Source organism: Hemitrygon akajei, chromosome 32 (assembly GCF_048418815.1).
Source record: "Hemitrygon akajei chromosome 32, sHemAka1.3, whole genome shotgun sequence".
Lineage (NCBI taxonomy): Eukaryota > Metazoa > Chordata > Chondrichthyes > Myliobatiformes > Dasyatidae > Hemitrygon > Hemitrygon akajei.
The window spans coordinates 14,755,707-14,899,885 of record NC_133155.1 but is presented as its reverse complement, the minus strand read 5'-3'; the positions used below and the strand labels follow the sequence as shown (position 1 = coordinate 14,899,885).

General features: G+C 39.6%; 3 protein-coding genes and 1 long non-coding RNA gene across 7 annotated transcripts in view; 2 read left to right on the top strand and 2 right to left on the bottom strand.

Annotated features, from left to right (window-relative positions):
• lypla2 (lysophospholipase 2) overlaps positions 1-12,007 on the top strand; it is a 16,672-nt gene extending 4,665 nt beyond the window's left edge. Inside the window, exons 4-10 of the mRNA XM_073034692.1 lie at positions 1,316-1,381; positions 2,492-2,539; positions 6,283-6,353; positions 8,048-8,121; positions 8,215-8,316; positions 10,017-10,190; positions 10,869-12,007. Coding sequence (XP_072890793.1) covers positions 1,316-1,381; positions 2,492-2,539; positions 6,283-6,353; positions 8,048-8,121; positions 8,215-8,316; positions 10,017-10,190; positions 10,869-10,919 — 586 coding nt within the window. The 3' untranslated portion in view covers positions 10,920-12,007. The remainder of the gene's footprint in view (positions 1-1,315; positions 1,382-2,491; positions 2,540-6,282; positions 6,354-8,047; positions 8,122-8,214; positions 8,317-10,016; positions 10,191-10,868) is intronic.
• A 17,306-nt stretch (positions 12,008-29,313) lies between these two features.
• Positions 29,314-50,146, bottom strand: gale (UDP-galactose-4-epimerase). 4 transcript variants are annotated; one of them, XM_073034473.1, is made up of 11 exons: positions 50,052-50,146; positions 44,485-44,611; positions 42,265-42,380; positions 41,043-41,156; positions 38,597-38,773; positions 37,193-37,306; positions 32,481-32,547; positions 30,754-30,839; positions 30,563-30,640; positions 30,301-30,415; positions 29,314-30,103 (listed from the first exon to the last, which is right to left on the bottom strand). In XM_073034473.1, exons 1-11 carry the CDS (start codon positions 50,085-50,087, stop codon positions 30,048-30,050), a joined length of 1,086 nt encoding a protein of 361 aa, XP_072890574.1. In that variant the 5' UTR covers positions 50,088-50,146; the 3' UTR covers positions 29,314-30,047. The 4 variants fall into 4 exon arrangements, with proteins under 4 accessions (XP_072890574.1, XP_072890571.1, XP_072890573.1 ...); XM_073034470.1 differs by lacking the exon at positions 50,052-50,146 and adding an exon at positions 49,206-49,391; XM_073034472.1 differs by lacking the exon at positions 50,052-50,146 and adding an exon at positions 49,271-49,330.
• Positions 50,147-58,355: 8,209 nt separating this feature from the next.
• eloa (elongin A) lies at positions 58,356-137,025 on the bottom strand. The gene is made up of 11 exons (XM_073034492.1): positions 136,911-137,025; positions 107,381-107,437; positions 100,192-100,304; positions 98,320-99,370; positions 89,249-89,363; positions 84,961-85,113; positions 82,462-82,559; positions 78,111-78,291; positions 62,455-62,563; positions 61,756-61,913; positions 58,356-59,519 (listed from the first exon to the last, which is right to left on the bottom strand). The coding sequence occupies exons 1-11, from the start codon at positions 136,983-136,985 to the stop codon at positions 59,458-59,460; spliced, it is 2,172 nt and encodes a 723-aa protein (XP_072890593.1). The 5' UTR covers positions 136,986-137,025; the 3' UTR covers positions 58,356-59,457.
• Positions 137,026-137,069: 44 nt separating this feature from the next.
• On the top strand, positions 137,070-138,224 carry LOC140719693 (uncharacterized). Its single transcript, XR_012096978.1, has 2 exons — positions 137,070-137,181; positions 137,739-138,224. It is a non-coding gene; the product is annotated as an uncharacterized lncRNA (long non-coding RNA).
• The last annotated feature ends 5,955 nt before the right edge of the window (positions 138,225-144,179 follow it).

Here is a 144,179-nt window from a genome sequence, read left to right as displayed (position 1 = left end):
AGGAGTAGGACTGGGTCATTTGGCCCATCGAGTCTGTTCCGCCATTCTTTCATGGCTGATTTATTATCCCTCTCAACGCTACTGTCCCCTTCTATGCCCGTACTAATCAAGAACCTATGAACCTCTATTTTAAATATATCAAATGACTTGGCCTCCTTATCAGTCTGTGCCACCTTCTGGCTAAAGAAATTTCGATAGACTCTGCCTGACCTGCTGAGCTCCTCCAGCATTTTGTGTGTGTTGCCAAAGAAACTCCTCCTCACCTCTGTTCTAAAGGGATGTCCTTCTATTCTGAGGCTGTGCCCCCTGGCCCTAGGCTCCTCCACTATAGGAGTCGTCCTCTCCACGTTCATGTAGACAAAATGAACAGTGAGAAAAGCTGAATGACTGAAGGTGTTTTGTATTTTAAATGCTTCCGTGAGTTTAAAAACATAATGAAGTAAACAGGCCATTCATTTTTCCTATCCTGTTCAGTTTTATCCAGTTCCAAGCTAGTTTAGAGATGCTGTGGTACTTGGAGATTTGTAGATCAGGTGTCTTCAATTAAAAGCATAAACCTAGTCGCGACAGTTCAGCAACACTTTGTACACTTTGACCACTTGGTACTAAAATGGACTTTCTTCGGTTCTAATTGTGTTTTCTTGTAAAACTTTTGTATAACTTCTGTCTTTCTTGTGAATGTTGCCTACATGATGCTTTGTGCCCGTGAAGCTGCTGCAAATAAGTTTTTCTTTATACTTGTGCACATGAAAATAAACTTGACCTTGATTTCAATATTTTCCCCTTGTTTTCCATTACAATTTTTTGCATATGTTAAAGAGTTAAATTACTGGACTAGTATCTAAAAGCCTGGAATAACAAAACTGAGAGGAGAATTGAAATCCCGCTGTAGCAGCTATGGAATTTAAATTTGTTTAATTAAGTGGACTGTATTTTTTTTTTAAAATAGTCATCAGTAATAATAACTTCAAAATCTTCAGACTGGTTCACTAATGTCATTTGAGGGAGAAGGGCAAAATCTTACTAGGTTCCATCTTGTATATGACTCTAAGACTAACTATGATGGTTAACTCTCGAATGTCCTCTGAAGTGAATTAAAGGGCTTGCTGGACCAAGGGTAGTTATGAATAGGCAAAAATTGCCGGCTTTGCTGACAACGTCCCGAACCCCCAAAATAATTTTTCAGCATTTCAGCTGGAGTGTTTCATTCCGTATTACTGATTAAAATTAGAGACACAAAGGATCCGCTGGATTAAAATTTGATGTTTTGTAACTGTTAGATGATTGGACTGACGAGTTTGAAATTTGTTCTCAGATATGCATGGGCCGAATCGCTGTCTTCTATCCGACTTCCCTATGTGAAATATATCTGCCCTCATGCGTAAGTTAACCATGATGATTAATGTTTTCACGTTTTCTTTGTGTTAGTTTGAAATATTCTCTTTAAACTGATGATGTTGAACACCTGTTCATTTCCTTGTATCACATCTGCCTGCTTGATATTGTTGCTGGTGGCTTTGAGATCAGGAAAAGGCAAAGCCTGATGGTCATGAATTCTGTAGGTAACTCCTAGAGAGATTTTAAACTTCTCGCTCCTTGATCCCACAACTCGTGCCTGGATCCAGTATGGGGAAGCAGGAGTTGTGTTCGCCTTGGCTGTGGTGGAGAAAGTGCAGGATTGCAGAAGGGTGAAATGCTTTCCCACTGCCAGTTTTAATCTTGTGCTCATTTTAACATTGCAGTTGAAGTGACACAGTGAGAGTGGTCCAAGGGACTAGCTGGCGGTCATTTACCGTGAGTTGTGGCAAATTACCTGACTTAAGCTGACTCACCAGGACTCTCTCATCCCAGCACATATATAATATGATCTGTCTGCCTGTCAAATTACTGACCCTTTTGGTTCACAGCAACCCACCGATTTAACCCTAGCCTAATCACAGGACTATTTACAATGATCAATTAACCTAGAAACTGGTACGCCTTAGGACTGTGGGAGGAAACCGGAGCACCTAGAGGAAACCCATTGGGAGAACGTACAAACTCCTTAAGGCAGCCTCGGGAATTGAACCCCGGATCACCTGCACTATAAAGCGTTGTACCGCCAAGTGACATGATTGGGTCCTGAGAAATACTCAGGATTTCTATGACTTAAAGTCCTTATTGTGTTCTGGGTGTAGCAGTTAGCACAGTCGTTTTCCAGCACCAGTGATCATCAATCTGAATTCACATCCCACTGTCTAGCAACATACTTTTGGGAAAATTAATTTTTTGTGTTTCTGTCCTTTTAGATCAGTCCAGAATTTTGTCTTTGAATCGTTTATTGGCCTGAAACAAAATATGAAATGCAATACTCATTTTATATTTGGAATGAAATTATGTAGTTGACAGTGAGGTCTAAATTACATCAAAACATTTATTAATATTAAGTAAAGCTTGACTATATTTGAGATATAATTTCTGAATGGGATTTAATTCTTTCTTGTTTATTCAGGCCAAAGATGCCTGTGCAATTGAAAAACTTTGCATCAATTCCATCATGGTGAGTAAGTTTTTCTGTCATTCATAAATTTTCTCCTTTCATGACACTCTTGTCTTATTTCTCTGTCACCCTACCCATTGTCAAATTTCCTCTGCCTTCTAAATTGTTTTTACTTGGGAGTCCAGTTTTTAATATCCTGGCTAACTTCATGTTCACCCTTGCCTCACTTTGTTAACATTTAAACTTAATCATTGACTCTATATTAATAGTCTTTTGTAAAGGAATTCCAAATGTATTGCACTTTGTAAGTAGAAAGGTTTTTCCACTTATGTTATTAAAGGCCTGGATCTAGTCATTAGGACCTGCAGTCCTAGATTCCCAAATAATTCCTCCACCAGATCCACTTGTCTTAAATTTCAAACATTCTTCATATTCCAAATTCCAGTGATGTCCACCTTCATTTGTGTAATTTTGTTTCTAATTCAGATCTCAATTTCAAGCCCAAGTTGTACTCTGATAAATCAATGCATCATTCCCTTCAAAAAAAAAGTGGGCATATTCTCAAACTGCAGTTTCTATGACAACACACACAAAATGCTAGAGGAACTCCGCAGGTCAGGCAGCATCTATGGAAATGAATAAACGGTCAACGTTTTGGGCCGAGACCCTTCTTCGGGACTGGAAAGGAAGGGGGAAGATGCCAGAATAAAAAGTTGGGGGAGGGGAAGGAGGCTAGCAGGAAGGTGAAATGCATTTTATCCCACCACCTAAGTTCAAAATTATGGTAATAATTGGAACCCAAAATATTGTATTGCTGCAATAAGGAATTCTTACTGCAATAAGGATAGTTTCTATCCTTAATTATAATTTAAACTGTTAAAGTCTGTCCTGAGCCTTATAGGCTCATCAGGCCAGTGCTTATGCCGGTTTCTGTGGCGTGAAGCGACTGAGTACGAGGCTCTCCCCTCCAGATAGGACGCCAGTCTATCGCAAGGTTAACTCCCAGCATTTTGCTGGTACCCATATTCAGCTGGGTGGACTGGAGAAGTGCCTTGCTCAAGGACACAACAAAGCCCCTCAGCTGGGGCTCGAACTCACGACCTTCAGATCGCTAGTCCAACACCTTAACCACTTGCCAACGCACCACACACATCCTTAATTATAAGTGTTAGTAATTTCCCAACAAACAAATTGGTTTGTAGTTCCATTGCTTTCTCCTCTCATCTTAAACCGTGAAGCCAGAGGTGCAATTTTACAGGCTAAGTGCACTGTTGCTCAATTGAGAGAACTTTGGCTGATCACTGGGACATCTGTAATTTCCTTGCCAATGCCCCTTATACCAGGGGTTCCCAACTTGGGGTCCACGGACCCCTTGCCTAATGGTATTGGTCCATGGCATTAAAAAAAAAGTTGGGAACCCCCTGCTTTATACGTTGGGCTGGAAATCATCTTAGAGGTCTGTCAGTATTCACTGCCATTATTTTATGCTCTAGCTGTTAATTTGCTTGCTTTATTTTAGTGACCTCTAGTCTCCATTTCTGTAAAAGGATGCCAAAACAAACCAGAAATGTTGGTTATTGTTAGCAGAAGTTGCAGAAAAATTAATAAACACTTTTGTTTTTAGCCAACTAGACTACAGTAATGCACTCTTCAGGACTGCCTAAGAAAGATATAAATCAGCTCAAAAATGCAGCAACAAGTATCTTAAACAAAAAAAAAATCTGAGCACATTTCACTGGTTTTAACATCATTATACTGGTTGTCTCTGTCCTTTAGGATTAATTTTAATTGTATATAAAGCTCTGAATAATCTAGCTCCTCTGTATACTTTGGAGTGTGTATCCCCTCACATCCCTATCATAATCTTGGTTTGCTTAGTGTTCCTAAGAACTGATGATATGGCCTTTTGCTGGAATCTGGAATTCTCTACCAATTGAGATGCGCCAGACTAGTACCGAGGAACACTTCAAAACACTTCTTAAAAACCTACTTTTTTAATTTGGCCTACTTATGCCTGTTGATGTTGATTATGTTTATATAATTTGGTATATTTGATTACATTTTATTCTATATAATGTTTGTCTTTACTTAAGATTTAAAATTTTGTCAGGTATTTTTATGACTATATTGATGCATCGTCACAATCTATGTAAAACACTTTGAGCCTGCATCTTAATGTGTGAAAGGTGCTAACTGGGAAAAAAAAGTATTATTAAAAAATCCTGTTTCTCCACTATAAATAACGATTTATTTCGGGCGGTACACTTTTCTCTTGACACTTTTCACTTTTCTTCCACTTCCCATCCTCGTGTACTCTAATCTGTTTGTTGACTGTCTCTACTCATTCTCTATTTTTGTCACACGGGTCGAGTGAGTATTTCCTTTGTTCCTTTGAATTTGGGCTTGTTCTGTTTATTTTATTTCTCCAATAACCTTCTATTGGCTTTCATCTCTTCAATTTTCTGGGTTTTTAAAAAAATTTCTTTTGGCATTAAGAGTATCTTGCCCCAAGGGGATAAACAGTTCATGTCAGACTAAATTCTGTATAATTTCTCTTCTATTGCTGTTTACAGGTTGTGCCTAATCACTTCCTTAAATCATCATAACTGTTTGCATCTCTTCCTTTTAAGTTATTAGCAATGATCAACTTCTAACCTATTTAGCTCTTTGCGTTTTGCCAAATCAAATATGGCCTTTCTCTGTGTTGACCCAATATTTGCAGAGATGTGTCCTGGTGACAGTCGAGTGCAGTTAAATGTTGTACAGTTCTCTACTGTACAAGAAATCAAAATTGGCTTTGCAAATATTGGATATCTGAAGTGCAAACATTGTTGAAAATATGAAGCAGGGCAACCACCACTGTGAAGTAAGTGTTTGTGTTTGTGTGGTTCCTAAAACTGTTACAGCCGGTGGGGGTGGGAGAGGTGTAGTGGGGATAAGCTCCAACTGTAATGCTCTCAATAGCATGCATCTCAATTAGACTCTACAACCAAGTCCAGTCCCTGGCCTTCATCTGTGGCTTAGCAACTAAGCCCAGCGGAGCCGTTTCTACCGACAGGAGAAGGAGAAAGGCAGGTTACTGGTGCCTTAAAGCCAGTTGTTTCAGACAGATGGGACTCATCGGCCACGGTTGGTAGCTCATTTAGGAGAAGGAAAACCCTGATCTCAAACCTCCACTGCCTAGTGGCTGTACCCACTCACGGGGAAGGCTTTGGGTGTAAAGCCCGGAGGAACAGTCTGGAGCTGGAGTGACTGGCAACTCCTGCGACGCCACTGTTCCTTTGAATACTGTCCTGGCTTGTGTGTTGACTCCAACACAGACAGCTTGGATGTAACATCCATGGTCAACCCTGATCAGCAGTGTGTGTGCATATAGAGGTGTCAAGTATGATAGAGAAACAAGTTTATATGTAAAATGCATTGAGTCCGTAAAATCTCATTAGGTATTTGCCTAGTGATCAGAGACCCGTGTTGATGAGTGCAATGTCATTCTTAAAGTACATTCAGCCAGAGACTCATTCCACCGAGATGCAACACTGAGCGTCATAGCAAGTCATTCCTGCCTGTGGCCATCAAACTTTACAACTCCTCCCTCGGAGTGTCAGACACCCCGAGCCAATAGGCTGGTCCTGGACTAATTTCCACTTGGCATTATTTACTTACTATTACTTAATTATTTATGGTTTCATATTGCTATATTTCTACACTGTTCTTGGTTGGTGCGACTGTAACGAAACCCAATTTCCCTCGGGATCAATAAAGTATGTCTGTCTGTCTGTAAGAGTTTTTCTTTTGTTTAAAAGGTTTGACTTGACCGGATTAAGTCCAGATGATGCTGAAGATGAAGCTGGTATAAAGAAAGCTGCTGACTGCAGTGAGTTCCCTTTTTTTTTGCTGTTCATCCACTCCATGCTCTTGGTGAGGGGTAGATGAGTTATGGGCTTCTCACTTTGTGCACTTTTAACAAAGGCATTTCCCCATGACTGTAGTGGAGGGGCTCCCAACCTGGGCTCCATAGACCCCCTTGCTTACTGGTGTTGGTCCATGGCATAAAAAAGGTTGGGAATGCAAAGAAAAAATCCCATCAAATGGGGGGGGAGTGAAAGATTAAGTACTATATTAAAAAGAATCAGTCGAGGGTGTACAAGTATAGTCCCAAACAGAAAAGGCATAGTTCCTGAGCAAATACTTGAGATAGAACTCCCATAGGAGCCTGTTTCCCAGGGGAGACTGTAAACAGGAAGGTGAAAGTCATTAACTCCGTTTCTCACCATGGTCTAGATTAGGCAAGTGAGAATAGAGGAAGTTTAGTCATTGTTCTCCATAATGGAGCAACAGGGCGTGCACCTCATAGGCAGCAACTCATGCAGAGCTGGTGGCACTTGGGTGGAGGACCGATACAATTATCAAGAGAGCTAGTGTGGTCTGCAACCTGAAAGCAAGCAGGAGAACCAGGAAAGCGAGACATATTTGGGCTTGGACCTTACCACCATAGGACATGGGAGCAGAATTAAGCCACTTGGCCCATTGACTCTACTGTGCCATTCCATCATGGCTGATTTATTATCCTTGTCAACCCCGTTCTCCTGCCTTCTCCCTGTAACCTTTGATGCCACTGTCTAACCAAGAACCTATCAGCCTCTGCTTTACATATACTCAATGACTTGGCCTCCACAGCCGTGCCTAGCAACAAATTCCACAGATTCACCACCCACTGGTGAACAAAATTCCTTCTCATCTCTGTTCTAAAAATGGACGTCTGTTCTGAGGCTGCGTCCGAGTGTATGGAGTTTGGTATGGACCCCCACATCCTGAGAACTTTCTACAGTGGCACAATTGAGAGCATCCTGACTGGCTGCATCACTGCCCAGTATGGGAAGTGTACCTCCCTCAATCGCAGGACTCTGCAGAGAGTGGTGCGGACAGCCCAGCACACCTATAGTTGTGAACTTCCCATGATTCAGGTCATTTACAAGGACAGGTGTATAAAAAGGGCCCAAAGGATCATTAGGGACCCAAGTCATCCCAACCACCATCTACTCCAGCTGCTACCATCTGGGAAATGGTACCGCAGCATAAAAGCCAGGACCAGCAGGCTCCGGGACAGCTTCTTCCACCAGGCCATCAGACTGATGAACTCACACTGACTTGAGTGTGCTCTATATTACATTGGCCTTTCTATTTATTATAAATTACTATGGTTGCACGTTGCACATTGGAGACGCAGCGTAAAGATTTTTACTCCTCATGTATGTATGTAAGAAATAAAGTCAATTCAGTTAAATTCAAGTGTGGTCCAACCAATGCCTTATAAAGCCTCAACGTTACATCCTAAAGCAGCAGTCATAACATTCACAGGGGCAGATGTCAGCAAATTCCAAATTGTACAGGCATGGCAGAAAAGTAAGTAACGTGGTACTTGTCAATTAAAATTGGAGGAGATAAATATATGTCCTGTATAATGGATGTTAGCTTATTTGTATCCAGCTTATGTGTACAGAGAGGGAATGGGGAGATGTGGTTTATTTACATCAAATTAATAACTGTCTGTGTTTTTATCCCCCCAAGTTAAAGCAATTATTGATCACGAAATCAAAAATGGAATTCCTTCGCATAGGATCATCCTGGGAGGATTTTCACAAGTAAATCTTCAGAGTTAATTTTGCTTAAATCTGAATTAGTATTTTTGAACGGTTGTCGAGGAAAGTAACTGAACTCCTCCCATTGTATTACAGGGTGGTGCACTGTCTCTCTACACTGCCTTAACAAGCCATCACAAGTTAGGTGGTGTTATAGCCCTGAGCTGCTGGCTTCCACTTCATAAATCATTCCCACAGGTACCTCAACACTTTACATATTCTATTACGGTATAAAGATGCAGTAGGATTTGTCCATGTAGTAGATAAAATTACCCTTCAGTTATCTACCTTTATGGATTTATAATTTTGTGATGATTAACAGAAATTACCAGTGAACAGATATTTTTGCTATGGTTATTAATTATTGACATGCTGGAAGTGAGCTTAGGCATTCCGAGGATAATTGGTTTTGCAGTGATGGCAGGGTTTCCCACTGCAGCTCTGTAGGAAGAGTGGTGACTTGGGCAAAGTCCTAGACAGCACTCGTACCTGTCAACAATTGATCTCTCCAGGAGAGAAGAGACTTTTAAACAGGAGATTCTGCAGATACTGGAGATCCACTAAATGCTGGATAAACTCAGCAGGTCAGGCAGCATCCATGAAAATAAATAAACAGACCACGTTCTGGGGTAAAGCCCTTCATCGGGACTGGGTAGGAAAGCACCAGAATAAAAAGGTGGGGGAGGGACGGAAGACAAGCTGGAAGGTGATAGGTGAAGCTGGGTGGGTGGGGAAGGTAAAGGACTGGAGAAGAAGGAATCTGATAGGAGAGGAGAGTGGACCATAGGGGAAAGGGAAGAAGGAGGGGCACCAAGGGGAGATGACAGGCAGCTGAAGAGAAGAGGCAAGAGGCCAGAATGGGGAATAGAAAAAGATCAAAAGGGAAGAGGAAAAGAATAAAAGAGAAAAGAAAATGCAGGAAGGAGAAATCAACGTTTAGCCATCAGGTTGGAGGCTACCTAGTCAGAATATGAGGTGTTGCTCCTCCACCCTGAGAGTGTCCTCATTGTGCCGGAAGAGGCTGACATGTCAGAATGGGAATGGGGATAGGAATTAAAATGTTCAGCCATCGGGAAGTTCCACTTTTGGCCGATGGAGCGGAGGTGCTCGACGAAGTGGTCCCCCAATTTAGGTTGGGTCTCACCAATGTAGAGGAGGCCGCATCAGGAGTACCGGACACAATAGACGACCCCAGCTGATTCGCAGCTGAAGTCCTGCCTCACCTGGAAGGACAGGTTGGGGCCCTGAATGGAGGTGAATGGGCAGGGGTAGCTTTTCTCTTGACGCAGGGATACGTGCCAGGAGGGAGATTAGTGGAGAGGCACAAACGGACAAGGGAGCAGTCCCTACAGAAAGTGGAAAGTGAGAGGACGTAAAGAAAATTGTTAGAATAAACTCCTTCAGAAAGGATAAATTCTAAGCTTCACTCTCTCTGTCCGTTCAGGAGCCCGATTGTTGCAGAGTAACTGTTTCTGAACCTGCTGGTGTGGGACTTGAGGCTCCTGTACCTGCTGGCTGGTGAGAGCCTGGCCTGGGTGGCTGGAGTCCTTGATGATGGATGCTGCTTTCCTGTGGCAGCCCTCCATGTAAATGTGGTCGATGGTGGGGAGGGTTTTGTCTGCGATGGTCTAGCATTGCACATTGGCCTGTGCAATGTAGAAATTTATCCACTTGTGGGCCCAGCTGGGATTCAATTTAGCACTCATCAGAAAGATACCATCTAACCAAATCTTGGTGATAGGACAATGATTGGTTAATCTCATAAAATGGGATTTCTAGGAATGAATTAAAGTGTACAACTGATGAGATTTAAATGCGGGTATGATTTGTATTTATTTAAGAGGAAGCTGCATAAAATTTCATTGCAAGTAAGAGTCTGGATGTGTTTGTGTTTCTAGGCAGCAGGCAGCAATGTCAACAAGGACATCAGCATCCTGCAGTGTCATGGTGAAATGGATCCTGTGATAACATTAAAATTTGGTTTTATGACTTTGCATAAGCTAAAGACAATCGTCAATCCAGAAAACATTCAGTTTATAACATACTTAATGCAGCACTGCACATGTCAACAGGTGAGTGTTGCTGCTGTTCCTTCTGTTTGCAAATAACTGTTTCCGTGTCATCCAGCAGAAACCCATATTTGTGTTAATGCATACTGGGGACAAGCAGAGGTAAAGTCTTTCAACATTAAATAGCTCCTTGTTGAAGTAGTCAGCCAGAATTGGGCCAAGTAGCTTTGTGGTTAATAATGAGGTTAAAATTATATTGACTTCCAAATTGCCTATTTGTGCAAAACTGCTTCTTCTGTCAGATTTGACGCCACTCACTGTGACTGGATGTGTCAGACTTTAGTAACTAAACTGCGCTCAGTTAGACTATAGATGGCAGATCATATGGTTGATTTCCAGCAAAGGGACAGAAAAAAGAAGGCAGTTCTGTCAGGATCTAGAGAATAGTGTTTCTGGCTTGTTATCTTTTTTGAGGTAATTATAATGAAAACCAGAAGATAAAGTTGGAAAAGTGGGTGCACGTTTGCCTCAAGACTGAGGTGATGATGGATTTTAATTCTTTAGGAGAGTGGGATGGATTTTGAAAGCGAAAAGGACAATATCAGAGCAATAATAATTTGCTATGTTTGCCGCTGTGTGTTAGGGGGAAATTTAACTTTACCAGCAGTAATTTGGAACAAAAATGAGAATATTAGAATTATTCAAAATATTTTAATAGAACTCTCTTCTTTCATTGCGCAGGAATTGGTGGCAGTGGAAGACTTCATTGCCAGGCAGCTTCCGCCAGTCTGACTGAGGATCGCAAGTTGCTAAACCCCACTACTATCTTAAGTCTCGTCCAAAACTTGAAACCAGTTCAGATGCAAGCAACCTCAGTTCTTTTATTGACCACTTTATTTATAACTGTTAATATTTTTTCTACAGTTGCTTTGAGTTGGTGTATCTTCAGGCACTTCGAGGTTCCTTTCGGGTGATAATTTATTTACAAAGGTGCACTTGTTCAATTGTAACACTTCCCGGCTCAGATGGTTAGTCAGTGATTCCTAACAATTTATTTTTAAGTACTCCCATTCCAACAGCACCATTTCCTCAACACTGGATTCAAAACCTCAAGTCAAGTGAAATTTATTATCATATGCATATAGATGTTCAGTGAAAGGCTCAATTCATTTCTACCCCTGTATGTGGAGCCGATTATCAAAATTTGCTCATCATGGTAATGATGTTAAGCTCTCTGATTTACTTGTAGATCTGGGGTTGTGGTCAGACCTCAACTAGCCTGATTACATTACCATTAATAATGAGATTGTGATTACGGTATTCATTATAAATCACAAGATTTAATGAGTTTGATTATAGATTCACTAATGCATGCAGCAGATGTTTGCCACTTTGGAATTCAGATCAGTAGCTCACTAACAACTTTTAAATCTCCCATGCCTGCATGAGGCATTGTCTGGAGTATTCAGGGTCTGGGTTCTGTGGAGGAGAAAGTAATAGATGTGAGTCGCCCTTGCAGAGTTGTGGCCAGCCCTTGTGCAATTATGGAACAGACTGATGACAAAGAGTAAAAATAGTAAAGATTAACCAACAGTGAAATAAATGTGGTTGTTGATTGGACAATTTTTAATGGATGACATCAGAACATCTCAGTGCATTGTGGTTGATGGCTGCTACATAGACTATTAAAGGGTAGTCAGCACCCCATCTAATGCTGAGAGGGGAATCACTGGTCCAGACTTCTACAGATTTCCTAGTAGAGAACGGGAGGAGTGTGAAAGTGACAGCCCAGTGTGGGAGCAGGAACCTTTCTCCTGGAATAGCACTCTGAAGGGTTTGTCATCTATGATCCTAAATAAAAAGATGAATATTAGATTAAATCAATGAATTCAGTCAGTATTTACTTCGTTACTGTTCTTTGTACAAATATTTGCCAAGACTGGCTCTGGTTTAGCTGATTTCCTGCCCGTGATTTCACTCTCCCTTTTGCGCTATGTCCTTGCTGTTCTGCCATTTTATAGGACCCTTGTGGAAGAATATGTACACAGCATTAACTGCATTGTCCATATTAGTCAGTTCCTCTGCAGAAATTCCATCACTGATCACATTGTCCTTCATTAGCCCCCCCCCCCCCCACCCCTGTGATCATTAATTCTGTCCCAAATGGACATTTCTTAAAGCTGCCCTACCACCACCAGCCGGTGGTGTATTTTTTAAAAATACAGACAAGGGGGTGACATTGGCTACCCTCCAGTCCTTGTTTCCCAAACCCAGTGAGAGATTATGCTGACTGGCCCTGCCATTTCCTCCAACACTTCCCTCAAAATTCTAACAGGCTTTTTCTCGTAGATGCTGTTTTCGGACATCTGGTGTCTCAACTGCCCGTCATCATTATCACTTCGTATACCTCTTTATCGGGTGGTGGGGGGGGGGGTTCCTTTTCCTGTCACTCAGCATCCCTTGTGCAAGTTCCTGTTTTTGTCCTTTAGGGGGTGCACACGGGGCTACGCTTTTGACCATTTGTAGAACGCTCGCTTTCCCGTTTATTTTGACAACTGATCTCGTGCACTTCCCTTGCTTCTCATTTAAATTTAAAGTTTATTGCCCCTCAGATTCTCTTGTAATGAATCTGGCTCTCGCTTGTATTTAAAACTCGACATGTTATATGTGTGTTTCTCGTGTTTTCACTGCTCCTTCTGGCTTTCTCCACGCGAGGCGTGGTGAACTTTCCCACGAGGAGATTCCCCACCCCGTATGCAGTCTGGTTAGTAAATGACAGACACAAGAGTTTCTGCAGGTGCTGGAAATCTAGAGCGATCCACACGATGTGCTGGAGGAGCTCAGCAGGTCAGGCAGCATCTGTGGATGGGAATAAACAGTCGACGTATCAGGCCCAAACCCTTCATCAGGACTGGTTACTAGTTAGTAAACATCCTCGTTTAGTACAGAAAACAAAAGTGAGACACAGAGACCTAAACATATTGCAGGATTGTTCTGGAAACAATTCAATTAGAACATCTAGAATTGAGTATAGAGTCTCTTTCTTATGGCTAATTAGTAGTAGTTAATTATGTGATCAGAACATCAATATTTACGCACAGTGTTTAACTGTCCACCCTTGGAATATCGCTGTTCCTAATTTTAAAACAAGGCAGTAAAGGACTTTGATTTTTTGTTTTGATTTTCTCACCAGGGGTACTCAATCTTTTTTATGCCATTGATCAATATATTGTACCATTAAGCAAGGGGTCCGTGGACCCCAGGTGGAGAACCTCTGGAACCAAGGAGAGATCCCATTCGGGGCAAGAATTTCATTTCATCAGCGGGTAGTAACCTCCTTTGTATTTCAGATATCCTTTTAAATGCACACATTAGCTTAAATTCTAGTTTTGATTCCATACGGCTAATATGGAATTACAAATGAGAAAATCTGCAGAAGCTGGAAATCCGAGCAACACAGACAAAATGCTAGAGGAACTCAGCAGGTCAGGCAGCATCGATGGAAAAAAAAGTCAACGTTTTGAGCCAAAACGTTAAAGATACTTTTTTCCATAGAGCCAGAAACACTATTCTGGCCTGCTGAGTTCTTCCAGCACTTCGTGTGTGTTGCTCTATTATAACTCTGCCACCCACCCCCTTTCCCCACTGAATTTCTCGGCTTTTCTTATTTTTTTTCTTCTTTCCTTCAACGACTGTCAGACTTCTGTAGTCAAGGTAACTACATTTATACTTTTACCCCTTAATTATATCCCGTATGTTTGGTCTTTATCATCCTGGCGTCCAATTGCCATTTTAAATTGACCCAAGTAAGTTCAAGTTTATTGTCATCTGACTGTACACATATACAACCATATGAAACAGTGTTCCTCCGGGCCATGGTGTACCCACAACACACATATCATGCACAGCACATAAAACAAAATACCTATATTATCATAAATGTCAATAGAACACAAGTCAAACTGCGTGTCGTGCACAACAAAGGTGAACACAGTAGGTGACATTCTGTGTAAGAATTCTGGGCAAAACCTTTCAAAAACAAGAGAGAATGAAATAACTAATGCACGGGCTACAAAATTGTAGGCAGGTTTAATGCAGATTATGGATCCTGGATCAGGAGGTGTATTTAAAATTAGAATTTCGGTAAAACTTTATGTTTCAGGTTATTATAAGGGTATCGTCTAAAGTCGGAGGCTTTTTGAGTTGCAGATTTATGTCCTCGGGGGCTTGAGTCTCGATTGGGTATATTTTACCCAATTGATAGAATTCAGAGCACTATCAAAGTGAATTGAAAATCATTCTCTGGTTTGTGTTTCACAGTAAAGTTAATCCATGAGAGACTTGCTTTAACAAACATTATTAAATGAAAACTTTGTGGAATGGTGAATCCAGAAGTGCAAACAGACTACAGTACCACAAGGTTATTCTAAGTGAACACGGGTACAAATGACAGATGGATACTCTTGTTTTATAAAGCCGATGTACTTTCAAGCAAATCCTGTGAACCTTCAGTACAAAACACATTCAACGCAGCCTTGCTCTTCCCACAGCCGAATGATGCCAATGTTTCTAGTCTGCAGCTGTGCTTACAGTACGTTTCATCTTTACATTTATGCGAGAACCATATAATTTGGGTGTTTACATAATTGATACTGGAGACATCGTGCTTATGAGACCATTGAATACTGATGTGCATCGTAAGTACACGCCTCTTGGATTATTGTCAATAAGCATAGAACTGACAAAGGTCACCTTTGTTTCCCATCACCTTCCAGTTCAATTTGGTGCCCCTGTGAGGATGTTCCTGCTTTGTAGCCATGCAGTTCAGTGTAATTGTTGACTAGTTACACATTGAAGAACTCCTGAATGGCTACGGTTTGCTGATATTTTTTTTTTCTAAAAGCTGAATTTGGAGAAGGAAGTCTGAGAATCGGAGTGGGAGTGGGAGCCGGCAACAGAGCGAAGGCTTAAGGGCTTTGGCTCAACGGGCTTAGGCTGAAGCGGGCGAGGCAAGGTAGGTTTAGTTTTCAATTTTTCCTGTTAATTGAGGAAAGGGGGAATTATGAGTGTGAGGGCAGTTTGTTGTTCTTGGTGTCGGATGTGGGAGGTCCCGGAGTCTCCTAGCCTCTCGGATGTCCACATCTGCACCAGGTGCGCCGAGCTGCAGCTCCGAAGGGACCGTGTTAGGGAACTGGAGCTGCAGCTCAATGACCTTCGTCTGGTCAGGGAGAGTGAGGAGCTGATAGAGAGGAGTTACAGACAGGTGGTCACACCAGGGCCACGGGAGGCAGACAAGTGGGTCACGGTTAGGAGGGGGAAGGGGAAGAGTCAGGTACTAGAGAGTACCCCAGAGGCTGTACCCCTTGACAATAAGTACTCCTGTTTGAGTACTGTTGGGGGGGACAGCCTACCTGGGGGAAGCAACAGTGGCCATGCCTCTGGCACAGAGTGCGGCCCTGTGGCTCAGAAGGGTAGGGAAGGGAAGAGGAAGGCAGTAATAATAGGGGACTCGATAGTTAGGGGGTCAGATAGGCGATCCTGTGGACTCGATCAGGAGACCCGGATGGTAGTTTGCCTCCCTGGTGCCAGGGTCCGGGATGTTTCTGATCGCATCCACGATGTCCTGAAGTGGGAGGAGCCAGAGGTCGTGGTACATATAAGTACCAATGACATAGGGAGGAAAAGGGAAGAGGTCCTGAAAGGAGAATATAGGGAGTTGAGAAGAAGGACCGCAAAGGTAGTTATCTTGGGATTACTGCCTGTGCCAGGCGACAGTGAGAGTGGGAATGGAATGAGGTGGAGAATAAATGGTGGCTGAGGGATTGGAGCAGGGGACAGGGATTCAAGTTTCTGGATCATTGGGACCTCTTTTGGGGCAGGTGTGACCTATACAAAAAGAACGGGTTGCACTTGAATCCTAGGGGGACCAATATCCTGGCGGGGAGATTTGCTAAGGCTACTGGGGAGACTTTAAACTAGAATGTTTGGGAGGTGGGAATCAAATTGAAGAGACTAGGAGAGAGGTTAGTTCACAAATAGAGAAAGCTAGTAGACAGTGTGTGAGGGAGGATAGGCAGGTGAGAGAGAAGGGGAGCACTCAGAAGATGTAGGGGAGAAGGAAGAAAAAGATTATAAAGTTATTTGCACCATTAGGGATAAACAGAGAGTAAGAGGTGGAGAATTTATTAAATGCATCTATTTTAATGCTAGGAGCATTGTAAGAAAGGTGGATGAGCTTAGAGCATGGATTGATACCTGGAAATATGATGTTGTAGCTATTAGCGAAACATGGTTGCAGGAGGGGTGTGATTGGCAACTAAATATTCCTGGATTTTGTTGCTTCAGGTGTGAAAGAATCGGAGGGACAAGAGGGGGAGGTGTTGTATTGCTTGTCAGAGAAAATATTACAGCGGTGCTCTGGCAAGATAGATTAGAGGGCTCATCTGGGAAGGCTATTTGGGTGGAATTGAGGAATCGGAAAGGTGTAGTAACACTTACAGGGGTGTATTATAGACCACCTAATGGGGAGTGAGAATTGGAGGAGCAAATTTGTAAGGAGATAGCAGATATTTGTAGTAAGCACAAGGTTGTGATTGTGGGAGATTTTAATTTTCCAATCATAGACTGGGAAGCCCATTCTGTAAAAGGGCTGGATGGTTTGGAGTTTGTAAAATGTGTGCAGTATAGTTTTTTGCAGCAATGCATAGAGGTACCAACTAGAGAAGGGGCATTGCTGGATCTCCTGTTAGGGAATGAGATAGGTCAGGTAACGGAGATAAGTGCTGGGGAGCACTTCGGGTCCAGTGATCATAATAACATTAGTTTCAATATAATTATGGAGAAGGATAGGACTGGACCCAGGGTTGAGATTTTTGATTAGAGAAAGGCTAACTTTGAGGAGATGCGAAAGGATTTAGGAGTGGATTGAGACAATTTGTTTTATGGGAAGGATGTAATAGAGAAATGGAGGTCATTTAAAGGTGAAATTTTGAGGGTACAGAATCTTTATGTTCCTGTTAGGTTGAAAGGAAAGGTTAAAAGTTTGAGAGAGCCATGGTTTTCAAGAGATATTGGAAACTTGGTTCAGAAAAAGTGATCTACAATATATATAGGCAGCATGGAGTAAATGAGGTGCTCGAGGAATATAAAGAATGTAAAAAGAATCTTAAGAAAGAAATTAGAAAAGCTAAAAGAAGATATGAGGTTGCTTTGCCAAGTAAGGTGAAAATAAATCCAAAGGGTTTCTACAGTTATATTAATAGCAAAAGGATAGTGAAGGATAGAATTGGTCCCTTAGAGAATCAGAGTGGACAGCTATGTGTGGAGCCAAAAGAGATGGGGGAGATTTTGAACAATTTCTTTTCTTCGGTATTCACTAAGGAGAAGGATGTTGAATTGTGTAATTTAAGGGAAACAAGTAGGGTAGTTATGGAAACTATGATGATTAAAGAAGAGGAAGTACTGGCACTTTTAAAGAATATAAAAGTGGATAAGTCTCAGGGTCCTGACACGATATTCCCTAGGGCCTTGAGGGAAGTTAGTGTAGAAATAGCAGGGGCTCTGACAGAAATATTTCAAATGTCAGGGAAGTTTGCTAGTGCTTCTTGGGGGGGGGGGTTTAAACTAAATTTGCAGGGGGCGGGGATCCAGAATGTGAGAGAGGATAGCGAGAGGAAGAATAAAGGACAGGTGGGGACTACACGGTTCTGGAATATTAAGTGTGTAGTAGAGAAAGGTGAGGCGGAACAAGTGATAAGGAGGACACATGTACAGAGGGATGGTCTGACGGAACATGGAGTTAAATGTGTTGAAAGAATAAGTAAATTTAGGAAGGACAACAAAATTCTAGGGGCGTATAGCCCGATGGGAGTTCGGGGAGCTGGGTTAAGCACAATAGGCAGCGATTCAAACAGAGAGAGGAGAAATGGGCTAAAAATTCTATATCTGAATGCACGAAGTGTCAGAAATAAGGCGGATGAGCTTGAAGCCCAGGTGCGAATGGGTAACTATGATGTTGTTGGGGATAACGGAGACATGGCTGCAGGGAGATCAGACCTTGGAAATGAATGTTCAAGGGTATACGTGCTATCGTAGGGACAGAAATGTGGGCAGAGGGGGTGGGGTGGCCCTGTTGGTGAGGAATGAGATTCAGTCCTTTGCAAGGGGGGACATAGGGTCAGGAGAAGTAGAGTCTGTGTGGATAGAATTGAGGAACAGTAAGGGCAAAAGGACCCAAATGGGTGTTGTCTACAGGCCACCAAACAGTAGCATGGATATTGGGTGCAAGTTGAATAGGGAGTTAACACTGGCATGTGGCAAAGGTAATGTCGCAGTAGTTATGGGGGATTTCAACATGCAGGTGAACTGGGAGAATCAGGTTTGTGCTGGACCCCAGGATAGGGAGTTTGTAGAGTGCCTACGGGGTGCATTCTTGGAACAGCTTGTATGAGAGCCGACGAGGGACAAGACTATTCTGGATTTAGTGTTATGTAATGAACAGGATTTGATAAGCGATCTTGCAGTAAGGGAGCCAGTAGGAGGTAGTGATCATAATATGTTAAGTTTTTATCTGCAATTTGAGAAGGATAAGGGCAGCTCGGAGGTGTCAGTGTTGCAGTTGAACAGGGGAAACTATGGAGCCATGAGGGAGGAGCTGGCCAAAGTTGACTGGATGGATAGCTTAGCAGAAAAGACAGTGGAACAGCAATGGCAGGTATTCTTGGGAATAATGTACAAGGTGCAAAATCAGTTCATCCCCCAGAGAAGGAAGAATTCAAAGGGGGGAAAGGGGCCACAGTGGTTGACAAAGGAAGTCAGAGATTGCATAGCATTAAAAAAAAGGAAGTATGACAGAGCTAAGGTGAGTGGGAGGACAGATGATTGGGAAGTTTTTAAGGAACAACAGAACTTAACTAAAAAGACAATACGGAGAGAAAAAATGAGGTATGAATGCAAGCTAGCCAGGAATATAAAGGAAGATAGCAAAAGCTTTTTTAGGTATGTGAAGAGAAAGAAGATAGTTAAGAACAATGTTGGGCCCTTGAAGAATGAATTGGGTGAAATTGTTATGGGAAACAGAGAAATGGCAGAAGAATTTAATGAGTACTTTAGATCTGTTTTCACTAAGGAAGACACAAGCAATCTCCCAGATGTATGGATGGGCCAAGGACATAGGGTAACAGAGGAAATGAAACAGATTGACATTAGGAAGGAAACGGTGATGAGAAGACTGATGGGACTGAAGGCTGACAAATCCCCAGGTCCAGATGGTCTGCATCCTAGGGTACTAAAGGAGGTGGCCCTGGAAATTGCGGATGCATTGGTAATCATTTTCCAATGTTCCTTAGATTCAGGATCAGTTCCTGAGGATTGGAGAATGGCTAATGTTATCCCACTTTTTAAGAAAGGAGGGAGGGAGGGAGAAAACAGAGAACTATCGACCTGTCAGCCTAACATCGGTGGTGGGGAAGATGCTGGAGTCGATTATTAAGGATGAAATAGTGGCATATCTAGATAGCAGTGATAGGATTGGGCCGAGCCAGCATGGATTTACCAAGGGTAAATCATGCTTGACTAATCTGTTGGGAGTTTTTCGAGGATGTAACCAGGAAGTTAGATGGGGGAGATCCAGTGGATGTAGTGTACCTCGATTTTCAGAAGGCATTTGATAAGGTCCCACATAGGAGATTGGTGGGTAAAATCAAAGGTCAGGGCATCGGGGGGAAGACATTGACATGGATAGAAAACTGGTTGGCAGATAGAAAGCAAAGGGTAGCGGTGAATGGGTGTTTCTCAGAATAGCAGGTGGTGACTAGTGGGGTGCCACAGGGCTCGGTATTGGGACCACAGCTGTCTACAATTTACGTCAACGATTTGGACGAAGGCATTGAAAATAACATCAGCAAATTTGCTGATGATACTAAGCTGAGTGGCAGTGTGACATGTGATGAGGATGTTAGGAGAATTCAGGATGACTTGGATAGGCTGGGTGAGTGGGCAGATACTTGGCAGATGACGTTTAATGTGAATAAGTGTGAGGTTATCCACTTTGGGAGTAAGAACAGGAAGGCAGATTATTATCTGAACGGTGTAGAGTTAGGTAAGGGAGAAATACAAAGAGATCTAGGAGTCCTTGTTCATCAGTCACTGAAGGTGAATGAGCAAGTGCAGCAGGCAGTGAAGAAGACTAATGGAATGTTGGCCTTTATTACAAAGGGAATTGAGTACAAGAGCAAGGAAATCCTCTTGCATTTGTACAGAGCCCTCGTGAGACCACACCTGGAGTATTGTGTACAGTTTTGGTCTCCAGGGTTAAGGAAGGACATCCTGGCTGTAGAGGAAGTGCAGCGTAGATTCACAAGGTTAATTCCTGGGATGTCTGGACTGTCTTACGCAGAGAGGTTAGAGAGACTGGGCTTGTACACGCTGGAATTAAGGAGATTGAGAGGGGATCTGATTGAAACATATAAGATTATTAAGGGATTGGACAAGATAGAGGCAGGAAATATGTTCCAGATGCTGGGAGAGTCCAGTACCAGAGGACATGGTTTGAGAATAAGGGGTAGGTCATTTAGGACAGAGTTAAGGAAAAACTTATTCTCCCAGAGAGTTGTGGGGGTCTGGAATGCTCTGCCTCAGAAGGTAGTGGAGGCCAATTCTCTGGATGCTTTCAAGAAGGAGCTAGATAGGTATCTTATGGATAGGGGAATCAAGGGATATGGGGACAAGGCAGGAACCGGGTATTGATAGTAGTTGATCAGCCATGATCTCAAAATGGTGGTGCAGGCTCGAAGGGCCGAATGGTCTACTTCTGCACCTATTGTCTATTGTCATTAGTGCCTGTAATTGGCCTGTAAGTTTGATGTCAGTGGTTGGTAAATTAATGGAAAGTATTCTTAGAGATGGTATATATAATTATCTGGATAGACAGGGTCTGATTAGGAACAGTTAACATGGATTTGTGCGTGGAAGGTCATGTTTGACAAATCTTATTGAATTTTTTGTAGAGGTTACTAGGAAAGTTGACGAGGGTAAAGCAGTGGATGTTGTCTATATGGACTTCAGTAAGGCCTTTGACAAGGTTCCACACAGAAGGTTAGTTAGGAAGGATCAATCGTTAGGTATTAATATTGAATTAGTAAAATGGATTCAACAGTGGCTGGATGGGAGATGCCAGAGAGTAGTGGTGGATAACTGTTTGTCAGGTTGGAGGCCGGTGACTAGTGGTGTTCCTCAGGGATCTGTATTAGGTCCAATGTTGTTTGTCATATACATTAATGATCTGGATGATGGGTTGGTAAATTGGATTAGTAAGTATGCAGATGATACTATGATAGGTGGCATTGTGGATAATGAAGTAGATTTTCAAAGCTTGCAGAGAGATTTAGGCCAGTTAGAAGAGTGGGCTGAAAGATGGCAGATGGAGTTTAATGCTGATAAGTGTGAGGTGCTACATTTTGGAAGGACTAATCAAAATAGGACATATATGGTAAATGGTAGGGCATTAATGAATTCAGTAGAACCGAGTGATCTAGGAATAATGGTGCATAGTTCCCTGAAGGTGGAATCTCATGTGGATAGGGTGGTGAAGAAAGCTTTTAGTATGCTGGCCTTTATAAATCAGAGCATTGAGTAGAGGAGTTGGGAATGTTAAAATTGTACAAGGCATTGGTGAGGCCAAATTTGGAGTATTGTGTACAGTTCTGGTCACCGAATTATAGGAAAGATGTCAACAAAATAGAGAGAGTACAGAGGAGATTTACTGGAATGTTACCTGGAATATGTTAATACTTGATTATGAAAATTATGAGGGGTATAAAAAGGATAAATGCAAGCAGGTTTTTTCATTTGAGTTTGGGTGAGACTAGAGGTTCTCGTTTAAGGGTGAAATGTTTTTAAGAACTTTTAAGAACTTCTTCATTCAGAGGGTGGTGGAAGTGTGTAACAAGCTGCCTGTTGAATTGGTGGATACTAGCTAATTTTAACATTTAATGGAAATTTGAACAGAATGGGAAGGGTTTGAAGGGCAATGATCCAGGAGCAAGACTGGGACTAAGCAAAATAGTTGTTAAGAAAGGACCAGATAGGCCAAAGGGCCCATTTGTGCTCCAAGGCTAAGTCACCGAGAAGAATCTTCAAAGTCTGACTTGCTCCTGTCGCCCTAGAATTTATGTGACCAGCCCAGATGAGTTTTTTTAGACAATAGCAAGACCTCCAGGATGTTGATGTTAGACTTGATAATGTTAACAGCATTGAATGCCAGGGATATGTGAACTTGCCCTCCTTAACGGTGTTGAATTTTCCCTGACAAGTGCCATTTAAATCTACACTTGAGAGAACATACAAGAGGGAAAGACAAAGAGAATTATGAGAGGTATTTGCCAGCAAATTGAGGCAAAATTCCAAGAGATTCTATAAGTACATAAAGGGTGGTTAGGGAGAGAAATAGTCCCTTTTAAAGATCAGCAAGACCATCTATGCATAGAGCCAAAGGAAACAGGGAAGTTTTTATTAAATGAGTATTTTTCTTTGGTTTTTACTGTGGAGAAAATGATGGAAGCTAAGGAAAAGGGAGGGAATGAGTAATGAGGTCTTGGACTGTATGTGAATTAGCAGGGAGGAGGTTTTGAAGGCCTTAAAGTGGACAAATCCCCAGGGTCTGACCTTGGACATTGTTGGACCTTCTGGACCAACAGAGAAGAAACTACAGAGAGGTCCTCAGATTTTTTTTTTTTTTGCTTCATCTCTAGTCACAGGCGAGATTCTGGAGGACTGGAACATGGCTAATGTGGTATCATTTCTTAAAATGGCAGCAAAAACAAGCCTGGTAAGTCCAATATCAGTGCTGGTTAAAGTGCTGGAGGGGGCACGTGGGATCTAGGGGAGATAGCAGAGTGAATATGTAAATGGCTCAGTGGGAGGAAGTCAAGGTTATCGCTCAAACTGAAGACCTGTGTTTATTTAGAGAGATAGAGCACAGTGATGGGCCCTTCTGATACAACGAGCCCACGCTGTCCAGGTACACCTTTGATACAATTAACCCTACATTTCTGGAATATGGGAGAAAACAGGAGAACCTGAAGGAAACGCGCACAAGACCATCAGTTAGAGGAACAGAACTAGGCCATTTGACCCATCGAGTTTGCTCTGCCATTTTATAATGGCTGATCGAGGGGAGAATGTACAAACAGGTGAGAAATAAACCCAGGTTACCAGCACTGCAAAAGCATTACACTACCTTGCTACCCTAGTGGTCTAGTGGTGGGTGTGTGCTGGGATCTTTGTAATTTATATAAACCATTTAGATGTGAATGTAAAAGGCATGGTTAGTAAGTTTAGTTAATATTTAACTAAGCAGTTAAATAGGTGGTATTGTAGACAAAAGTTGAATTGACTTTATTCATTACATCCTTCACATACATGAGTAAAAATCTTTTAATACATCTCCATCTAAATGTGCCATGTGCAATCATAGTAATTTATAATAAATAGAACAGTCAATGTAATATAGAGTACACTCAAATCATTTTGAGTTCATCAGTCTGATGGCCTGGTGGAAGAAGCTGTCCCGGAGCCTGTTGGTCCTGGCTTTTAAGCTGTGGTACCGTTTCCCGGATGGTAGCAGCTGGAATAGATTGTGGTTGGGATGACTTGGGTCCCCAGTGATTCTACAGGCCCTTTTTACACATTTGCCTTTGTAAATTACCTGAATCATGGGAAGTTCACAACTATAGGTGCGCTGGACTGTCTGCACCACTCTCTGCAGAGTCCTGCGATTAAGAGAGGTACAGTTCCCATACCGGGCAGTGATGCAGCCAGTCAGGATGCTCTCAATTGTGCCCCTGTAGAGAGTTATGAAAAATTACAGGGGGATCTTGCTCAGCTGGGTGTGTGGGTTGAAGAGAGCCAAATGGCTTTCAATCCAGATAAATGTGAGGTATACTATTTTGTTGTAACAAACTAGGCTAGGACTTGTACAGTGAACAGTAGCAACCTGGGACATCAGTGCTAAACACAGTGTCACAAATAGATGGAGTGGTGAAGAAAGCATTTGAGATTCTAGCCTTCACTGGTCAGGGTACTGAGTACAGGAGTTGGGAAATGATGATGCAGTTGTAGAAGACATTGGTGTAGATGCACTTGGTGTGTGTACAGTTTTGGTCACCCTGTTATAGGGAAGATGTTATCAAACGAGAAAAAGTGCTGAAAAGACTTGCCAGAATGTTGTCTGGACCTGGGGGCCTGAGTTATAAGAGATTGCAAAGGCTAAGGCTTGGAATGTAGGAGATTGAGGACCTGATGGGGATGATTTTGATTTTTTTTTTCTCTCTTCTTCTCATTGGAGTTAAGAGAGTCGGGACTGCGCAGGCATGTGACGTCAGGCAGTGAAGCAGGGAAGATTTAAAAAGGGCAGAAATTCTGAATCGGGTTTCACTTGGAGAAGAAAGTCGGAGGATCAGAATGGGAGTGCGGCGGGAGCCATTTTGTTTTTTTTCTTCTTCTCATTGGAGTTAAGAGAGTCGAGACTGTGCAGGCATGTGATGTCGGGCAGTGAAGTGGAGAAGATTTAAAAAGGACACAGCCTTATACAGCGGGCAGCAGAGTGAGCTGGGAGCAGAGTGAAGGCTTAAGGGCTTTGGCTCAACGGGCTTAGGCGGAAGCAGGCGAAGCAAGGTAGGTTTAGGTTTCAGTTTTTCCTGTTATTTGAGGAAAGGGGGAAAGTATGAGTGTGAGGACAGCTTGTTGTTCTCGGTGTTGGATGTGGGAGGTCCTGGAGGCTCCTAGCCTCCTGGACGTCCACATCTGCGCCAGGTGCTCGATGACCTTCATCTGGTCAGGGAGAGTGAGGAGCTGATAGAGAGCAGTTACAGGCAGGTGGTCACACTGGGGCCACAGGAGGTAGACAGGTGGGTAACGGTTAGGAGGGGGAAGAGTCAGGTACTAGAGAGTACCCCAGAGGCTGTACCCCTTGACAATAAGTACTCCTGTTTGAGTACTGTTGGGGGGGACAGCCTACCTGGGGGAAGCAACAGTGGTCATGCCTCCGGCACAGAGTCAGGCCTTGTGGCTCAGAATGGTAGGGAAAGGAAGAGGAAGGCAGTAGTAATAGGGGACTCGATAGCTAGGGGGTCAGACAGGCAATTCTGTGGATGCATTCAGGAGACCCGGATTGTAGTTTGCCTCCCTGGTGCCAGGGTCCGGGATGTTTCTGATCGCATCCACAATGTCCTGAAGTGGGAGGGTGAGGAGCCATATAGGTACCAATGACATAGGTAGGAAAAGGGAAGAGGTCCTGAAAGGAGAATATAGGGAGTTGAGAAGAAGGACCGCAAAGGTAGTTATCTTGGGATTACTGCCTGTGCCAGGCAGCAGTGAGAGTATGAATGGAATGAGGTGGAGGATAAATGCGTGGCTGAGGGATTGGAGCAGGGGACAGGGATTCAAGTTTCTGGATCATTGGGACCTCTTTTGGGGCAGGTGTGATCTGTACAAAAAGGACAGGTTACACTTGAATCCTAGGGGGAACCAATATCCTGGTGGGGAGGTGGAAAGTAATTTGGCAGGGGGATGGGAACCAGAATGATGGAGCAGAGGAGGGGGAAAACAGAAATAGATCTAAGGTAGTGAGCAGTAAGGATGTCAGGGAGGACAAGCACGTGATGGAGCAAATTTGCAGCCATTGGGATGAGTTGCAGTGCAATCAATGCAAAAAGTACCAAATACTGGACTTAATACTTAAATGCATGCAGCATAAGGAATAAGATGGGTGATCTTGTTGTACAGTTAAAGATCGGCAGGTATGATATTGTGGCCATCACTGAGACGTGGCTAAAGGATGCATGTCTCTGGGAGCTGAATGTCCAAGGATACATGATGTATCGGAAGGATAGGCAGGTAGGTAGAGGGGGTGGCGTGGCTTTAATGGTAAGAAATTATATTAAATCATTAGAAAGAGTTGACATAGGATCGGAAGGTACAGAATCTTTATGGGTGGAGCTAAGAAATCGCAGGGGTGAAAGGACCCTGATGGCATTTATCTACTGGCCTCCAAACAGCTGCAGTGATGTGGACTACAAATTACAACAGGAAAAAGAAAAGTCTTGCCAGAAGGGCAGTGTTATGATAATTATAGGGGATTTTAACATGCGAGTGGATTGGGAAAATCAGGTCAGCATTGGATCTCAAGAGAGAGAATTTGTAGAACGTCTACGAGATGGCTTTTTAGAACAGCTTGTTGTTGAGCCCACTAGGGGATCGGCTGTACTGGATTGGGTGTTGTGTAATGAACCAGAGGTGATTAGAGAGATGGAAGTGAAGGAACCCTTAGGAGGCAGTGATCACAACATGATTAAGTTCACTCTGAAATTTGAGAAAGAGAAGCCGAAATCCGCTATGTCGGTATTTCAGTGGAGTAAAGGAAATTACAGTGGCATGAGAGAGGAACTGGCCAAGGTTGACTGTTTATGCAAGAAGTGAGGAAGGTGCAAGACAGATATATTCCAAAGAAGAAGAAATTTTCAAATGGAAAAAGGATGCAACCGTGGCTGACAAGAGAAGCCAAAATAAAAGCAAAGCAAAGGGCATACAAGGAAGCAAAAATTAGTGGGAAGACAGAGGATTGGGAAGTTTTTAAAAGCTTACAAAAGGAAACTAAGGTCATTAAGAGGGAAAAGATGAACTATGAAAGGAAGCTAACAAATAACATCAAAGAGGATACTAAAAGCTTTTTCAAGTATATAAAGAGTAAAAGACAGGTGAGAGTAGATATAGGACCGATAAAAAAATGATGCTGGAGAAATTGTAATGGGAGATGGCGGAGGAAATGAACAAATATTTTGCATCAGTCTTCACTGAGGAAGACATCAGCAATATACCAGACATTCAAGGGTGTCCGGGAAGAGAAAAATGCGCAGTCATAATTATGACACAGAAAGTACTCAGGAAGCTGAATAGTCTAAGGGTAGATAAATCTCCTGGACCAGATGGAATGCACCCTCGTGTTCTGAAGGAAGTAGCAGTGGAGATTGCAGAGGCATTAGCAATGATCTTTCAAAAGTCGATAGATTCTGGCCTGGTTCCGGAGGACTGGAAGATTGCAAATGTCATTCTGCTATTTAAGAAGGGGGCAAGGAAGTAAAAAGGAAATTATAGACCTGTTAGCTTGACATCGGTGGTTGGGAAGTTGTTGGAGTCGATTGTCAAGGATGAGGTTATGGAGTACCTGAAGGCATATGACAAGATAGGCAGAACTTAGCATGGTTTCCTTAAAGGAAAATCCTGCCTGACAAACCTAGTGCTATTTTTTTTTTGAGGAAATTACAAGTTGGCTAGACAGGGGAGATGTAATGGATGTTGTGTATTTAGATTTTCAGAAGGCCATTGACAAGGTGCCGCACATGAGGCTGCTAAACAAGATAAGAGCCCATGGAATTACTGGAAAGTTACATATGTGGATAGAGCGTTGGTTGATTGGCAGGAAACAGAGAGTGGGAATAAAGGGATTCCATTCTGGTTGGCTGCCGGTTACCAGTGATGTTCCACAGGGGTCCATGTTGGGGCTGCTTCTTTTTACGTTGTATATCAACGATTTGGATTATGGAATAGATGGCTTTGTGGCTAAGTTTGCTGATGATACAAAGATAGGTGGAGGGTCTGGTAGTGCTGAGGAAACAGAGTCTACAAAGAGACTTGGATAGATTGGGGGAATGGGCAAAGAAGCGGCAAATGAACTACAATGTCGGAAAGTGTACGGTCATGCACTTTGGTAGAAGAAATAAATGGGCAGACTATTATTTAAATGGGGAGAGAATTCAAAGTTCTGAGATGCAACGGGACTTGGGACTTAGGATACTCTTAAGGTTAACCTCCAGGTTGAGTCGGTGGTGAAGGCGGCGAATGCAATGTTAGCATTCGTTTCTAGAGGAATAGAGTATAGGAGCAGGGATGTGTTGCTGAGGCTCTATAAGGCACTGGTAAGATCTCACTTGGAATACTGTGTGCAGTTTTGGGCTCCTTATTTAAGAAAGGATGTGCTGACATTGGAGAGGGTTCAAAGATTCACTAGAATGATTCCGGGAATGAGAGGGCTAACATATGAGGAATGTTTGACTGCTCTTGGACTGTACTCCTGGGAGTTTAGAAGAATGAGGGGGGACCTCATAGAAACAGTTCGAATGTTGAAAGGCATGGACAGAGTGGATGTGACCAAGTTGTTTCCCATGGTGGGGGAGTCTAGTACGAGAGGACATGACTTGAGGATTGCAGGGCGCCCATTCAGAACAGAGATGCGAAAAAAAAATTTTAGCCAGAGGGTGGTGAATCTATGGAATTTGTTGCCACGGGTGGCAGTGGAGGCCAAGTCATTGGGTGTATTTAAGGCAGAGATTGATAGGTATCTGAGTAGTCAGGGCATCAAAGGTTATGGTGAGAAGGCGGGGGAATGGGACTAAAGGGGAGATTGGATCAGCTCATGATGGAATGGCGGAGCAGACTTGATGGGCCGAATGGCCAACTTCTGCTCCTTTGTCTTATGGAAAGCAGCCTCTCCCCCACCCCAAGTAGAATTGCAACACTACCTGACAGTGTGAAAGCACGCAGAGATATACCTGATCTTAAAAAGAACAAATCAAATGTGTCTGTTCAGCACCTGATCATCAGCCAAGAGAGCGAAGCTGTAATATGTGACACCACCAAACAATACTTACCGAAAGCACTTTCTAATTAATTGACGAAATACACCAAAAGCAGCAATGATGAGTAGAAAATCTGTGACATTTCACATCTCCCCCCCCCCCCCCCCACCACCACCGGTTCTTAATTATTAGTGCAAAATTGAGAATACACCCTTTAACGGGTAAATTATTATCCTGGAGTGCAATTCAGATTTTGTGCTGATGTCTCTGATCTTTCACTTTTAGTTACAGGCTGTGCACTAAAACTAAGCATCAGCTGACCCTCATTAATTTTTTTTACATGTTTTTATTGAAACAAAACTATCAACGGTTTAATTAGAATATCCCTACTACAGCTACAACTTGGACCACCCAGATCAGACTGGATTAGGAGTGCACATCAAATACGATCAGAAGAAGTGTGTTGTTTCAACCTCGAGACCAATTCAGGTCAGAATCCTACAAACTCCGCCCCCCCCCCCCCCCCCCATGTTGGCAAGCATATTTACACAAAATGCATTCTAAAATTTAGTTTATTGTAAATGAAATTATTGCAAAGGAGTTCAAAAGTAGAAAAGTTTAAATCACAGGCAACTACACCCACCCTGTGTGCTGCATATAACTCTCTATAATAGTTTCTATATAGTTCAATGTAATTTTAGTTTGAAGACCAATGATTTGATCATGGATTTTTCAACAATAAAAATGCAAGAAGCTACTCTCAACAAACAGTGCACTTCAATTGCCTGCATAGATATAATCAATATTAAACATGAGGTATTATGGTAAATTGGAAATTCTCTAAATCATGTGTTCCTTCAAAGGAAAAGACTACAGCATTCTACACATAAATACAAAGAATTCTATAGAGGCTAGAAATCTAGAGCAACACACGTGAAATACTGGAGGACCTCAGCAGATCAAGCAGCATCAATGTAGAGGGATAAACAGTGGATATTTGGGCTGACGAAGGGTCTTGGCCCAGAACGTCAACTGTTTACTCTTTTACACAGATGCTGCCTGACCTGCTGAGTTCCTCCAGTGTTTTGTGTGTGTTACAGCTTCTATAAAACTACTTTGCCTTTTTACACTACACCACCCACTTTACAGACGGGAATATCAGAGCTTTGGATCTGCTTTTCATTACGAGTGATCTGTTTAACAGACTATTCCAAAATAAAAGGGTTTTCATTAAAAAGTTTAAAATTCTTTCCTTTAAAAAACAACTGTTGGATTTTGCATCAGATCCTTAATTCTTGCTGAAACCATAAGGATTCTTGGATTGCCAATTCCACAAATCTTGGCCTAAAATAGAAAGGACATTCTTTTATTAAGACTTTTCGTAGTTAGCTCTAGATAGCATTGCTCATATTAAATACATTTACAACAGCAATTTTGAAAACCAGAGGCGAAAAATACTGGTCAGCTACCAACCATGCACAAAATGCATTAATATAAAACCACAGTAAAACTTACACAATTTTATCACGCTGAATACTTACACATCTTATCAATTCCAAATTCTGCCTTCCATCCAAGTTCTTTTTCTGCAAGAGCTGGATTGGCATAACAGGAAGCAATATCTCCTTCTCTCCGTGGAACAATCTGATACTTAACCTGCAAAATTTGGGCGAACAAAAATCCATCTTCACAACTGTGATGCACAGGCCAATTAACTTTTGTTTAACACTCAGCCAAGACGAGAAGCGGCACTACAGAAAGTTCACTGAATCTTAAGTTTTCTTTAAAGACGCGAAGACATACCTCTCTGCCAGAAGCTTTTTCCATTGCTTTCACCATCTGTAGCACTGAATAGCCCGTCCCAGTACCAAGATTGTACACCTAGAGAGAGTTAGAAAATCAGTAAGGTACACTGAATGCAAAAGGTTGCGGTAGAAATAGTCGTGAGTGTAAATGGAGTTAAGCTGCCCAGGACACAACTTGCAATAACAAACCTTGCAGTTACATTTCTCTTTAAGTTTCTTCAATGCAGCAATATGTCCCTTTGCAAGATCCACAACATGAATGTAGTCCCTGACACCTAAACAGTAAGACAATGCATTTAATTGTCTGAAATCACACAGGCTCAAATTCAAAGTAAACACAGCTTGCTCTCTTTCCAACTACAATTTATAAAATACCCCCCGGGAACAAAATTTATACTTTCTAACCCTGTGGGCTGCATTCCCTTGTCCAGTGCACATAGGTAGAACAGAAGCATTCACAGGACAAAATAAAATGACCATTTAGCCCGACTTGTTTCCAATTCAGTCTAAACCCAGGCTTCATTACCGCGTCTCTCCTTAGAGTAATCAAGCAGCATCTCAGCCGGTATCCACTCCTGAATTTAACTACAAAAAAAATGCCTGTGAAACTTTTCACTCAAAACTGTATACAGTTTTCTAATCATTGCATTGTGCACTGATTTGTTCACTTTTGTATGCTGCGTTTCTAATGATAAAAGTCAGGAGACAAAACCACTTTATAGCTTACTTTTATTTCCCATAATTCTCCACCTTCCTCCAGCCCATTTCCCTTCAGCCTATCACTTCCCAGCTCTCTACTTCATTCCTCCCCCCACTTCTTATCCCCCCTCGACCATCCCATGTTATTTCACTCCTGATGAAGGGTCTCGGCCCGAAACGTCGTCACTACCTCCTCCCATAGATGCTGTCTGGCCTGCTGAGTTCTGCCAGCATTTTGTGTTTTTATAGCTTATTTGCCTTCAATGAAATACAACATTCTGATCGTACCAAAGAAACCACTTCCACGCAAGTAATGATTACTACTACACACATAAATGCTGATTATCAAATATACGGGCTCTGGATTTCTTGAGTCATCAGACTAACACTTCCTCATTTGCCAGATGGCATTAAATAATTACACAAAGGAGCGATCTTCCAGCTCCTGCCATGGTGTCGTCTTCTCCCACACTATTCCTTACTTGTAACCCTTCCTTACACAGAAATTATTGCCACCAATGCCAGAGGCTTCAATGAGCCAGGTTCTGGCATGGGATGGTTCTAACTGACTAAGAGAAGAGGGCTTCAGTGATGGCACCAGTGTTTTATCTATTTCAAGTTGACAGTACTACTCTAGGCAGTCCTGCGATAACCAATACACCGAAGGTACCAAATGCAAGAAATGTACTTGCATCTAAAAGTCGTTATCCACCCCCTCCTCTACTGAAGCGAGGAATTATCAATACATTGAAGGCAATGAAACTTCACTGTATAAATTATTTTTCAACTTCTCAAATACTGGAGGAATGAACCTCCACTCATTTTCTGCTTTGGAGCAAGTTAATGCAAAGACACCCACTCGGCCTCCTAACCCCTTCTCTGAATACCAGCAACATCTGACCCAGCCACCCGCAGTCCTGCAGCACCCGGCTATACCCAGTTATAAATGGGTATTTCACAGTAAACAGGAAAGACATTTAAAATAAGAGTCAAAAATCACCATAAATAAAAATATTAAAGCAAATTCCCGTAACCGACCTTAACAACTTTACCGACAAGAAGTCTAGATATACAGATTTGGTAATTGTCAATTGTCTTACAGGACAGGTTAGGAAACCTCCTTAGTGGCATGAACCGACAATCAACCACCTTGCCTGATGGCTGAGTGCTTCACATCTGACCAGCAATAATAATCCTCGTGATACAGTGTATCTCACCTGTGCCATCAACTGTGTCATAGTCATTCCCAAAAACACTCAGGCACTGCCGGCGTCCAACGGCAACCTAGGAAGAAGGTTGATAATTCAGAAGTAATCACGTAATAGTTGCGTTTAAAGGAAAATTGACCTTTCCTTTCGCAGACAGGCTAGTGCCGAGCTAGTAGCGTGGAATCACCTTCTACAAAAGTTATTGAATGTGCAGGAGTGAAACCAAAGGAACAGAATTGCCGTGAAGCAAGGCTAAATAACACCTGACCCTTCATTCAATGAAGGCACAAAACTGGCTGCTTACCCAGAAATCAGTGAGTAGTGCTGTAAATGCTGGCCCCTCCTCCAGCAGAAGTAATACAGGAAGAAAATGTTAAACTATTATGTTCCCTTGGTTCCTAAATCATACTGTGAATTCAGTCAACTCAGGGGCACGTCAGACTCCACCCCCGCCCCACCCCCAAGAAACTTCAAATGAAATCTGGAGAGCAGTGTCAACCTTCCTTGGGTGTTTAAGACCTTGTTAAAGCTTTTAAATCAACTGGGGGAGGCCGTGGCGCTGTCTGCACTGAGAACCCACAGTGCCCATGTCAAAAGCACAGAGGAAAGATTGCACCACCTCACAAATTGCTGACCTAGATGCACTATCAGGCACCTCCCACCCAATCTCACAGAGGAAGCGAGGTTCACAGCGGCTTGAGCAACCTCAGACCCCACCAAAACCTCAGACCCCTTGCAAGCAAGCCACATTCGGCCCCGAGGGACCGCCCGAGAAGGAGCTCGGTTCAACCCCTGAGGGGACATAATCGTGTATGACTGCCAAGCAATCCAGAATTACAGAGCACCTCATCCAAAGTGTTGGAACTTCAATAAAACCATTAGAGTCAAATGGTTCCCCAAGCATGCATTGCCAGTCCCTCTTTTGAATGTCCATGTTCCCCATTTGGGGTTTAATTCCCTTGGCACCAAAACTCTATTCACTACCCCCTGGTGAAGAATTTCAAAGATTCAATGAAAAGGAAAAGCCCCTCACCATTTACACCAGGGATTCCCAGCCTGGGGTCCACAGACCCCTCATTTAATGGTAGGGGTCCATGGCATAAAAAAGGTTAGGGAACCCCTATTCTACAACATCAATGCTCCTGGTGTCTTCTATGCTTCGGTGAGAGAATTCTCTCAATCTCCAAGAAGGAAAGGTCCATCTGACTCAATCTTTCATCAAGCCACATCTTACAGATAGATGGACCTTGGAATGTTTGAATAAGATGAATGATGGAAGACTGAGTAAGGTTCTTGCTCAAACTTTCATCAAAGCTTAGAGTACATATTGCCTGGAGTCAACACAAGGAATTTACACTGCACCACTTCCAAGGCAACTGCACAATGGGAACAGAGTTTAAAACAAAAATGTACTGTAGCTGCAGGCTCAACAACCCCCTGCAAAGTTACTGCACACTTTCCTTAACCCTGTACTCCAATTATTTTGTAATAAAGACTGACATATACAAACACGAGGAAATCTGCAGATGCTGGAAATTCAAACAACAACACACACAAAATGCTGGTGGAACACAGCAGACCAGGCAGCATCTATAGGAGAAGAACTTCGTCAGGAAGGGTCTTGGCCCGAAACGTCAACGGTGCTTCTCCTATAGATGCTGCCTGGCCTGCTGTGTTCCACCAGCATTTTGTGTCTGACATATACAAAGTGCTTTTGAAATCTGCATTTATACCTTTGGGTGCATTTACACTCCACTCAGTACATGCCAACACATTTCTTCCCATTCACAAATAATTCTGTTTTGCTATCCACATTACCAAAAAAAATAATAACCTTGACTTTACATGCCATCTTCAACTTCTTCACCTGAGCAGTTAACCTGCTCATATTACATTGCATCCTCTCCACAACTCAATGTCCCTGCAGCTCTGTCCATTTAGCAACCCTAGATATATTTCCTCCCATCCTTTCTGTCTTCCTAATGTGAATGAGTGATACACTCGTGCAATGGAGATAAGAAGGCAGAAGATAGAAGAAAAGTTATCTGCGTAAATGCTGCCATTCTATCCACCCACCCCTCCAATCTCACTAACACTTGCATTTTCATTTAGTCTGTGATTTATTACCAAATAGGCATTTGTTCACACAGGAGACTACTGTAAAAACATGCCACCAAAGACCTTTGTTAAATATGACTAATGGAAAAGGTCAACTAAACCAGCTGTTCCAGAAACAATTTATGCAGTTTACAAAATATTTTCCATATTTTAAATAGCTCCCCATAGATGTGAGATTTGGGAAGGGGAATAAGATGAAGGACTTCAAAATGTTTAGAGTTTTTTACATTTCAGAACATTAAAAATGGAAATATTTCATTAGCAGAAATGCAAATGATATGTGGGAACACATCCACCCCTGTGTGTTTACATCAGTGTGAATGTTTAACTAGTTACCTGCTCAAATTCCAGTTTCCTGTGTTCTTCCTCTACTTTGATTTACATTCTTTTTAAAATGGCTATCCAATTTGTCCACGGTTCAAAAATCACATGGCGAGACAATACAACTTTAGGAAGGGGGAGGGACACCAGGACAAAAGAGCGCAGTAGAAAATTTAATACTAATGACTTATGACCAGGTCGCTTAACCAAAGAATGGAAACAATGTTTTGTTAATGAGTATCTTAAATTTTTAATTATTTTAAAAAGTCCTCTTAACATTTTCTATCACAGTAGAAAAGATTCCATTTACCGTATGTCTGCAATTCACAATCCAAAACAACTGGCATGGTAGTGTAGTGGTTAGCACAATGCTTTACAGACTGGGTGACCTGGGTTCAATTCCCACTGCTGCCTGAAGGGAGTTTGTACCCTGTGACCATGTGGGTTTCCTCCAAAGACGTACCAGTTGGTAGGTTAATTGGTCATTGTAAATAGTCCTGTGATTAGGCTAGGGTTAAGTCAGGAGATTGCTGGGCAGCGTGGCTCAAAGGGCCAGAAATGCCAATTCCGCATCGTATCTCAAAAAAGTAAAATCAAAGACTTTGATCCCTCTAGATCCAAGCCTTTAACATTCATCTACCACACAGTCCAGAACTATACTCTCATCTCCAACTTGCACAATGTTGCCTTTTGCTTTTTTTTTTAAACTTTTTTTTATTGTTTTCAAATAGTTACAGAATAAATGTGTATGAGAAAAAAAATGTTACCCAGCCCCCCTCCCCTTATTGTAGAATCCCATTTTATTTTTACAATTTAAACTTTTCCTGACCCATGAGATCTTTGTAAGATCTATGAAGTAAAACCCATTGATGTTATTAATAGATATCTTCGGTGATCAAGTACCAATATCCACATTATCCATGAAGCTAAAGCAAAAGACTCTGGCTACATTTAAAGTATGAAAACATTACTACTGCACGGGTTACACAGTGTAAAGATGTAACATCCTGTCTTTATATCATCTACTATTCAGGTTCAATGGTAAAGAATACAAATTTGTATGTTTATTCACTTGAGAATCAAATTATCCTCAATTGCAATTGCTGTTAATGAAGTTGTGTATAAAGACACGTCACAAGAGCATAATCAGGGGGGAAAAAATAGCATCGTAAACAGAAGAGGCTGGAAATCCAAAGCAACACACACAAAATGCTGGAGGAGCTCAGCAGGTCTTTCAGCATCTATGGAAATGACTAAACAGCTGAGACCCTTCTTCAGGACTGGAAAGGAAGGGGCGAGGGAGACACCAGAATAAAAAGGTGGGGAGGGGGAGGGAAGGAGGGTAGCTAGAAGGTGATAGGTGAAGCCAAATGGGCAGGAAAGGTAAAGGTCTGGAGGGAAAGCAATCTGATAGGAGAGGATAGTGGATCCGGGGAGGGGAGAAAGGGCGCGGGGGAGGAGCCCAAGACTTTTGCACAGTACTGTAGTAATTTTATGTACTGCACTGTACTGCTGCAGTAAAAAAAAATCATGATATATGTGAGTGATCATATACCTGATTCTGATATGGGTCTCTATTGTAAACTGAGAGTGGGAAGGGGGCAGGAAAAGGGGAATCATGGTTGGGAAAGGGGGAAGGAAGGAGGGAAGCACCAGAGAGACATTCTGTAATGATCAATAAACCAATTGTTTGGAATCAAATGACCTTGCCTAGTGAGTCAGGGCTGGGTGTGTCTGCACCAGCACCATCCCCCGCCCTGCCCTGGAATTCCTACTCTACCACCTGTCCCACGCCCCTCCCACAGCGCTCCACCCTTGCCATTCCCAACATCCTTAGCTCCCGCAAGATTTGCAAACTCACTCTCCTCTCCACATTGACAAATGCAGTACTGTGCAAAATTCTTCTTAGGTATCCTAGCTATATATACGTTCCTAAAATCTTCGTACAGTTCTGTACACCCCAAGAGCACGAGGGCATTGGGAGAGCAAGAAAGAACCTCAAAGTCACGATTAAAAATTTCTGACCCAAATAAACCATTAAAACATTTCTTATTATAAAATTCAGTGACTGATACTATTTATTTTAATTGTTATTTATAGTAATTTGTTATGTCTGCACTGTATTGCTGCTACAAAACAACAGATTTCACGGCTAATGTCGGTGAAAATATACATGACTCTGAGTCTAATTATAAACTGATCATAAATAATATTCTTTATTAAAATAAAGCACATTGTAGAGGGTAAAGTAAATTTAAACTGTGAAAAAAGCATTTACCCACCTGTGCAATGTATGGCATCAGATTATTGGGAATACCCTGAGGATCCTCACCAATCATTCCCGACTCATGTGCACCAATAGGATTGAAGTATCGAAGCAGCACTGCATTCCAGTCCTGAATAAATAAGATATTGTGGATGTGGAGAGAACGTTTTCATTCGTGGAAGAATCTTTGACTCAAGGTCATACTTTCCAAACGGTTGAAGAAGATGGTATGGATTCCCAAATCCCAAGGACTTTCTACACGGGCACAATTGAGAGCATCCTGACTGGCTGCCTGCATCACTGCCTGCTATGGGAACTGTACTTTCCTCAATTGCAGGACTCTGCAGAGAGTGGTGCGGACAGCCCAGTGCATCTGTGGATGTGAACTTCCCACTATTCAGGACATTTACTATTTAGGTGTGTAAAAAGGACCGAAGAATCATTGGGGACCCAAGTCACCCCAACTACAATCTATTCCAACTGCTACCATCCGGGAAACAGTACCGCAGCATAAAAGTCAGGATGAACAGGCTCCAGAACAGCTACGTCCACCAGGCCATTAGACTGATTAATTCACACTGATACAATTGTATTTCTATGTTATATTGACTGTCCTGTTGTACATACTATATATTACAAATTACTATAAATTGCACATTTAGATAGAGACGTAACATAAAGATTTTTACTCCTCATGTGAGGAATGTATGTAATAAAGTCAATTCAATTCACAACCTCATTATAAAGGGGCGCCTGTTTAAAACTGAGATAATGAGGAATTCCTTAAGCAAGAGGGTAGTAAATCTGTGGTAAATGTTACAACAGATGACGGGAATGTGGTTAAAGTTTATGGGGAGATGGTAGGGGAGTAGAATTCAATAATGTCTTTCAGAAATTTATAATTCTATCAAATTGTCCCCCCTCACTTCCCCAGCCTATCCATTGTCTCACTGTAAATCTAGCCCTCCTACACAGGCAAAATGCTGGTGAATCTTGGAACCCCCCAGCCAGCACAATCTTTCCTGTGATGTTCTGATCAGAACTGAACCCAGTACGCTAAATATTCTTCTCCACCCAATGCCACTCCCCATTCCTCCACCTCCCACGGCCAGTAAATCCACTCACTTGTGACCTGAGACACGTCCTTGTACCAATTCCGGCAGGTAGGGGGAGAGTAACACTAGAACTGGCGGAGCAGGTAGATCTGTGTCTCTGTGCAGGACTTTGCCATTGGGAACACAGAACATAAAAGCATAAGTTGCCGCTCCAAGTGTTCCCCCTTTCGCAGGAACAATTCTGAGGTGCTGGTGCTGCCACAGAAGATCTTCCCCAACGTTTCAGATACGCTTAGCCTACGACAACACAACAACTTTCGCAAATCAACATGTAGAATGGGGAGGGGGGCGGGGGGGGGAGTTACCTTTTCTACATTGCAGAGATCGCGGATCATCTCTTCTATAAAGTATTTTGTTTTTCCGTAAGCATTAGTGCAGCTGCCAACACGATGTTTCTCATCTATAGGTAGGTGATCGGGAGAACCATACACTGTTGCTGAACTGCTGAATACAATGTCTTTGACATCATGTTCTTTCATGGCCTGAAGTACCAAAGTAAAACATATAAACCAATCAAACCCATTGTTTTATTAAATATAATCAAATTTTGTGTTGAACTTGCTTTTTTCCTATTTATAATAATTCCTGTAGGCAAGTAAAAAAAATAGGCAGACTGTCACAGTATTTGCACTGAGAACGTATGTAAAAAGTGCAGTGTTTTAAAATACCCCAAAATCATTTATTTTAGAACACATTTGACAAATAGCTGGCATTTTGCAACTTAGTGCTTATGATGTTTCTAAACCTTGTCCACGTTATTTAAAATTCAACAGAATGTTAAGCTATCACCTAATATCCTTCATACTTAAAAATCTATTGATCTCCGTCTTGAACACATCAAACAAATTGGCCTGTACAGCATTCTTGGGTACAATTCCAAACATGCACTATACCTGGAATGAAGATGGTTCTGAATGGTCAACCTTAACTTTGAGACTGTGATCCCAGGACCATCCAGCAAACAAGTCTCTAAGAATGGGGTATATTTCAATGAGATTACCTCTCATTCTTCTGATCCCAAAACAGTACACATTCACTACCTAATCTCTCCTACTAATTTATTTTAATTTTAACTTATAGCAATTTGTATGTCTTGCACTTTTCTGCTGCCACAAAACAAAGTCCTGATGAAGGGTTTTCGGCCCAAAATGTAGACTGTTTATTCATTTCCACAGTTGCTGCCTGTACTGCTGAGTTCCTCCAGCACTTTGCGGGTGCTGCTCGGTGATAAAAGACCTGATTCTGACTCATCTCAGGTCAAACTTGTCCAACGAGTAACCTGAAGAACCTTTACTGCACTCCCTCCACCATATGTCCACATTTTCTTCACAGTGACCAGCCCTGTAGACAATATTCCAGAATCCTAAACAGTACTCAGCAAAGTTCTTAAGCACATATATAGCTAGGCTGCCTGAGGCATTTGCACAGTGCTGTATATCGGTTAAAATAGGTGGTGGTTAGAAAACAGAACTAGGAGTACTTAGCTACATTAGCTCAGTGTTAGTTGGTAAATGGAAAGACATAACATACAGTACTGTGCAAAAAGTCTCTGGTACCCTAGCTATATGTGCCTGAGACTTTTACACAGTAATGTATAACTGAAGCAAAACATCTCGTGTACTTAAGTCTTCTTCCAATAAATGTCAACATACCAATTGTCTTCATAATTGCTTGTTCCATCTTAGTGTTCATGTTTTAAGTTCCTCTATCAGAGGAAAAATGGTAGAAGAATGAAAAAGAAATATGGATTGGGGGTGTGGGTGGAAATACAGGTCACTGGCAAGATCTTTATCCAGTTTTGTCACTGCCAATAGTCCCTTCAGGCTTGAGAGATTATGGATATGCATCTTAGTTAATCTGCTGGAGAGCAGCATTTTCAATGGTACAGAAGGCCCAGATGGGAGTTGTGGTCGAAGTTTCACCTGCTGCTCTTGATGGTGGAATCAGCCAATTCTGAGTGCATTTTGCTCTCCCCAGCTTCCTTGCACAAGAGTGTTTGATTCTCATTGCTTTTTGGGAGCTCTGTGAAGTTTGCGGATCTACAGAATGCAGCCCTGAGCAGCAGACTCCCAGTTTTACACATGGATGTCCAGCACTTTAGCATAGTGCTGTTACAGGGGCAGCCCAGTAGTGTAGCGGTTAGCGTAACACTATTACAGTGCTAGCAATCCGGGTTCAATCCCCACCGCTGTCTGTAAGGAGTCTGTATGTTCTGCCTTTAACTGCAGGAATTTCTGACGATGCTCCGGTTTCCTCCGAAGACGTATGGGTTTGCTAAATCCAACTGTTTAATTTTATTTGCCATTTTCTTTATAGTATAACAATCAACTATCTGTTTCTTTTAAATCACCATTATATACACAACAGTTCAATATGCCTCCAGTGCTATACAAAGTATAATTCTGGGAGCTTCTTAACTTTGCTCTTAATATTTTCTCATTGGCTCATTTTACTACAGTATTAAGTATTTACTCAGTTAGTTTATCCAAGACCCTTTCCAGTTTTCTGATCCCAGCGATACTATTTTGGTATCAGGTGTTGTCACCAAAATTAGCGTTTATCCAAGCACAATCTTAAGAAAATAGTTAGCAAACAGAACAGTATACAAAGTCTAGGCTTCCTGTTGAAACTAGAATTAACACATTTTGCTGACAGCTTGTTCTTTAATCAGTAATGAGAAACTTGCGACTCTGAAATTAGATTCTTACTTCTCTCACAGAAACATATTCTTTCCCACACAGACACACTCACCTCCAGTAGTTTAATCGTTCCTGTAAGATTGACCTTGTAATAAAGAAGAGGCTTCTGGACAGATTCACCTACAGCTTTCAAACCCGCAAAATGAATCACAGCTGAGAAATTGAACTGGGGGGGGGGGGATAAAAAAGGAAAATCTAATTACTAAAATGTATCACTTGCAGTTGTGGTAACATTTTGGGAGAACTCAAGAACATAAACCTCCTCGAAACTAGAATGTTGATTTGAGTTTACAAGATGGATCAAAGTTTTTCAAATGGGTTTGATGGACAAATTAGCATTTTTAATCATAAGCACATTTTTAATTTAAATTTTTGCAGCTGAGTGAACAGTACTACATAATGTTAATCTGCAGTGGTTTAGTGTGGCTGCTAAATACTTTGTGGATGGACTACCTTCCATTTATAAAGTACCTTTCAGAACTTCAAAATGTTTCAAAGCGCTTCGCAGTCAGGGAATTACTAAAACAGCTTCAGTTATAATAAATAATACTGGCTGACAGTGCAAGTTTTGAATTTCAGCCCACTGTTGAGAGGATTTCAGGCAAAATTCTGACATTGAGAGGATTTTGAAGATGCTTATGTAGAGAGCAGAAATGAAAAGAGGCCATGACCCAGTCCATAGTTTTTGGTTAGCCGGTGAGTTGCACATATCCCTTGGTGGGCAAAGCAACACACACAAAACGCTGGAGGAACTCAGCAGGCCAGGCAGCATCTATGGATAAAGAGTATAGTTGATGTTTCAGGCCGAGACCCTTCATCAGGGCTGGAAAAGGGGGAGAAGTTTGAGTAAGAAGGTGAGGGGAGGGGAGGAAGAAGTACAAGGTGGTGGGTGATCGGTGAAACCAGGAGAGAGGGAGGGAAAAGTAAAGAGCTGGAAGTCAACTGGTGAAAGAGATAAAGGGCTGAAGGAGGAGAAATCTGCAGAAGAGGACAAAAAGCCAAGGAAGAAATGAGAGGGGTAGGAGCACCAGAGGGAGGTGATGGGCAGGTAAGGAGATAAGGTGAGAGAGGGAAACAGGAATGGGGAACGAAGGAGAGGAAGGAGGTTGGGCAATTACCAGAAGATCGAGAAATCTTAGTGGACATGCAATCTAAACACATTTGGCCAAGGAACACACTCAGAAAATTACTTCCTAACCCATGGTTTAGATCTCACAATGTACATGGCCAAACATTACAAAAATAATTACAGTTATTTGTTCTCAGTTTGGTACCTCTGTGAAGAGATTACGTAGAGCAGATTCATCAAGCAGGTCAATTTCTCGGAAGATAATCTCTTTTCCTGTAATCTTGCTCACTCGACGAATGCTTTCGGGAATTCCATCTTCCCCTATATTACAACAAAAAGTAATCAGTCTCAACTACAATCATTGAGTGGCTTGGCTACTTTAAGCCTAAACACAAACGTAACTATCCATAGTTTGTAAATGTTGCTTAATTATTAATTGTGATACAGTGCCTTGCGCAAACACCACCATAACCACTAAAAAATAGTGTCTTCCAGATAGGGGAGGAAATGGTTAATTATACCTCAAATATTATTAAAGGGAAAAAAATCTTATTCAAATTCATACATAAGAAGCATTGTCAAGGAAGACTATTAGATCACTTTTTAACTTGAAGAAAGCACTTGTGCCTCTCATATAGACTCTGCCTGGCATATACCGTGGTTCCAAAGTCAGCACCATTGTCAAAGTAAGTGAGTTCAAGTACCATGCCTGAGCATAATTTCTATCAAGATCTCAGAACACAATTTTGCCCTTAATCAACATTACCAAAACCAATTACCAGAGGAGGTTCACAAGAACTATTCTGGGAATGAAAGGGTTAATGTATGAGAAGCATATTCTGGCTCTGGGCCTGTACTCACTGGAGTTGAGAAGAATGAGGGGCATCTCACTGAAACCTATTGAATATTGAAAGGCCTAGATAGAGTGGACATGGAGATGATGCTTCTTAAAAGTGCAGGCTATTTAGGACCAGAGGGCATAGCCTCAGAATACGTGGATGCCCCTTTAGAAAGGAGATGAAGAGGAATTTCTTTGGCCAGGGGGTGGTGAATTTGTGGAACTCATTGCCAGGGACACACGTGGAGGCCAAGTTGTGGGGTATATTTAAAGCTGAAATTATTAAGTTCTTGATTAGTAAGGGTGTCAAAGGATACGGGAAGAAGGCAGGAGAATAAATCAACCAAGATGGAATGGTGGAGCGGACTCGATTGGACGAATGGACTCTTACTGACCCTATGCCTTATTGTCTTACGTGACTATTATTTTCCAATGAACTGCTTACAATTCCCAGCTTAAGTTCTGCCAGGACATCTTGGCTCTAGATCTGATCAAGACCTTAATCAAAAATGGATCGAGGTGCCCGGCTCCAGGGGTGAGGTAATAACTTGCCCCTAGCATCAATGTGGCTACAAGGAACCCTCGTAAAACTGAAGTCAACAGGCACCAAGAGGGAAACACTCAGAGGTTGGAAATGTACCACGAAGATGGTTGTGGTCAATCATCCCAACCCTCGGACATTGCTCTAGGTCGCAGCAGTTCCCACCCTGGGGTCCACAGACCCCTTGCTTAATGGAATTGGTCCATGGCATTAAAAAAAGATTGGGAACCCCTGCTTAGCACAGTGCCTTAGATCCTAAAACCTACAACTGCTTCATCAGGGACCCTCCTTTCATCACTGGGTCAGAAGTTCGGCTGATTGCACAGTGTTGAACTCTGTTCACATTTAGTCTTTGCCTTCACTTAGGCAACATCCCAAATGGATTGACAAGTGGCTAATATTAGTGTTACCAAAGGACCGGGAATATATCAGCTTCAACTTGGAAAAAAGGGTCTCACTGCTTACCCTTGGCGTTTATGGAACTACTATTGCTAAGTCTCCAACTTAAAATCCTGTGGGGTCACCGTTGACCTGCAATTCATTTGGACCAGCCACCCCAATACTGTGCCCTAGAGGCTTTAAGTCCTTCAGCAAGCGACTCAAATTCCAACCCTCATACGTAACTTTACAATATACAAGGCACAGATCAGGAACATGATGTAACACTCTCCATATAGCTAAATAATGGGGGGGGGGGGGGGGGGGGGGAGGGTGGGACAGCAAGTTTAACTCTCAGCAAAATGAGGTGGTCACAAGCAACATAAAAAACTGTAAATACTCAGCAGGTTAAGGCTGCGTCTACAGGAAGAGAGACAGAATTAATGTTTTAGCTGAAAGATAAAAATAATCGATCCTGGGAATTCTGGCCATACTCTCCTCTATTTCTTCACATCTGTCTCCACATTCCCTTCTGCTCACCTCAAGCCCAGTTCTACAGTAATTAGCTCACAACAGTGCAGGACCATGATCTTAGCACAGAAAATTAAACAAAGTATACTGTATTACAGAAATTGTCATACAAATGCAAAAAAAAAGCTTCTTTTTACCTCGGATGGCGTTGTGAAAATTGTCTATCACGACAGGAACGTATCCAGCTTTAACCAGCTCAACCACACAGTGACTACCGATATAACCAGCTCCACCTGTCACCAGGATCATCTCCGACGTCATTTTCTACAAGTACAAAGAGATCAAGGATTAAATGAATGCTATCAATTGCAAAAAATAAAAGATCCAGAGAAACAACTATTTTAATCTGTAATTATCTTTTTTTTTGGTTTCTTACTGTGACATTTCAACAAATCAGAGACACAACAGACTCTGCAGATGCTGGAAATCTTGAGCAAGACAACAAAATGCTGAAGGAACTCAGCAAGTCAGACAGCATCTATGGAGGGAATTAAGCAGTCGATGTTTTGGGCCAGGAGTTCCCAACTTTTTTTAGGCCATGGACCCCTATCATTACCTGAGGGGTTGGTGGACTCTAGACTGGGAATCCTGCTTTGGGCTGAGACAATTCACCAGTATTCCTGATGATCTTGATGATTATGGTAGGATATCAGGGCTGAGTGGAATATACATCCTACATGTGGGAGGCTTGTCGATGCTACATCATTCTGGCAAGCTTCATGTAATAAAGTCTCCATTGTTTTCAGGAAGGGGAAAAGAGGGTGAACACGGGCCAGTAAACATTGAAAAATTGACAGTGGAGAGAGTCAGCACTTTTAAGTTCATGATGATCTGTCCTAGGTCCAAAATATAAATGCAATCATAAGGAAAGTGCACCAGCATCTTTATTTTCTTATGGTCCTGAGGCAGTGTGGCTTATTATGGGATGCTCTCTCAAACTTCTACAGGTGTACTGTTGAAAATATCCTGACTGGTTGCATCAAGATCTGCTGTGATAATTCAAATGGGAATGTGCGCAAGAAGCTGCAGAGAGTAGTGGACTCTGTCCAATGCAACACGGGCACATCCCTCCCCACACTAGTATCATCTACAGGAGGTGCTACATTTATCATCAGAAATCCCCACCATCCGGGCTATGCCATCTTTTCCTAGCTATCATTGGGCAGGAAGTACAGAAGACTGAAGCCTCACTGCACCAGGCTACTTTCTTTCAACCAAAACAGCAAAACTCCAATCGTTACACCTTGCACCAAAAGTTGACTTTGTTGATCTAATTGCGTTTGCTTGTTTTAAAAAAAAAGCACACTATTTGTTTTCCTTGTGGATGTTCTGTGCCTGGGATGCTGCTGCAAGCGAGCTTTCATTGCATCTGTACTCGTCACTCAACCGGCCACTCAACGTCAGCAAAGCTGAAGAGCTGACCACAAGAGGAAGAAGCTGGATGTCCATGAGTCAGTCCTCATTGGGGGAAATTGGAGGTGGGGAGGGTCAGTAACTTTAAGTTTGCTGGCGTTACCATGATCAGAGGATGTGTTCTGAAACCAGTGCCATCACAAAGGTGGTACAATAGCACCTCTACTTTCTTAGAGGTTCGCATAGATTTGGCATGTCACCAAAAACTTTTACAAACTTCTATAGCTGCATCCTGGCCTGGTATGGAAACAGCAATGCCCAGGAACAGAAAAGCCTACAGACAGTGGTGAATACAGCCCAGTCCATCACAAGCAACACCCTCCCCACCACTGAGCACCACATGGACGCAGCATGCATCATCAAGGACCTCCACCATCCAGGACAAGCTCTCTTCTCACTACTACCTTTGGGCAGGAGGTACAGGAGCCACGCCACCAGGTTCAGGAACAGTTATTGCCCTACAACCATCGTGGACACCTTCATTCGCCACAACTCTAAATCTATTCCACAACCCACCAACTCACTTTCAAGGACTCTACAACCGATGTTCCTAGTATTACTTTTTTTATTTGCTCAATTTGTCTTTTTTTGCACGTAGGTTGTTTGTTATTCTTTATGTACAGTTTTTCATAAATTCAATTAAACTTAATTTTCCTGTAAGTCCTGCAAGAAAATGAATCTCAAAGGGGTATATGGTATTGTATATGCAGCCTGATAGTACATTTACTTTGAATCAGTGCAAGTATATACTTCGCGCACCCGACAATAAACTTGAATTTAACTATTGTGAGGGCCTCAACTGCACAGGAGGGTGGAATAAAAGAGAGAACATGAGTGATGTTGGATTGTACAGTTAGGGGAAACAGGCTGGTATCAGGGTCAAGGAGGTCACCTAACGGGGAAGGTGACCATGCAGAAGTCATATCCCTAATCAGTACCAACATACAGAGATAGACGAGGCCTCAGATGTTGCACCTCAAAAAATCATCCCAGGATTACTGCCAGTGCTGCATGCTACTTACTGGGATTTCTGAGGCACCTCATAGGTTTCTGGGCTGGCATAACCCGTACAAATTGGACGGATTTCACTTGGGCAGAACGAGGCGAATACCTTTGCAAGGAGATCTGCCACCGATTTCAGCTAGCTTGGCGGAAACGGGAACAAAATAGTATTTGGGAAGGAGAATAAATTGAATGGGTGGCGAGGGGTGAAGTCAAGCAGCAAAGGGGAGAAGGTTAGAACGACAGATGCAACGGTAGCAGTTACAGCAAGGTAAGTGCACAACAATAGCATACACAGAAGTAAAGAGATCTGATCTCACTGCCGTTGTGGCTGTGAACAAAGTCACCAGGAGACACTGAAGCTGGTGATATAGGAGTCCTTACTCAGCACACCCGCAGGCATCATACTCGAGACACTCTTGGAAGAAGAGCCCTGCCTGACTCAATATTACATGACATTTCTAATTTCTAAGGTGACAGCAGGACAATTCTTTAGTATCTACAATGCTTCCTTTGAATTACACATAATATTCAAACACCAATACTCCAGACACCCAAAATGAATTTTTATCCCCACCGTCTCTGGGCCACATCTATACATTCACAGGCACCCGACTTTACATTCAATCTACAATCCCATTCAAATCTGAAGAGTGGTTGCTATTGAAATTAATATCTGCTATAGGCCCTAACAACTACCATTATGGATATATGGCCAGAGAGTGACCAAAGTTGGTACCTTCTAAATACTCCAGGGTACTCTGACATTTACAAAGGTAGAAAGGAAAATGAGGTGATGAGGGTGATTGAGTGTCACTAGGTCAAGGAGATCATTAGTGATGAGAAGTGACTTTAGTTTGATATTATGATGTAGAGTTAGATTTAATATGAGTCATAGCAAGAAATAGCAAATGGCAGAAAACACTGGTAGGCCACTAGCAGTTGTACTTCCCCCCCTATTTTATTGAGATACAGCACAGAGTAGGCCTTTCTGGCCCTTCACACCACACCACCACATCCTAGACAATTTACAGTGACTAACTGACCTACCGACCAGAACATCTTTGTTCTATGGGAGGAAACCGGAGCACCCGGAGGAAATCCACACGGTCATGGAGAGGACACACAGACTCCTTACAGGCAGCAGCAGGAATTGAAACCCGGTTGCGGGTGCTGTAAAGCGTTGTGCTGACCACTACGCTACCGTGCTGCCCCTCACAGAACAGCACAAAGACTAATACGGGAAAACGTATGAGGTAGTGTTCGTGGGCCATTTAGAAAGCTGACGATGGAGGGAAGAAGCTAAGTCATTGAGTGTGAGCCTCCAGGCTCCTGTAGCCCCTCACTGTGGGTGGTAATGAGAACTCACACCCTGGATAGCAAGGGTCCTTGACGATGGATGTCATCTTCTTCAGGCTCTGCTTCTTGAAGATGCCTTCTATCGTGGGGAGGGTCGTACAGATTATCAGTCATGGTCTTGCTGAATTGTAGTACATACTCGGGACTAAATGATGTCCACCCAGTTCTTACCTACCTCTTCACAACCAAATTTTATTAATTAGTTGAATATCATTACTGTTAATCAAAACTTGCAGTCATAAATACCGCTTTCCCTTTGCTTAACCATAAACAATAGGACAAAGCATTAAATGTGTGGAAGGTCAGCTGGAAGGAATATCTTTAAAGGGAGCGCTTCGAAGAGATTTTCTCAATTTAGATCTTTTCAAAATCGAAAAGTCCTTCATTTTGAAGGACTTCACTCTTGACGTTAGTCATCGACTGACTCTCGGCTAAACTTTTAATTCAACTATGTGTTTTAAAAGACAGCAATCAAATTTACTTACGCGGATGGGAACAGCGAAAGACTTTTTACGTGCCACGAAGCAGCAACCTGGCTCCGGCTGAACGCAGCAGAAAGTCTAGATTCTTGCTGGCACTTCCTGATTATGAGCTCTGAAGGGTCTCTTTGAGCACGGATTTCCCAAGCGGCTCACGCCACTGTAATCCACAGACACTGCCAACAGAGTTTCTACAGATGTGGATGTGTGTTACGCAAGGAACGAAGAATGAATGAGCTCCTTGTGAGGACCAGTCACCAGAATGCAACCTGCAGTGCGCAGGTCTACTGACGTGGCCAGGGACTAGCCGGCACATTGCGGACCAGGTATTGCCCAACACCGGGAAAACGTCTAACAGACCGGGCTTGACCGCACGGACACGGTGCGAATCATCAGCCTGAGAGATACCTCACCAAGATGGGCGCGGACCTGCTGTCCCCTGCTTTCCAGCTACCGCGTACTACAACACTTCCCTATAAAAATTTCCAGTGCATTCACAGACCAACGAGTAGCAGTGCAACCCCCAGCCGGGATACGTCTTTCAGGAGACGGGCCACCGGTGAGACAGCCAGCGTCCTGGGTCACCCATCCAAACCAACTCTTACCTTGTCCGGAGCCTTCTTCCAATGCGCACGCGCACTAAAACAGCCTCTCAACCACGCCCACTCACCCGCGCATGCGTACTCGCACCGGCGAGCTGGGGTCCAGCTGTCATTTATGCGCGTGCTTGTCCTCCCCTTCCAAGAGGGCTGGCTACAACAATACGCATGCTCCATACGTGTGGCGGACGGCTGCAGTTCGACTCCATTACAGAGGCGGCACTGTAGTGTTGGGGCTTTTCGGGCACCTGTATTTATACCAGAGTTTTTAAAAATTTGCTGATTTTGCACTTAACAATGCAAAGTATTTACCAGCAATACAGATGGAAATATGTAGTTAATCATTCATTACTGATACAAGACAAAGTCGAGTTGATTGTCCTATGTACCAATAAATATATATATACAGGTGCAATGAACAACTTACATCACACAAGCAGCGTTCACAAAAATAAATTAAACATTTTTAAATTCTTATAAAAACTGTGGATAATTTACTTGGTTATAGTGTTGCTAATCTATTGTGATTAAGGATTTACTGAATGGGTGAAGGGAATTGAGACTGAACTTCTTTACCTCTTGTCTGATGGTAGCTGCAAAAAGTTGGAATGGCCGGATTGCAGGGATGTTAGATGATGGATGTTATCTTCTTGTGGTGCTTCCTATACATACTGCCGCTGGTGGGAAGGGATGTGCCTGTGGTGCATTACTCTTTGCAGCTTACATTCCTGCACCTTTGTATTGCTGAACCATACCATGATACACCCAGTCAGGATACGTTCAACAGTACCACTGTGTGTCAGTGTTTAATGACAAGGCAACCCCCTGAGGAAAACACACCAGTATATTTACCTTTTTATCATCGCATTTACGTGCCAGGCCTAGCATAGCTCATCCGATACGTTAACACGCAGAAATTTAAAGCTGCTGCCGCTCCCCACTGTGGACAGATGTGTGTTCGCTTTTCTTCTTCCTAGAGTCAGACTCTTGAACGGACCTACGGTATGACCTCACAATCTACCTCATTATGACCTTGCACTGCACTTTCTCTGTAGTTTTTACACTTTATTCTGTACTTTATTTTACTTTGCTCTATCTAAATGCATTGAGACGATTTGATCCATATGAGCAGTAAGCAAGACGAGATTTTCATTGTACAAGTAAACCAAACCAATCAGCTCTTTAGGTTTACTGACATTGACCAGGAAGCGGTGGTTGCAAAACTGCTCTAGCAGGTGCCCTATCTTTGGTATACTGTGCGTTGAATCCAGCAACAGTAGTGTCATTGACAAATCTGAAGATGGCATTGGAGCCATGCTTGGCCACTCAATCATACCACTTTATTTGTACAGCAGCTCATTACTGCAAATATCAAATCGGCCAATCACGTGGCAGAAGCTCGATGCAAAAAAGCATGAGGACACAGTCATGAGGGTCAGTTGTTGTTCAGACCAAACATCAGAATGGGGGGGGGGGGGGGGGTAATGTGATCTAAGTGACTTTGACCATGAGATGATTGTTGGTGCCGGATGGGGTAGCTTTAGTATGTCAGAAATTGCTGGTCACCTGGGATTTCCACAAACAACTGCCTCCAGAGTTTACTGAGAATGGTGCGGAAGAACAAAAATAAAACACCTAGTAAGTGGCAGCTCTATGGGCAAAAATGTTTTGTTAATGAGAGGGGTCAGAGAATGGCCAGACTAGTTCAAGCTGACAGAAAGGCAACTGTATCTCAAATAGCCACATGTTAAAACAGTGGTGGCAGAAAAGCATCTCTGAATGCATAACAAGAAGTGGATTGGCTACAACAGAAGACCACAAACATTCACTCAGTGGCCCTGTTCTTAGGTACAGGAGGTACCTAATAAAATGGCCTCTGAGAGTACAGAGTTAGTAGAACTTGTAACAGTCTTGTAATAACCTAACTTATTTCCCTCCAACAACTTTCTTCTCCTCCTCCTTCCCTCAAGTATAATTTCAGGACCTTAAAATACTTACAAGGCCTCATCCCTAGGGTTTTGGAGAAAGTGCATGCAACAATAGTGGATGAGGACACAAGAGGTTGGAATCCAGAACATCACACAAAGCACTGAGAGTGGATCAGGCAACATCAATGAATCAGGATTTATTCTAATCCAGATGAATGGTCTCAACCTGCAATATCAACTGCTCATTTCCATTCATTGCTGCAGCCTGACCAAGATACTCCAGCATTGTGTGTTGCAGTAGTGAATGTGTTGATTGTCACCCACCAAAATTCTGAAAAGCACATCTCTATCAGCAATATTTGAGAAAGAAGGTAGGCAGAAAGCTAGAAACCAAGGTTCAGTTAACCTACTGTATCATTGGGGTACCACAGGGATCAGCACTGGAGCCTCATGTATTTATCAATTTATCATAATAGTGATTACTTAAATGAAGGGTCAAGAGACTTTTACTGAATAGTATTCTATGGTTAAGTTTGTTGATAATACAAAACAATAAGTTAGAAGTGGGGTGGGGGAGAACAGAACATGTCTAGGCAAAAAAAAATAGCAAATGTATAATAAAGGTACAAAACACAAAAGTACAAAAATATTATACCTTTATTCTGTACTTTATTTTACTTTGCTCTATCTAAATGCACTGTGAGACAATTTGATCCATATGAGCAGTAAGCAAGACGAGATTTTCATTGTACAGGTAAACCAAACCAATCAGCTCTTTAGGTTTACTGACATTGACCAAGAAGTGGTTGTTGCAAAACTGCTCCAGCAGGTGCCGTATCTTTGGTGTACTGTGCTGGTGCTGGATATAATAAAGGTAAACAGGTTTATCTAGTTGGGTGGTTATTGGTAGAGACTACAAAATGTTGAATTGTAGAAGGAGCCAAGCCTCTTCATACAAGTTCTCAATATTTATTGCATAGTTATTTATTATTACTGTATTTTTCTGTATTTGCACTATTGTTTTTTTTTGCATATTGGTTGGGAGTGGTCTTTCATTGATTCTGTAGTTTCTTGGTGTATACAGTGAATGCCCACAAACAAATGAATCTCAGGGTTGTATCGAGTGACATAGATCCACTTTGATAATAAATTTGCTTTGAACAGCCAAACAGGTACAAAAAGCTATTTGGAATGCAGAAGGAATGTTTGGATTTTTGCAAGGCAAGATAGTTATAATACAAAACAGGGTGACAACCCACAAATGAGGCTATAAACTATGTACAGTGCTCTAGTTTAGTTTCCTACAGGAACATAGATAAGGCGGAAGCACTTCACTGTGATCATTCCTGGGATGAAGGGATCGATGGAGAGTATGAGGAAAAATTGAACCTATATTCATAATTTAGCATGAATGAGGTGAAACAAGTATTGGAATACAAGACTGTTTGATGAAGTGAATACTGAGTGGAAGTCTCCAAATATAGGGAAATCTAAAGTTGGGGACTTATTTGAAAAATAACGCATTGCTCTTTCAAAGAAATGAAAATTTATTCTCAAAAAAAGATGTGAATCTATGTAATTCTCTATTACCAGTCCTTCGATTGCTGTTCTTACTAAACTGTGGAACTTTCAACGAGAAAACCTTCACCAAAAGGGCTACTCAACACCCCTTCAAAGCCACTTAAAGATGTGCAATAAATTATAGTCTTGACAGCAATCCCCAGATTTTTGTGATCTTTAGCCCCTGCACAACTAGTTAAGTCTCTTCCTCAGTTTATAGAAACATAGAACATAGAAAACCGACAGCACAATACAGGCCCCTCGGCCCACAAAGCTGTGCTGAACACGTTCTCACCTTAGAACTACCTAGGCTTACCCATAGCCCTCTATTTATCTAGGCTTCACGTATCCATCCAGGAGTCTCTTAAAAGACCCTATCGTTTCCACCTCTACCACCACCGCTGGCAGCCCATTCCATACACTCAACACTGCGTAAAAAACTTACCCTTGATATCTGAGGGAGTACAGAGAAGGTTCACCAGATTGATTCCTGGGATGGCAGGACTTTCATATGAAGAAAGACTGGATCGACCAGGCTTATACTCACTGGAATTTAGAAGATTGAGGGGGGAACTTATTGAAATGTATAAAATTCTAAAGGGATTGGACAGGCTAGATGCAGGAAGATTGATTCCGATGTTGGGGAAGTCCAAAACGAGCGGTCACAGTTTAAGGATAAAGGGGAAGCCTTTTAGGACCGAGATGAGGAAAAACTTCTTCACACAGAGAGTGGTGAATCTGTGGAATTCTCTGCCACAGGAAACAGTTGAGGCCGGTTCATTGGCTATATTTAAGAGGAAGTTAGATATGGCCCTTGTGACTAAAGGGATCGGGGGTATGGAGAGAAAGCAGGTACAGGGTTCTGAGTTGGATGATCAGCCATGATCATACTGAATGGCGGTGTAGGCTCGAAGAGCCGAATGGCCTACTCCTGCACCTATTTTCTATGTTTCTATCTCCTCTGTAACTACTTCCAAGCACCTTAAAAATATGCCCTCTCATGCTAGCCATTTCAGCCCTGGGAAAAAGCCTCTGACTATCCACATGATCAATGCCTCTCATCATCTTGTACACCTCTATCAGGCCACCTCTCATCCTCCATCACTCCAAGGAGAAAAGGCCAGTTTCACTCAACCTATTCTCATAAGGCATGCTCCCCAATCCAGGCAACATCCTTGTAAATCTCCTCTGCACCCTTTCTATGGTTTCCACATCCTTCCTGTAGTGAAGTGACCAGAATTGAACACAGTACTCCAAGTGGGGTCTGACCAGGGTCCTATATAGCTGCAACATTACCTTTATATAACATTGGCTTGGCAGAAGTGTGCAGAATTATAATGACAGACAGTCAGCTTGGCAATGGTGGTCAAGTGGGAGAGAAGAGGTGAGATAAAGTAATAAAGGGAATAGTTCCTCATAAAAATGCAACTTCAAAAGGAAAAGCAATGCATTCACAACTTAAGCTTACTCAAAACAGCCAGGAAGTTTTCACTTAATTCAAATTTTCCAATACAGAATCTTTCAAGTACATATTTGAAATCTTTTAGTGTAAAAATAAACAAATTATTATTTTTTTTAATTTCCCATCATGCTGACAATCAAATTTACTGAGTGATATTGTGTAATTCCCATAATTTTTGAAAAAAATTTCTAAATGCTAAATTTTAAATACACAAAAGGGATCCAACTCAGAAGCATTCGAGATCCCCAATATAACTGATATTAAATAATTAATTAATTATACTTTATGGATATAAATTTTGGTCTTTAACTAAAACCAAATAATTATACGACTGATTGATGTGGCTTTCAGTAGTGAAATGCTCTTCAATCATCAGAATTCAATCATCTAAGTTATGGAGACCTATAAAATCAACTATTATTTTTTCATATTTTCATTTTATTCAAAGAATACAGTTAAGTCTTTGAATATTTTCACACTTTCACCAGCATTAATAATTTAACAAGAAAAAACTCCAGTAATATACATGTTACTTTACTCAGAACCACCATAAACCACTGTGTATGAATATACAACGAAAGTCAAACCGAAAGGAAACTACGTACATATTTATTCATGAAATCTTCAGCCACACTGAAAAAAGCAAAATTTTAAGCCCTAAGCAAAATAATCTAATGTGCCAACAATGTTACAAGAATTGGTTCTCAAACCTTTCAGATTCTTTTGCTGTACTGATAAATTTGTTGATGAATTTCAGTTTGTCCCACTCCATCAGTGAAAATTCCATGTCTTAGCCCTGCATAATTCCATGTCATAGCTGTAGGTGAGTGAAAATCCTATTTGTCCCAAAATGACTATCCTATCCTCCATAATACATAAAATGTCCCATTCAGTCACAAGTTTTATTCACAAGCCCCAGCTGGAAGTTTCTAGATTAGTCCTAATTGAATTTTTTTTTTTTTTTGAAGAACAAACTTCTAGTTTGGAAGAGTTCCGTCCAGAAAACTCAGAAACCAACTAATTTAATTTTCAGTGTATTTGAAAATTCTAATATATTGTTAAAATTACTTTCACATAAATACATTATAGAGATCTTGTCCAGAGTATTATTTTACACTTAAACAAATTATGAGTTAAGTGATGTTCTTGGAAATTCTCCGAAGTAAACTTTGGTAATATTTAAATTTTGGATACTATTGAAAAAGGTGATTTAAATAAACTTCAGAAAAGAAACTCAGAAAGAAAAGATATTCAGTTCTCAGAATCAAAACGACTAGGGTCCGACATTGTCCAGTTCACTTCTCACAGTACACTTAAAAGTCACCCTACAGTCCAAAACAAAAAGTAAAGGAACACAAGAGTCACGTTAAATCAGATGAAATTAAAACATGTCTGTGACCAGATTTGACCTTATTATTTTGTTGTGACCAGATAAAAGAAAATTATTACCCATACATCTCTACTCCATTTTAACCCATAAGTTTAATTAGTATTAGACTAGATTAATATTGGAAAAAATAACTTCATAACAATCATAATTTCCAATGAAATGATATTTCTTTGTAAAACACATTTAAAACATTTAAAATAAAAGGTTTATTTGGTCCAATATTATACTTTATATTTAACACCAAGTACCATTTGGTGTACAGTTTTAAAGGAAGAATATTACTTGACCAGCCTCCTGCAATAATACTGTCTTTTTCCTTTAGGTTGTTTTCCCTCCTAAACAATCCCACCACATTGCATCCATTTGCAGATATCTTTTTGACACTACCCGAGTTCAGTCACTGTAGTCCTTACCTCTGAAACAATAGTAAAAAAAATTGCTCATTTTTGAAGTTTGCAATGTACACCTTTACCTTAGGTATACAATGTCTACTTAGATAAAACACAAGGTGCTTTGCAGACACAAGAGATGGACAAGTAATTAAAATTAGGAAAGCAGGAGGCAATTTTTGATGAAGACATTCTCCAATAACAGAGGAAACTAAAATTTATTGAATTGGCTGGTAATATAACATCCTATTTTAAGGGACATGAATGAACATATAACAGACCTTTGAAAGTAAATTAACAGAAGTACTTGGTGACAATGTGCTATAAAAAAGGACTTGAATAACCTGTAATCCCATATTTACACTTTAACTTCCTGTAGTTTAGTGCCAAGTATGTACATTTCAATTTCCTTTTGCATTTATTTTATTAGAATACTTGTAATTTATGAAAAGTGTCATGTAACCTGGAGCTGAGATGCCATCAAAGAGTCACAATTCTTCCAATCAGGATTATATCATGATGACAACAGAAAGAAATGTAGAAATTTTCTTTTTGAGGAGGAGGGGCAGTTCAGAAATTTCAGTATTTCTTAAGTGTATTATCATATTTTTAAAATAAAGATTAGTTTTCATTCTATTTAGTGGAAATGCTGCTACTGGTTTCTATGCACGATGTGGATGGACAAGCGTGTGCATTGGTAATATCTATTCTATTGTAGAAACAAATCATCTGAGTGTTCTCCCAGTTTAACCTTTAAAATGTCCAGCATCAGCACTCTAAAGAATTGCTGTCAAATTAAATAAGTGAAATGCTTTAAATATCAACTCTAAGGAAGCACTATAATACCAGAACATCATGCCAAAGCCTTCTTCCCAGCTGACAGAGGATAAAATTGAAAGGGAACAGGAAGAACCCATTTCCCTTAGCAGAGAGGTCAATGCCTACAGGATGATGAATCAAATTAACTAGTAGAAATAGAGGGGAATGGGGGAATAAACTTTGAGGGTGGCAGGAGTCTCGAATTACTATTTGAATGAGTAATAGTAACTGAAATCTGCCACGTTTTGCAAGTTCCTGGGTGAATATGAAATGCATACCAAAAGACCACAGGGCAAGATCTTTGATGTGGGAATAGCTTAAATAGCTCATCTTGCCTAGTTGAGACAGGGTGGGTCAAATTGCCACTGAATCAGTGACTTTCCACAAAGCAACCTTCTAATCTTAGTCATATCGGCTGTGGGGTACAGGTCAAGCACAGTAATCTACCTGCCAAGAAGATAGACTAGAATAGAAGAATGTTAATAAAGTAGTGCACTTTGAGTAGTTAGATTTGTATTTTCAAAACTAGAAACCAGCTACATACCTGGTTGGGAACGAATGAATAATACATGGAAGAGGATTTAAAGATATAAAAGTTACATTGTCAAGGATGTTATGTAAAAATAAAGGACACCCAGATTCATAAAATATTAACTTTGAGTAGCTTTAAAAGACATCATATATCCATGAAACAAACTCAAATCATTTACAATAGTCATCTGAATCCATTCCTGGAAAACACTGTGCCCATCCAATTAAACACACAGTTTACATTTTATACTTTTTTTTTAAAAAAACAGATGCAACTTGAGCCTCAGATCTGATTTTTTAATAACTGTCTTTTTAGCACATATGTGATGAAGTTCATAGTTCAATTAGGCATCATTGCCACAGCTGTAATTGCATAATCTAAACTGGCTGTTTGAGATTCTACATACAATGTACAATAAATACATTCATTCCATGGTATATTAATGGTTCTTTATAACATTGTTAAATATTTGTTCACATCCCCTCAAAATAAATGTTTATATTTGCTCTTTAAATATCTATCTCATATTTATTTCATATCTTCTTCCTCTCACATAATGCACCCACTAAAATAGCACCATATCGGTGTAGGATCTGAAATTCTGTTTTCAACATATTCTTGATGACCTGTGCCGGGTAACTGTGCCTTGTAATTGGTTTTGACCTAGATCAATTCACAGTGCATTTACAAAGACACACACTGCTTAACAAACATGAGAAAGTCTGCAGATGCTGGAAATCTGAGCAACACACACAAGATTCTGGAGGAGCTCAGCAGGCCAGGCCCCATCTATGGAAAAGAGTGAACGGTCAACGTTTCAGGCTGAGATCCTTCATCAGGACTCCATCAAACATCGACTGTTTGCTCTTTCCCACAGATGCTGCCTGGCTTGCTGAGTTCCTCCAGCATTTTGTGCGTGTTGCACTGTTTAACAAAATTATTATGTCAATAGCATTAATCAAAATGCACATCCGGGCAAATTTTAATGAACCAATCAGGATTTTCATGTGTGTAACCTGCAAGTGAGATATGCAATTTCTACCCTCCCCACCCCCCCCCCCCCCCCCCATCCCCACAACAAATGAAAAAATTTAGTGTTATTGGTATGATTTCAAGGGCAGGGATCTGCCTGCAGAATATGAATCAACTTATAGTCGTCAAAGACAAAGAAACATTTTTTAAAAATTGTGTCACTTCAGAATTAACATTAGTGCTTTTAATAAATCACATCAATCCTGTTGTCGGTGAAATGGGCAACTTAAATAATCCCAAATAGACCTAGAGAAAATGTAGCCATCCTAATGCCAAGATAAACATTCACTGAAACGAATGGTGAAATCCTGAAGCTTTGTCTTAGCAAATACCAATACATTAATAAATTATCTTATCCTTATACTTCCCTCCACATCCACAAAACAAAGTATCCAAATCCAAGATAAAAATCCATGATCATCTTTTGGACAAAGCCTCAAGAAAATAACCAACATACTTGTCAATGTCACATGTTCACTTACAGTACTAGGACTTTATTAGCAAAAAAAATCATGTTACCACAGGAAAAAAAGTCAAAATGGCACTAATTATTTCTGTGACTGCATTCCTTTATCCACAGTGTCAATGTACTTTTATGACCTATTTCATTCTACCCAATGGAACAACTGGTTCAAAATACTAGCATGAGAACAAAAAGATTGGCACAACAGTAAAAGATGATATGAAAGAACAAAAGGGAAAGAACATTTTAACGCCAATACTGTAACATTGATGTTGACCGGGCCTGAAATCTGCTGCCATTAAAATTAACTTCACTCTGTGAAGACAAAAAATTTTTTAAAACGTAATGGGATTTTTTTTTTAAAAAATAGTGATTCAATTTGTGCAACAAGGCTGGCCCAAGTGTTGTTTATACATGAACATTCTAAAATAAAAGTACACTCAATGCTCTAATGAGAAGAGCTTACATTTCTGCTTCTAAAATGTAGAATGATAAAATATTTTTTAAAAATAAGATGTAACTCTCGGCATCATCTCAAGCACACATACTGTCTTTTGAGTTCTTGGTATTGCAAATTGTACCCTTGTGGTTTCGAGCACAAAATGGATCAGAATGGGACAGTTGATACAGCTCTTTAAGGAGCTGGTGATGTCACTGTTCTGTCCATCTTTCGCCCATTCAATTTACCTTCGACTAAAGCGGTTCTTGAAAAATTTTATTGTTTTTGCCATCATTGGTGCAATTTCTGAAAACAAAAGAAAGTAAAAATTGTAAATACAATTTAAACTGAAGTTTATCTTTAATTAAATTAGTAAGCTGGTTGATTACTATTACTAATAAACCAGTTAGTAACAATGCAATTGTACAATACGTGTACAATGGAAAGAACTTCTGTTTTGCATGCCATCCATACAAATCATTTCATCATATCAATACATTAAGATAGAACAAGGGAACAGCAATAACAGACTGTTAGAGTTACAGAGCAAGTACAATGCAGACAGACAGTAAGATGCAAGAGGTATATTGTGAGGTCAAGAATCCATCCGGTCATACAACTGAGCTATTACATAGTTTCATAACAGCAGAAAAAAAGCTGTCCTTGAGCTTGGTAGTATGTGCTTTCAGGTTTTTGCATCTTCTGCCCAATGGGTGGGGGTAAAAGAGAGAATGTACAGGGTGGGTAGAGTCCTTGATTATGCTGGTTGCTTTACTGAGGCAGTGAGAAGTGCAGACAGAGTACATGGAGGGGAGGCTGGTTTTTGTGAGACAACTGTAGTTTCTGTCAGTCACAGGCAAATCAGTTGCAATTGCAAGCCGTGATGCTTTCTTTGGTGCATCTATAAAAATTGGTGAGGGTCAATTGGGACATGCCTAATTTTTTTAGCTTCCTGAAGGATTAGAAGTGCTGGTACACTTTTTTTTGGCAATGGCATCTGCATGATTGAGGGTACTGGTGATGTTAACTCGTATTTCAGTTTTTGTATCACCTGGCTTTGATTTTCAGACCAAACATTCTTTGAGCTTTAAAGACAAGAAGCCACATGCATCTCCACCTCTGCTAATATAACCTTTAGAACGATTACCAGGAAAAGCCCGTGTAAACTAGGATAACTGTCTGCAACATTCGGGAATTAACTGATCTCTGATCACAGTCTTTCACTTCCCCAAATCAAGAATTATACTTACTGATACCTCATACTAGAAATAGTAGGATGTGACTAGAGAAAGCAATTCCTTAATGTCTAAACTCAATGTCAATATTTACAATGCACTTTGAAAACTACAAATCATTTCCATTGTTCTAACATTTTTAAAAAGTGATTCTTATCATTACTTTTTAAACAGCAATAACTAAGCAAATTTTATGTTTCAAACATGGAATAAAAATTCTACTATTCTCAAGTTTTCTTTTCCCCTCAGCAACTGGGGACAGTTTGGGGAGAAGACTGGAGATAATTGATGCAAATCATGCAACGGACCTATCAGGAGATCCAGTTTGCAACTCTGTGTTCCAGAGAACAATTACCAAACTGGAATCCAAATATCTTACTATGCAAAAAGGTTTCTTCCTCTCCAATTGCCGATCATTCAAATAACATCTATTAAGGGATTGAGAATAGCAGAAAACTTTATATATCATATAACCAAGAAACTGATTATAGAATACAAGACCAAGGAACTAGTTATAGACTACACGAGAGAGAAACCAGAGGTCCAAGACACAGTCCTCATCAGAGGATTAGAGGTGGAGAGGGTAGGGAACTTTAAATTCCTGTGTGTTACTATTTCAGAGGACCTATACTGGACCAAGCATGTAAGCACAGCAGTGCATCTGCTTCCTCAGCACTCTGTGGAGATTCAGCATAACATCTCAAACTTTGAAAGCTTCTATGGGTGTGTAGTGGAGATGCCTTCGAATGGAAAAATCCTACAGAAAGTAGTGGACTCTGTCCAGTACATCACGGGTGAAGCACTCCCAGCCATTGAACATATCTACATGAAACGCTGTCACAGGATAGCAGCATTCAACACCAGAGATCTCCACCACCAAGGTCATGCTCTCTTCTCACTGCTGCCATCAGGTAGAAGATATAAAAGCCTCCGAACTCACATCACCAGGTTCAAGTACAGTTACTACCCCTCGAGCATCAGGCTCTTGAACACAAGGGGATAACTACACTCAACTTCATTAGCTCCATCACTAAAATGTCCCCACAACCAATGATCTCACTTTCAAGGACTCTTTATCTTATTTTCTCGTTATTTATTGCTATTTATTTATATTTGCATATGTACAGTCTGTTGTCTTCTGCATTCTGGTTGATCTTTCATTAATCATGTTTAGTTACTGACTACATAGATTCACTAAACATGCCCACAAGAAAATGAATCCCAGGGTTGTATATGACAACATACGTATACTTTGATAATAAAATCTACTTTGAACATATACATTTTATTTTTAAAAAACAACTTACTTTTGACTTGTTTCTTTGATTCATGGATTCCTCCTCCACTGTTGGGAACTGTCACACTAGATGCTGAGGAGCCATGGCTGGAACTAGGCCCTGGACCATCAAAGGATTGGTTTCCTCCCCCACTGCCACTGTTTCCTATTTGAGTATGCATCTTTATCCTATAAAAAAAAGTTTTAAGACATTTAAAAAACAAGTCTAACTTCAACTTCCTGACTCATTCTACAAAACCTACAGACCGAGTCTCTGAAGTTTCACAACATAAGAAATAAAAACAAATTTAAGTTTTTGGACAAAATAATATAAACACAGAAATATAACAAGATAGAGGAGGCCACTGAGCCCTTTGAACCTGCTTGGCCTTTCAGTATTATTATTGCTGGTCTTCAGACTCAATTCCTATTCTCTCCCCATATCCTTTGATGCCTTTTGTTTCTGGAAATGTGTTTTGTTTTGGCAGATATTCAATTACTTGGTCAGATAGTCAATTACAGAATTCAATAGCTCAATTGCTCGTCTCTCCACAGTCCACCCCACAAATGCTTCAGACACCCTCCTTGAATCCCAACTCTGAAGCCTTATCAGAATCTTGTATATAAAATGCAAACGTCACTTTTAGTTGGACAAGAATATTACTATTGATGGTGTGGCTCGCAAATTAAGGGTTTACATGCATTATAAGAAAATAAACAATAGAATCACCTTGGGGGTGCCGGAACAGTCATTCCAGTCCCATGCCTCTCCTGCCTGCGCCTTACATCTCTTGGTGGTTTAACCTCCGTGTTTAGGAAGGCCAGCTTTGCCTGGCGGCCTATTTATAAAGAACATAAAACTTAGTACTTGGAGCCACCTAATCCATGCACTGCACACATCTCATTTCTGTCAAAATATTCCAGATCTTATAATATATGCATACAATTGACAATTTTATCCAGCAGGAGAAACGTATACTGACAATTAGGAATGCAATCTGCATTTCTGATTATTGAATTTTAATATATACTTAACATTAAATTTAACATTAAGCTCAGTGGGCTGATAGCACATTCATCACATATTGGATCCTCCAAGCGGACCACAACATTGTCATCAGGTTTGGAGGCTTGTGTGCATCAATGACCCAGAGAGCGATGTTGGCTAGAGTCACTGCTTCATGCTTTGGCTCTTGGTAGGGTCACCCATGCCAAACAGGTCAAAGGGAAAAGGTCAGGCTAAGAGTGGTTCACCGGTCCTCCAGGTTCAAGGGTTCAGCTCAGAGTAAACCAAAATTTGTTACCGAAACAGCAATGAAGACTCAAGACTTGTATGACTGACAGTAGTGAAAACTGAGAGGAAGCTACTGACATGATGAAGGAAGCCCTGAACACAACCAGAGATGGAGGACCTTCATTGCTGTCCTAAACACCAGTGGCATAACAGGCAGTTCAATCAAATCAAACAAATTGGATATACACTTCCGATAAGTTAATTTGTAAAATACTATTCTATGTAATTAATGACAAAATTCATGACATTTTAGGATAAATAAGAATCTCAAAATTAGTTAGTTAAGCAACGTTTGTACACTATAATAATTTTGTATCATCTCCTTTCCAAATCACAAAAATCAATAGAAATATGCAGGAATTCATCAGGGTCATTAATTTATGGAGTAGTAATTAAGAGTCCCTATATAACGGCTTGGAGAACAGAATTCAAATCCACCACAGCAGCTATTAATTTGGCTAATTGATAAAAATCTGAAATGAAGAAAAACTTGTATTTGTAATGATGACCATGAAACTACTAGATTATCATAATGTTCTTTTGAGAGGCATCTGCCATTCCTTCTCATCCTAGTTCACAGCAATACAAATTCCCTCTAATAAAAAGCACAAGAAGACATTCAAATGTATCACACAAAAAACACAACTAATAAAATGCAAATAAACCAATCAGCAAAGAACTTGGTTAGTCACCAGACTCGGAATCAATAAACAAATCCTACCTAGCTCATCCTGTAAAATACAGCTCTGACAGTAAAACGTCTAACGGCACTGATTTTATTATATCACATCATCATACCCTTTAGCCAGCACCAGGCTCCATTTTCAAAATCGCTGCATATGTTCTGTCCTATGGCAAGTGACAACATTGACGTATACAGTAGGTTTGGTGTGGTTCAGGGAGTCCTCAGCAACACAGAGTAGCAGGAGTATCGAGTGTACTCCAAATGAGGGAATTCAAATGTCCACATCAAAAGCAAGTTACAAGTAGCATACTGGCAGAGCTAACAATAAGAGGCAGGATAAAATGGACTTACTGGTGAATTCTCAAACCAAAGTCGCTACTGACAGTGCCCAGAGGAACCACTTACTCGCCAACATCCTGCTTATTCCTTCTTACTACCCTGGTTCCCAGGATTTCTCAGTTCCAAACCTTGTATCATTCTTGGGTGAAATAAGGGCAACAGAACTGAACTGCAGAGATACAAGCATAGCAACAGAAAGCCTTAATAATGTAATAACAAAGGGAACACTCTTCACTAACTTAGTTATACCTGGGATAATGGATGATGCATAGTAATTCAACAAGTAGCAGCCGGGGACGTCACGTGATGACGTAGGATCGAGACGTGGAAATCCAGCTCTCCCGTAAAAAATCAGTAATTTAATGTTTAAGTGAAGAAAAGTTAGTAAATACTTTCTAAAAGTTACTTATAAACTACTCAGGATTGTTCCAAAATATGTCTCATAAGCAGAAGCAGAAGAAAACTACTACCTTGAAGACAACACAAGTTGGAAAAGAATCAAGGCCCGCCGCCACGAAAGAGCCGTGGGCTCAAGTGCATTTTACCTCCGGCGATACAGAACAGGAAACTGCAGCAACATCAACTGTCTCCAAAGGAAAAAAGCAACAAGAATTGCGCATGCACATGAAGGAAGGGGCATGCGCAAACACGAGCAACCTGAACTACAAATCCCAGCTACGATCGGAACTGGAAGTGAAAGTGAATCTGAGGTAGATTCAGATTCTCTAGATAAATTAGACGAAGATGAAGGTAAAAGTTTTTCTGGAGACATAGGAAAAACTTTGGTGTAAATAATGCATGAATTAAAAGCATTAAAAGTAATAAAAAAATATTAAAAATATAAAGATTATGTTTGACAAAATTATGAAAAGACAGGACAAAATGAATAAAAAAATTAAAGACTTGGAAGAAACAACGGGAGACATCATTGAAAGAATGAATAAAATGGAAGACAATATGTCTGCCTGGACATCAGAAAGAAAACAGTTGTTGGAAAAAGTGGATGTGCTTGAAAATTTTAGCAGACGAAATAATATTAAGATTGTTGGACTTAAAGAAGGTATAGAAGGAGAGGATCCAATAAATTTTTTTCAAAAATGGATCCCGGAAAATCTGGAAATGGAAGAAGGAACTCAGTTAATTGAAATAGAAAGGGCTCACAGAGCCTTAAGACCAAGACTCAAGTTGATCAAAACCCACGATCAATCTTGATAAAATGCTTAAGATATCAAGATAAAGAAAAGATCCTGAAGGCGGCTGCCCAACGTGCCAGAAAGAGAAACGGGCCATTGATGATAGAAGGGAAAACAGTTCTTTTCTATCCTGATATAAGTCATGGCCTTTTGAAGAGAAAGAAGGAATTTAACCCAGTGAAAAAAGTTTTATGGGAAAAGGGTTATAAATTTATAATGCATCACCTGGCAACCCTGATAATTTTTTTGGATGATGGGAAAAGATGATTTTTTTACTGATTATTGGGATGCGGAAGAGTTTGCACAAAAACTCCCAAATACTCACTAATCACAGCCAAAGATTTAAAAGTGAAACGGATTAAAGATGAAGACAGGGACAGTGAATGGAATTGATGGTCATTTAAGGACAGAAGAAATTTAAATATATTCTTAATTATATGATACTGGGGGAGAAAGGTAAAAATTTGAGAAATATTAATTGAGAGTAGTGATATTTTTTTCTTCTCATATATATACTTTTTTATGTTATGGGTGAGCTGGGGGAACTTCGGATTGATTGCTACGGGATTCACGTGTGTAATCATGGCGACTGCCATGACCCGTACAACGGAGGGGGGTAATGTGTTTTTTTTTTATCCACAACATTAGCAGGGGGGCATTTTGTTACTTTTTTCTTTATAATCTATTTTTCTTCTATCTTTCTTTCTTTGCCTGGATGATCGGGGGGGGGGGGGGGGGAAGACACATAGCAACATGGAGAATTTTTAAAAGATTCCCCAAGGTACTATGAAAGTTGAAAGATTAGGTATTATTATAGATTGGAGTAACCATATCAAAAATAATGACTAATTTACTGAATTTTTTAAAGTTTTAATGTTAATGGGCTTAATGGACCGGTGAAAAGAAAAAGAATTTTAACATACATTAAGAAAATGGAAATAGATATAGCTTTTTTTTTTACAAGAAACACACTTAACAGAGATAGAACATCAGAAATTAAAGGAGATTGGGTCGGAAATGTTATTGCAGCTTCATTTAATTCAAAGGCGAGGAGAGTGCAATTTTGGTTAATAAATCTTTACCAATTAAAATACAAAATGTATTAATTGATTCGGCGGGGAGATATGTAATTATACATTGTCAAATTTTTTCAGAACTATGGACTCTTATGAATATTTATGCACCAAATGAAAATGATGTAAGATTTATACAAGAGGCTTTTTTGAAATTGGCTGACGCACATGACAAAATATTAACAGGTGGAGACTTTAACTTTTGTCTAGACCCAGTTTTAGATAGATCAACAAAGGTTGTTACAAAATCAAAAGTAGCAAAATTAACTTCATCATTGATGAAAGATTTAAATTTGATTGATATATGGAGAAGAATTAATCCAAAAGAAAGAGATTATTCATTTTATTCAAATAGACACAAAACTTATTCAAGGATAGATTTTTTCCTATTATCAACGAATATTCAAGACAGTGAAAAATATGGAACATAAAGCAAGAATATTGTCAGATAATTCCCCCTCGATAATGATAATGATGGATAAAGAGGAATCGATTTACAGATGGAGATTTAATTCAATATTATTAAAACGTCAAGATTTTTGTAATTTTATGAAAAAGCAGATTGTTTTTTTTTAAGATACAAACTCACATTCAGTTGATGATAAATTTATATTGTGGGAAGCAATGAAGGCATATTTGAGAGGCCAGATAATAAGTTACACTTCTAAAATTAAGAAGGAATATATGGTAGAAATAGATCAATTGGAAAAAGATTACAAAATTAGAAAAAGAATCTCAAAGATATATGACAGAAGAAAAACAAAGACAACTTGTTAACAAGAAGTTACAATACATTTCAGACATATCGAACAGAAAAAGCAATTATGAGAACTAAACAGAGATATTACGAACTAGGTGAAAGATCACACAAGATTCTTGCTGCATCACACAAGATTCTTGCTTGGCAGTTAAAAACAGACCAGACTTCCAAAACGATAAATGCAATTAGAACAAGTGTAAATAAAATTACTTATAAACCTTTAGAAATTAATGAAACTTTTAAGAATTTTTATTCTGAGCTGTATCAATCAGAATCACAAAATGATAATGTCGAGATAGAAAAGTTTTTAAATCACAAATAACTCTTCCAAAATTGAATTCGGAAGAACAGAAGGGATTAGATTTGCCTTTTACATTAAAAGAGGTCGAAGAAGCTCTAGGATCACTTCAGAGTAATAAATCCCCAGGAGAAGATGGTTTTCCGCCCGAATTTTACAAAAAGTTAAAAGATTTACTAATTCCTCCTTTTATGGAGTTAATACACCAAGCGGAAAGAACGCATAAACTTCCAGAATCTTTTTCGACAGCTATTTTAATAGTATTGCCAAAAAAAGATAGAGATCTTTTAAAGCCAACATCATATAGACATATTTCTTTGTTAAACACCGATTATAAAATAATAGCAACAATTTTATCTAGTAGATTATCTAAATACTTACCAAAATTAATACATATGGATCATACAGGATTTATCAAAAATAGACAATCGGCAGATAATGTAACCCAGTTACTTATGTTACGGATTCAGCAACAATAAATATATGTGAGGCAGGGTTTTTTTTTAATAACAAATAAAACATTTATTAAACACTGAAAAACAAACCCCCAAAAAGTAAACAAACGACTAACGCAACCGGAAATCAGCTGCTGTGCGGCAGCTTAAACAGTTCTTAAAGGAATAAAGCAAAAATGTTGCAAAAACAGTTCTTCAAAGTAGTAGTGAAAAGTTCAAAATGCTTACAGTCCATTAAAGGAGAGGCTTTTTAGACGATTTAAATTCTCTTTCACGTCGTGTTGCTGCGGTTCCTAGTTGAATTATACTTTTCCCGGAGAATTTACGAAGATGAAAATGAAACGGCTTAAAGGCACTGACCGTTCCTTGACAAAACTGTACCCAACCCTTTCTGCTATTATTCGCAGGGGTTACCACGGGCACAGCCAACGAATTCTTTCCAAATGAGGATCAAACAAGGTCAAACCTGTTTCACCATCAAAATCGAATTTCCTCGATCTTTTAACTTCCGAACTCCGATCTTCACTCTCCACTGATTTTTAACTAGCAGTATTATAAAGAAACTGCCGGCAATGACCTTTTAAACTTTAGGCATTAAATAAAACTCCACCTTTCAACCAAACTGCGTCATAATATTGGACCACGCAGTGGCATGGAGTCAAAATGGCAAATCCAGCCACGAACTGCCCCTCCTCACAGGTCACATGACCTCTACTGGCGGGAAAATGACGTCACTCCACCACCACAAGACCACTACCTTAAGTCCAGTATAGCTTCAGCACCACTGTCACGTGACAAGTACAAGATACCCACGGGTATGTAAAACCTCCCTCCAAAAAAAAATGTTGGTCTGTCAAGAACAAAATTTTAACAATTATTTACAAGAAAAAACAAATGTATAAATTTTATAACTTACACAGTATACATAGTATTATCATATAGCATCTTACAACTTACAATACAGTAGGAGTGTTACAAATGAAAAAAAATCATTCCATAAAAAAATTACATTGTACATTCAACATCGAGATAGACAATCAGCAACCACATTATCTTTACCTTTAATAAGAGTTATCACAATATTGTACTCTTGTAACATCAAACTCCAATTTAATAACCACCTGTTTTTGTTTTTCATCTTACTCAGAAACACTAACGGATTATGATCAGTGTAAACAATAAGTGGTTTTTGAGTTGTACCAACATATACGTCAAAATGTTCTAAAGCTAAAACCAGAGATAACAATTCCTTCTCTATTGTCGAATAGTTTCTTTGATGCCTATTAAATTTCTCAGAAAAGTAAGCTACTGGATGATCAACCTCATCACCCTCATTCCTTCGCATTAAAACTGCTCCTGCAGCCTCATCACTAGCATCTACAGCTAATGAAAAAGGTTTTTCAAAGTCAGGTGCCTTGAGCACAGGTTGTTGACATATCATTGTTTTCAATTTCTCAAATGCTTCTTGACAAGGCACTGTCCACACAAACTTCTCATTCTTCTTCAAAAGTTTAGTTAATGGAAGGGCAACATTAGCAAAATTCTTACAAAATTTTCAATAATATCCTACCATTCCCAAGAATCTTCTGAGAGTTTTTTTTCCTGTTGGAGTGGGAATCTCTAAAATTGCCCGAACTTTTGCCTGAACAGGAGCTACCTTACCTTGACCCACAACATAACCAAGGTAAGTCACAGTGGCATGTCCAAATTCACTCTTAGCTAAATTAATAGTTAAATTTCTCCACCGCAATAATGTGTGCTTCCCAAGTATCATTTCCTGTCTCTAAATCATCAATATAAGCATCTGTATCTTTCAATCCCTGAATCACAGATTTAATCATCCTCTGGAAAGTACCTGGGGCATTCTTCATCTCAAATGGAAGAACATTATATTCATATAGCCCAGATGGAGTTACAAATGCAGAAATCTCTCTACCTCTGTCCGTTAATGGAACACACCAATACCCTTTCAATAAATCAATCTTTGTAAGGAACTTTGCTTTTCCAACTTTATCTACACAATCATCTACTCCAGGAATTGGATATGCATCTGTTTTCGTTACAGCATTCACCTTCCTATAGTCCGTACAAAACCTAATACTACCATCTGGTTTTGGCACCATAACACAGGGTGAACTCCAATTCGAGTTAGAATGTCTAATAATATTATTCTCTAACATATATTTAATTTCTTTCTCAGCAAGTTCACATTTTTCTATGTTCATCTTATATGGGTGTTGTTTAATGGGTTTGGCACCTCCAACATCTACATCATGTGAAGCTATAGTAGTCACTCTCGGAACATCTGGAAACAAATCCTTATATTTAAAAATTAATTTCTTCATCTGCTGTTTCTGCTCTAGCTGTAAATGTGCTAATTTCTCATCAATATTTTCCAGAATGGTTGAATTTGGTAACCTGACAGAAACAATGTTGGAATTACAATGAAATTCAGATGAATCACCTATCATGTTCCTAGTTAGATCAGATTCATTATCATTAACCACAACAGTCACAGTATCAGATTGTTTCTCATAATATGGTTTTATCATATTTATATGGCAAAGTTGTGTTAGCCTTCTATGATCAGGAGTTTTTAATCACGTAATCCACATCATTGATTTTAGACACAATTTCATAAGGACCATGAAATCTAGCTTGTAAAGGATTCGTTTGCACTGGGAAAAGAACCAGCACCTTATCTCCAAGCTTAAGCATCCTCATCCTAGCTTCTTTATCGTACCAAGTTTTCATTTTCTCCTGAGCCAATTTTAAATTTTCTTTGGCTAAGCTACAAGCTTTATGTAACCTGTCCTTAAATTTCAAAACATAGTCCAACAAATTAGTGTGTACTTCCTTACTTCCTCACTGTTCTTTTAATAAAGCTAAAGGTCCTCTAACTCTATGCCCGAATGCAAGTTAAAATGGACTGAAACCTAAAGATTCTTGTACTGATTCCCTTACTGCAAATAAAAGTAAGTTTATACCCTCATCCCAATCACTTTCATTTTCCACACAATATGTCCTAATCATATTCTTGAGGGTAGAATGAAACCTCTCCAAGGCACCTTGCGATTCCAGATGGTATGCAGACGAAGTGATATGCTTAGCTCCCAATTTATAAACTATCTGTTGAAATAATCCAATCATAAAATTACTGCCTTGATCAGTTTGTATTTCCTTAGGTAATCCAAAATAAGTAAAGAATTTTATAAGAGCCTTTGTCACAGTTTTAGCTGTTATATTCCTAAGTGGTACTGCCTCTGGAAACCTAGATGAAGTACACATAATAGTCAACAAGTACTGATAACCAGTTTTTGTCTTTGGTAATGAACTGACACAATCTATAATAACTTTAGAAAACGGCTCACCAAATGCTGGAATAGGTTGTAATGGAGCCACTGGTGTAACTTGATTTGGTTTACCCACAATTTGACAAGTATGGCACGTTTTACAAAACATCGCCACATCTTTTCTTAGACCAGGCCAGTAAAAATGTTTTAAAATCTTGTCCACAGTCTTCCTTACCCCTTGATGTCCACCTAAGGGCACACTATGAGCTAAAGTCAAAATCTCATTTCGATAAATTTTAGGGACAACTACCTGGTAAACAATATTCCATTCATCACTTGCAGGAATTGTAAGTGATCTCCACTTCCTCATCAACACTCCTTTTTCAAAGTAATATCCTACTGGCACCTTCTCAATTTCACTATCTGATAGAGCCTGTACTCTTAATTTTATAATCTCAGGGTCTCTATTCTGCTCTGCTATCATCTCCTTCCGAGACAGAGATAAATCTTCATAGTCAGACTTACTCCAAGAATCTTGTTCAAACAATGAAGGTAAGAAAGTCTCTGACACATCCTCAAAACTCAAATCCTGAGTTGAATAGTCATGAGTAACAACATCATTCTGTGCATCAATCTTGTTAGCCATAGCTCTAGTCACAACACAGGAAGAATCTGTGTTAGAATCCATCTGTGGTTCCTCTGACTCCATTGTCAAAAGCACTTCAGGAAAAACTTGTCCACCTGCCAAGTCATTACCTAACAATAAAGAAATATCCTTCACAGGTAAGCTAGGCTGTAATCCTACTTTAACAAATCCTGTAACTAACCCTGACTTTAAGTTTACTTTATGCAAATGTACAGGCATAAAGGCACTCTCAACACCTCGTATATAATTTACCTCACCAGTATCAGACTCTTCATTAAACTTCAATACACTGTCTAACAACAGTGATTGAGAAACTCCAGTATCCCTAGGGATTTTTATTGGCACCTGAGTAGATCCTTCTTTCAAGGATACAAACCCTTCAGTTATAAAATGATCATATCCCTTTTTAACTTGGTCAGACTCTAACAAAACCTCATTTGTGTTCATTGAACCCTGTAATTTTACAGGTGCTTCAATATGTTGCACACAAGCATCTGGGACTGCTTCCTTCCCTTTCTTTTTCAATCGGAAACAGTTAGCTATTATATGGCCAGGTTTCTTACAATAGTTACAAATAAGACCAAACTGTCTTTCCTTCACAGGTTTTCTTTCCTCCTTACCTTTCTCATTAACTTCTGATTTAATTTCTGATCTACCTTGAGTCTCTGTGTTATTTTTCCTCTTAAAAATTCTGCCCTGAGGAAATTTATTCTTATGGATTAAAACATACTCATCAGCTAATCTAGCAGAGTCCTGCAATGTATCAGTGCCTCTCTCATTTAAGTAGGTCCTTACTTCAACAGGGATGCTTCTTTTAAATTCCTCCATTAAAATCAGCTCTTTCAATTTATTATAGTCCCCATTTACATTTTTAGAAGAAACCCATTTCTCAAAACACACAGCTTTATCATAGGCAAATTCCACATAAGTTTTTTTCCACAGACTTCTTCAAACTTCTGAATCTTTCTCTATATGCTTCTGGGACCAATCCGTATGCTTTCAAAATCTGCTGTTTCACAATATCATAATCAAGTGCTTGCGCAGCAGTTAAAGCTGTATAAACCTGTTGTGCTTTGCCTTTAATTACACTCTGTAACAACACTGACCATTTATCTTCCGGCCACTCTGAAATCTGAGCAATCGTTTCAAAATGTTGGAAATATCTTTCTACTTCTGTTTCACTAAATGGAGGGACCAATTTAATTTCTTGACTAACAACAGTTTTCTAGAACCAGAAGACTGATTCTCAGACCTTAATTCCGTCATCGCATATTCAAATTCCCTTTTTTATTATCAGCTTCTAACCTACAACGCTCCAATTCTGCTTTACTTTGTTCCAACTTCATTTGTTCGATTTGCAACTGCATCTCTAGATTACTTATTGGAAACGACTCTAAAATCGATTCATCAAAATCACCTGAATCTACATAGTGTGACGCGATTTTTCTCTGTATTAGAGCCTTTGATGTAGACCTCGAAATACCTTTAAGTTCCAATCTACTAGCTATCTCAAACACCTCAGTTTTTTTTCACCTTCGCTAACAACTCCGTGTCTGGCGAAGCCAGAAACTCATCAATATTTATTGTTGCCGAATACCACTCACAAGCCAATCAAACAAAAGAATCGAGTATTCCCCTTTTCCAAAACACCGATTCAAAATTTAACAAGCATTTAAACTCAAAAATGGTTCATCCCGGATGAGCCCCCATATTTATGTTACGGATTCAGCAACAATAAATATATAAGTGAGGCAGGGGTTTTATAACAAATAAAACATTTATTAAACACTGAAAAACAAACCCCCAAAAAGTAAACAAACAACTAACACAACCGGAAATCAGCTGCTGTGTGGCAGCTTAAACAGTTCTTAAAGGAATAAAGCAAAAACAGTTCTTAAAGCGATGTTGCAAAAATAGTTCTACAAAGTAGTACTGCAAAAGTTCAAAATGCTTACAGTCCATTAAAGGAGAGACTTTTTAGATGATTTAAATTCTCTTTCACGTCGTGTTGTTGCGGTTCCCAGTCGAACTATACTTTTCCTGGAGAATTTACGAAGATGAAAATGAAACGGCTTAAAGGCACTGACCGTTCCTTGACAAAACTGTACCCAACCCTTTCTGCTATTATTCGCAGGGGTTACCACGGGCACAGCCAACGAATTCTTTCCAAATGAGGATCAAACAAGGTCAAACCTGTTTCACTGTCAAAATCGAATTTCCTCGCTCCTTTAACTCCCGAACTCCGATCTTCACTCTCCACTGATCTTTAACTGGCAGTATTATAAAGAAACTGCCGGCAATGACCTTTTAAACTTTAGGCATTAAATAAAACTCCACCTTTCAACCAAACCGCGTCATAATATTGGACCATGCAGTGGCATGGGTCAAAATGGCAAATCCAGCCACTAACTGCCCCTCCTCACAGGGAGGGGTCCTCCTTTTATACCCTGTAAAAAAACTTGTCACATGACCTCTATTGGCAGGAAAATGACGTCACTCCACCATCACAAGACCACTACCTTAAGTCCAGTATAGCTTCAACACCACTGTCACGTGACAAGTACAAGGTACCCACGGGTACGTAACACTTAGCATAATTCATTTGGCACAAAAGAGGGAGGAAATGAATGTGGCGGTTGCTTTAGATGCAGAAAAAGCATTTGATAGATTGGAATGGGATTTTTTATTTAAGATATTGGAAAAATATGGATTAGGAGTATCCTTTATAAAACGGATTAAAACCTTAAATACTAATTCCAAAGCTAAAGTAGTGACAAATGGTCATATTTCAACATCATTTCAGTTAACAAGGTCAACTAGACAAGGTTGTCCATTATCACCTGCTTTATTTGTGTTGGCGATAGAACCATTAGCTGTATTAATTAGAACAGACCCAGATATTAAGGGTTTCAGAGTTAACCAGGAGGAATACAAGATTAACTTATTTGCTGACGATGTTCTGCTTTATTTAAAAAACCCATTGTATTCACTATGTAAATTATCTTCCAGATTGGAAGAATATGGGAAAATATCAGGCTACAAAATAAATTGGGATAAAAGTGAAATTCTACCTCTTACTAAAGGAGATTATAGTCAATGTCGATTAATAACTCAATTTAGATGGCCGATAAATGGTATAAAATATTTAGGTATAAGAGTTGATAATGATATAAAGAATTTATATAAATTAAATTATTTACCACTATTGAAAAAAATTCAAGAAGATCTTGATAAATGGATGATGTTACCAATAACATTAGTAGGCAGAGTAAATGCTGTAAAAATGAATATATTCCCTAGATTACAATATTTATTCCAAACACTACCAATACAACTACCCCAGAAGTTTTTTCAAGAGTTAAATAAATGTGTGAGGAAGTTCCTTTGGAAAGGTAAGATGTCAAGAATATCGTTGGAAAAATTGATATGGAAATTTGATCTAGGAGGGTTACAACTTCCAAATTTTAAGAATTATTATAAAGCAAATCAACTTAGATTTATTGCATCTTTTTTTGATGAAGATAAGCCGGCATGGATTAGAACAGAACTAGATAAAATAGGAGAAAATATACCAGATGATTTTATATATAAGTGGGAATCTAAATGGATACGGGAAAAGAAAGAATCTCCTATATTAAAACATTTGATTGATTTATGGAATAAGACAAATGTTGACGATGAGATAAGGAAATCTTTATTAGCAAAGGGACCTTTAATTCAAAATAAACTTACTCCTTTTACAATGGATAACCAACTTTTATACAACTGGTTTCAAAAAGGGATTAGATATATAGGAGACTGTTTTGAAGGAGGTATATTAATGTCATTTGATCAATTAAAGAATAAATACAAAATATCAAACAACACTCTTTTTTGTTATTTCCAATTAAGGGCTTATTTAAGAGATAAATTGGGTCAAACAATGTTATTGCCAAAACCTAATGAAATAGAAACTTTAATTCAAAAAGGAAAAACTAAAAAATGTATTTCTTGTATGTATAGTTTGATTTAAAAACAGGCAATTAAACAAGGAATTCCTAAGTCAAGACAAAAATGGGAAACTGACTTGAATATTAAAATTGAAGAAACAAGTTGGTCAAGACTATGTCTTGACAGTATGACAAATACAACAAATGTCCGGTTAAGATTAGTGCAATATAATTTTTTACATCAATTATATATTACACCACAAAAACTAAATAAATTAAACCCAAATTTATCTGATCAATGCTTCCGATGTAATCAAGAAATTGGTACTTTTTTACATTCTACTTGGTCTTGTTTTAAAATTCAACCTTTTTGGACAAATTTAAGAGTTTTACTGGAACAAATTATTGGAACACAGCTTCCACATAACCCAATATTATTTTTACTAGGCGATATTGAAGGGATAAAACTGAAACCCAAATTGAATAAATATCAGAAAGAATTCATAAAAATTGCATTGGCAGTAGCCAAAAAGGCTATTGCAGTTACTTGGAAATCCGATTCATACTTAAGTATAGATCATTGGAAGAATGAAATCTTCAGCTGTACTCCACTTGAAAAAATTACTTACAATTTACGAGATAAATATGGAACATTTCTGAAAATTTGGCGCCCTTATTTACAAAAGATAGGATTAAATATATAGGTGCTCCAAAGATAAAATTACTGGTTATTTGGGGAAATAAATAAATAAATATACTAAAGCTATTATGAACTCCATGGAGCATGTGGGGATCTTCCGACATCCAGGCATTCTTTCTTTCTTTTTTTTTCTTTCTTTCTATAGGGATATGTTAGGGGGGGAGGGGGGGAAGGGTTGATAATTTTTTTTCTTTCTTTCTGTAATCATTTGAAAACTCAATTTAAAAATTTTTTAAAAAACAAGTAGCAGCCATGCCATCATCTTTAGCTTTTTAAATCAATGACTTTGCTTCCATCAAAACATCTAAGAAGGAATAATTGTACAATATTTAATGTCATTTGCAACTCTTTTAAAAAAAAAAAGTAGTAATCCAGACATGGACAACATTTCTTCAATCGGTCAAAAGCATAAAGGCAAGAAAAATGGAAAAAGATTGCGTAGTTCAAGAAGTAGCAAATAGTTTTCAGGTCATGTAATAACCATCTTCAAAAGAGGTGGTTAAACTCTTCTTGACATTCAATTTCAATTACGTTCATAAATCCCCATCATCAGGGCTACAAAAACAAGTTAGGTGCTGTATTCTGCAGGAGATTCACCTCCACACTTTCTAAAGTTCTAAAGCCTCAGAGCCCTTTTTGAGGGACAAGTTAGTTGAATGACAGATTACTCACCAACAATATTCAACATTATTCCAGAAAAGTATCCAGCGTAATTAGTTAACCTTACAGTCCAATCACTCCTTTCATCACAGGATCACCACAATGGCACTGCAGACTCCCCACAAAATGCACTGCAACAACTGTTCAAGGCCAGCAAGTTCACCACCTCTCAAACTCAGGATCTCAACCACTCAAAAAGTACAACAGAGCAGGAACAAAGACTGACAGTTGCAAGATCCCTTAGGCATCAAATATACTTTCTTGAAAATATACCGGCACTTTTTTTGTCACAGTCCTACCAAACAGCAGAATAGAAATAGCTTTGTCAGATAGACTGCATAGTTCAGGTCTGTCACTCACCATTGCAATGTCTATAATTGAGATTGAAAATAAATGCTGGCCCTCACCGTATACATACATTTCATAAATAGTTTTCCTTGCCTATGCCTTAATCCAATCATTGCAGAGATGTAGGTTAGCACTAAGTAAATCACTTAATAATTCTGCACCAACAAGTCATGAAGCAAAGCAGATTCATATAAAGAAAATTCAGAGACCAGTTGCCTTAATTTCCATGTTGTATGAGATATGCTGCTCTAAGAATTATAGGAGTCAGTCATTTGGAGCAAAAGTTAATAATACCAACTTCATAATCTTCATAATAAAGTAACAGAATATTTTATTTTAAAAGATAAATGAAATGGAATTATAATTGCACAAGATGTTTTTTTGCTCATATCTCTACCAGATCTCTGAAAATGTTCTCCAAATGTTACATTTCAAGACTGCTAATTTTACCTAATTATGAATGTCCAGTTTAGTTTGAACTTTACTTTGCAAAGAATGCTGGAAATTGGTTCACACTGTGGGTTCCAGATCAAAATAACATGGTAAATTACAACAGCTGAAATGTGAATAATTCAACATTTTGTTTTAAGTACACTACACTGAAGCACTAGAAAAAAGAAACTAAAGGAATTTGTTATTCTTTATAGCTTAACAAAACAAAGAACCTGATGTGACGGGCTAACAACATGGCATGTCTGAAAAATGCTCTTTACCTTTAGGTTTGCTGGCATGAGCTGAACTAATACTTTGAGTTATAGCACGCAGCTTCTGCTCTCGTTCATCATGGAGGCGTAGGTACATTTCACGCCACGACTCAAACTCTTGTCGGTCCTGGTTCTTAAAGTCTCTCTTACAGTGTCTCAACCACAGATGATCAGTCTCTTCAACAAACATCTAATATGTAAAAAAAAAAAGGAACACTGAACAATTTTGTTCAGTATGCAACAAAGAGTATAATGAACAGAGTACATTGGAAAGCTGCAAAATAGGGCCATCCACATTATGGTTGTCAGACCAAATTTGGACAGTGACAACTGCAAAGCTCAAGCCTAGGTATTCTGCAGTGCCAGGTCCAAAGACCCAGTTTGTTGGCACTGCATTTGCTTCTATATTTTAACATTACATGTGCAAGAAGTCAAGGCCACAACTTCTGCTTTATGTCAAATGTAACTTTCGATGAATACAAGTTTGAGTACCCCAATCAATAAAATCCTGCTAGAAGAAATTTCTAAAATTCAGTCCGACATTTTGAAATTAATCAACTTGAGGATACTAGACCATGTTACCATACAATAGCCATTCTTGGATTTAGAGTCCAATGAAACAAACGCTTTCTTTTTGGAGTTCATTCATCCTAATAGTTTTTTTTTTTAAACTTGCCAAGTGTTGTGGCTAAATACATTTTTAACTTGGGTGTTTCCCCAAAAATCTTATAATTATTTTTGTGGCTTCTTGTAAGATATATTTGCTGATATTTGCATATTACTTACTGTGATTAAAAAAAACAGACATGTGGAAATTAGTTGATCATCCATAACTGCCATTTTGCCACCAATATAAATTATTTCACCATTCCTATTTGTGTTTCACATCAGAGTTAAATTCCATCCTCCTTCCTAGAGGTCATTTTCCTACCTTTTACTTAATATACACCACTGCAAAAGAAGCCTAGCTTAGAAAAAAGTTAAACATTTTTCAGTTGTGATATTAACTGAATAACATCATTCACACCTTCTAAAAGCAAAATGAGAATCTAAATGTTAAGTTGGGAATTATCAGTCTGGGCGAACACAATGGATTGACCAACATCTGTTGGGAATGGGGGACAGCAGTGTTTATTGCTCCAGATTCCAGCATCTGCATTCCCTTGTGTCTGCATTATCAATGTGGATCACACATTATTCTTCAATTGAATGCTCAAAAAGGACACCCCCCCCCAAAGAAAAGCAATATGAAGCCACACATTAACAGAATTATATAACCTGACCATCTTCAAAATAGGCACATACACAAAATGGAATAAAACCTTTCAAAACAAGATAATCTTTGAGAGATTTTGGAAAAGTCTGTGCAATTTTACTAGGTTTTTTAAAAAAAATAATGTACAAAGCTATATAACAAGAAGTCTAATTTAATAAATTCCCACACTTACAAGAAGATTTCCTTAAACCTTCTCTAACACGAGTGACCCAAAAGAATGGTCAATGTTCATATGTGAACAACCTTGTGCATTTGGGAATCTCAGTGTCAAATGTAACTATTCATACTGCTCATTACTTACAATTCACTTTGAGCTGGAAATAATACAATAGTAAATATGTACTTTCCTTGTGACTCAGCAGACTCAACTCCCAGTCTATCTCAGCTGATCTCCAGCATGAAAAATAATTTTTAAGAAAGGCACTCACATTACAAATATTTATTAACAGCCTTTGTTAGCAAGTACTAACAAGGTGTCTAATGAACAAGTAGGATGGCTTTCTCCTGTGAAAATTTTCTGATCTCAAAGTTCACTTGAATAATGTTCTGGAGAATTAAAGGTAATAATAAAACTGTACTTGGCAAGTGTCAATGCCTTTGAGATGACCTGCAAGTCTTTCCATGCAAATTAGACTGTTAAAGTGCCAGGGGAGAGAGAAGCTTGGCAAAGCCTCACTCTATGCAACAAGAACCTCTAATATATTCATGGATGTCTGATACACAAAACAAATGACAACAAAAGAATGTTTATATAAAAACTATGAAGATGGAATGGAAATACTACACATCGGCCTACAAACACAGCACAATTCTTGTCCAAATGCTTACAGAGCAGCTGAGAACTGATAAAATTCTCAAACTTGTGGAAAATGTCGGATAAGGGATTTAAAAATGTTTTACATTACTATTGGATCTCCTAACTTAGTCAGACTCTGCTCTTCAGGATGTCCAATAGCAACATTTGAAGCAAGTTCACACTATCTGACATTTTGGAAGCTCTTTCGAAAACAGTAATTTCAATCTTCGTACCTGCCCATCAGAAATATACAGTGTCAGAAGCCTGCAGCAAGTTATATTGCTGTGTATTAGATAAATCTATTACCCCAAACTTTCTACACTTTTGACCAGTTCAGCAATCAAGGCTCAGGAAACGGCAGCAGCTCTTTGTTACATGGAAAACAGAAGCAGAAGCAAGCCACCCATCCACACCACAACTGCCCAACCGTTCAATATCATCTCATCTGCTCTACTGCCTTCAATTCCTTGATCTTTCAAACCTTTGTTACTTCCTCTTTAAATCCCCAAGCCTCCACAACTCATCAAGGTGGAGAACTGCTGACGTTCACCACACTCAGGGAGAAGTGGTTTCCTTGCACCTCAGTGTTTGCTCACTGATCCTGTAAATATTTCTTTGTTTAAGATTGCTCCTTTAGATGAAACTGCTCAACATCTACTCTCTCATGCCCCTCAACATTCTGTGCATTTCAATAAGATCACCTCACACTGTTCTAAAGTTTGCCTGGTCATGACAGGACGAACTTCCCATCCTTTTGAATTAGCCCCATGAATCTCTTCTGCGCTGCATGCAATACCAGTATAGCCTTTCTTGAATAAGGGGACTAAACTGTACACAGTACTCCAGGTGTAGTCTCACAAATACTCTAAAAAAAAACTTAACAATGGTTTCTAAAGTAACACACACAAAAGGCTGGAGGACCCTGATGAAGGGTCTCGGCCCAAAAAAAAAATCGACTGTTTATTCATTTCCTTAGATGATGCCTGACCTGCTGGGTTCCTCCAGTATTCTGAGTGTAATGAATTTCCTGCATCTGCAGACTTTCTCATGTTAAATATGCTTTACATATATTTAAGGCAGAGATTGAGGCTGAGGGGGAAAAAAAAATGGATCAGCCATGATGGAATTGCAGAGCAGACTCAATGGGCCAAATGGCCTAATTCTACTCCTATATCGTCTGGTCTTAATTTCTAAATTTTTATCCTCTTCCAATAAAGGCCAAGACCCCATTCACTTTCCTAACCCCTTGCTTAATCTGTCTGCTAAGTTTTTACAATTCACATAAAAGAAAATCCAGATGCCCCTGTAACCCGCTCATATGTAATTCTTCTTCATTTATTTCATAGCTTGCCTTTAAATTCCTCTTACCAGAGTTTAACTCTTTAAACCACTGGATTTCCACAAAATGTTTAGATTGCTAAGCATCTGTCAAAGCTGAACATTTCAAGTGCCAGATACATCACCGATTTCGATAAGGGTGTTATTACACAATCCAGCACTTTGAGGTTAAAAGCTGCCATTTTCTCTAATGCAAAGCAAAAATAGTAATGGTGGCATGACAGTGGCATTTAGACAAGAACATGAACATGCAGGAAATTGAGCAATATGGATCATGATACATTCAGTTTAACTTAGCATCATGGTTTGCACAGATGCCATGTGTTGAAGGGCCTGTTAGTATGCTGTACTGTTCTATGTTCTAATAATGAGAGGGTCATTTATAAATGATCTGCAGATTAAAGCTCAAATTATTTGCATTATTCCTGCTTATGATGCACATTCACTGACATTCATAGAGACAAATATGTATAAATTGGTGTAATTTACATAAAGTTAGTTTAAAAACACACTATGGCATTAAATAAAAACTAAATAAATTTTTTACAATCTTTTCCATTTCCCAGCCAGAAATCGCCATGGAAATGTACGATTCTCCACGTCGGGTTACATAAAATATAATACCCACCTCTCTCTATCATCGCTCTCTTAAAATAAAAGTCAACTTTCAATATGGAAAGTAAAAAATGTTTGAATGTCTGAAAAATCAATGACTGATATCTCATACTGTATTGTCCACATTTGAAAGATTCATGTCCTCAGAACTCTTTTTGGTTAAACACGTAAAGCCAGGACTGCAGGACTGTGATGTAATGAGGAAGGCTAACTTGTTTTTTTCTAGTACCAAGGTAGCTGTAATCTTTCTTTTTAATTGAAGCATGAGAATGGTAATTGTGTTATTGAGAGAAACTCCTGCTAACTTCTATTTAGGACTCAGAATGAAGACTTACTGGATTGCAGTTCTCAATACGATATAGTTGGTCAGGAGTACACCGCTCTAGCACAGGCTCCAAGATTTCAAATGGCACTCCTCCAACTTCATGAATAGCTGCAAGAAAACAGAGCAGCTATTATGTAAAACATTATATTAAGTACAGATATTTTCTTCAGTAACTGTACCTAACAATAAGCACATAGGGATTTTCCAGATATACAATTGTATGATAGTTTAAATCATGGAATCTTGTAAAGCAGAATTAATTTGTTTCTCTGATGCTGTAAATTTTGCCATTACTGCCAATATCCAATCTAGGATCATGTGTTAACAGAAAATGTACATGATGATAACCTTTACCCATGGAAACTAATCTATGTAGAACTCAAACAAAAAGGAAAGAAAGTTGTCAAAGCATATTGAGACCTAGAGAAAGTCAATCCCTTCAGTTTTTTTTTAAAAAAGCTATGTATGAGCTTGTAATTGTCTTTAGATGTGCCTGGAGAATTTCATTACCTTCAATTGTCTCATGAATGAGGAACATGGCTTTATTCCGATGACACACAAGAAAAGAAAACAGGGAGCAAAGTGACCTGGTCTTTGCACAAACCTCGTCTTTAGTTGTTGAGTTGGTGGAATTCTGAATACTGGTATAACTATTATTTTATGGGGTTTATTAGTAGGACAGTCTGCAGTGAATAACATGCATATGTACATGCATTGTGCAGCATGGCCGAATGTCATGGTGTAAACAGCTTTCATAGATTTAAAACAGAAATGGTCCTGCGCCAATACAAAGAAAATGTGGGCAGGAATTTAGCTGTTCTAGTGTTAAATGTTACATTTTTGTACAATGTTTGTATAACAGAAATCAAGAGATACCATTATTCTACAGTTTAGCTCCTTTTGTTCAGCTCATTTTGAATATGCACCCTCTGCATGACTGAACCAATGGAAACAAGTAGTATATTTCGTTGTTATTCCTTCACCAATGTATGCTAACCAGCCAGTTCAGGAAAAATGCAAAAACCAAATCAAAGTCATCACATCCCAATAGGGGAAGGGAGAAATAGGTCAATAGAGGCTAGAGTTCAAAAATAAGATCAGTTATGAGATGAAGCTGCTGAACATCCATTGTTCCCCATATCAGATAAAAGCTGGATTAATTAAATGATTTTGCAGCAGTTGAAAAATTAAATTTTAAAGCAAATGCTGGCACGCATTTTCCAATATATACATTCCTTCAGCTTTCTTCCAATAATCATAGTGTACAGTCATAAAAGTTCTCCACAATCAGCTTACCTAGTAAGAAATACTGAACAAAAATTAAAAAATTACTGGAAACATTCAAAAGGTTAGGCCATATCTGTGGAAAGAGAAATGCAGATAACGTTTCAGGTTGAAAAGACTTTGATAGAATTGATAAAAAAATAAAGGAGGAAAGTTAAAGTCTGTCCCAAGCCTTATAGACTCATCAGGCCGGTGCTTATGCTGGTTTCCATGGTGTGAAGCGACTGAGAGTGCGAGTCTACCCATGCCACATGCTAGTGAGGCCAGAACTAGGAAGAAGATACAGTACAATACGTGGTTACAGAATTGGTGTAGGAGGGAAGTAAACGGAACAAGGTAGATGAACTTGCAGCACAGTTGCATGTTGGCAGTCATGATGTTATAGGCATTACTGAATATGGCTGAAAGAAGATTATAGCTGGGAGTTAAATGTCCAAGGATACACATTATATTGAAAGGAAAGGCAAGGTGGCAGAGGGGGTGGCATTGCTCTGGTGTTAATAATGTCCACTTGGGGGGAGGAATGCATGATCCCAGTGCACGAGAAACCATACAAAATCAATGAACCAAATATTGCACAAGAGGTAGGAGAAACAACACAGCTCACAAAGTAGTCTCCTCATACTAACATTTAACATTTACAGTGAACTATAGATTGGTAGTATTTGATTGGTGGGGGGGAACATGGTGGAGATACACTTCTACCAAAGGAGATGTACGGCCTTCCTTCCCTCTGTTAGCCAGCAGATCACCCTTGGGCAAGTACCTTCTTAGCCACCCCTCCCCCCAATCAGGGTCCAGTGAAGCCACAGGAGCAGGTGGTGAGGAGGTGGATGGTCATATGAACAGCTGGGTGCATATCACAAGTCCTGGTTATGCGACCACTGGTGCCAGGCAGACAATTTCTGAAGAGTATCGATAAAGGCTGGGGTTATCTGTCTTGAAAAGGCACTGCCCAGAAGGTGGCAATGGGAAACCACTTCTGTAGAAAAATTTGTCAAGGACAATCAAGGTCAAAAAGCATGACTGCCCACGTCATACAACACAGCAGATAATGACGATGCAGAGTATTTGATGTGTGGTCCAGATAGGAAAGGTCTAAATCCAACAGTTGTACTGAAAGTTGAATGACAAATTTTACAGAATTATCAGAAATAAACTACTCAGTACTGCTATATTTTCTATACTTCCACGTGCATATCTCTGACAAAGATTTATGACTTACAGTCCACGTTATTTTGAAGAACTCGAATGCACTGTTCAAACAATGACATCATCTTTGGGAGATAAACAGTCTTTGATCCAGAGTACACTTGCATCTTTGAGTTAAAACGGCGACCAGTAAATCCCAGATCTTCCTCAGACAGAGTAGACACAGCTGCATCAGAATGGAAAAGAAGGATTAATTAAATGATTTTGTAGCAGTTGAAAAATTAAATTGCAAATCAAAAGCTGGCACACATTTTCCAATATATACATTCCTTCAGCTTTCTTCCAATAATCATAGTGTACAGTCATAAAAGTTCTCCACAATCAGTTTATCTAGTAAGGAATACTGAACAAAAATTTTAAAAATACCGGAAACATTCAAAAGGTTAGGCCATATCTGTGGAAAGAGAAATGCAGATAACGTTTCAGGTTGAAAAGACTTTGATAGAATTGATAAAAAATAAAGGAGGAAAGTTAAAGTCTGTCCCAAGCCTTATAGACTCATCAGGCCGGTGCTTATGCTGGTTTCCATGGTGTGAAGCGACTGAGAGTACGAGTCTACCCATGCCACATGCTAGTGAGGCCAGAACTAGGAAGAAGATACAGTACAATACATGGCTACAGAATTGGTGTAGGAGAGAAGTAAACGGAATAAGGTAGATGAACTTGCAGCACAGTTGCAGGTTGGCAGTCATGATGTTGTAGGCATTACTGAATCATGGCTGAAAGAAGATTATAGCTGAGAGTTAAATGTCCAAGGATACACATTGTATTGAAAGGACAGGCAGGAAGGCAGAGGGGGCAACATTGCTCTGTTGGTAAAAAAATGAAAACAAATCATTAGAAAGGGGTGACATGGGCTCTGAAGGTGTTGAATTTTTGTGGATAAAGTTCATGAACTGCAAGGGTAAAAAGACCCTGATGGGAATTGTATATAGACCCTCAAAACAGTAGTAAAGATGTGACCTACAAATTACAATGGGAGATAGAAAACGCATGCCAAAAGGGTCATGATCCAATGGTCATGCAGAGCTTTAATATGCAGGTAGGTTGGGAAAATCAGGCTGATACTGGATTCCAGGACAGGGAATTTTTACAATGCTAACCGGATGGCTTTTTAAGAGCAGCTTGTGGTTGAGCCCACTAGGAGATCAGCTGTTGTGGATTGGATGTTGTGCAATGAATCAGAATTGATTAGAGAGCTTAAAGGTAAAATAACCCTAAGGGGCAAGTGATCATATGATAGAATTCATCCTGAAATTTGAGAAGGAGAAGCAAAAATCAGAGGTATCTGTATTACAGTGGAGTAAAGGAAATTAAAGTAGGCATGAGAGAGGAGTTAGCCAGAATTGATTAGAAAAGAGCACTAGCAGGGATGACGGTAGAGCAGCAATGGCTGGAATTTCTGGAAGCGATTTGGAAGGTAAAGGATATGTACATTCCAAAGAGAAAGAAGTATTCTAAAGGAATGATGACACAACTGTAGCTAACAAGAGAAATCAAAGCCAACATAAAAGCCAAAGAAAGGTCACATAATAGAGCAAAAATTAATGGGAAGTCAGAAGACTGGGAAGTTTTAAAAACCAAGAGAAGGCAATGAAAAAGTCATTAAGAAGTTAAAGATGTAATACAAAAATAAGCTAGCCAATAATATTAAAGAAGATACCAAAAGTTTTTTCAGATACATAAAATGTAAAAGAGAGGCAAGATTGGAAATCGGACTGCTGGAAAACAACGTTGGAGTGTTAGTAATGGGAGACAATGAAATTGCGGATAAATTGAAGTAGTATTTTTTGCCAGTCTTCGCTGTGGAAGATACTAGCAGTATGGTCCAATTACAAACAAAAGAAAATGTGCAGATGCTGAACATCCAAGCAATATACACAAAATTTTGGAGGAACTAAGCAGGCCAGGCAGCATCTATGGAAAAGAGTGAACAGTCGACGTTTCAGGCCAAGACCCTTCATCGGTATGGTGGAAATTCCAGGTGTCGGGTCATAAAGTGTGTGTAATTACCATAACTAGAGAGAATGTTCTTGGGAAATGGAAAGGTCTGAAGGTAGATAAGCACCTGGACTAGGGTTCTGAAAGAGATGGCTGAAGAGATTTTTGAGGCATTAGTAATGATATTTCAAGAATCATTAGATTCTGAAATGGTTCCAAAAGACTGGAAAATTGCAAATGTCACTCTACTCTTCAAAAAGGGACAGAGGCAGATGAAAGGAAACTATAGACCAGTTAGTCTGACGTCAGTGGTTGAGAAGATGTTGGAGTCGATTATGAAGAGTGTGGTCTCAGGGTATTTGGAGACACATGATAAAATAGGCTATAGTCAGCATGGTTTCCTCAAGGAAAAATCTTGCCTGACAAATCTGTTGGAATTCTTTGAAGGAATAACAAGCAGGATAGACAATGGAGAATCTGTTGATGTTGTGTACTTGGATTTTCAGGCCTTCAACAAGGTGTTACATATGAGGCTACTTAACAAGATATAACCCCACGGTATTACAGGAAAGATTCTAGCATGGATTAAAACAGTGGCTGATTGGCAGGAGGCAAAGCGTGGGAATAAAGGGAGCCTTTTCTGGTTGGCTGCCAGTGCCTAGCAGTGTTTCAGAAGGGTCTGTATTGGACCCGTATTGGATCCTGTATTGGATTCTTCTTATGTCAATGATTTGGATTATAGAATTGATGGCTTTGTTGCAAATTTTGCAGAAGATATAAAAATAGGTGGGGGCAGGTAGTTTTGAGGAAGTAGCAAGGCTACAGAATGACTGAGTCAGATTAGGAGAATGGTCACAGAAGTGGCAGGTGGAATACAGTGTCGGGAAATGCGCAGTCATGCACTTTGGTAGAAGAAATGAAAGGGTTGACTCTTTTCTAAATAGAGAGAAAATACAAAATACTGAGGCGCAAAGGGACTTGGGAGTCCTTGTGCAGGATTCCCTAAAGGTTAATTTGTAGGTTGAGTCTGTGGTAAGGAAGGCAAATGCAATGTTAGCATTAATTTCAAGAGGACTACAATATAAAAGCAAGGGAGTAATGTTGAGACTTTATAAAGCACTGGTGAGGCTTCACTTGGAGTATAGTGAGCAGTTTTGGGCCTCTTAGAAAAGATGTGCTGAAACTGGAAGGAGGGTTCAAAGGAAGTTCACGGAAATGATTCTAGGATTGAATGGCTTGTCATATGAAGAGCATTTGATGCCTCTGGGCCTGTATTCACTAGAATTCAGAAGAATGAGGGGCAACCTCATTGAAATCTATCAAATGGTGAAAGGCCTTGATAGAGTGGATGTGGTTGAGAAAATGTTTCCTATGGTGGGAGATTCAACAAACTGAGACTCATTCTGGGATTAGTAATATTCTGTGGCTTCAAATACAACCACAAATGTGCCTTAACTATTTTATACATGGAAGTTGGAGTCAGGGTCACTGTTAGCTTCTTAAACTTAGGGTTATTCTAAGTTGCTGACGCTATTGCTATCTCACAAGATTGTTACTTTTGTATTTAATTTATTATTTTAGTAATATTTGAGTAAACTTACACGTGTATATTTTTAATATTCATTTTTATTTATATATCAATCATGATTAAACATTCTTGTTCATTTAAATAATTCATTATGGATTATATTTGTAAATTCTTGAATTGCATGTATTATCACGATACCATGAGATACACACACACCTTGCTTAAAGTAAACTTGAAGTCAAACCTGCATTTCGGTCTCCCGTGTCTTCCTTTGAGTGAGTTCAATGTTTTGAAGTTGCAAAACGTAACAGCTACTCTCTGCTGCATTACAGAGCTCAGCCAAATTCCACACAAGGAAAGAAAATTCACTTATTGTCTTTCAGGCAGCCAAGGAAAATAACATTTCCAACAACTGCAAGCTTGTATAAAGTGCAGACATTCATGTCTTTATTGACTTTAATTCCCATACAGTAGTTCTGCACAATCTTGGTAGAGAATAGGCAACTCAACTGAATGAAATTATCTGAATGGAATGGCAAATGCAACTGGAGCATAGTTAGAATAAGACAACAACACAGGAGAATCCAGAATCTCTGCAGTTCCTAAGTAAATTTGTTGTTTTGGGATACTAATCTAGAGACAGCAAGAGGAGAAACTGATTGTTCTGTTAGCGAATTTCTTTACCATGACCCTTTCTCTTTCCATTAACTTTCACCATCGCTTCAATTTACAAAGTCCATTAATTAAACAATTAGAAACTTACAGTCTTATGACAAAAATAACTAAGGAAGATATTATTGAATGGTGAATTCTACCTGCTCCTTAGACTTACCTTTCCTTTTGGGTGGAGATAATGGTGTCAAATCCATGGAAGGGAGGGGTCGGTAGTTGGGCTGGATATTTGGCAATGGAATATCTGGTAAGACTGGTACCACATCAATCATCATCTTTTGTTGTCGGAGTTGGGGGGGGGGGAGGTATGAAAATCAAAAGAAAAATAGTTAAAACTTCCGTCTTTGAGTAGAAAACTACTAATAGTAATTGAAGAGCACCATCATGGTGTCTAATTTTAAAGCCACTAATCCTCTAAACCAAATATTAAATTATATATACTTACATTCCCTCTCTTTTTGACTCTATTTCTTTTAGGATTTACAGGCATGATTAGAAATGTTGCAGAAGATAAAGTTCAAAGTAAAATTTATTATCAGAGTACATACAGGTCACCACATACAACCCTGAGATTCTTTTTCTGTGGGCATACTTAGCAAATCTACAGAATATTAGCTGTAAACTGTAAACATCAAGATCTGTTAACTGTAAACAAATTGCACCAATGCAGATATAAATAAATAGCAATAAATAACGAGCATGAAATAACTAGATAAAAGAGTCCTTAAATGGGTGTAGCTATCTTCTTTTGTTCAAGAGCTTGATGATTGAGGGGTAGTATCTGTTCTTGAATCTGGTGGTGTGAGTCGTGAAGCTCCTGTACCTTCTACCCGATGACAGCAGCAAGAAAAGAGCATGGCCTGGATGGTGAGAATCTTTGGTGATGGATGCTGTTTTTCTATGGCAATGTTTCATGTAGATGTGCTCAACGGTTGGGAGGGTTTCACCTATGATGTACTGGCCGGAATCCACTACCTTTTGTAGGATTTTCCACTCAAAGGCATCGGTGTTCCCATACCAGACCATAATGTAGCCAGTCTGAACACTTTCCACCACACATCTACGGAAGCATGCCAAGGTTTTCAATGACATGCTGAACCTCTGTAGATTCTTGAGAAGTAGAGGCACTGTCGTTCTTTCTTTGCAATAACATTTATATGATGGGTCCAGGATGGATCCTCTGAGATAGTGACACCCAGGAATTTAAAGTTACTGACCTTCTCCACCTCTGATGATTACTGGATCATGGACCTCTGGTTTCCCTCTTCTGAAGTCTACAATCAGTTTCTTGGTCTAACTTACATTGAGTGAGAGGTTGTTGTTATTACACCACTCAGCCAAGTTTTCAATCTCCCTCCTGTATGCTGATTCATCACCCCCTTTGATACAGCCCTCGACAGTGGTGTCATCCGCAAACTTGTATGTGGTGTTGGAGCTGTACATAGCCACACTATCATAGGTGTAAAGCAGGTAGAGCAGGGGGCTAAATACGTATCACTACAGTGCTCCTGTGCTGATGGAGATTGTGGAGGAGATGTTTTTGCTAATCCAAACCGACTGTGGTCTACAATTGAGGAAATCCAGGATCCAATTGCACAAGGGGGCATTGAGGCCCAGGTCTTGGGAGTTTACTGATTAGAATTTGGTGTTAAATGCAGAGCTGTAATTGATAAAGAGCATCCTGATCAATGCATCTTTGCTGTCCAGACGTTCCAGGGTTGTGTGAAGAGCCAACGAGATAGCATTTGCTGTAGACCTGTTGCTTCAGTAAGCGAATTGTAGAGGATCCAAGTCACCATTCAAACAGGAGTTGATACGCTTCAACACCCACCTCTCAAAACATTTCATTACTGTGGATGTAAGTGCCACTGGGTGAGTCATTTAGACAGGTTACCACACTCTTCTTGGGCACCGCTACGATTGAAGCCGACTTGAATAGGTGGGTAGCACACACCACTGGAGTGAGAGGTTGAAGATATCCGTGAATACCCCAGCCAGTTGATTTTTAGTACTTGGACAGGTACTTCATCTGGACCAAATGCTTTCCTTGGATTTACTCTCCTGAAAGCAGCTCGCACATCATCTTCGGATACTGAGACCAAAAGGATCATGCGTGATGGTTCCTCCCAGTTCTCGTGATCAAAGCGAGCAGAGAAAGCTTTGAGCTCATCTGGAAGCAAAGCTCTGCTGACCCCTGTATTGCAAGATATATCTTTTTTGGAGGCTATGACATTCAAATTCTGCCACAGCTGATGACAGTACTACTAGAATAAATTTATATTCACTTTTCCCATTTTATCATTCAGTATTAGCAAGGTAACATGCAATCAACTCACGTGCATGGCTACAATAAAATCCTCTCCTGTTGCATCAGAAGAGGATTTGAATCAATATATAGTATAGATATGTACATATATACATATTCTATGTGTGCATTTCTGCCCCATCAGCCAATTTCAATCTTCTGCTCTTTACAATTTTAAATCTTCAATTAGCCATTTAATTAGAAAGTAAATAGCACAAATACTAAGAAGTCAATTTTAGCACAGAATTCTTTTTTTTGCTGTTTTAGTGTGAAATTTGAGATGCATTATGGTTTGCAATTCTGGTCTGAAACTGATGTCTGGGTTTCATGGACTAAATTAGTTACTTGTAGAATGGAATTCTAACCTTTTTTTTTTTAAAAAAAAAAGGTATAAATTTTGAGAGAAACTTTATCCATTGAAGGGACTATGCAGGATGACCACTATCATGGAAGTGAAATTTACAAACTTTATTTCTTTAGGGGTACATTTTCACAATGAAGTATGATAATGACTTCAATCCCTTCTTTCTCTGCTGTGTCAGGTCCTGTGGCTACAAAAGGTGATTTTGGTCAAAAATTATTTGGTGACAAGGGACTGAGATTAGTACCTCGAGGGGAAACTGCCCATGAATTGGTGCTGAATGGACAGGACACAACAACAGTCCAGGCAGCCCACAATATATTAACCACCATGGATACTGACTTACAGTATTTTGGTGACTACAAAATGATGGTGATAATACAATTATCTAGAGAAAGAGAGTGTAAATCATTTATTAATGGATTACAGCATGTATGACAGTTGTTAAGCTGCCCATTGGTAAACTGCAATATTATTCCATGGATTAACCCAGGAGAAGTCTTGTGTAACACATGCCCGGCTGCTCAATGTTTATTATAAAGGCACTGAAAGCTGCCAACTATTATTGCAAAATGCATACAGAACGCTAGCCAACACTAATGAAGGAGTGACAAAGATGACTGCACTTTGGCCTGACAGCAATTGACAGTAGTGGCATGGCAACAAAGGACCTGAAAAGGCCTTTGGCTCAGAAAAAGCATTTATTCACCAACAATGGATGTCTGGCTCACATCTGCGTTTGTCCAGGAGCCAGACCATTTATAATCAGTCAAAACAGTGCCTTGTATCCTTAAACTACAGATGGAGGAGGATTTCCAGATTATAATTGAATAGGGTGTGGAAGGTCCAAATTGCCTAATTTGCACTTTAAGTCTTGGTGATGTACAACAGGCCACAGCTAGAGTACTGAATGTGGCAGAGAAGACTGGAGGAGGTGCATGTGAATCTTTGATGGTTTATTTTGAGGCCCTTAATGGTGGTACAGGAGGATGTAGAAGAACAAGTGCTGCTCCTCCTGAGGTTGTAGGGGATAGCACTGGGGAGAAAGAATCAGGGAGAAGTGGGTACAGAGGGTTAAATAAATCAGGCAGGAGTCGTAGAGGGAATGGTTACTGTGGAAGGGGAAAACTGGCTAGTGGCAGGTTTGTGTTGCAGCTGGTGAAATATTCCTGCTCCACCCCCATTGATGCTGCTCAACCCACTGCGTTCTTCCAGTGGTTTGTGTTTTTTTTGCTCTGAATTGTAGCATTTGCAGCCTCTTGTAATAATAATAATAATAAGTACTTTATTGATCGCAAGTGGGAAATTATTTCATAATAGCAATATTTAAAAACACAGTTAGCAATAATAGTAAATAATAAATATAATAACATTAACTAATAATAAAGTACAGAATAATAATATACACAGTAATAACTTACCAATGTGCAATACTGCAAATAATAATGTACAAAATAATAAAACGGGGACTGTTGTACTATGATGTGTGTTCTCCTGTTGCACAGAGATGAACTGTTGTATATGCTTTACAAAAGCAAACACAAGGAAATCTGCAGAAGCTGGAAATTCAAGTAACACACACAAAATGCTGGTGGAACACAGCAGGCCAGGCAGCATCTATAAGGAGAAGCACTGTCAATGTTTTGGCCGAGATCCTGGGTCTCAGCCCGAAACGTCAACAGTGCTTCTCCTTATATATGCTGCCTGGCATGCTGTGTTCCACCAGTATTTTGTGTGTGTTGTTGTATATGCTTATTGCATTTGGCAGGAAAGATGTTCTGTAATGATCCTTGTGACAGCGGAGCAGAATGAGCCTTTTCAAAAGGGTCCGCCACGGCTTATTCAGTAGGTCATCGTGAGGATGTGAATGATTGTCCATAACGGTTAACAATTTGTTTAGTGACCTCCACTCCACCACCAACTCAAAAGTGTCTGGGTTGTAGCCAAGGACGGATCCAGCCACTTTGATGAGTTTACTTAGTCTTTTTGCATCACCAGCAGCGATGCTGCTCTCGAAGATCTGTTGAACTTCCTTTCTATGCACCATCACTGCAGTCAACACTCCAGGACAAACATGGATGTGGCAAGCTGTCCCTCCCAGGGGCTGTGTTGATTTTTTTTTCTGTTGAGAATAGGACATTTCCTCCACTTGTTAATTGTCACTCAAGGTGAATGGAAGTGTTCCTTTGAGTTGTACTCGTTAAGAGTTGCAGTAGAGACTCTGAAGTCAGCGTTTTTAGGTTACAGTAGCTTAGCAGTTAGAGTGACGCTATTACAGCTCAGGGCATCAGAAGTTCAGAGTCCAATCCCAGCATCCTCTGTATTCCTTCTCCAAAAGGCATTGGTTTTATCTGGAACATAGGAGCTCCAGTTTCCTCCCACAGTCCAAATACATACTGGGTAGGTTAACTGGTCATTGTAAATTGTCCTGTGATTAGGTTAGGGCAGTGTTTCTCAACCTTTTTTAAGCCAACGCCCCTAAAGCACTTTCATACTTGCCAACACCCCTTAAAGAACCTCATACTTGTCAATGTCCCTCTTAGGCAGAATATACTTTCTGATGCATCCATAGTATAAAAACATGTCTACCATATGCTAGCATGAGAAAAATGAGTCTGTTTTAAATTTTTATTTGTCTTTAAACCTAGCTTACACAGTACCTGTGCACTGTACAGCAGCTTTGATATAAATGTGATCCCTGAGCTTGATGGTTTTTTAGCAAGAGTTGAAATATCTGGTTCAAGTTGTGACAGCAAAAGCCTTAAGTCCCCATGTGTAAAAATGCCCAAGTGGTTTCTGGTTTTTTTTGTGAGTGTGTGGTTCTCTACACTGAAGCCTCTTTCAACAAAGTAGGAGGATGGAAATGCAATGAAGAGCAATTTGGTTCTTCTCTAAGACCAGGAAACTTTGCATGACAGTGTAGCCACATAACACAAAAGCTGACATTTTTGAAAAGCATTTTTGTTTCATCATCACTCTGAATTTTGATCATGTCTTCTTGCAAGCTCTCTTCCTATTCTTCCACCTAGCAAAGAAATGGGTTAATTACTCAGTCCAGATTGTTCAAATCCTTGAATCGATTCTGAAAATCCTTCAGTGACTACAGGTGTAAGCAGTACTCTTGCAAAAATTCAACCACAATGTCATAAAGATCAAAGAAACGTTTTAAGCAGCAGCCTTCTGACAGCCAATGCACTTCAGTGTGAAGAAGCACACACTCAAACTCTTCATCATTATCTTGGCATAACTGGTGAAATATTCTGCCATTTAATAGATGAGCTTTATTTTGTTGATAGTAAATATTACAAGAAGCTTGAAAAAAGTCGCTGGCCGAGGTTTTTGGCTGCAAGATATTTATCAAACAGACTTAGAATTTCTGTTTTCAAAAATGCCTCTAAAGAAGCAAGGCGACCTGTCATATATGGTGCCCCACCTGTTGCACAAGAAATCACATTCCTAATTGGAATACTCCTATCCTCAATATACATTTTGAGCATGTCGTAGGTTGATTCTCCAGTGATATTTGTTAACTTTCTACAAAAGAGAATCACTTCATAAACTTTTCAATCTTTTGATAAACCATACAAACATCATTAGGTCAGTTTTAGTTTCTTGGCAAATGACTGAAGTGAGCAACGCTTTTCAAATGCTTCTTTCGTCTCCTGGAACTGAGTAGTACCATAAGTGGCCATTTCAGAGAGTGCTCCTTCAACCTTGATGGTTTCATGGCTTCATTAAATGGTACAGTATTACAATTAAGACACATAGGGCATTGCTGATCTGATGGGAACGGAATAATACCATACTCCAGGTATGTAACATTGTATTGACGTACTTTCTGTAGTTTCTGTTTCTTAGCAAGATTAGAATTCAAGGCTTCACCGCCTTTAAACTCAAAGATCAAGCAGTACACATTTTTCCATTATTAATGGGGCTGAATTAAAGTTAAAAATTAATACAAACTGGGAATGCCTATTGGATGTTGACAACGGCAGTGAGTTGGTATGGACAGAACGATGGTAGCAACGCGCAAAGGAAGAGCAAGACTAAGATGAAGACGATCACAACAATGAAAATTACATTGACAAGAATACAGATTGGAATCTAAATGTTAGTTGGGTGTTCGGCAAGCTATGCAAGCTGTCAAAATTATAGTGCATAGTTAAGAGTGCAGTTCACCTTCCCACCCCGCCAAGAATCTTGAACACCCCCTCCCAACAACTTCTACTCCCCCTAATGCCCCCTTAGGACACACAACCACTCATTTGGGAATCACTGGGTTAGGATTAAATCGGATTATCAGGGTTTGCTGGGCGGCACAGCTCCAAGGGCCAGAACGGCCTATTCTGCCCTGCATCTACAAATAGATAGATCAGATAGATAGACAAAGGTGCAGAATGAACACCAATTTGAGTAGCTAGATGGGGTTTCAACAAAACAACCATTATTAGACAGCAAATAGATCAGAAGGTGCAGGAACCCAAACTAAAGAGGTAATCCATCAGAATTGATGGTATTGTTACGAATGTGCCACAACTCTGAGGGGCCGAAGGGTACAAAGTCGCCCCCTCCTTTTTGAGAATCGCAAGATCGCTATTAATTCGGGTCTGGGACCCAGGAAATGAGAGAGAATCCACAAGGTTTGGAATGTGTCCTGGCCTCAGCGAAACAAAACCATTGATAACGGCTATTGTCTCTTGGAGACGGAATTGTGTATTGAGTACTGTACTATTCATTCCCCTCAGGGGACGACCAGAGTGGGCTGGTTGAGGGATTGCATCATCCCAACCTGATTGACATCTGAGACCCCATGAGTAAGGATAAAAGAGGGTCTGGGGAACAACCCCCTTAGACGCACCAGGAGAAACGCTGGAAATCTAGTGACAGCGTTTTATAGCGAACGCCGGTGATGGCTTGTGTGCGTCCTCCCTTGCCAGGGTAGCGGGCTCATCACGGAAGAACGGCGTAGCTAAAGAAGAGGCCACAAGTGAACGGCCACACCAACGAGACTCTGACGGATCGAAATCATAAAAGGAAAGCCGGCAAGTTTCTCAAAATCTCTCCCTCTCTCCAACCATTGCAAACCCAGCGGTCCCCCAACGGCTGCAGCCTGCATGAACTGAGTGACTTTTATATTTCCATCGGACAATACATTATCCCCTAGACAACAATAGAGCTCATTTCTTATTGATTATTATTATACCCGCACTTTTAGATTTAGTATTGACGACGTATATTATCTGTATGTTTGCAATGATATTATTTTTGTGTATTTTTACTAATAAATACTGTTAAAAATCGTATCATCAGGCTTCAACAGACCTCTCCATCTTTGCTGGTAAGTGACCCAGTTACGGGGTTCGTAACAGTATGAAGTATCATCACTTTAGATATGACAAACACACCTATTTAATTGTGGAGATCTCAGAGGACAAGACCAGGAGATTAATTGAATTTATAAAGATGTACATATACTAAATACTTAACATACTGTATCATTTCAAATGTGAAAATAGACAGCTGGTATAGATTTATTTGTTTTCTTACATTTTGTGCTTAGTAGTTCAACTTATACTTTGCTTCACCCTTTAGAACTGAACGAAGTGTACTACATGCTGTGACCTTGATAAACTTTGTACCATTTTAGCTGGGTCTTCATCAAACTAGCACAAAGAACCCCACCAATATAGCAGACTCATATTTGCTTTAGTTTCATTATCTGTTCTCTGGTTTTACGTATCTCTTCAAGACCCTTCTGTTAGGTGCAGACTTGAGAGAGTCCACAGACATACAAAGTAATTGTAATTACACTTGGCGCTAGATGGGGCTAAGTGTAATTACAGCTTGGTTCTAGGGGTAGAGTTACTTCTCCACCATAGGAGGTGTAAGGCGCACCGTCCCTCTCCTAGCCTGCAGGTCACCCTTTAGAACAGTGTAGCCTGCTCAGTACCATCCACCCACCCAATCAGGGTCACATGAAGCCATGGAAGCAAGTGGTGGATGGTCATATAAGCAGCTGGTCCATATCACAAATCCTGGCTCTGCAACCACTGTCACCAGGCAAATCTCTGAAAAGTATTGATAATGGCCGGAGGTCATCTGCCCTGTAAAGACACTGCCCAGAAGGCAGCAATGGCAAATCATTTCTGTAGAAAAATCTGCCAAGAACATCTTTCGACAAGGTACGTAATGATGATGATCTAGATTTGGCCTACATACAAGCAAGCTGGTATATCTCACCTTATCTCCCTTGACCATTTATCAGAGACCAAATTGTTCTGGAGGATTATGATAATGAATCCCACATGATCAAGCTCAATGACGCAATTAACACTTCCCACATGCAAAAATACCATATGCTATACATAATGTATATCTTTCAAGATGCATATTAAGCAATTTTATGAAATCTGCATTTAATTAAAGCAACAACTCAAAACAGCAAATGTTTCAGATTTTTGTGTCAACCAGATCTTTCAAATGAAACAATTTTTTTAAAAAACACCCTGCAAAATACTTTTAAGCTCTACTACCGTTCTTTTTGTGAGACCCTATTTGATGTTACCTTTTTGGATTTGACGTGAGGCACATCTTCAGGACGTTTTTTAGCTTTCTTCTTTTCTTCAACATTCTGTTCTCCGTAGGATGAGCTTGAGCCTTTAGAACCTAATTTTGAAGTAGATTTATCTGATCCTCTAGATTTTAACTGTTGAGTCTCTTTAACCTTCCCAGAAGCAGGCTTGCTTATCTTTTTCTTTCTCTTTTGTGGTTGGTCATAGCTAAGGTAAGATTCAAATGACATTGTTGGTTCTTCGAATTCATCGGCAACTGCAGCATTAGTAGAGTCCTTTTGGAAAGAAGCAGACTGATTTTTTTCTGCAGACTTTGATTTTTTTGACTCCACCTCTTCTTTTGGTTTACTCGATGTGGGTTTTTCTTTGGGCTTGTCCGATGTACTTCTCTGCTCATCATGATCAAACTTTTGCTTATCTGAGCCTTTATGTTTATATTTTCTGTCATCGAAATTTTCCTCAGTTTGTAATCGAGGTTTCTTATGACTGGAACTTACAGAAGTATAATCCCCTTGGTCCCTGTGATTATATTGTTCCTTTGAGCAAGATTTGTCTGTTTTATCTTGCACTTGGAGAGAGGATAATTTATACTTTTCTTCGCCTTTTAGAACTGAATGCTGCTTTTCCTTGTGTGAAGATTTGTGTTCCTTGTCACGACCCGTGCCCACTTCTGCTCGCGAGCTGTGATGGTCCTGGTGAGTTTTATGGAAGCTTTTAAAAGGCTGCATAGTTTGCTCAGCATCTTCATCAGATGAATCAATTTTATCACCATAATCCTCCACAGGAGGAGATTTAGTCCATCTCTCCACATGCTCTTTAGAATGGGATTTTGACTGATAGCCATGACTACTGTATGTGTAAGATTTCTCAGTCTCGAGTGAGTGCCTCCCTTTCACAGGAACATGTTCATAGTTTGATTCATAGGTCTCTCCATGGGGGGTCTGGAATGTCTGTCTATAATCTTCTGGAGAAGGCTCCCTGGGCTTTTTTTTTGAGACCCCTTTATTGTAAGTAAATTCCCTCTCCTCTAGTGTATTGGTGGACCTAAAAAAACAAATGTACAATAAATGAAGGGTCAAAAATTCAATTAACATTGTTATAGTACTTACTACAAACAATACATTTTACTCTTGTACTGAAGTCCTCCCAGTGGCACTGCTGGCACAAGCATTGCCCAGTGTACAACAGAGCTGCAGAAGGGGCAAAATCTGATCTCCATATTGGGGAGGGGCAAAAAATGAGACACAGCATTCAGTGATATCCAACTGGAAAGAAAATCCACTTATGGATCTTTTTCAGTGTTATTAGAATCATCTTCAAGATTGTGTAAGACAGACAAAACTCACTGTTCAGTCTAATATATGAGGAATGTGCTTTTCACAAAGGCAAAATGTAAACTAGGACAAGTACAGATGGTAGTAAAATTACATACTTCAATGATTGAAAGCAAGGATTAAAAAAAACTAAGGAATAATATTAAGCATTCATCTTTAGATTGAAGTGGTGCAAACAAAATTTTGTCCAAGTTATGTAGTTTAACTAATACCGGTAAATGGGTTACAGTGATTATATCCATGTAGAAAAACACATTGTTTTAATAGATCTCGAATAATGAGTCAATGGTTCAGGTCAGAACATGCCAAGTATGAAAACAGTTGCCTTTCTCCATGTTAATTTGTGAAAGGAAGAGATTTTCAAGCTGGTATATTTGTGATGAGTAATATTTACAACTGTATGTATGCTAACCACAAAGTAATCCTAATTTCACTAAACATTTCTTCTAGAATTGGCTTATTATGTAACATTAAATTATGCACATATATGAACTGCCAATAATTAAGATGAGATGGGTATTGGAACAGTACCGTTCTACTTCTTGGGGTACAAGTTTCTTCCACTTTGAGACTAGGTTCTTAGCACTTTCTCCAATCACATCATGCTTCCTGAATCCATTGACTGTTTTCCCTATCCCTGTATCCTGTTAATAAAGAAACAAAGATGAAGCTAAATTTCTTTAGCTTATCCATTAAGCACAAAATCAAAATCCACAATAATACTCTAAAACAGACAATAAACATCATTCCAACACTTTGTTTTTAACTATGCAATATGATTGTGGTGCATTTGATAATGATTATTCATCATATTGTCATACAGCATTGAAGATAGAAACTAAAGAATCATCACTCCAGTGGATACAAGGAAAGCCTTCATTTAGTGAAACCTGTAAATTCTGTCCACTTAAAAATGAAAACCAGGTCTAGATCATGGCTCAAAGCAAGGAAACAACTGACAGAATACAATAATGTTCCACACTTACCAGCAAGGAACAATGGAGATCTTAATGGAACAACATTGTGAAAAAACACTGCAGTAGTGATTCCAATAACCATGAATACTTGCACTAGACCTTCCAAGCAAATATGATAGTCATCAACCAGAAGTGAACCAAAGGATGTGACCATACTTAAACCAATGGAAATCACATCAAGCCCCAGTTGCCACAGCAGCAAAAAAGTCAAACGATGAAATACATTCTCAAAGAATATCTTGTGCAGTGTTTTCCAGGGCATATGGACAGCATACACCCCAGTCATGCCAGTCACGGAGTCTAAAATCTAGGTGTCTATATACAAGTTGCAGCTACGCCCAAATAGCAAGAAGATTTTAGCATTTTATTAAATGGACTTTCTTGAAACTTTGCTATAATTATCTGTTCTTATTTAAATATTATTTGGATGCTATGGAAACGTTATCTTAGAATCTCCAACCCAATAAGTCACACTACTGAGTAATCTGTTGCCCTGTGGAGTGACGAAATCAAACAGTAGGACTTTGCACTTATTTAGCTTCAGAAAGTTAATAAACTTTATTTCCCAGCATGAGAAAGTAGCCAAGTTTTTTCACAAGATATAATCAGCCAAAAGAATAACAAACCAATAAAAAGGTTGGAACTAGCAAGTAATACCTTTAAGAAGTAGGCTTTGAAAGGTCTTAAGAGGATGCAGGATCAAGAAACTGGATATCAAAGAAGGATTTACAGTGTTTAGAACCAGCACTTTGGCCAAAAGCTGGAGAAAGAGTGCAAAAGATATGATATGGAGGAACACACATATATTTGGAAGATTTAAAGTTAACTGAGAGGTGCAAGACAGCAAAGGAATCTAAATACAAAAGTTAAAATTTGTGTAATCAGCACAAGATGAGAAAATGTAATCACATACGAGGGGTGATTGATCGTGGAGCGGTCGTGGAGCATATGGATCTTGGACCTCCAGAAAGTGTCCACAGCAGGGGTGATTGATAAGTTTGCGGCCTAAGGTAGAAGGAGATGAGTTATACAGCTCTCGTTACATGCACATGCAGGTCAACTCTTTGAGTGATTATGCAGAAAGTTTGAAGTTAATAACTCATCTCCTTCTACCTTGGGCCACGAACTTATCAATCACCCATGCTATGGACACTTTCTGGAGGTCCAAGATACGTATGCTCCGCGACCGCTGGACTAAGTGTGTAAATGTAGGAGGGGGCTACGTTGAAAAATAAATGTGCTAAGTTTTCTAAAATTGACGCCTTCTACCTTAGGCCATAAACTTATCAATCACTCCTCGTATTTCATGCTTCAGTCTTTGAACAATAATTATTTTCTGTTAAATTTATATTCATACATCAAGAACTCAGGTAAACTTGCTTGGATCAATCAGTGTGTTTACACAGTGTGGTAGGTGTCCAACGATGACGCGAAACCTGTGTGGGAAAGTTTTTAAAGTGGAAAAGCTTTTGCACTGGGGCAATTCCACTCACTCGACCTCAGAGGTCCAGGTCCAGTGAAATGAACAAGCACCACAAACTGGGGTCTTCCTTGGTTGCAGTGGATGACCATGACTTCTGTGCCTTGTCATGGCCCTCCCTCTCCACGAAGCATTGCAGAACCACCTTCCTGGCCTTTGGATCTCACTGTTGATCTCATCTGCTCAGTCTGCTGGAGCTATCTTCACATGCTAGGACAGGCATAACCTTATCTCACCAGGGTACGATGCCCAGCAGCTAGCTTCACCTGGTTTAGCCTGTCTGGCGAAGCAATGCACCAGGGTGTGGCTGCTGTCACATGCAAACTGTTTATATATATATTTGTAATAAATCTCTAAAATAGTAGTTGGACACATGCTATTTAATTGGGGAGTTTAACATCGATTTATATATTTATTAGAAAGACTGAAGAACTTAAATAAGCCGATCTGCAGGAACCTTTTTGGCAGAACACCTCAAATAAATAGACAAATGTTTAGCAAATGACTGGAATGATCTGATGAAATATTCCTATTGGAAACAACCCAAGTAGACTGCCAAAAGTTCCTCTGGCCTGCCAAGTTTAAGGAGCATTGCAGTACTGCCATCCTAGCCATTGGATCTCACTGTAAATCTCATCTGCCCAGTCTGCCAGAGCTGACTTGGTATTCTATCTCACCAGGGTATGAGACCACCAGCTACCCTCACCTGGTTCAACCCGCCTCTTGAAGCGGTGTATCGGGGTGTGGCCGCTGTTGAGAGTGGAGTGTCCAGCGGGGACCAAAGGTGAGCGAGCTACATCAAAATGTACTCTACAAGCCCCTTCAGCAGAGACACTCCATCCACAGTAGCTATACAGATCAGTGAAGTCCTTCCTTAATCAGATTTTCCACTTTCTACTCACTTCAGGCAACAATGAGGTCACAAAAAGTACTATTGACACAGGAAATTATGTAAGAGTAAATTATGATTCATGCTCTCTGTCCTGTAATTTATTATGAAAATAAATAGAAATATGCAAGGGAATTGGCCTGAAAGTTGTACTCTTCCATAAGAGAATAACCAGTCAGAGAAAGAGCCTACACACGAGTAACCACAATAAAAGCTAATGCAGCCAAAGCAACTAATATAAAGGTCTCTGTATTCCAGTAAGTCATTAATATCAATCGCAAAAGAGAAGAGAAGAAACGGTTATATTTGGCAAAAAAAAAATCAGTAACATGACACACACACCGAGTGAACCCCTTATGATTTATAATTCTGAAGTTACATTAGTCTTAACATTTTTAATAATGGATAGTGTTGAAACAGAGCATGAATTCACATTATCCATTCTGAATGTATTATTACAGATTATCAAAACAGGATTTTGTATTGTAGGTTATTGCTACAAAGAAAACTCACACTAAAGATCTTTCAATGCTACTTTGAATCTTGCTGTAGGCAGTTGGATTTTCACTCAAAAAGAGATCTTTGTTGATTTCCACAAGAGCAACCAGTCATGTATGACATAGACAGGCTCGCTCAGTCTCAGTACACTGAATTAGTTATATTCATTTACTGTCCATTTTAAATAAGATTTTGTTATATCAATAAATGGCACTCACCATTACAGAGCAAACAGAACAGCAGAGCTCAGCATCTGTGTACACACTTTCATATGTAGATATGATGACGTAGAGGTACTTTGCTTGTTCATGAGCTGCATTTTACAAAAGCTTATTGATAGCTTCAATGCATCAGCATGACATTGAATACTTCAATAACCCATGTAGTGGAAAAACACACCCTTCAGGTCACCGTGCTCCTGCCAATCTAATCCCATTTCTGACACTTAGCCCACAGACTTCTCATACTTTGGTAATACAACAGCTCACATGCATACTTATGTTTGTGAAAATCTTTGAATCCACCAGTCCCTCAGGCCTTCCAAATAGCTATCACTTTCTAGGTATAAAAGTTTTTCATCAGATCCCCTTTAAGTCCTCTAAACTCTGCCCCTAGTTTTATACACCCATTCCTTGTGGAAAAATTTGTCAATCGACCTAGCTTTGTTCTTTGAAGCTCTGTAAGCCACATCAGGTTGTCTTTCTGCCCTCTCCACTCCAAGGTAAACATACCTCGCCACTCCAGGATCTCCTCAAAATGAAACATCCCATTACTGAAGGAAATTCTTCCTCTCCAGTGGAAGCATGTCTCCTCTATAGTGTGATAGCCAGAACCACATATTGTATTCTAGCTGAAGTCTAATCAATGTTCCATTAAATTGAACTATAATTTTCATGCTCTTGTATTCTACGTTCTGGCTAATGAAAACAAGAATCCATATGCCTCCTGCATTTCCAGTTCAGAAACTCTGAATTTGTATACCAAGGTCCATAATCAAACCTCCCTTAGGCTCTATCATCTATTACATCCAAGCCCATTTGTCCTTAGAAACACATCAGCTCACACTTATTCAAGATTAAATTCCATCTGCAATTACTCTGCCCATTTTGCCAACTCATCAATGTCAGCCTACAGACTAAGATAACCTTCCTCACACTAGCACCAATTTAAGTCAGCTGCAAACTTAAATCATATAAATATTTACATGCTGATCATTAAAGTTTATAACAAACAAGAAAGGGTCCCAAGACTGATTCCCATGACACACCAAATGGACATAGGCTTCCAATCACAAAAACAACCCTCCACTGTCATCATTGTCCTCCTATCGCCAAGCCAATGTGGGATCTGAATTGCACAGCCAGACTTGGATCCCATAGGCCTTAACCTTTTCAGCTCCTCGTTAAATAATACTCAGGTCAAGGCCTTCAGGTCAGAGTCAGCTTTTTAAGTCAGAGAGCTTTCTTCAGAACTTAAAAAAGACAAAAGCAGCTGGTAATGCTGTATATATCATTTGGAAGCAGTTAGAGGCTGAAAACACAGACAGAGGAACTCTGACAAAAGAATGTGGGAGATGTGAAATGCAGAGCAGAAGACAAGACCAGCATGTCAGGCTGGGCATATGCTCCACTGCCAGTGAGGGGAAAAATCATCTATAGATAGAAGATGAACACAGATCAAGAAATCAAGTTGCCTGAAGCAAAATCCGTAATGTGTCCAGATGGAAACAGATCTTCCAATTTGTATTTGGTTTCTCTAATGTAGAGAAGGTCACATTAGAATACGGTATGCTAGATTGTAAGAAATCTAAGTGAATCATTGGTTCACCCCTGGAAACACCATTTTGGATGTAAGGGAAGAGGTGAAAGGGCAAATGTTACATTACCTGCAATGGTAGCTTTACTAACTTCTTTTGTTTCCTTTTCAGTTCTGACAAAGGGACTCTGACCTGAAGCATTGACTCTTTTTCTCTTCCCTTGGATGCCACCTGACCTGCTGAGTATTTCCAACTTTCACTGTTCTTGTTTCGGATATCCTCCCTCGTTATTCCAGTAATATAATCCTTAATTAATACTGCATTGTAACCTCCTCTGTTATGTTCACTCTTTTGTTGCAGGGAGAATGTAAATTTGAGTTGCCAGTCCTGCCCCCTTTTCTACCTCACTTTTGCCTGTTGTGCTTTCAGATGACCAGGAAAAAAATGCTGGTGCATTTAGGACAGTTTTAATTTTAAAATACATGAACTTTAAACTCATAATTACTGCCAACCAACTCTTCTGGTTCTAAAAACTTAACTATAGACATATAGTGCTTTTTTCACCCAGAAGCTAGAAGGATAGATGTCTTTTCTTTAAAATGGGCACAATCTAACTTTGTATAGTTTTTATGATAAAATCAAACTTTGGAAAGTTCAGATGCCAGTGCATCTGACTATCTGTTTTTTCACCATGCCTTAAATCTGCCTTTGTTACTTAATTTTGTAAATCTACAAAAGGCTGTGTCAGGGTGACCTAGAAGGAGGACATCAGGATTTGTTGTCTAAAATCTATTCATACGGAGCCAGCTACTCCTCACAGGATGGATACCTGCAGGGTGTGGAGTCAGCTCATGTGTGTCTGGCACTCTGAAGAAAGCGTGGTTGGGCAAAGATCAAAAGTGTCCATTCTATGTGGTGGATTGGATCCAGGAATATGCAACCTAATATCTTCCTCAACTTTCTCTTAATCGCGTACAATTCCCAAACTTTATGTTGATTTCTGTACAATCAAATTTAAGCTTCCATCATTAGACATTGCAAAGGGCCAAGATTTTTCAATCTGATAATACAAAAACTGTAAAGCTGTTTTTATCTCCTGTTCATGCATGCTAGAGATACCATGTAGAAGATGCCAAAATAGATTAGACACCAGATTGAAATGAGTATCTATTTGTATTCTAACATTTGGGCACCCTTGGGACTTCTGTATTGCTAGACCAGCAAAATTGGAAGTTACTCCTATGTAAACACAATCACCTTTCACTTTTTTTTTTAAAAAAACAAGTTATGCAATAGCATAAATGTTCCAATGAGTTTAAAGAGTCAGAAATATACTAACACTGAATCCTGGCTCCAGTCACACACCTACCAGCGTTACTGATCCCTGGTGCTTTAGACACCAACTCCTGCTCCAAATACACACCCTACGCTGAACACATTCACATTCTGGACCCCAGCCCTTATCTGGGAGTAATGAGTAAGACAGATGCCAGACCATCAGGATTTTCAATAATTTTATGTTAGATTATTAGAGTTCTCGCACTCCCACAAAGACTACCTGGCTTGTCATCAGTGATAGGAACAAGACTGTGGCATTATTTTGCTGCTGAGTAAATTCCAAATTATTACCTTTAATCTACCATTTATTTCACAAATAATGGAAATAAAATTTTACATTTCAAACCCTGAACTTCTGAGAGCACCTCCCAAACCTCCGTTTTCAAGGTAGTCAAGGGCAGCATGCATGTACAAATACAAACAGCTGTTGGTTCCTAATGTCACAGACAATTTACAATTCAGAATCAGAGCTGTGCTGCACGAGATCGCCAGTAACAATTGGCATATTGCTGCCTCTTCATCATCACAGAATCAAATTCATGGAACTGCTAGCCAGCAAGACTGTGGGATTATCAGCATTCTATATATAGCAAAAAATTCTAGATGGCAATTCACTCCCAACTTTCTAAAGGCAATCAAGGTTGGGTAATAAATTGCCAGTGACATCCAGATCCCATAAGTAAATAAACCAGACTTTAAAATAGAGAAGTAAATCATTGCATCCACATCAACTGCATTCTACTCGATAAAAAATATTGAAAAGCCAGAAGATCACAACTTACTGCAAGAATATCCACAGTGACAGGAAGTTCATTCAACCGCTTTAAGGTCTTCAGGAGCTATGGAAAAAATAAGAAAATTTGTTTCAATATTTACTTTCAAAATCTATTAGAATAAAGATCCTTATCAGCAGCATTCACACCCTATGTAGGGTTGAGTACCCCTTATCCAAAATGCTTGGGGCTGGAAGGATTTTGGATTTTGACTTTTTCAGATATTGAAATATATAACAAGATTGCTTGGGATTGTCATTTCTGACTCTGAATTTATGCGCTACTGGTAAGCAGTCTTTGTCTTGTACTTGTGTATCAACGTAAGTACTTAACAGTAAAAATTATTACAAATAATTAATATAATGAAAATATACTGTGTGCAGAGTAACAAAAACAGCACAGCACCATCAGGAGAATACCTGAATCAGCTGTTGAACAACATCAAACAGCAGCAATCTCCACCTACGATGCTATGTTTTGATTAAAAGGTTACAGTGCATTGTACTTGTATTTTACTTTTTTTTAAAAAAAGGTTTTATGTAAGGCATAAAAACAGCATCGTAGATTTGTTCTGGTGTTAGAGTTTCATGATCAGCAGTTGCTTTAAAAATTTAATGCCATGCCTTTTCTTAAATTTCTGCAACCAGCCTGCTGAATATTAACAATTATCCTCAATTTTCAGTTCTTCATGATATATACTTTTACCTGTTTCATGATCCACGTACTGTTAAGCAGCATATGCTCACACTGACACTGATGATATACAATCAAGATCTTCATTTTTTGCCTTATGCAAAGATTTTACAAGAGGTAGAGGATACGGCCTAGTGGATCACTGGTAAAGCCAATGAGCACATCTACACAGAGCACTGTCACAGGAAAGCAGCATCCATCATCAGGGGCCCTCACTTCCCAGGTCATGCTTCCTTCTCGCTGCTGACGTCAGGAAGGTGGTACAGGAGCCTCAGGACTCGCACCATCAGGTTCAGGAACAGTTATTATCCCTCAACCATCAGACTCATAACTTCGCTCAGCTTCATTTGCCCCATCACTGAACTCTTCCCACAACCTGCAGTCTCACTTTCAAGGATTCTACAACACATGTTATTATTTATTGTTTATTTATTATTTTTGTCATTCATTTTGTATTTGCACATTTGCCTTTCACACACTGGTTCTCCACCCTGTTGGTGCAGTCTTCCATTGATTCTATTATGGTTACTGTTTTTTATTGCATTTGCCCACAAGAAAACATATCACAGGGTTGTATATGTACTTATATGTACTTAGACAATAAATTTACTTCGAACTCTTTCTATTTTTCATTAACTTCTGTTTATTACATTTGTGATAAACACAAGTTAATCACTTCCCAGAACTGTCTGTGTTGCGCAGAGACCTGTACATCACCTGGGAACCTTCTCAGCATCTGGTGGGATTTTCCATTTATGACATCATGTCAGTAATCAAAAAAAAAATTGGATCTTGCAGGTTTCGTATTTTGGAATTTCAAGTAAGAGGTACTCAACCTCTACCGACATTTGATTACATCACAAAATGAACAAGTACACTACAGAAGAAAAATACCTTCTAGCTCCACAATATTCGTGCATGAAAACAAGTCAGTTGGGAACAGGTAAAACAAGATTGCTTACAGGAAGTATTAAATTTGGCACTTCTACAAACTACATTTACTAAGTCAGGTTCCTCAAGCGAATAGATAGATAGATAGATAGATAGATACTTTATTCATCCCCATGGGGAAATTCAACATTTTTGTTGAATTTCATCAATAGGATCAATAGGATGCTGTGGATTTTTACGTAAGTGCTCATTTTGCATCCAATACCCAAACATCATTAAATGCTATTATTTACTTGGGCCAATAAATGTTAAACTTTATGAAATTTAAAGAAATTTACAAACTTCAGTAACCAACAATTACAAGCACATTTTCTAGAAATAACCAAGTACTCCTGCTTGTTCTGCCAATGTTAGTTACAATGTACATTCAACCTGATGGAAAACAAAGCTTCATTGTAAATTAAAATCCTATCTTTGGTTACATAAATGAAACCAAGCCTCTCTCAGAACTCCGAAGAGGATATAAAATACAAATGGCAATTTCTGAAACCACTCTACAAGCTATAGTACCAACTGACATAATATAACACTACTTATAGATCGAATGGACAGTAGATCAATAACAATTTCAGCTCTTTGGTACACTCCCATCTCTTCACAGATTAAGGATTTAGATCCTACCCAAACCGAATACATAATCCAGGAATTGTCATGTTAATGCTAAATTGAGGGCAGGCAGCACTACAGTTTCTTTGAGATGAGATATTGAACAACCTACTTAGGTGAACACAAAAGATTCCATGGTATTATTTTTAAAAGAGCAAGGATTTAACTCCCAGCATCATTACATAATTAGAGTTATCAAGTCAAGTCACTTTTTATTGTCATTTCGACCATAACTGCTGGTACAGTACATAGTAAAAACGAGACAATGTTTTTCAGGACCATGGTGTTACATGAGACAGTACACAAACTAGACTGAACTATGTGGGAAAAAAACTACACTAGACTACAGACCTACCCAGGACACTATAAAGTGCACAAAACAGTGGAGGCACTGTTTATTACAATAAATAATAAACAAGACAATTAATATTAATTGATAACAGATTATTTTGTCAATTGTCTTGTATAGGTTGTGAAGCTTTCTTGTGTGCAAAATCACTGCTGCACTTCTAACTAATGTCAAACCAGCAGTCATATGATGCTATGTCACAGGAGATCACTTGGCTCATCATGTCCATACCACCTCTCTGCCAGACCAACTTGTATATTCCACCACTGGATCCTCCTCCTGATCTTTGCAAACTTCTCCTCGCTGTATACACTGTGTAAAATTCTTTGGGTGTCTGAGACTTGCACAGAATTGTATTTTTCAATGTGGAGCATCACAGAAGATGTGTGGGACAGGTGGCAGAGAAAGAGTAACAGGAGTATGGGACAGGTGGCAGAGAAGGGGTACCAGAAGTTTGGGCAGGTGGCAGAGAAGGGGTACCAGAAGTTTGGGACAGGTGGCAGAGAAGGGGTAGCAGAAGTTTGGGACAGGTGACAGAGAAGGGGTAGCAGAAGTTTGGGACAGGTGGCAGAGAAGGGGTAGCAGAAGTTTGGGACAGGTGGCAAAGAAGGGGTAGCAGAAGTTTGGGACAGGTGGCAGAGGAGTAACAGGGGTATGGGACAGGTGGCAGAGAAGAGGGGTAGCAGGGGTACGGGACAGGTGGCAGAGAAGGGGTAGCAGGAGTTTGGGACAGGTGGCAGAGAAGGGGTAGCAGGGGTACGGGACAGGTGGCAGAGAAAGAGTAACAGGGGTACGGGACAGGTGGCTGAGGAGTATCAGGGGTACGGGACAGGTGGCTGAGGAGTATCAGGGGTACGGGACAGGTGGCAGAGAAAAGGGGTAGCAGGGGTATGGGACAGGTGGCAGAGGAGTAGCAGGGGTATGAGACAGGTGGCAGAGTAGCAGGGGTATGAGACAGGTGGCTGAGAAAGAGTAACGGGGTATGGGACAGGTGGCAGAGGAGTAATGGGTATGGGACAGGTGGCAGAGGAGTAACAGGGGTATGGGACAGGTGGCAGAGGAGTAACAGGGGTATGGGACAGGTGGCAGAGAAAGAGTAACGGGTATGGGACAGGTGGCAGAGGAGTAACGGGTATGGGACAGGTGGCAGAGGAGTAACGGGTATGGGACAGGTGGCAGAGGAGTAACAGGGGTATGGGACAGGTGGCAGAGAAAGAATAACGGGGGTATGGGACAGGTGGCAGAGAAAGAGTAACGGGTATGGGACAGGTGGCAGAGGAGTAACGGGTATGGGACAGGTGGCAGAGGAGTAACAGGGGTATGGGACAGGTGGCAGAGAAGAAGTAACGGGTACAGGACAGGTGACAGAGAAGGAGTAGCAGGGGTGGGGAGTGACGTGGATGCAGACATACTCAGCCCTGGCAAGGTTATTTGATTCTAAACAATTGGTTTATTGATCATTACAGAATGCCTCTTTGGTGCTTCCCGCTCTCTTCGCTTTCCTTTCCCTTTTTCCTAAAACATTATTTTCCCCATCCTGCCCACCTCCCACTCCACAATAGAGACCTGTATCAGAATCATGTTCATCATCATTCAGATATATCATGAAATTTATGCTTTTTTGCAGCAATACTGTGAGTGCAATACATAAAATTACTACAGTATGGTGCAAAAGTCTTAGACATCCTAGTTATATTTGTGTGCCCAAGTCTTTTGCACAGTTCTGTATTCCTTTTTGAAGGCCAGAATGGAACCCACCCTCACCACATCTTCAGTTAATTAATTTCGGATTCCAACCACATGCTGCTTTCCACATGCCACTCTGAATTCTTTTCCCATTTAACTTACACCTGTGACCTCTACTCAAGTCACCAGCAATGAAAGCAACTTCGCTCTATCCACTCTGTCCAGATCCTTCAACATTTTAATATACTATCAGAGCTCTAAAGAATCTTAGCATCTCTCATCTGCCTTTGCCATTGTAGTCTCTCATCCCAGGAACCAGTCTTATAAATCTTCTCTGCAACCTTTCCAATGCCTCCACATCTTTTCTATAATGACATAAACAGATATGAACACAGCATCCAGGAGAGACTGGACAAATATTTCCATGAAGATTTTGCATAACACTCCCTCCTACTTTCAAACTCAATACCATTGTTGATGGAGCCCAGAAATGTACATACAGTCGGCTCTCCTTATCCGCAAATTCCGCATCTGCGAATTCAACCAACCGCGAATCGCGAAAACCCGGAAGTGCTCTTCCAGCACTTGTTGTTCGAGCATGTACAGACCTTTTTTTTTTCCTGGCATTATTCCCTAAACAATGCAGTACAACAACTATTTTACATAACATTTACATTGTATTAGGTATTGTAAGTAATCTAGAGATGATTTAAAGTATACGGGATGATGTGCGCAGGTTATCATGGACCGGGAGCGGAAGAAAATCGGAAGTTCTCTTACTAAGTAAGTCAGAACAGGTACATCCGGTATTATTAAGTGTCAGTTAGTCAAACGTTTGTCTTAGTATACAGTATATATTTTACCTTTCTATGCATATAAAACACTTAAGAACGTATGTTTCAGCGCCAGGCTCAGGAACCGTTCCCGAGTGCGAGCCAGTGACAGACCACTTCCGAGTGCGCTCTCCATCCATAGCTGGTTGATGTGGAGGATCAAAAACCCAAAACCCAATAATTAAACCACTGTGTTGCTTAATAATAATTGTAGCTTTCATCGGGGCAGGGCCTTTTTCACTTTATCCTTTAAAATTGTTCCGATCGTTGACTGACGTAGCCTAACGCTTTTCCAATGACCGATGGTGTTTCACCTCTTTCCGATCGCTTTATTAATTCCACTTTATTTTCCAATTGTGATCGTGATTGTTTTCGTGAACAGAAACACTGCGCATTCAGAGCTCTGGCGCTGGGTCCTAACGTCCACCGCACTGTGACAGGTCTGGGGTTCCTCTGGGTCCTAAGATCCACAGCATTAAGACAGGTTGAATAAGGGACTTGAGCATCCTCAAATTTTGATATCCGTGAGGGGTCCTGGAACCAATCCCTCGCAGATAAGGAGGGCCGACTGTATCTCATTAACAGCTTCCGCAATCCACCCTGCACTTCCGATGACTTGTGCACTTATATCCTGTCCTCTGCTCCAGCATATTTCCCTTCTTCATTGTTCCATCACCTTACATTTTTCTGCATTCAACTACAACTCCCATGCATCTGACTATTTTACCAGCCTGATTATATCCTTCTAGAATTTATCACTATCCCCTTTGTAGTTTACAATACTGCCAAATAGAGTTTCATTTTCAGACTCAGAAGTCATGGCTTGTACACTGCTTCGCCTCTTTTCCAGCCACTCCATCGCCAAGTCTAGGTCATTAATATAGGGAAAAAAGCTTTGGTCACAACACCAATCCCTAGCAATGCCACTATCCACTGTCCTTCTCTTAGAACAGGGGTTCCCAACCTTGGGTCGATAGACCCCTCAATTAATGATAGGGGTCCATAGCATAAAAAAGGTTGCAAACCCCTGTCTTAGAAGAATGTTATTCACATGACCTGCTGCCTGTTTCTTAGTCAATTTCTTATGCATGCTATCAATGTCCCTTTTACGCTATGTGGTCCTACTCTGCTGAAAAGTCTGTTATCCATCGTCTTACCAAGAGCTTTCTGGAAATCAAATTTAAATTTAATTATCATTCAACCATACACGAATACAGCCGAACGAAACAGCATTCCTATTATGATCCATAAGCATAATCAACTTCATTACCCTCATCAACTCTTATCCGCAGCAAAAAATATTTTATCAAACTGGTTAAACAAAATTTGCCTTTAACAAATCACTGCTGGCTTGACTTAGTTAATTCAATTTCCTCTGGGTGACCATTAAACATGCTTCAGATCAATGTATCAAAAAGTTTTCCACTACAAAGGTTAAACTGACTGGCTTGTGGCTTCTTGGAGTGACATTCACCAATCTTCAGTCCTCAACACTGAAAGATTATGGTCAGTGCACCCTGCAATTTCCTCCTGTGTTTTCCTACAAATCCTGGGATATAATCCTACCAGTCCTGGTGACTTGCCTACTTTTAAATTCAGCTAGCTTTTCTAATGCTTCTGTGTGTTATTAGTTTTTAAATATAGCTCCTCCTTCAGTATTACTTTGGAGGCATCCTCTTCCATAGTGACTACAAATGCAACAGTACTCATTTAGTATTGTAACACTGTCCTTAGTATTTATGTGCAAGGCCATCTTTAATGTTTTTTTTTATTATTTATCTGCCTAAAGAACACTTTTGGATTCCTAATTATGCCTGCAGCCAATCTTTCTCTTCTCATTTTGATTTCTACTCCCTCCTTTGATTTCTTAATTTTGTAATTAGCCTGGTTCTTGTTGGTATTTACAATCTGATGTCCAAGATAATAGAAATCCCTCCCACCTACATCACCTTTTCAGCCATAACAATCATCTGTTTTATCTTCCTATTTCTTTGCTGCATATCACATTGTATTGATAATGCACATATTAAAAACATCCTTTGAAGCTTTATAACTTATTACCTTATTCCCTAAACACCACCTACAGGGTGTCATTCCTCTTTCATTGGTAACGATGAACCAGAATTTCCTCTGGCTATCCCTCCTCCCCTAAGACATTCTGTGATTAACGTGACAGCCTTGACCCAGGCACCAGGAAGGCAATGCACCATCTTGTATCCAAGCCTGTGACCACAGATGCACCTGTCTGTGCCCATTACTATTGAATCCCCAACCACTATTGCTTTCTCATTTCCTCCTTCCATTTTGTATAGCTGAGCCATCCTGCAATCAAGATTCTGGCTGTAATTTCCATCCGAACAGCATACAAAGGGAAAATAATATGTTAAGAGAATTAAATTGCCCTGAGGATTCCTGCAGTATGTCTGGTATCTTCTGTCTGTTCATATCAATGAATATCATTCTCAGATCAATGAGGTGTAGTATGGCCACCTCCTTAAACATGCTGTTCACAAAGTTTGCAGCTTTTAGATGCACTAAGATGGGGGTTCAAGCTGCTGCATCAGATACTCTGCTAACAGTCATCAAGAATACAAAACATATCATATGGTGCAGAATGTTTATTAGTTTTGCCCTCACTAATAACTTAAAATCATCAGTGCCAGAAAAGACTTAAAAGATCTTACAAAACTTCCATGACTTCCACCAATATGATTCTCCCATAGATCCTTTTGACCAAAAACCTCTTGTTTACCATCGTGTGTTCGAAACTTCAAGGACTGTTGGTGTTCTGCAATAGATCTCAACCTTGCTGGGGAAACCCCAGCGCTTTCCAAAAGTTTCACATGTCCTTTGCTGTGCCAGGTTGTGGTGAGCTCACTGATCTGAAACCAATGAGTTTGTATGCCTGGCACAGCACATGACATGCAAAACCCCTTGGAAAGTGCTGGGATTTCACAGCAAGGCTGAGATCTGTTGTTGTGTGAATGAAATCGCTGGAGAAAATTACTGGTAGATACAAAGCAACTTCTTTATTCCACAAAACAAGGTACAGCAGGCATCAAAAGGAGACGCTTTCAGTCGAAAGGTCTGCTGGCCCACCATGGGGCTCCTTATTTTATGTACCAAACATTAAAGGACAACTCCATATTTACAATGTATGGACAATGCTTTCTTTGAAACTACATACAACCTTCACACCTCCTGATTCACATCCACATCACAGACATCCATATGAATTTAAATCAGCATTGTCTGGACTGGGATTAGGAACCCATTGTTCAAAACTGCACTCCAAATTAATTGCACAATACACTTTCAGATGTGAAGACTGGTAGCCAAAGTCGATTGTTAAATGTCTATGCCCTAAACTCAAAAATCACTAACAAGGACACTGGATAGCAACCAGTGATCCATGATCTCAGATGCAAAACTATCTGTCACTGCAAGTCCCAGATTCAACACCATGTACTAACTTCAGGACTTCTCAAACGGGTTGAGAAGTGCCACTCTTCTGGGGTTCACCAGTCAGCTTAAATCACCTCTCAGAAGTTACTTTTATCCCTAGAGCAGTTCAGAAGCATTGTGTTATTGATATGCAAGTGACCTCAGGCTTATGTCCCAGATTTATGCAGTTGAAATCGAGACAAATCTGATAGCATTCATGAAGGAGTTAGCAACTTCCTGATTTCACTAGAATTTCCTATCTCAGAGAAAACATTCCTCTAAGAACAATACTATTCAACATTCAAATATACTGAACTGCTTGAATTTACTTGTTACTGGATTTATACAAACCAAACGTACTAGCAAAGCTAAGAGCACGTACATTCCTGCATAGGCATCACATGAGTAAGTTATTAAAACTTAATTGCTGCTTAAATATTGTTGCTACTGAGAATTACCAATTCTGTCATGCAGTCATAGTAATCATATGAATCATAACATTTAAATGAGAATGGAGTTGAGCCAAAGGACTGGTTTCCATTCCATACAACTTGATGTTTCTGAGTTTTCATACCTCCTTCTTAATCAAAGCTTCATTTCACTTTCTTAGAATACAATATTCTAATTGAATATTCTAATAAACTCTTTCTAGTCAAACACTACACAATTATTTAATCGATTAAAGAAGTCAACAGGTCGATTGTCCCTTTCACACAAGTCCCAGATGGCCTTTCTGGAGGCAACATCCTATAGTTCAGGGTTTTCCAACCTTATTCATGCCATGGACCCCTATCATTAACCAAGGGGTCTGTGGACCCCAGTTTGGGAGCTCCTGCTCAAAATTGCATTCATCAAGGTTACTGCAAAATATCAGTCAGACATGGGGCTTAAAGTGGTTCTGAAGAAGCTGAAAATCCAAAGCAAATGTCAAAATAACAGCAATGGCAATGCAACTAAAGTACAAAGTAAAACATGATCAAGGTTAGAAGAAAAAGGGAACTTTTGCAAGTTTAAAGTAATGTTGGCAAATGGATATTAGAGCAAGATATTTAAATGGGAAAGAAAAAGAAACCAAAAAAATGGGTATTATTACAAAAGGAGAATTGCACTGCAGCTGTGCACAACTGGACAAGGGTACACTGTAAGACAAGGAAGTGATGAAAGACCAAATAGAAATGACTGACAACGGGCTGTCAATTATTCACCATGTTATTAGTCAGAGCTGGAGGAAATGTCCAGCATGTCGAGACATGAAAGAGGACAGAGAAAAACTGAGTTAACATTACAGACGGACAAGCTAGAGCAGAAATGGTCATTGAAAGCAAGTTACTAACACCGCTGAAGGCCGTAACATGCCCAACGGCTTTCCTCTGCGTTTTTATATATTTGCTTGCTTATGTTCTTTCCCTCCAACTTCCGTCACTGACCTACTAACCAGATAGTTTCATCAAGTGTTTCACCGTGGCAACAATGGCCTCACTTGGGATATTTCCTCTCTTATTCATTCCTCTTCCACCATCTCTGCAACTTGTAGCCTTCTCTTCTCCAGCTCCTCCAGCTCTGTCAAATGGTCTCTGATCTGAAATATTACTATTCCTCTTTTCATAGATATTACCTGACCACAAAATACAAACTTGCCAGAAGCACTCGGCAAATTTCCAGGGTCTATGATAATCACTGTCTTGGCAATGATGATGCAAGTAACAAGGTTATCTGACTTCAATAACTTCCTATCCTTCCCAGATATCCACACAAAAAAAAAATCACAATCTTTAAAATAGTATCATAACATAGTATCTACAAGACTAAACTTGTTTCTCTCCTTAGTACAGTAACATTAGAAATTGCCCACATTTAACATTTTAAATTGCCAGGAGCTGCCCACAGTACTTAGTAGTTTGGCCGGTAGGCAATACAGTGACTTTCAAAGTTAATGAGAATTCTCTACTGAACTGCTTTATTATTCACAGGGGGGAAAATGCCATGGCTTTCCTCAAGAGATAAAACACTTTGAAGAATTCTTCAGAGAATGCATTTATGATACTAATCACACCTCAGGAAGTCCCATAGCACTGAGATCCAAAATGTTGTTTTGAAGAGGAAAAACTATGGTAACTAGGAAAGGCTTCATTAACTCACAGAGCTCCTGATGACCCTGTGATTTCAGTCTCTCAGGTGAGAACATCCATTAGAACAGTGGTCCCCAACTGGGCCGCAGACGGGTACTGGGCTGCAAAGGGTGTGCTACTGGGCCACGAGGAAAAGGTATGATTTGGCAGTATGAAATGAGTCAGCTGCACCTTTCCTCATTCCCTATCACACACACGAGGTCATTACCCACGCGAGGATGTCAGTCGGTCATTAACCTACAACTACTCAATGAGTAAAAAACAAATGTCGCTTGAGAGTTTCTTTGGAAGAGATGGTAGGGGACATAAAATGCCTAATGATGATGATAACACGGAGACAGCTGAGACCGAGACTGCAAAAAAATAGAAAGCTTCTTTCAGCAGAAAATACGACGAGTCATACATAAAATATGGCTTTAATGCAACTGGTGACTCGCACGCTCCAAGCGAGTGGACAGGGGCATATTTGACATGTTCCCAACAATAGCTGGGATTTTGGGAAAGACTGAGGCTGCACCGTCCTTCTCACAGCTGGTGCGTGAGAATAGACTGGACGTAAGGAACCCCCTTCAAGTATCGCTGTCTCTCATCATCCCTCGATGGGACCATCTTGTTGCAGGGAAACAAGCCCAGGGCTCCCACTGATTCAGCGATATTGGTGTGTTGCAATGATTTTATATTTTCATATGAGGAAAATATGCACTGTGTGTTTAATATCCAAACGTTACTTAAAATGTTATGATGCTATTGACTTATAAATGACTTATCACTATATTCATGCAAGGAAAATATGCGATGTGTGTTTAATATTAACTTCATTAGAAACCCTTTTAGAGACGAAATTGAGTGTATTAGTCATTTATAAGTGATTTATAGTTGACTTATCACCTATATTCTGGTCGTGATTAACACCCCACCCCACCCCTGTCGGCCGGTCCGCAAAAATATTGTCAATATTAAACCGGTCCGCGTTGCTAAAAAGGTTGGTGACCCCTGCATTAGGAAACATCCGGTCCAGATGGGGTACCTGGCCAAGTACTAAAGACCTGTGCTGATCAACTGGCTGGAGTGTTACCAATATCTTTAACCTCTTGCTTCAGCTGTCTGAGATACCAGTTCAAGCAGGGTTCAATTATACTGGTGCCTAAGAATGTTTTAACCTGCCTCAATGACTATCATCCAGTAGCACTTACATCCACTGTGATGGAGTGCTTTGAGAAATTGGTTGATGAAACATATCACTGAAGCTGTGAACTGCTCTGGCTGCTGTGTTTTGGCTCTGCGAGTTTCACAGGTTTTTGGCCCTGCTGATATGGTGAACTGAGCCTGAATCTGCTCCGGCTGCTCTGGGGAAATGGATCTAAAGGCTCAGTCTGGTTCGGAATGCTGTCACTTGCTTCTATTGTTTGCACGATCTCTGTCTTTTCCCCCATCTTTCTCTGCACAGTGGTTATGGTCTTCCTTTTTTTTTAAAAAAACTGGGTTCTTCGGGTTTCGTGCTTTGTGACTGCCTGTGTATAATTTACATATTCTTTGAAAATAAATGTACTTTGAACTCCTCCCTGAGAAGCGACTTGGATCTGCTCCAATTTCCCTACCATCACAACAGGTCAACAGCAGATGCCATTCCATTTGTTCTTCACTCTGGAACATCAGGACAGCGAAGATTCATACGAGGAAGCTCCTCATTGTCGACAGCTCGACGTCCAATACCATCATGCACTCAAAACTAATCAACAAGCTTCAATACCTCCTTGTGCAACTAGATCCTCGATTTCATTACCTGCAGACCCCAGTCAGTTCAGATTGGCAACAACATCTCCTCCACAATCTCCATCAGCACAGGTACACCACAAGGTTGTGTACTTAGCCCCCTGCTCTACATGCTTTGTACTTTTGACTATAAAGCTAAACACAGCTCCAATTCCATATTTACATTTGCTGAGGATACCATTGCTATTGGCCAAATAAAAGGTGGTGATGAATCAGCAGAGAGGAGGGAGATTGAAAATTTGGTTGAGTGGTGCCACATTCAATGTCCGTAAGACTAAGGAGCTGATTACTGATTTCAGGAGGGGGGAAAAGTAAACAGATGTCATTGAACCAGTCCTCATCAAGAGATCAGAGATGGGGACAGTCATCAATTTTATTCAGAGGATCTGTCCTGGGTCCAACAAGCAAGTATCATTACGAAGAAAGCATGGCAGTATTTCTACTTTCTTAGAAGTTTACAAAGATTCCGCATGTCATCTAAAACTTTGAGGAACTTCTATAGTTGTATGGTGGAGAGTATATTGACCGGTTGTATCATGGCCTGGTATGGAAACACCAATGCCCTTGGATGGAAAAGCCTATAAAAACTAGTGGATACGGTCCATCACAAGTAAAGCCTTCCCCACCATTGAGCACATCTACATAGAGCATTGTCGTAGACAAGCAGCAGCCATCATCAAGGACCCCACCATCCAGGCCATGCTCTCTTCTCACTGCTGCCATCACTGGAAGTGCCACAGGAGCCTCAAAACCCACACCACCAGGTTCAGAAACAGTTACTGCCACTCAACCATCAAGCTCTTGAACCAAAGGGGATAATTGCACTCAACTTCACTTGCCCCCATCATTGAAATGTTCCCACAACCTACGGACTCACTTTCAAGAACTCTTCATCTCACGTTCTCAATATTTATTGCTTGTTTCTTATTTCTTTCTTTTTGTATTTGCACAGTTTGTTGCCTTTTGCACACTGGTTGAATGCCCAAGTTGGTGCGGTCTTTCATTGATTCTGTTATGATTATTATGCAGAGCACGTGAGGTCCTCGGTGATGTGGATGCCGAGTAACTTAAAGCTGTTTACCCTCTCAACCCCAGATCCATTGATGTCAATAGGGGTTAGCCTGTCTCGATTCCTCCTGTAGTCCACAACCAGCTCCTCTGTTTTTGAAACATAGAGGGAGAGGTTGTTTTCTTGACATCACTGTGTCAGAGAGATGACTTCTTCCCTATAGGCCACCTCGTTATTGTTTGAGATTAGGCCAATCAATGTAGTGTGTCGGCAAATTTAATTATCAGTTTTCTACTTCATGGTGTAATATTATCCTTTGTCACCAGCCCCACCTATTCACCTTTCTTCCAGTCTTATTACACATCAGCAAAGAATGTGCTTGAATCTCAGATGACATTTGAGTTTACAAATTTATGACTTCAGAGGCATGATTGTAAACATCAAGTCATGAATAAAATTCTTTGGTCCATCCAAGCCCATTGATTTTAAGTCCAGACTCTTCCAGAGTCATTACTGCATCCTGCTATTGGTTAAATAGCACATTGCCGCAAGAAGAAAACGTAGGAAAGACAGAACCACAGCTGCCTTGGTACCATATATGGCAGGCTGTCGAGGTTCCTTCAGAGAACTTCGGAATAGCTGAACTTGCACTGATATCAACCTCCATCTATGGGAATCCCATACTTAGTAGTTACTGATGCAGCTAAAAACAGCCACTCAGACACGGTACAGTTGCTTGAGTGGCAAAAATAGCACCCACCTGACTCTTATCTTCAGCATGACAAGCAAGCACAATTCCATCACCAATCTCACACCCCACACAATAATAATTAAATAAAATGGAAGTTTCAATGGCTCTTTGTTATCACTAAGCATCAAATAAAAAGCAGAAAACTGCAAATGCTGGAAATCTGAAATAAAAACAGAAGTTGCTGGTAACATTGAGTAAGTCGGGCTGTATCTGTGGAAATAGAAACAAATTAATATTTCAGATCAAAGACCCGCTGCCAGAACTGAAGCTTGTGCATTATATCCTCCTCAATTTGCTGTCCTACTCCCAATCTGATCCTTCTGTGGCCACTTGCATGCATGCTTGAGGAACTGCCTCATCTTCTGCCTTATTCACTTGACACATATTCACTTAGCTTGTTTTCTCTGCTTGTATTAGAACTGGCCAATTATGATGAGGTCATTTCTTTCAGGTGTGGGTCCATGGGATTAGGCAGAATTAGTTTGGCAAGGATTGATGGGCCAAAGGGGCTGTTTCTGTAGTGTAGAAGATGGAAATGAGGAGGAATTTCATAAGCCCAATGGAATTCATTACCACAGAGAGCTGTGGAGGCCAAGTCATTGGATATATTTATAGTGGAGTCTGAGAGGTTCTTGATTAGTCAGGGTGTCAAAGATTACGGGAAGAAAGTAAGAGAACGGGGTTGAGAGGGATAATAAATCAGCTATAATGGAATGGCAGAACAGACTCAATGGGCCAAATGGCCTAATTCTGCTCCTAGGTCTTGTGGTCTAACACATTATATTACTGTATTGATTTACTCAAAGATTCAACAGCAGCACACAGGTGACAACATGACCCATAGTAATCACAAAAATCTACTTTTCTTTTTTTTTCTCCCCCATGATTCCTAATTTTTCCCAGGTATTCACTAAGGTTGAGGCCTCCTGCCATTCTAGCATCCAATCACACATAAAAATCTCAGAAAAGCTCAACTGCTAAATGCCAGAGGCTACATGGTGAATAAATGGCTGGGAGATTCTAGCTCATAAAATGCAGTGGCAGGCTACGTTTGCTGGCAAAAAGGGCAATCAGAAGTAGGCTGGCCCAGCAACTAGCACTGCTCCAGTCACCTTCTGACCAGAAAAGGTGGCAGGTACAGGCACTTAATTCTGTAACTATTTGTCAGCAGTTAGGTGAACAAGCCAGTCATGAAACAGAGTTGAAAAGCTATAGGGCTAAAAAAAAAACTTTTTGGCTCACGACATCCATGCCAACCATCAGCTACTCATTTACAATTATCTCATTTTTATTTGTGTTGTTCCAGATCTGTCACTTTATAACTGGAATACATTTTAAGTTGCTGAACTTCACTAGATAATAGGTTTAAATGTAATTTCCTCTGGAGATCCAGCCTCCAGTCTTGCAGGCTTAAGTTTGTATGGCCCTGGGAAATGGAAAGAGATAATGAACTGAATGGAGAGCTATTTCATAAAGCTGCACTCTCTTTGCCACTATTACTCCATCAGGGGATGTGTCAGCTGCTGATTATTCAAATACAGAAAATATTAAAAGTAAATTCAAATCACGTTCACAGACACAAGTACAGACTTGAGCAGAAATAAAAACACCACATCTCAGTCTGCAGAAAAAGAGTTAATTCCATCCTCTGCAAAAATATGTCGTCAACACTACCATTTGTCAGGATCACTCTTGCTTGTCGAACGTGGAATGTCAAGAACTTAAAACCCCTCCCTAGCACAGCATATGAATGGGTTGTATTACCAAACTTTAACCAAAAAAAATTAGAACTATTTTGCAATCTGTTACTTGACATTATAACCACTTTATTTCAAGTTGTCTCAAACATGGGACATTGTTGCAAAATTTTTAAACTTGGATAAACTCTAGAAATAGACCTACTTCAAAACTATAAAAGAGAACCATGTTGTTAAAAACCCTTGACAAGACCAAAACATGCAATCAATTAAGGAAGACACAGCAAGCCCTTTTTCAAAGTAACTCAGATCTAGCATAGACTTCAGTAGTTGACTGGACACCAATAATCCTCTTCAATCAACTTCTTTACTGCACAGCAAAAGAACGCACTTTGATCTATGGAAGAAGCTACTACAGTACTTGTATTCATAGAACCATAGAATAATCCATAGAACCATAGAAAATTTACAAATGCTATCTATGCCTTAATGCAAGATACAACGTAATGAGAGAGAAAAAATGAATCTCACAAGTTGTTGTTCATCATGAAGGGAATAGGAATGACAGACACTTCCATAAATTGTCCTGTGCTCACAGACTACAAAGATAAAGTATAGAGCTTTAAAAAATCAGTTATGCCAGAAATCAGAGTTGGAAAACAGGAGATGAAAATCAAATGACAATTTGTCAGCATACAAGTCATATTATATCTGAGATAGCAGCCTCCCTGCAAAACTTGCAAACTTTTCCTTCAGATCAATGAAATACCATGATATAGGGAAAACAAAAAAAAAATTTGATCTTCTCAGTAAAGTAGATCATATAATTTAAACAAAGAATTGCTGGATTAAATTATTTACATAGAAATGAAGCTTTTGCCACTGCAAAACATTGTCATACAACTGTAATAACCCACATTCTAATACCATTCAAAGGCTAGATCCAAACAAAGGATCAACAACTTTTAATTATAGTGCAAAGACAGGAAAGTAACAAATACACATTTGACAATAAAATTGTTAAGTGGCAAGAATCTACAATTTAATAATGCATACAGGATAAAGTTTTAAACAAAATAACATGAATTATTAACAAGAAATTAAATATTGACAACACTATATAATCACATGAATTATACAAAGGCAAGTTAGGTACAGTACTCAGACAAAGGTACTAAAAATGGCCAGGTACAAAGCCTAAGTATTTGGAAAATTGTTATTTCTAATAAACCACAGCTAGCTGACTAATAAATAATATGCAGAATAGTCAGCTCTTCGTTAGTCAACTTGCTGCAGAGCATGGAAATGCCTTACGAATTGCAAAGGAGATATTCAGCAACATGAAAACAGAAGAATCCCCAACTTGGAAAACCTTGGGCATTGTTCCAGATCCACTGAATCAAATCAAGCCTTTGCATTCCAACACATCCAGTAATCAAAAGCATCAGAATGGAGAAGCGCTTTTAAAATAAAAATTCTCAATAATAAGAACAAAACAGCCCAGCAGGAAATGCATTTTGGTTGTGCTGTAGATAAGCTCCACAACTAGCAAAGCAAAACAAAAAAATACTAAAAATGACCTTTCATCAAAACATACAAAAAAAACAAAGCAAATCCAAACAGTTATTAGTCTCTCAAATACCGGCAAAATTATGGAAGGAAGCTCACTTACTCAACAATAATTTGGCACTTAACAAGATCCCACAGGGACTATTTCACTCCACAGCTTAATACCTTTGCTAAAAGCATGGATTCCAGGAGGTGACCCGAGAGCGGTGGCCGTTAAATTAGTAAATTGTTTTATTCCTTTTACACATACCAAGACAGTGAAAAACTTCTGTTTTGCATTCCATCCATTCAGATCATTTCATTACAGCAGTGCATTGAGATAGTACAAGGGAAAACAACAACAGAATACACAATAAAGTGTTACAGGGCAGGCAGACAAGGCTGTAACGAGGTACAATACCAGGTCAATAATCCATCTTATTGTACTAGGGAACTGTTCAATAGCCTTAAAACAGCAGGACAGAAGCTGCCCTTGAGCCTGGTGCTACATGAACAAGGATCTAGTGCTTTCCTGGTGTATATGACAAATAAACTCATCTCAGGCTTCCAGCCAGGTACAGGTATCAATTTTAACTGATGCTTTGATGACAAACTCTGCCATCTTCACGCGTGATGATGCCTGGGCAGGTCTAGTCCAATAGTGTATATACCCCTGTCATCCATCCCTCCTGATCGGTTAGTCCTCATCCAAATCAGGTTTCTGCTGTCCCTCCAACTAAAATCAAATTCCTGTTCTTACTTAGAGTGAGACCTTCGCAGAACACTGCATTTGTGATGGCCATAGGATTGACTTCGATGGCACAAAACTACAGTGCTGCGCCAGTGGCTTTTGGGACCGCCTGGTGAAGCAAGCCATTGAAATAAAACCAGAGAAAAAGAATTTTTAACAAAGATGAGTGCCTCACTCTAAGTAAGAACTGGAATTCGATAGTAAACAAGATGACTAACCAATCCGGAGACATGGATGACAGGGGTATAAATACCACTGGGCATCAGCCCTGGTAAGGATGGCAGAGTTTGTCATCGAAGCATCAGTTAAAATCAATACTTGTGCCTGGCCCTAGAAGAGTTTATTCGCCCTGGTACGACATGTTTTAGGCTTTTGTATCTACTGTGGAAGGATTAACATTTGACATAGTGTTTCTCAAGCAGCCACAGCAAAATTAAGGAAGATGACTGTCCACTATCAAGCGTAGAGGAAGGTCCATCATCTCAGCTGCAGATTATCACCACAAGAATTCCTTGGGGATGATTTTTATCCCAACTATCTTCAACAACAGTGTTCTCTCCATCATGGGGAATTCACTGATGTTTGAAATTGTTCTATTCACAACTACAATACTCAGTACAGTACATCCACAGCAAGAACTTGACAATATTCTGAAATTGAAAAATGACAAGTAAAATGCATCTATGTTGACGCCAGATTATGAACAACTCCATCACAAGTTGGGGATGTTCATAATCTGGCACCTACACAGTATGCATTTTACTTGGCATTAAGTGGCAATGCATTTGCCGACCCTTTATATCAACTTCTCAGGGATCACTGCTGAACTGAGATTTAAGTGGAATAACAAATGAATACTTCAGGCTATGTAACCGCATGTCAGAGGCTGGGAATTCTGCAGCAAGTGGTGCACCTCATTACTGTCCAAAACCTTTTAACCATCTAGAAGCTGCAAATAAGGACAAGTACAGCTTTCCAACAACCTGAGAAATTCTACAACAATGCAGAAAACTCCACTAGCCCCATCCCACTCACCCTCTCCTCTACCAGCAGACTACAAGTTGCACTGCAGTATCACCCCAAGGCATCTTCGACAGTATCCCCAAACCTGCAGCTTCATGCCATAGAAAATTACAGCACAGAAACGGGCCCTTAGGCCAATCAAGTCCATGCCAAACTATTTAAACTGCCTGCTCTCATTGACCTGCACCGGAACCATAGCCCTCCATACCCCAACCATCCATGTATCTATCCAAACTTCCCTTAAATATTGAAATTGTGCTCGCATACACCACTTGTGCTAGGGAGCTCATTCCACACTCTCACAACCCTCTGAGTGAAGTTGTTTCCCCTCAGGTTCCCCTTAAACTTTTCACCTTTCACCCTTAACCCATGACCTCTGATTGCAGTCCCACCCAACCTCAGTGAAAAAAGCCCGCTTGCATTTCCCCTGTCTATACCCCTCATAATTTTGAATACTTTAATCAAATTTCTTCTCAATCTTCTACATTCCAAGGAATAAAGTCCTAATCTATTCAATATTTCTTATAACTCAGGTTTACGACACCCAGTAACACCCTAGTAAATTTTCTCTGTACTCTTTCAACCTTATTTACATACTTCCTGTAGGTAGGTGAACAAAACTGCACACAATACTCCAAATTATACCTCACCAATGTCTTGCACAACTTCAACATAACATCCCATTCCTTGTACTCAATACTTTTATTTTATGAAGGCCAATGTGCCAAAAGCTTGCTTTACAACCCTATCTACCCAACTTCCATCCCTTAGAATGACTAGGACTGAAAATACTTGGTAACCCCCTCAATTGCAAGTTTCCCACCAAGGTGTATGCCACCTAGACATAAAAACATAATCAGTGCTCGTTGATGCCATAAATCCTGCAATATCTCATCATCAGAATCAGGTTTATTATCACCAGCAAGTGTCATGAAATTTGTTAACTTTGAGAGTACCTTCAACACTGTAGATGTAGTAATACAAAATGACAACTCACTTCTATTCCCCTTTCTCACTGCCAAAAACTACAAATACTGCTCTTGCTGCAGTATCACACCCCATGAAAGAATAAAAATCTACAATCCTTTCTTCAGTGTTCACAGGAACATACCAGCAATAGAAAAATCTTATGGATGAGTGAATAAACATAAAAATACTGAGATTTATAACAGTGAAGTATCCAATAATAAAAGGGGAACCAAACAATATTGAATCTGATATAATAAACAATAAGAGGAACTCAGTGGGTCAAGCAGCATTTTTGGTGTTGGTTATGACTAAAATTAACTCCTACCTGCACAAGTATCTGCAACAGGTCTACAGCAGAAGCAGTTTCACTGACCCTCCACACAACAGGAAAATGTACCTCAGGCAGCTGTTAATTCCTCCAAGAGTACCACAATCTTGTCATGGTTCATGAAAATGATTCCAGGATTGAACAGCTTACCATATGAAGAGCGTTTGATGGTTCTGGGCCTGTATTCACTGGAATTCAGAAGAACGAGGGGTGACCCAATTCAAACCTATTGAATATTGAAGGCCGCAATAGAGTGATGCAGAAAGGATGTTTCCTATGGTGGGTGAGTCTAGGACCAGAGGACACAGCCTCAGAATAGAGGGGCGACCTTTTAGAACGGAGATGAGGAGGAATTTCTTTAGCAAAACAGCGGTGAATCTGTGGAATTTGACATCACAGGCACCTGTGGAGGCCAAGTCTTTACGCATATTTAAGACAGAGGTTGATAGACTCTTGATTGGTCAGAGCATGGAGGGATACAGGGAGAAGGCAGGAGATTGGGGCCAAGAGGGAAAATGGATCAGCCATGATGAAATGGAGAAACAGACTCGATGGGCCAAATGGCCTAATTCTACTCCTACATCTTATGGTCATGAGCTTTGGAAGTTTGCATGCCTCAATGACCCAGATAGCTAAATGGTACAGTTCAGGGCTAACAACCCTGTCTGTTCTAACAAAACTGTTATGGACACAGCAATGAAGAATCCTTCTACATCTGAGTGTGACAGTATTTCTGAGTCTCCACCTGGGGCTTGCATGTCTATCAGTAGTGATAAACAAGAGGGGAAGCTACTGACATGATGAAGGAAGCCCTGAACACCACCAGAGATGGATGACCCTAAATGCCAGTGGTGTAACATGCAATAAGTAAGCTGCTAATTACAGCCTGGTGATCAACACCATCAACCTTTCAGTTTCAATCACCAAGCTTCTAAACCTGGGCCACTGAACCTCCCTCCGCAAATATATCCTTCCTCATTGACATACCACAGACAGTAGGGATGAATAATAACACCTCCCTATCACTAACTATCAAGACAGGCAGACATCAAGAATGCATACTTAGTTCATTGCTCTGCTCTCCATACTTATGACTGTATGGTTAAATCGCTTAAATGGCATCTATAAATTCACAGTTGACTCCACTATTGTGGTAAAACTTCAAATTATATCAATGAGGGATACAGAAATAAGGCGATTCCGCTAGCTGAAGGGTGTCACAACAACAACCTCACACTCAATGTCAACAGGACCAAGGAATTGATTGTGGACTTCAGGAAGGGGAAGTTGGGAGAAAACAGACTAGTCCTGATTGAGGGGCAGCAGTAGAAAGGGTGAACAGTTTCAAGTTCTTTGATGTGAACATTTTAGAATATCAATTCTGGGCTCACGACATTGATACAACCACAAAGAATGCATGCCAGTGGCTATACTTCATTAGAAGTTGTCACAGGAAAGCAGCATCCATCATCAGGGACCCTACCACCCAGGTCATGCTTGCTTCTCACTGCTGCCATCAGGAAGAAGGTACAGGAGTCTCAGGACTTCACTCAACTTCATTTGCCCTATCACTGAGCTATTCCCATAATCTATGGACTAACTTTTAAGGATTCTCCATCTCAAGCTCTCAATATTCATTGCTTATCTATTTATTATTATTTCTTTTATATTGCACAGTTTGTTATCTTTTGCATACTAGTTGACACCCTGTTATGTAGTCTTTCATTGATTCTATTATGGCTATTGGATTGACTGAGTATGCCCACAGAAAACAAACCTCAGGGTTGTATATGATAACATATGCGTATGTACTTTGATAATAAATTTACGTTGAACTTTGAACTTGAGGAGATTTGGTATGTCGCCAATGATTAGCAAATTTCAATAGTTGTACAGTGTAGAATATCCTGATTGGTTGTATCACAAGCCTTATACAAAGGCTCCAGTGCAGTGTACCGCAAGAGGCTGCAAAAGGTTGTAAACAGTCAGCTCCATCATGGGCATAACCCTCCTAAACATTGAGGATTCAAAGAGGCATGGTTCCTCTTCAAGAGGTGATGCCTTGAGAAGGCAATGTGCATTACCTTGGATCTTAACATCTGGGACAGGTCTTCATCCCATTTTTTAACATTGAGGAGAATGAGGAGCCTGAAGACCTATATTCGACGATTCTGAAACTTCCTGTTGATCTCAAGTGCCCATAACCTTCCAAGCCCCTCCCCTCCAGGTAGATGTTCAAATTCCTCCTAAATGTTACAATTTCACTTGCCTCAACCACCACTTCTGACAGCTCATCCCAGGTTCTTACTACCCTCTGTGTAAAGAAGTTACCTCCCAATTCTCTTTACAACTTCTGTCTTCTTGTAATTATCTTATAGTTTTTTGACTCCCCAACTCTAGGGAAAAACTATGACAGTCCACCTTATCCATACACCATGAATTTAGAAGCTTCTATGAGCTATAAGATTACCCTTCATTCTCCTGTGCTCCACGGAATAAAGATCTAACGTGGCCAATATTTCTAGCCCAGGCAGTATTCTCGTAAATCTCTTCTGCACTCTCCCCACCTTGCCAATGTCTTTTCTATAACAGACTGAGCAAAACTGTACACAATACTCCAAGTGCAGCTTCACCAATGACTCACATAACTGCAGTATAATATCCTTACTCTTAAATGTGATGTTTTTGCATTCTACTGCTGCAAAAAAAAAAAATCAAATTTATATCATATAGGATAGTGTTAATAGATTTTATTCTAAGTATCTGCAGGAGGAAAAGGAATTGTCAACATTTTGCTTTGTACGCAAACATCAAGAACTCCACCATGGACTGTCCCAAACCCAGCTATGGAAGGAGGCGGGTTGAGTATAGGGCTAGCAACCCCATGCCGTAAAATAGCAGCACTACAGAAACATAACAGAAGCTCCAAAAATCTCAGCCCTGGGAGATGAAGGATCTTTCCCCTTGAAAGACTGGCCCTGGACAGAAGACTGTTGGTGGCCTATACCCCAGAAAGGGTGACGAGCTTCAGAAGAAGTTGACGCACATCAAGACCTTTCCTCCCAGAGATGCAGCTTGACTCTCTAAATTCCTCCAGCAGATTGTTAGTCCAGATTCAAGTATCTGCAATATTTTTCTCCTCCATCAATACTGAATCCCCTGCAAAGGAATTAGGTGCTTAAAACTAGTATTCCTTTTTCACCAAAATTTTCAGAATGCACCTAGACAATAATGGGAGGAAACTATTCAAAGGAAGAAAAAGAAATGCCAAAAGCCAATTTTGTTCAGATTATCAAATCTACAGCCATATCCGGATCCTGATCTATTATGAGTAATCTTGTGAAGTGTTATATTACAATAAAATAATATCTAATCTCCAGAAAGCAGGCAAGGGCAAATAAGACAAGTTAAGTGGTAAACTACCTTATTTCACAAGGACTCTTACAGTGAGCAAACATTATCTTTATCCCATTAGTGAAGTTGCATTAGTTAACAAACTTTACTGACTAATTCCTCAGCCACAAAGCAGAAGTTTGTTTTTAACTAATGTATCAAAAGCAGAGTTCTAGAAATTTCAAAAGCAGCTCTTTAAATTTAGCCTCTCTTTCTGGCCCTAAGTGTAAAATACTTGATACGAATTTACCAGAGTAGAAAAAAATAACAAATTTTAGCAGCTCCTCACTAAATGTTAGATTTAGTTTCAGTCTCCAAGTGAAATATTTTAACTAAAGATGGAAGACAAAGGGGCACTGAACATTATGAAAAAAGTAATGAGAGAAGTCATTCTGTTAGTACACAGCTTGATGACACTTGTAAAGAATCTTTTTAAACCAAATCAAACTCCCAACAGGTCCCTGGTAAAAGTTGTTGATAGAAAAGAGTAAATGAATATTTTACAATTCAGAAGCAAATCAATATAAAATCATATTGTGAAAAAAATGACTTGAGAACACAGTTACTTCAACATAAATTCATTTGATAGTAGATAGAGATTACTAATAATTTATTCCATATTTGGAGTTATGACACCTGTGGTATTTCAGTGTACACAGAAATGTGGTGTCTTTAATTTGAATAAAAAATACCCATATAAACTGCAATTTTAAAACTTACTTTTGAATTAGGCGGTCAACTCCTTCAGCAGACATAAATAGCCATAGCTAATATCCATACATGTACTTCCTGGAAATATCATTTCACAGCAATTTAGCCAGGAACTTGGCAAGTTTCATGCTTCCAACAGTGATGTTAAAGCTTTTTTCTCCCCCCTCAAAGTACTATTTCAACAAATGTAAACTGGTTTATCACCATAACAAATCATCGCCAAAGTACCATCAATGCTACCTCTACAAAATCCTCCAAATCCAGTAGCAAGATAAGCAAACCAAATCAGTTACAACATCCCCAGCATTTTCAGACCCTAACTACAGTCAGTCAGCTTCAATGGGTAGGCCAAGTCATTTACATGCCAACAACAAACTCCTGAGACAGACACTATACTCCCACAGCTCCACCAGTCAACAACAATCTGGTGAAGGAACTCAGTGGGTCAAGCAGCGTCTGTTGAGGGAGGATGGAGGGTAATGTGAGATGGAGTTTCAAGGTTTTAGGTTGAAACCCTGCATCAGGACCCAAATTACTCACCACCAGTACCAGAATTGTCAGTGACTCGGAACACCAACAATTCTACCCCCCACCCCATCCCTGCTCTCACCAGACGCTGCTCAATCTACTGTGTTCCTCCAGCAGATTATTTGTTGCTCCAATTTGAACATCTGCATTGCATAAGATATAGGAGCAGAATTAGGATATTTGGCCCATCAACTCTGCTCCACAATTTCATCATGGCTGATCCCTTTTCTCCCTCAGCGCCAACCTCCGGCCTTCTTCCCGTATCCCTTCATGCCCTGAATAATCAAGAATCTATCAACCTCTGCCTTAAATACACCCAATGAGTTGGCATCCACAGCCACCTGTGGCAATGAATTCCACAGATTTACCACTCTCTGGCTAAAGAAATTCTCCCTCATCTCTACTGTAAAAGGACATCCCTCTATTCTGAGGCTGTGTCCTCTGGTCTTAGCCTCCCCCACCATAGGAAACATCCTCTTGATATTCATTTGTGTCACCATCACAGCAAAAAGGTTATCAGCTGGCCAGATAGAATTAATTTTTGAGACATCTTTGGAAAGCAAAGATAACTCCCATTGATTCACAGGAAATTCCAGGTCTGTGACTGCTCAAAGTGAAGACGAAGCATTGAAGACAGGAACAACATTCTTTATGCCATTTGGTTTAATAAAGAGCTCAAAGTTTGCTAATTAATCAGGAAACCAACATTTTTGCAGATTGACAACAGGAAATAATAGTACAACCTTGCACTTCCTCAGCTTATCATCTTGCATAGATTACTACAAAGATATCTATCATGGAATCAAAATCCGTAACATGACTGGTGTTCAGCAAACACCCATTAACCAAACCTCGGCTATACAGATGTGCAATTTCCTTCTGGCTATCCAGCTTTCCTGGGAGTGAAAGTGAAATTTGGAAAACATAAAAAAGGAATTCACTTATTGGAACTTAGATACTGAAAACTGGAGTGATTAGAATAACACAAAATAGATTATTTTCTTAAGACTGGGCAGCCTACCCAAATTTAGCATCCAGAAGCAAGTGAGCATCTGCACATGTTCCATCTCATGGGGATACATGATGGAATCCATTTGCCCAAATCAGTGCAGCTCTAATAATACTCAGGAATCTCATTATCTATGCTAAAATGGCCAACTTAATTAGCATACCATACACCAACATAAACACTCTGCCACCCCTGCCACCTGTGCACAGTGATTGCATGATATGCTACTTAGACAACATTTCTAAACTCAGCAAGACTTCACCAACACCACAGTCCATATCCACAATCCCGACAAAATGAAATGAGGAGCCATGGTAACATGACCACTAATAGCTTCCCCTCAAGTCACATGCCATCCTACCGTGAAACTGCATCAAAAACTGGAACTAATAAACATTTAGGAAAATGTACAACATCAAAACTGACAACAACTCAATGAGACCTTCCTAAAGGCAACTAGGAATGGGCATTTAAAGCTGGTCAGCAACCCAATAAAGAATTTTTAAAGTCTTTAATTCTTCTGTCTACAATCAAATGAAAACAACTGTGAAAGAATCCCCCATGATTAAGTTTTCCACATGGATAACTGTTGAGAATTTAATTAATAAAGGAACAAAACAACGTTGAAACCCTTGGCAGGGTACATTGTGCTCATCTGGTGAAAATATTCACATTGGTTATCATTATCCAAGTAGATTCACAGCAGCTTACCTCATACTTTCTTAGCTTATTTTCGATTTCAGAGGTATTAAGGATAAGGGTGGTAATGGAGCAGAACAGTTGGGGTGAAAAACAGAACAACTTTTGACACTTTACACCCCATCCGTCCCAAACACCATCAGTTATTTTGGTTTACAAACTCCAATTTGTGAGTATTATAGTGCCCATCAGCAGCAAAATAATACATTGATGATATATCAATAGCTGGCTTTAAATGAAGGAATAATATTTGTCAAGAAAACCAGAAGAATTCTAGAAAATGCTAATTCAGCTTTTCTCTTCATAATTGCTGCCTGGTTTTTATGTACATTTTCAACATTTTCAGAGTCCCAGTATCTACAGTATTTTGCATTTGAACACAAATCTTCTGATTCCGGAAGGTAAGGTACCAAATGAGCCAAAGAAGCAAAAATCTGCAGATGTTGGAAATCCAAGTAACGCACAAACAAAATGCTGGAGGAACTCAGCAGGCCAGGAAGCATCTGTGGAAAAGAGTAAACAGTTGACGTTTTGGGCTGGAGTATTCCGATCCTGATGAGGGTCTCAGCTTGAAACATCGATTATTTAATCTTTTCCATAGATACTGCTTGGCCTGCTGAATTCCTCCAGCTTTTGTATGTGTTAAAAAATGAGCCAAGATGACTTTGCTGAATGTTTTTCACAACATCAGCAACCTAAGCCTGCTGACCATTTGGAATCAAAGTGCAATATCCAATATAGGTACAGTAGCATTAAGGTACATTAATAATCCCTTGCATCTGAAAAATGCATGTTCAAACCTCACCACAAGAAGTGATTTCAGTTCCCAACAGAAATCACTTCAAAAATACTTGAATAGTAATCAAATAAAAATTAGCATGAATTTGCCAGATTATATAATTTAACGTCCTGCAAGAGAATTTGCTTGATCTATATATATTACTGAAATTCCAAACAAATACAGTTAATTAGTTACCTAGTCTTCAGATGTAGCGTAGCAAGTCAGTTATATCAAAATACTCAATAACTTAGAACCCCAAATCACCCCTCACAAGCAACTAGTCGATCAGTGCAATGTATATGTATATAAATCAGCTATAACTATTCATTTTTAGTAATCAGCCTAGTATTATCCTGTAAGAATATGAGTAATGCACTAATTGACTAGTTCTCTCTCTCTAATATATATTAGTGTGTGTGTATATACCTTGAAAGTTCTTAAAGTAATACATCAAATCCAAGCATTTCAGCTGTCCAACGCACAGCAAGGATATAAACAAAGCAGCAGTAGAAATGTAGCAGCAAAAACTAATCCAAAATCAAATCAATTACTGCTAGCCTGCAACCACCAGGGGGTTGTTGAATTTACATGATGCACCCTCAGCTCCAGTGAAATGATTGTTCCAAAGATCTGACATCTCTGATGACAAAATGCAGTTGTGCATGTTTTGATTTTGCATTTACTTTGCCACTACTTTGCTTAATATTGCTTCGAGATTGAATGTTTGCTAATTGCTCATAAAGGATCGAAATAAGCAAGAATACGTAACTTATTTCCCTTTACTTTTACCATGCCCTCACTAATTTGACTAGCTACCATAATAAACACACAACAAAGAACACATGGCTAATACAAATATCAAAACAACAATGAAAAAATGTTACACATTCAATAACAGATTAAGTTTGTTTTCCATTAAATCCATTTAAGCCCAATTTGGTTTTAAAAGCCCTATTTTCCCACATCCCACTCCACATCAGAATGCAATCCACAAAGTCACTTCATCACTTCATCATTTACAGCAACACAGATCTTAATAAATATTAAAAGTTGTAATCTTCAAACACTAACTTCCCTTTCTATCACTTTCCAGACAACTCCAACTTCAATAAGTAGCTACAGTAACAGGGCTTTATCAATGAATATTATCCCTCCAATCTTGGCAAAAGGAGGTCTGCCCATTTGATCTGGAATTATGGTAAAGAACTAGAGAAGAAATTTACATTATCAATAATGTATTAAAAGCTGTATTAGCAATTCAGCAATCTTAATTTAAAGAGCCCACATAACACAAAGAACTAGTTTTGTAGACATTGATTTGAGTTACGAAGGCAGAAATATGTAGAAATTTGTCATTCTGGATTTTCAGTACTCACTCGAAGATTATGAACAGATCATTTACATAAATGAATTTGAATAGTTCCAGCAGTGTCTACTTGACTTATGGTCGGTGGTACAAAAAAAAATTAATGCCAAAGCAATAGCAAACCACGTCCGGTTTCAAAAAACTTACGACTACGTATACTTTAAAAAAATAATTATATCAGGACTCCAGTGAGGTCTAAAGAATACAATGTCATCACTTTCCTACACTACAGAACGGAGATTATTTCGCATTCTGATTATGCTTTTTTTTAAATTAACGGAAACTCAACAGGACAACACAAGCTCCTTAACCGCTAGGTAAACACTCCAGCGCAATGATCACTGGCTCCCGACCCATTGATTTCCACTAGTTTAATTTATTATTAATTAATGGAGTATTAAGCTGGTTTTCAAACGCTTTTTTCGTGGTAGCGTTATTTACCCCGTCCTGGGTTTTATTCCACTGCAGAGTACCGAGATGCCGTGGAGGCCCTGCAGCAGGCGATCGTTTACCTTCTTGGGCTCCTGGGTCGCTGACAAACGAGACTGCAGCTTTAAAACCTTCTCCTGCACCCCGTCAGCAGCCATGATCCACCGTTTCTGACCCAACAACCACCCGGAAGTAGTCGCGCACACCCGACCCGGATCTGAACCTGCGCCAATTGGCGTTGCCCTGACTGCCTACAAATAGTCGCACAGGAGTATCAGCAGCTTCTAGCTTCTGCAGGTAGTCGGCTAAAGTGCTTCCAAACTCTCATCATGCCGTACCACACAAAAAGAAAATGCACGTAATGTTGTAGAACTGCTTATTAGATTAAATAGTGTCTATACAGGTCCACACGGAATAGAAATGTTTAATTATGTAACATCTGATCTCTGCATCACTTGCATTTTAAAATTCGATGTTGTCCTCACGTTTACATTCCTGTTTTACAATTTAACAAAACTAAGGCGCTCTTCTGAAATTTTCTTACGTTTCTACTTAAAATTATTACTCTCATACTCTTAAAATAGTTCAATGGTATATAACTTTCGGAAAAAGTAAGATGATACAACGCGCTCATGTGATTGATGAGATTTGCAAAATTATACACTTGTTCATTGATTATTGTTCATCTTAAATCATTGGCGTGTAGTTTGTGTAAAAAAAGAAGAAAGCCTTCCAAAAACAACTGCTGATTTTTAAAAAAAAGGCTTACGCGGAGTTTGATTTGGCGGTGGGGGAGGTGAACTTTTAAAACAAAAAGGTTTGGTGTAAGAGTGATTTTAAGAGGATAAATATACATTGTTTATTTATGTTTTAAAATGTTATATACATTTCCCCTCCCTCTCCACGTACAGACATCTCATCCCCCAACACCCGTTCCCCCTCATTACTGAAGCTGTCGACTCATTCAAGGGTACGTTTCCGTGGACTCCTGTACCCTGGAGTACCGAATTGAAACCACTGCCACATGCAAGACAAGGCAGGGAGAAAGTTCACTCCACAATATAATGGCCACATTTAGCCCTGCCCAGTTCTGTATGTAATATCATCACGTGTACGCTTCAAGAAGAAATGACTAAGTTTTAAAAATTTTATTGGGTGTTAATCTTCAAATAATTACCAGAAAATAAAGTTTATTTATATATTTAACATTAACACGCATTAAATATTATACATAATGTGAAAATGGTAAGTGAACAGTCTATGAACTCATAAACACTACCTCACTATTTTGCACTGTTTAATTATTTTTATTGTTACTTATTTGCACTGTGCTGCTGCCACAACTCAACAAATTTCATGACATATGTCAGTGATAATAAACCTGATTCTCTTTCTGAGTTACAATGTTCTTCTACTTTTTAAAATCTATGTTCTTCTCAATAATGCTTATTTGTAAACTCTGTTAAAAGTAAGGGATTTATTTGAGCAAAAACAAAGATCAATTGCTACTTAACATTATAAAATTTCCTCCAAGATGACTACAATCTTGTCATGGTTTTGAGGCTCGTGTGCCTCAATGACCCGGAGAGCTATGTTGGCTGGAGTCAGGGCTTTATGCTTTGGCTCTTGGTGGGCTCACCCATGCCAAACAGGTCAAAGAGTAGAGGCCAAACCAAGAGTGGTCCACCAGTTCTTCAGGTTCGGGGGCTCAGCTCAGGGCTAATAACCCTGACTGGTAAAACAAAATTGTTACGGAAATAGCAATGAAGAATCCCTCTATATCTGAGTTTGATTGTATTCCTCAGTATCCACCTGGGACTTGCATGATTGACAGTAGTGAAATCCGAGAGAAAGCTACTGACACGATGAAGGAAACCCTGAACACCGCCAGAGATGAAGGACCTTCCTTGCTGCCCTAAATGCCAGCAGCGTAACGGACTGCAGCACACATTATAAAATTTACCAGTATGAATCCATCAATTTCAGAAAGAACTGATTCTCAAAGGCTTCCTTCTGTTAATGTATGTAAGGAACTTGGGCAAAACGGGTTTGGCCAACCCATTTACAAATAGGTGTGATTTGATGACACAAACTTAACGGTAAATGTTAATTTCACTGTGTGGATGGTTGATGTGAGAAAAAGGAAAAAAAATAATTTATATTTATAACGTAGGTTTTGCTGTGTTATCCATCCTCTCTTCCTGAATTCTGTAGGCCTTTCTGTGATGATACTCCCACAGTGTTATTGATTTCCAAGATTTATATGCAGCAACTAGGAGGGAATCACAAAATAGTTTCAAGTCAGGATTGAGTGTAACATGAATCAAAACAAAGGTGTCCCATGTTCCCATGAACCTACTGCCTATATCCTTTTTCCATAGATGCTGCCTGGCCTGCTGAGTTCCTCCAGCATTTTGTGTATGTTGCTTGGATTTCCAGCATCTGCAGATTCTCTCTTGTTTGTGATTTGATTACCAGTATCCTTCTTGGGAACAATGGTTGCACTTTTGGGAAGTGCTGTTAAAGGAGCCTGGGTGCATCTGGTAAATGGCAAACGTTGCACTACATGAAGGAATGAATGTTTAAAATAATGGATATGGTGCCAGTTACGTATATGGGTCACAGGCCTGGATGGTGTCATACTTCTTAAATGTTACTGGAACTTGTAGGAGCCATGTATTTTGAGCTGCGCATTTATTATGTTTATTACGGTAACTAGTCACATGAGTGGAGGGCGCGGTAAAAGCAAAGGGAATAAGCTACGTATTCATGCTTATTTCGTGGCAGTCTGTAGCCTGGGGCTGGCGGAGGTCATAACATTGCTTACCGCTGAGATAATGCTCAATAATGCTTAATAGTATGTTTGCTAGTTGCTAGTAAAGGATTGAAATAAGGAATTCGACTCTCTGGAGCAATCATTAGAGCTGTGGGCAGGTCACACAAGTATAACAACTCTGTCTGGGGTCACAGGCTGGCGGCAATTATTTTGTTTTGAATTTGGATCAATTTTTGCTGTTACAGAACTGCACTCATCCGAAGAAACAGGGTGTGTCCATCACACTGTTGTTGTGAAGCAGATGGTAGAAAGGCTATCAGGTGTCAGAAATTGAGCTGCATGCCACAGGTGTGGGAGTCTCGGGCCTGATCTAGCATTTGGGTTTACAAAGCTGCTGCATTTAAGTTCCTGGCCAATGGTAATCCCACAGATTTAGAACTTGTTGATGGTAATGTCAAGTCCGAAGAGTACGGTACATTTTCACTTTTTCAGTTGCAAACGAGATGGGATGAAACACACGCAGAGACAGAAAGAAGCTTTCTGAAGTTGGAACACCGTAAAGGCAACTGGAAATCTTCTGAAGTTAAGAAATTGGAATGCAACATCTTTTGTTGGAGATGGTCACTGCCTGATGCTAGTGTGAAGTGAATGTTTTTTTGTTAGCCCACCCTTAAATGATATAATTTATATAGCTTCCAGCACCCACCAGAGCAGAGAATTCAGATTCACCAACCTTTGTGAAAAGAAATTTCTGCATACCTCAAAACATCCCAACACCTCCCTTGTCAAACCTCCTTAAGATCTTTCTTTTTCTTTTTCAATCTTTTTATTATTGTTATTAATATCAACAAAACAAAATTGGTACATAGATAATGGGATTACAAACATACACATTTCAACTGAACATGAAAGAATACATAAGCAATGATTACATTATAAATGAGTATTCCCAAATCATGGACGATACAATATGCAAATAAACAGGGCAAACCTAGGTATATCATAATATATATTAAGAAAAAGAAAAAAGAAAAAAAATTATGCAAAAAAAACTAATCTAATAATCTAATAACTAATAAGGAAAAAAACAGAAAAAGAAAAAAGAAAAAATGGAAAAAAAGGGCTGTTTATAATATCTCACAAGAATACATAATCATCAGTGTCGTCAACTCCGATCCTCTCAACATAAAAAAGATTAAGGCTGGAAAATCCAATAAGCTTGGAACAGGGTCATATTACATCATATGAAAATATTGAATAAATGGTCTCCATATCTTTTCAAATTTTTACTGAGTTAAGTATTGTATGTAATTAGTTTTGCTACAACAAGTGTATGGGACATTGGAAAAAATGTTGAATTTCCCCATGGGGATGAATAAAGTATCTATCTATCTATCTATCTATTTAATAGAAGTATCAAATACACCACTTCTAATTTTTTCTAAATTTAAACATAACATAGTTTGAGAAAGCCAATGAAATACAGTGGGAGGATTAATTTCCTTCCAATTCAACAAAATAGATCTTCTAGCCATCAAAGTAAGAAATGCAATCATTCGACAGGCGGAAGGAGATAAATGAATTGAGTCCATCATCGGTAAACCAAAAATTGCGGTAATAGGATGGGGTTGTAAATCAATGTTCAATACCGCAGAGATAATATCAAAAATATCTTTCCAATATTTTTTCAAAAGCGGACATGACCAAAACATATGAGTTAAAGACGCAATTTCAAATTGACATTTATCACAAATAGGGTTTATATAAGAATAAAAATGAGCTAATTTATCCTTAGACATATGGGCCCTATGTACGACCTTAAATTGTATTAATGAATGTTTGGCACATATAGATGATGTATTAACTAATTGAAGAATTCTATCCCAATTCTCAATAGGAATAATAAGATTAAGCTCTCTTTCCCAATCATTTTTGGTCTTATCAAGGGGCTCTGAACGTATCTTCATAATTATATTATAAAGTTTTGATATAAGCCCTTTTTGAAAAGGGTTTAATTCAAACAAACTCTCCAAAGTATCTGAAGACACAAAATTTGGAAACGTAGGAAGTACCGTACTTAAAAAATGCCTAACCTGTAAATATCTAAAAAAATGAAATCTAGGCAAATTAAATTTATTAGATAATTGCTCAAAAGACATAAAACAATTGTCTGAAAATAAATCAGAAAATCTTAATAAACCCTTAGTTTTCCAAGCCAAAAAAGCTTGATCTATAAATGAAGGGTGGAAAAAAAATTAGATACAATAGGAATATTTAAAATGAATTGAGTCAACCCAAAAAAATTTCCGAAATTGAAACCATATACGTAAGGTATATTTAACTATCGGGTTGTCAATTCGTTTCGGCAATTTAGAAAGAGAAAAAGGGAGAGAAGTCCCTAAAATAGAACCCAGAGCATAACGTGGTACCGATTTAATTTCCAAACTCACCCAATGAGGACCAAAAGGACCATCCCAGTCTTTCAACCAACATAACAAATATCTAATATTAACTGCCCAATAATAAAATCTGAAATTAGGTAATGCCAACCCACCTTCCTTCTTTGTCTTCTGTAAGTATATTTTACCTATCCTGGGATTTTTATTCTGCCATATATATGAGGAAATTTTTGAATCAACATTAGTAAAAAAGGATTTCAGAATAAAAATTGGTACCGCTTGAAAAATGTATAAAAACTTAGGTAAAATAACCATCTTAATAGCATTAATTCTACCTATCAGAGATAAAGATAATGGTGACCACTTAGTAAACAAGCCTTTAATCTGATCAATTAAGGGTAAAAAATTAAACCTGAATAATTCCTTATGGTTTTTTGTGATTTTAATCCCTAAGTAAATAAAAGAGTCATTAACTAATTTAAAAGGTAAATTACCATAGCTTGGGACCTGTCTATTCAAAGGAATTCACTCTTATTAAGATTTAACTTATACCCAGAAAACTCACTAAATTGAGCCAACAATGATAGAACTGCTGGAATAGATTTCTCAGGGTTAGAAATGAATAATAATAAATCATCTGCATACAAAGATACCTTATGAATATCTGTCCCACGATTAATACCCGAAATATCCTGTGATTCTCTGATGGCAATTGCCAAAGGTTCTAAAGCAATGTTAAATAGTAATGGGTTAAGAGGACAACCTTGTCTAGTGCCCCAAAATAAACGAAAGAAGGGAGATCTTTGATTATCCTTAAGATCTTATACATCTGAATAAAGACATCCCTCATTCTGCCAAACTCCAAGGAATAAAGGCATAGCTTATTTATTCTTTCTTGGTGGGACATCTCCTTCACAGAATAAGGTTTAATATCACTGGCACGTGTTGTGAAATTTTTAAACTTTACAGCAGCAGTACAATGCAATACCTGATAAATAAAGGGGAAAAAATCTGAATTATGGTAACTATATACAGTGTATGTTTATTAAATAGTTAAAATAAGTAGTGCAAAAATATGAATTAATAAAATGCAGTGAGGTAGTTTTTATGGGTTCATTGTCCATTTAGACATCTGATGGCAGAGGGGATGAAGCTGTTCCTGAATCGCTGAGTGTGTGCCCTCAGGCTTCTGTACCTCCTTCCTGATGGTAACAATGAGAAGAGGGCATGTCCTGGGTGATGGGAGTTCTTAATGATGGATGTCACTTTTCTAAGGCACCGCTCCTTGAAGATGTCTGAGATACTATGGAGGGTAGTATCCATGATGGAGTTGATTAATTTTACCACTCTGCAAGTTACTTCGATCATGTGCAATAGCCCCCCCCCCCAATACTAGAGAGTGATGCAGCCAGTCAGGATGCTCTCCACTGAACATCTGCAGAAGTTTTTGAGTGTTGTAGGTAATAAACCAAATCTCCTGAAACTCCTAATGAAATATAGCCACTGCCTTGCCTTCTTTATAGCTGCATTGATATGTTGGGATCAGGTTAGATCCTCTGAGAAATTGACACCCCGGAACTTGAAAGTGACATCCCAGGAATTATCCAGGTCAATAAGGGGTATTTGAAGCATGTAACTGTTGAATCCAACACCAGATATACACTAAATACTAGATCCGAGAAAGAACCCTCAATCATCACCCTCTGCTTCCTACCACTGAATCCAATCCGTAAGCTCCCCAGGATTCCATTTGATGAAACCTTCCAGACCAGCCTGCCTAAAGGGACCTCGTCAAAGACCTTCCACTACCACTACCTTCATCTACCCTCTTCAACTCCAAGAGATTCGTCAAACATGACTTCCTGCACGCTAAGATATGCTGACTGTCCTGAATCCTGACCCTGTCTCTTCAAACGTTGGTAGATCCTATCCATCGGAATGCTCTCCAGCAATTTAATAATAATAATAACTTATTTATAGAGCACTTTTCATACAGACGATTTAGCTCAAAGTGCTTTGCAATGGGATAAACTGCAAACATAGAAATAAAGCCAAAAAAAAACATGGAAGTAAAAGGCAAAAAAGATGTTAGTTAAAAGCAAGGTTCAAATAGGTTTTGAGCTGGTATTTAAAAATGTGAACTGATTCCACATCCCTTATAGTCTTGGATATTGAAT

What these genes read in the sequence shown, in the direction of transcription:
- gale (XM_073034470.1), bottom strand. Translation starts at nt 49,376, where the DNA reads ATGGAGCATGCGTATTGTTGTAGCCAGCCCTCTTGGAAGGGGAGGACA. An exon ending in TTTTCACAACGCCATCCGAG is followed by an intron (nt 42,381 to 44,484) that starts GTAAAAAGAAGC and finishes GTTGTAATATAG; the next exon opens with GGGAAGATGGAATTCCCGAA. An exon ending in GAACGATTAAACTACTGGAG is followed by an intron (nt 38,774 to 41,042) that starts GTGAGTGTGTCT and finishes TTGGTACTTCAG; the next exon opens with GCCATGAAAGAACATGATGT.
- eloa (XM_073034492.1), bottom strand. Translation starts at nt 136,985, where the DNA reads ATGGCTGCTGACGGGGTGCAGGAGAAGGTTTTAAAGCTGCAGTCTCGT. An exon ending in GTACCCCAAGAAGTAGAACG is followed by an intron (nt 99,371 to 100,191) that starts GTACTGTTCCAA and finishes TTGTTTTTTTAG; the next exon opens with GTCCACCAATACACTAGAGG. An exon ending in TCATGCCAGCAAACCTAAAG is followed by an intron (nt 62,564 to 78,110) that starts GTAAAGAGCATT and finishes CTTTATAAATAG; the next exon opens with GCCGCCAGGCAAAGCTGGCC.